The sequence below is a fragment of the Molothrus ater genome (assembly GCF_012460135.2).
Source record: "Molothrus ater isolate BHLD 08-10-18 breed brown headed cowbird chromosome Z unlocalized genomic scaffold, BPBGC_Mater_1.1 matZ_random_MA35, whole genome shotgun sequence".
NCBI lineage: Eukaryota > Metazoa > Chordata > Aves > Passeriformes > Icteridae > Molothrus > Molothrus ater.
Window position 1 is genome coordinate 3,437,226 of NW_023416471.2, and position 144,179 is coordinate 3,581,404.

Here is a 144,179-nt window from a genome sequence, read left to right on the forward strand (position 1 = left end):
GAAGTTGCAAGGTACCTGACACAGTAATGGGCATTCTTTCTGTTTTATACCTTATTACACTATCCTCATCTTGATAAAGTTTATTGTTTTTCTGTATTAGTGTTCAAGTATTCACTACTTTATAGTGCTCACACAAATGAACACATTTACTGCAAAAGTTTCCATTGAAATCTCAGCCAGCTAAGCTGCATTAAGGCTGCCAATGCCTCCTTCAACCCCAAAGAGCCCAGAGCAGCAGCCACAGGGTGTGAAAGCACTTCCCTTCTATAAGGGATGGCTTGGGGAAGGTGGGGATATGCTGTTTATCACTTTGCTTAGTTGTTTAGTCAGAATTAATCTTTAGCATGTTTGTGAGATAAATATGATCATAAAAGCTAGACATTTTAAGAATTACTGGGGTAACTTAGGAAGACAAGAAGGATTAGTTTGGTCAGAAGAAAAACAGCTAGTGGAATATGCCATGATGTTTGGGGGGTTTTGTCCATTTTTGTTTGTCTTTTCCTTTTAAGAATATAATTTCTTTATAGTTGGGCTTCCTACAGAAATATTTTTGGTTGTCTTGTACAGACCTCAAAGATTAATGACATTTTCATAAGCTTTTTTCCTATAGTCTACTGTATTAACAAAGAGAAAAAGGTATTTCTTAAAAGGTAAAGTTGATTTGTAATATTCTTTTCACAATATAACTTTCAGTTGATTTGGAAAGAGATCAAAGGAAAAAATAAGAACCAGAATATCATCTGAAAATACACCATACTTTTTTCTGCAATTTGAAGCCTTATTTCAATAGGCAGGAAGCAACAATAGACATATGCAAATTTAGTTCTTTATAGTCAACATTATTCCAAAAAAAGTATGTTTTTATATATGCTGTGATTCAATTAGTTTGTATACTAAATGTTAGAAATATCTACCATATTCTTAGGATTGTTTGCATTTGAAGTTACAGTGACTTATCTCTTCAAATAAAGATCTAGGACTACTGTAGAAATGAACAGGTATTAAGGTGGGTCATGAAATTGCACTTTCCCATATACTCATACATACTCCAAGGCATCACTTCCAAACATGGTAAAATATTCACTGTCAAATGTAGTTCTGGACCATCCTGGCTGCTTTGATGCACAGTGTGAGAGAGAGTGGTGGATATGTCTGGCTTCTTCATTCGAGCACATGGTTTCAAATTTGTGGATTGAAAACATGCAAAGGAACAGTAATGACATTCCATAACAATTAAATTTCCTTTTTTTTATCTCCAAGGTAAATCGTGAAAAAAATCAAAACATATCTCTAATATATTTAATCTTTGAATTAATATGGGTGACTGATATTTGGTCAATTTTTTATGCTTTAGAGGCTAAGACAGATGATCAAGCCTGCATTTTAAACAAATATATCACAGCGAAACATAAGTTTGCTTGACACTTATTTCTCTTACTAGATTTTCTGAAGTAGATACTTCTAATTTTATACTTGCAACTGGCTTTTTTAAAAGTATAATGTTTGCTATGCTGATGAGGATTTTTGTTACTTTTATCATTTTAATATTCATTAACATTAGTTAATTAGAAAACTAAACTGATATTTCTATCTAACTTTATATGACATATCTGAGGCATTGCTCTTTGCTTTGATGTTGTTAAACAGACCTTTATCCCCACCCATTTTTTGTTGCTTTATTCTCCTTAGGCTATATTGGCACTTAAATATTTGCAGTTCCCGGAGTGGTTTCCCAGTTGTGGATAATTTGGAGAATAATCAGGCTAATGTAATATTATCTATCTTTAATGAAATACTTCTGTTATGCTTTCTAGAGGTGGAATTTAATACTTTTGGGATACTTAGCGGTGCAGAAAACTGACTGTACCTGTTTTGGGGGTGCAAATCTAGTATTACATAATAGCAGCGATGACTGTATTTCTTAAGAACTGGATGACTCTAAAAGAACCCCCACCCCCAAAATATTTAGAATTTCTTTCCTTGGCTCAGCCTATGCTTTACTTTTAGAGCCAGTGCTGCACTGCTTACAGGAGCTTCTCTGACCACATTTCATCTCTGCTTTGTGCTGAACCAGCTTTTATTTTGAGAAAAAAAATACATGTATAGCATTGTTCATTTTTTTCTTGTGTATTTATTCTCATTTTCTTAGGGAATGACCAAACAATTAAAGACATGACTGAATGTACAAATATAAACCACACATCCAGTAGTATTCAGCAAAGAAAGAAAGCATTCTTTTACTTTGTAAAAATACATTGATACATAGCATAATGACAAGATTCATCACGAATCAACAGCCTTGTCCAATAAAATTTTTTTTGCTGTTTGGTATTTAACATTTTGATTTGAGCATTCCTTGTTATAGAATGGCATATATTCACTCTGTAATAACTTCAGGAAGCTTTCATAACACACATTTAGCCAGACTTAACAACATGTGGCTTGTCATATCTTAGTTCTAAGCTCTTTTAAGGTAGCTTTTTGATTTTTGTCATGCCATGCTCAGTAAATTAACACACGTTTGGAGCTCTCTGCCCCTTGGAATCCAGGTGTTTCAATCACCCGAGATTTAGGCAGGAGTGCTCAATTCAAAGTTCTCCAACAGAAAAGGGCTTTTCTACAGTTGGTGGGAAAGCTGGCCATCCATTAGGAAAAATTAATTCAGCACTCAAGGAAAATATCCTTTACACAGTTTAAGGCATATGGTTCATGAAAAAGGTGCCAGCCCTTGGTGAGGGGGATCATACAGTTTTGAACAAACTGGTAAGTATGGTTAGCACTGTTTTTAGAAAAACAAAAGGTCTTCCATGGGTTTGAAAGAGAGATTTGTGAATCTTCACAGACATGCATTCTGTAATGTTTTATTCTATGCTTTTGCAGTTTAGTGCAACCTAAAATAGATTAGTATAATGTTTGAGTTACTTAGACTATCAGGATAACAGAAGTAATTTATTGTCAGCTTCTGTATTAACTTTCTGCAGACATATAATTTCAGCATTCTGATTTTAAAAGAGAAGTACCACATTTGTTTAACAATACATCATTTACAAAGGGGAAAGTAAGACATAAACTAAACACCCATTTAAGACAATGCACTCTGCACCTGGAGGCAAGTTCTGTATGCAAAAGAATATACATATATATATATATATTTATGTACAAGCACCTTCTAAAAATCAAATCGCTGCAGCACTTCAGTTCTGAAAATGCAAGAGGCTTTGCTAACTGCCTGATACTCCACTCTATTAGATAGTGTTTCAAGATCAGTATACATCAGAATGTTTTGAAATCTACACTAGGTCAATGCAGTCTAATTCTTAAGCCATGAGCATTTAACATTAAGTTATAAACAAAAACAAGCAAATAAATTCAATGTAGGTGAAAGCAATGTCTTATTTTCCTTCACTAGTTCCTAATACTTTAGGGAAGAATGACCTGACTGCTTGGAAGATGGATTGATTTTTGAAGTCTGGAGCCTTACACCTTCAATAAATGCAGACTGGCAAATATTGCAGCATGATACTAATAGTAGGCAATGAGGCACTGCTAAACCATTTCCTGGTTGATTTTTCATTTGTATTTAAATAAAAATGATTGATCTGACATTGAGGAAGCATCAAAATTAAATGGTTTTAAAATTACATCTTTGTCAAATGTAGGTTATTGAATCCAGAACTTGAGAAGCTACTGAAGCAGAAAACAAAAAAGGAGTGTATGCTCACACAAGCTAAATTCCTTAAGAAAATGAACCTAAGAATTTTTTCTCCCTATGTCCGTTCGTATCAAACAGATTTCTAAGAATACGTATACTTAGCATTGGTGAAAAAAGCAAACTAGGGCAGGAAGGATCCAGCATAAGGACAATGGAACTGATGTAGAGTCTGGAGCACAAGTCTGATAAGGAGCAGCTGAGGCATCTGGGGATGCCTCATTCAGCTTGGAGAAAAGGAGGCTCAGGGGGGACCTTGTCACCCTTTCCAGCTTCCTGTAAGGAGGTTGTGGCCAGATGGTGGCCAGTGTCTTCTCCCTGGCAAGTGACAGGACAACAAAAAAGCAGCCTCGATTGTGCCAGAGTGTTTAGATTGTATATAAAGGATAATTTCTTCCCAGAAAGGGCAGTCAGGCATTGGAACAGATTGCCCAGGGAAGAGGTGGAATTGTCTTTCTGGGAGCATTCAAAAGGCCTGTGGATATGACATTTGTTCTCTTAGCCACCTGACAACTATGTGGTACATTCTGTCAGCCTAAAGATATGCCCCCTTTCACAAGATCTTTACATGATCTTGTGAAAAGTCCCTCTCTAGCTCTCCTGTAGCCCCACTTTAGGTAGTGGAAGATGGTATAAGGTCTCCCTGGAGCCTTCTCTTCTCCAGGCAGAACAGCCCCAGCTGTCTCAGCCTGATTTCATAGGAGAGATGCTCCAGCCCCCTGGCCACCTTCGTGGCTGTCCCTTGACAGCTGCAGGAGGTCCATGTCCTTATGCTGGGGGTCCCAGCACTGAATGCTCCAGGTGAGGTCTCATGAGAGCTGAGCAAAGGGGAAGAATCACCTCCCTAGACCTGCTGGCTACTCTTCCAATGTAGCACAGGACATGTTTGGCTTTCTGGGCAGCAAGCTCACATTGCTGGGTTATGACAACCTTATCATCCACCAACATCCCAAGTCCTTCTTCCTGGAGCTGCTCTTAGTTGGAACATGAGACATGTTAGCTGTCAGTTATCTCCTTACTTTCTACGTGCCTTACCATAATTTTGAGAAGGGTCTGCTCTGTTGCTGGGTGCTGAGGTGACTCACTGTCTGGTCGGCTGTCTGTCTCTGCCTGGACACAGGTAGGGTGGTTCTTGGGCGGCCCGCGCTTCAAAGGACGAGTCTGAACTCTTCGGTTTTTCAATCTTCAGATTGTTTATTATTTCTTATCTACAGAATTTTCTGTCTGCCCAACAGAGGTCTGACCTGCAAGGCAGCCAAAGGCACTCTGACCACCCACGGGGTGGTTATGTCTTTTTATACTAAAAACTATGTACATGATATTTACCTTTATTTCCCAATACCTTTCACCCATATTAGCAAGTGCACCTTCACCATGAGCCAATCTCCAAGTGCTAACATCACCACAGGAAATGGATGACAAGAAGAAGAAAGAAGAAGGACAAGACACGCTCTGATCCCTCCATTTTGTCTCCATAATCCCCCTGTACCAAAAACCCCAAAATCTACATTTCACCCTATAAATGTGTCTTTCTTGCACCCTTCACTCCCAAGTGATTCTCACATCCTCAAACAGATGTCACTTCCTTAGAAGGATCAAAATCAAGGAACCAGACACTCCTGGCAACATTCCAGGATTTCCGAGCCTCCCCAAGGGTTCTCTTGGTAACTCTGGACATCCAGAGTGATGTGCTGAGTTCCCACAACTCACTGGCCTGTAGTTCCCTGAGTCTTCCTTATTTCTCCTTTTAAAAATAAGATTGATATTTCCCCTTTTCTACTTATGGTAAGTCCACTTGACCATCACAACTTCTCAAATATAGTGGCTTAGCCTCTTTCTCCACCAGTTCCCTCAGGACCTGTGGATGCAATTCATCAGAACCCATGGAATTGTGCACCTTCAGTTTCCTTATATGTTCTTGAATCCCAGTGGGTAGTTCTTCATTTTACATATCCCTGCCTTTCCCTTCTGTGACTTGGGCAGGGAGGCTGGAGTCATCTGCCAAGAAAGACTGAGGCAAAAGTGTCATGAAGTACCTCAGCTTTCTCCATGTGCCAGGTAATCTCCTATCTTCTTCTGGAGAGGCCCCTACATTTTTCCTAATGATGTACCTATAGAAGCTTTTATTTTTGCCCTTTTGTCCCTGATTAAGTTTAACATTACCAGTGCTTTATCTTCCCTCGCTGACACCTGGGTACTCAGAGTAGTTCTCCTTATTTCTCCCAGAATACCTGTCTTTACTTCCACACTCTGTAGGCTTTCTTTTTTAGTATTTGAGTTTCCAGAAACCCCTTGTTCATCCATGCAGGTCTTCTGTGGGTTTGCCTGATTTCCTTTTTCTTGGGATGCATTGCTTGGAAGAGGTAGTCCCTGACTATTAACCAGCTTCCCTGTGCCCCTCTCCAGGGCTTTATCCCATAATAAAGCGGACCCTGGAAAGACCAAGTCAGCTGTCCTGAAGTCCATGGTGGTGAACTTGCTGTGCTCCCTCCTCATTGCCCGAAGCATCTTGGACTCCACCATTTCATGGTCACTGCAGCCCTTGAGCTTCACATTCCCCACCAGCCCTCTCCTTGCTGGTGAGAATAAGGTCCACCATAACCATAGCACCTCTCCTCACTGGCTCCTCAATGACTTGGAGAAGGAAGTATTCACCAAGGCATTCCAGGAACCTCCTGGATTGTCCATGCTCTGCTGTGTTGCTCCTCCAACAGATGTTGGGCTGGTTGAAGTTCCCTGTGAGGACCAGGGCTTGTGAACATGAGGAGTCTCTCTTCTCTGTCTGTGGAGGGACTCATCTTCTTGATCTTCCTGCTCAGGCAGCCTATTGCAGAACCCCTTTGTAATGTCACCTGCCCCTGCCCGCCCTTTACTCCTGACCTATAAGCCTTTGATTAGCTCCTCATCCATCCCCAGGTGGAGCTGTATGCATTCCAATAGCACAAGACACTTGTGTACACAGAGGCATTGCCCTCTCTACTACCATAAGCCAACTGACAGGCCAGAGTGGCTGGAGTTCCTTTGTGCTGTCCTTCAGGAGCTTTCTTACTGACCTGCTATCCCTCTCTAGGCCCTGAAAATCTCTTGTTAGCCCTGGCATCAAAATAGTAAGGGATGGATGGACTGAGGTTCCCCTTCCCTCAGCAACTACAGTAGCTCTTAATGTTCATACCCAGCAACTACAGCAGTCCTTACTGCTCTTCAAGGATGGAATCCAACACTTTGACATTTTGTCTAGTGGGAGAAATCGAAAATCATGAAGAATCACACCTTGAAGTATGTTCTGTAAGATATTAGATAAAGCTCCAGACATGGGAAACCTTAACAATGATACAAGCTTCTTGACTCCAGCAAAGATACACTGAAATTTATTGGCCAAATTTTTGTGTACTATTACAGTTTTTGCTATTGGGAACAGGCAGGGTAGGAAAGGGGATGATATTCTTGGCAAAAGAAAACAGTGGTGCTAACACATACATCCTGACTTTAAGGCATAGGTGTATGTCTCAATGACAGTCGTTTATAAAGAAGCACACACAATGGTAGAACATGTTCCTAGGATGTGCCTAATTCTCAATGGCAGCCAAGGCATCTTAAGTAGTACCTTGAAATATTGGGTAGAAGCAGATACCAGGGATGCACGTTTTCAGACTGAGCAGATTAAATCTGTCAAAATTAGGAGCTAGAAGCTACCAAACAGAGGGCACAACCTGAATGGCCTTCCATGAACCGGCCATTTCAGCTGTGACCCATTCCTGTAGGAACAAGAGTTACTTTGCATGAAAGCACCGTGGAACATTCTACTTCTTCATACCCAGAAAAGCTTGACCGAAGCTGGAGCTTGGCAGCAGCTCACAAACGTGCCTGACTGTGCCAGCAGGCAACTGGGATCCCACAGAAGACCGGACGGGGCTCTGCCGAACAACGCGGATGCCGGAATCGTTCGGATCCGGAGGTCTCCCCACGCCCCACACTCCCTCACCTCCAGTCCCCTGCCACAGCGAGCCGTGGGCAGAACGGCGGAGTCTCCAGCCTGCCCTCCCTCCCTTCCTCTCGCTTCCTCTTGCAGCCTCCTCTCTTCCACGGCGGAGGCTGCCACACACCGACCGCCGACGGGGCGGCGGCGGCAGCAATGGGGACATCGGTGCGTGGCGCCTCCGAGCGGCCGCGGAGCAGCTCCCGCCGAGCCGAGCCGAGCCGAGCCGAGCCGAGCCGAGCCGGGGGCGGGCAGCAGGGCTGCCCCTTCTCAGCCGAGCAGAGCGGAGCGGCGGAGGGGCGGCGGGAGCTGGCTCGCCCCGGGTCTCGAACGCCGGGGCGGTGCGGCCGGCGGGGGCGGAGCCGCGCCCGTGACGCGGCGCTCCGGCGGCGGCGGCGGGGCCGGTGGCGGCGGACGGGCGGGGACTCTCTCGGCGCGGAGCTTGTGCGCTGCGGCCCCGGGAGCTCCGGCGGCAGCGGCAGCAGCCTCCGGCCGGGGAAGGAGGTGCCAGACTCCGGCGTCGCGTGCGGGTAACGCGGGGGAGCGGAGCGGCTGCTGAGGCGGCCGGAGGAGGAGGAGAAGGAAGAGGAGGAAGAGAGCGGGGAGCAGCGCCGCTCGGTCGGCCCGGCGGTGCTGCTGCCGCCACTTCCCCGCTGGGCGCTCTCCTGCCCGCGAACTCGATTCGCTCCCGGAAACTCTCGGCTCTCCTCTCAGTCGCGCCGGCGGAGTCTCGACACGGCTCTCGGTCCCTGCAAGGCGGGTGGGGGGCAACTTCTCGCACTTCTCCGGAGAAAGATTTGGGCCGCTCCGCTCCGGGGGCGGCAGCGCCTGCAGTCCCCGCCGCGGCGGGAGAACTTTCGCCTCCGATCGCGGGGCGGCGAGAGGGGCCCGGGTACGCCGCCCGAAACGGGAGCAGCGCGGCGGCGCCGGCCCGGCAGCCGCGGAGATGAAGCTGAGCCGGCAGTTCACGGTGTTCGGTAGCGCGGTCTTCTGCGTGGTGATCTTCTCCCTGTACCTGATGCTGGACCGCGGCCACTTCGACCACCCGAAGAGCCCCCGGCGGGAGGGCACCTTCCCCAAGGTGAGCGGGGCGGTGGCCGGGGCGCGGCGGGCGGAGGTGGAGGGGAGGGCGGCCGTGCCGCCACCTCCGTGCCCTGGACGTGCCGCTGCCGGAGCGCCGAGGCGCGGCGGCGGCGGGGCGGGGGCCGAGCGGGGCCGCCTGCGGGCGGCGCTGGCGCTGGTGCCGGCCCGGCGCGGGGCTGCGGCGGGAGCGGGCACAGCCACAGCCGGGCGCGGGGGCTGGCGGGGGCTCGCCCGGCGGGACGGGACGGGACGGGGCCGCGCCGCGGCTGCAGCGGCTCCGCGGGTGGCGGAACAGGGTGCGGGGCGTGCGCGGGCAGGACGGGGAGAGCTGACAGCTCGGGACCTCAGCCGTGTCAACAACAGGTAGACTTAGGGAAATGCTGACTTGGTGGCTGCTTTCCTTTCCGCTGAGCCGTGCTTTGGAGCTGTAGCTGGCTGACCCGACTGCTCCTCATGGTTAAACGACGCAGTACTTCAGTTCCTCACTTTCCTGTGTTCGTTGCGTGGCAGAGAAGTTTAAAAGCTGTGTGTCGTGACTGTGTTCTAATAAGGAATGTTTGCCCGTGAGAAGAAACATGAATTTCAGAGGGGACGTGATTTGCTGTGCAGAACGGCACAATACTGCTGGCTACACACAGCTGTATGTTCTTATAGACAAAAAACCCAGCAAAACCCCACAATATAGAATACAAAGTTCTAACCTATTTATGCTTGCACGGTACTTATTTTTATTTTTATTGGAAACAAACCGAAGGAAAGTATATTTTAGTACTGGAGTGAGACTTCAAGTGAATGAAAGAACTCTAAAAACTTAGTTAAAAAGTAACAATTGTCTCTCTGTTAGAACTACTCTTGTTTCATTCAATGCAAAATTAATAATTGAGGACAAAAACCTCGACTTAAATGTAAAGAAAGTGAGCAGATCTGTTCTGCCTTTGTTCCTTCAACTTACAGTTCAGGGGTCAGCCTTCAGTTTTTGCGGGAAGGAAGAGAACAAGAGGAAGAGAAGAGGAGCAGGACAAGGCTGCTACAGCAGCTGAGTCTGTTCAGTGTGTAACTCCAGCAGGAGGGTAATGTCACATGCCTCTCTTGTAACAGCTAAGTACAAGTGCTGCTTTGGGAATATGGGCAGTATCTTATGTGAGGAAATCACTTAATGTATCATTATTCAGCCAGTGAGTTTAATACAGGTGTGTGTTAAAGTCTAATGTTAGATGTTTGGTTGAAGTACTTGAGTGAACAAGAAAGATTTATTAGATGTGTTTTGTCTTCCATTGTCCTACAGTGTAATCCTTGTCAGAGGTGTAACATGGTTTTACCTCTTGTGACCATGGGCTTGGTACCTTGATCTGTTTTCAGGCCTATTCCTTCTAGGTGGTGTAGTCAGCTAGAGACAAACGTTTCTCCTTTCATCCTCCTCCCTCCCTTTGGTCTTCTAGAACAGTCTGTCAGTGTTTACTCTTTTTGTCTTTTCCATGCCTAGATTTCTTTGAAGCTTCTGATTCTCACTGGAAAAACTTCTGCCTTTCGAGGGTTCTTCCTCTGGGTAAAACAGTTACCTTTTCCTTTCTTACTGCTTTGTCTTTTGAGGAAGTTATAGATGAAATTCAAATGTTTCACTTTGTTACAACTGTGAAACCCCTGACACTTAGCAAATGCCTTCAGAGTTTTATAACATCAGTTTGAAAAAAATGCAAAAGATAAAGAGTGAAATAGAAGCCTCTAGAAATATGTGAAAGAAACACTTTAATACTACTACCTCAGCTGACTGAAAGTTGTTTGTGTCACTGCAGTGTTGCCAGAGCTCAAAGTACTCTAAGTCAAACTAGCCACAGATGTAAAACCTTCAGGCTGTTTTTGGTTGAAAAAAACTATGGCAGCAGACTGTCGATTTAAGAATGCATTTTCTTTTCCAATGACAAAGGTCAGAATTTTTTAGCTTGAAAGAAGGAAGTAAGATTTTTTTTTTCTTTCAGATGTTATTGGTTTGTTTCACCTCATGCCTCTCTGATTTGGCAATGTGCTTTGCTGTTTCTCTGTGCAGCTCTGGTAACAGCACACGTCACCTTTCATGTCCCGGAAGTTGCACATTGATTAGTTTGTTCTTTCTGACCTACGTGGCTTACAATTAGCTCAGAGAAGTGGGTACTTCTGGAAGCAGTCCCTTGTTTAGCTTATAAGCATTTGCTATCTAGGTATTCTGTTTGAATTCTACCAGAACAAGAGATGGGATTTTTCAGCTGGTAGCATCTGTTGAGCTGCATTCACCTAAAGTGTCATGGTAACTAGTGCCAGTAGTAAAATAAGTTATTAGAACTGCTGCTCCATTTTCATTACCACATTTTTTCCAAAGCAAGGTGCCTTCTCTTTTTGTGGTCTTAAGGTAGCTTGCATCAGACTCAGTCCTCTTTTAGGCTTCTCAGTGTAGGCCAATAGGGTCAAGACAGTGTCCTCACAGAACTTGCTCACTTGTTTGAGAGTTCAGGACACAAACAAAAATGTCTTGCAGAAATAATTTGTGGGCAAGAGCTTCCAAGATGGATAAATATCCATAGTCAGATGGCTTTATGTTCTCTTTGACCAAGTATTTAAAGGCTTTTCACTGTGGTACAAAACAGAACCCATGGTCAGGCTTGTGACACAGCAGTAACTTTGTGTCTTTTTTGGTGTTTGTGTTGCAAAAGCTGGCATCAGTAGTCAGTTTCACCCTGGATTCTTGTCACGCCTATCTATGCTAGGGTGTCATCAAGGCAACTGTAATAGAACTTTAGTTAAAGTGCTTTATATCCTTGTCATCGTTAGTGGTGTATTTAAATTATAATAGCAGAAGATCTCTATGTTGCCATAGAATGGAAGCTACTGTTAATTTGCGGGAAAATAACACCTATAATACATGTAGATCAAGGCTTACTGACCTCTCCTCTGTAACTCCTGCAGGTACCTTTCTGGACCCTGCCTGTTTGTCAGGTGTATATTTTTCTGGTGATGATCATATGACAATCTTTATCTGAGCCTGTTCATAGCCATGGGATGCTCCTGTCTCAGGACACATATCAGAATATGATGAGCCCTAGTGTCCTGTCTCAAGTCTAGGAACCATGTTACAACATTGGGCAGAGACTAGCTCAAGGTGCAGGGAGCGCCTTAGGTGCATTTTTAGGTTATTATTGTAGCAGTTGTCTGTACAGATTCTGGTGTAAAATTCTTCTAATTTAATATAATGGAGAAAGAGCTGAGTGTATTGTTTTTGTTATAATACAATATTATACATATAATGCAATACAATTATATTATATTATACAATACAATATATAGTATAATTATATAATATAATACAATACAATAAAGCAATAATACGATATTCTCTTGGAAATCTTGTGTGACTGCAGGCTTGAGGAAGTCTCAAAGTGGTGTTTAGACCTATGACATTGCCTGTGTCATGTGTCACAAGTGTCATGTATGAGGGATGTGTGGGCTAAACTGATAACTGCTAAGTGAAAGCTACATATAAATCAAGTCTGAGAAGACATCCATAAGCAGCTTACCTTATAGAACTTGTGTTATTGTGTACAGATGAATAACAAATACTGATAAACCCATATTAAACTGTTCTGGATTTTGGACACATATAGAAGAATAAAAATAGTGTAATGGCTTGTGGATTGTTTATTTTGATTCTAGATCAAAGTAAGGGTCTCACCTAAGCATGCATGGCACACACTCAAAGTCCAATTAAAAAAAGTGGAAGTTTTGTTTGTAATAGTGTCTTGCATCAGATATATATGCTCTTTATGTAGTCTTATGACGAAAGTTAATTTTTAGTGAATTTTGTAGCTAAGCAAGGGGAAAACAGCATCATGTTGAATTATCTGCTGTCACTACCTGACAGGTAATGCTTTGAACTTGAGTTTTCTCCTCTTGCCACTTTTTCACTTTACTTGGTTTAGCTTTTATGGGACAATATCTCTGCACTGTGTTAAATGTTTTTTCTGGAAATACATTTTTGAAAGTCAAGACTGCAATGATTCTGGAAGGTAAATGGACCAGCACCAAAGAATGCTTCATTTTGTCTTTACTATTTTCTTTGAACTTTATTAAAAGGCAAAGCAGAAACATTCAGGAACTACCAAGCTTACCATTTTCTTTTGACTAATCAACTGTTATTTGAATGAGATCTCCTTTCCACCTCTGCGTATTTTCCCCACCTCTCTCTTTGACCACCATTTTTTGTAGCATACTCTCATCTCATGTGTGTTAACTGCTTTTATGAACTCACCAATTGCCCTGCATCAAAGAGAGAGGTGATCAAGAGTGTAGTTGTTCACAGAGTGTATTTGTTTTTTTGGTTTTGGTTTTTTTTTTTTTTGCTTGCACATTTTGTGTAAAGTTCTGGCTAAGCAGCAGTCAAGCAGAAGCTATTAGTCTCTTTCAATTAGTCTTTAAATCTGGTGTGAAATGTTGAGAAAAATGTATTTTACAGAATACATAGTCTACAAAGCAGTAACTCAACTATAATTGAGCACATCCTTCTGCTACCTAGAGTTATTGCCTAACTTAATGGTATAAACTAAACAGAGAGAGGTTTTCTAGTTTGTTCTTACTTTAGCTTTTCTTTGTCTAACACATTAAGTTTTGACTTGTTTGAATGAAAATAACCATTATTAAAGTTCCTGCTCTTAATGGCAAATAAGTTGTGCTTCACTTTTGTACTGCTAGACGTTTAAATAAACATTCAGCATAATAGGGAGAAGAATCAACAGATTCTCATCAACAGATGAACACAAATTTATCAGTGACAGTAGTACCGAATATTTTTCAGTTTAATTGACTTTAAACTGAATATGTCTGGATTTCTTTTTCCTTGCCTTCAGGTCTCTGATGATGGTGTCAAAACTAGTCCTTAACAGCATGCCTTATATTTGTCTCTGTAAATGCTATGAAACATAAGTCTAGTGTAATAGTACGTTAAACATTCTTGTTATTGCTGCCTCTGGTGGTAAAGCAAAATGTGAAAGTCTATCAATTTCTTAAAATCTATTGTCAGGCTGTTGCATCTTTGAATCAGAACTTTATCATTCTCTGAAGGGAACAGACTTCTGTAGTTATTTAATTCAGAAGATTTCCAGTGCCTCTGTAAAGTGAGCTTTCTTAGAATAATACTTTAAGGGTAGGAAATTCCTAACAAGGTCTCTTATGTTCTTTCATTGTCACAAATCCACATAAGCCCTCTGCACGGATCAGCAAAGCCTTCAAACCTTGATTTGTCCTTTAACTAATACATCGTATGCTTGTTTTTTGTTCTGTATCCTGCTTTGCAAAGAAAATACACGCAGAAACAGTGTACTCAAATATCAAGCTTTGATCATACATTGGGTTACATTTTTAACTTTTATCTGCTTGTTTTTTCTGTGCAGGAGGTGAATGTTTAATTGTATATTTAGTATGTTCTGTTCACTATACAGTGCTCTGATAGCGAACAAAGAATGCCTCCTGGTGTTACCATCTTGATAAACTGGCATCTCATCAGAGTTTATATCAAGATTTTGGCAAAGATAGCTCATGATTTCTAGAGATGTACCTGGATGTAGTCACTGGCAAGACTGGTGAAGAAGACTGTTATGATGACTGCCATTCAGTGCAGCCAGAAAATGAGGCTTTGCTTCCTCACTGCTTACTGTAGTGAATGTGTATAGGCAATGACCTCAAATTACATGTCCTTTGGAGAGCTCTGTCCCTTGTGGTGCTCCACTTTCTTCACCACAGTTCTTTGGTACACCAGAGACTCTAATGCAGGACACTGGCAGCTCCTTTGCGGTCTCCTTTTTCTCCATGTGGGTGAGAAAGGGAATGGGTTCTGGCTTGTTTTGAACCCAGCACTCAGTGGTTGCTGGCTGAGTCTGGATGTAAATAACCAAATTCTGCTGACATAATATCAGAAGCCTCTAATCTGGATTTCTCCTTTGCCTGCCTGTTTCTATGAGATCTCACCTGTGGCCCTGTCATACTCCCTCTTCAGTTATTTGAGCGACATGTCTTTTTCCTGATGAAGTGATCACTAGTGGTCTGTTGGTCTGCATTTAGAGAAGGAGTCTGCATTCACTCAGGAAATGAAAATTCCAACTACCACCTTTTCTGCAATGTACGGTGTTTAGATAGGAGAAACTGAACACTCTCTACTTCCTCAGAATGAGACATGTTGGACTGTCATTGTGTTACTGGGCTTTCCTTCATGTGTTGGGTGTCAGTGTGCTCCTTTCTGGAGAGTTCTTGCTGCGAATCAGACTGGTGTCAGGAGCAAACAGAGAAGGACAAGCAGAGGGCAGTGGGAAAGCAGACTGCCCTGGAATATTTGGGGCATGAAAACTGCTGAAAAGTTCAGAGTGACTGAAGCATAAGGAGCTGTTTATGTAGCTGATTCATGTGGTGATAGTGGCAGGTTTCTCAGGGCAGCTAACAGGTGTGGACACAGGTGTTCCAAATGGGAGGAGGGTGTGTGGATCTGTGGTGCTTTCACATGAGAAAATTCTGTTGGTTAAGGCAACCTTGTGTAATCACAGGGGGGGCGAACAGGTGTGCTGCTCATGTGATGCCTTTCTCCTACCAAAGCAGCTGTACCTACTTTTGGTGGATTTATTGGCACTTTGCACTTCTTGTAGAAGTGCTTCCTATGCTGTGAAGTAACAGAAGGGTTGGCTTTATTGCTTTTTTAAAAAATCTTTATTTACACATTCAACAATGTAGATTAACAGAGCATCCTTTAGTGTTCACTTGTACTGGGATATACGTCATGTATCTCCAATTTTTGGTGCATTTAGGCATTTCTCAAAGTCTTGGATCAAGGTTCCTTCTTTTCTGAGAAGACTTGATGCTGTGAAGTCAGGGAGAGTTCTGCTGACATTTACGACTTGTGTACCTACTAAAGTTTTACTATTCAATATCTACAAAGCCATACAGAACCCAACATTTCAGACAGAATTGGTGCATCTCTGCTCAGATTAAAAAAAAGTTAACAAATCTACCTGCTAACCCTCTAATGTGTGGAAAAATTGAAATTTTAATTTAAAAGAATACTGTTGGAGTATGATTTTAGTAATGGTGAGGATCTCTGTTTTGTCTTTTAATTAGTGTCCCCTGTAACATGCTTATAATCTGTTTTTCTGGTAAGACAAGGTCTGTTACTAGCAATTAATAAGATAAAACAGCTTTAGAGTAAGTTCAGTTTGGTACTGTTTGGCCTTGATATTTGAAGTCTGCTGCCTTCCTTTAAAAATGTTGAAACTGAATTTATTTTCATCTGTTAAACTCATTGTTTTGAAGAGTTTGCCGTGTTTTTCACATTCAGCTCATATTTTAAAATAATTTTACTATTGAACAGGCACTATCTATTTAAAATTAATAAGAAATAGCGAATGTGCAATGAAAATAGACCTAGCTTTTGCATAATTTGGATCCATGTGAAATTTTCACCTTGAGAATGGATTCCTGGCATAAATTATTTTCATACTGAATGGAGGCTGGGATCTATTTCTAGTCTGAGATGCTATTGCATCTTAAAGTTAATTCTCATGGATCTGACATTTCACAACAAAAAGCAAAACCATTTGATGATCTCAAAAATTTGTTTTCCTGCAGTTTGAACTTGGGTATTGCATGAAGTTTTGGTTGCATGTTCTTAACTGTAGCTTTTTATTTCGTGTTTTGCATTCAAGCTGAGTTGGCACATGGCATGATTAAAAGCTTTAGAAGAGAGGCATGGTGTATCTCACAGTCTCCAGAAAAGAAAGCAGACTTTTCTATATTAATGTCCTCTGTTAGGTTTCATAATGGGACATCTTTGTAAGGATTTCTTTCTCCAAATAACAGAAGATCTATCTCCACAGTTAGAGTAACATACTTTACCAGACTTCTGAAAATAAGTGTCGTAGGTAGTCTGAAACCTTGCAGCTTAAAAATTATTGCTGGGTGTTTGTAGCAACATATGAAGTTGTTGATGTTTGAAGGTCATCTGGTAACAAATTGCTGTTTGTAGACAGAGAACTTGGTTTACAAAGCAAAATATTTTGTCACATAAAAACCAGTAAACTGGTAGAATTGTTATAGATTTTTCAAGGTTTAACGTATAAAAAGTTAAATGAAAGGTACGTCTTAAAGACATCAAATATGACATGACCTCCAAATTTGGAGGAAGTTTATATCTGTCTTCTGGAGACTGGCATTATATGCTGGTGGGAGGATCAATCAAACACTTATTTTATGAGGTTTTTATTTGTTTGTTTTCCACTGTGTCTGTTGTTTTCCTGGAGAGCATATAATTGGCTAGATGACATAAACCAGATGGGTGGTGTTTTATCCGACCAGTGAGTTCACAGGCTATTGCTAGGCAATGTGAAACTTTTTGTGGAAGAAGGTGTAAAATACTTCTACAGCATACATAGATGAGAATAAAAATTTTAAACAGTTGTCTGATTTTACAATTGTAGAGACGGTGTTGATAGTGATGGGATAGGTGTGAGCAGTACTTTACCTGCTTGCACACTTGATAACTCTGAACTGTAGATATATGCAGTGAAGCTGGGAATGATTTGTATGGGTGGCAGCTGTGCTGTAACTTCCTAGGAATCTAAAGATCAGAGCCTCTGTTGGGCAGCCTGTAAAGCCCCTATCAAGTATTGTTTTATATACGTTGTTTTTAGATTGAGTGGCATAATAGGCTATTAGGCTTTATGTAGAGAAGCCCTTCTTACTTTCAAAATATTACAGATATTGCAAGGGAAAACACTAATTTTACATAGAAATGTGTACACAGTATCTTTAACAGCATTTGGAATATTTTAGTCTGGTTGTTTCTTTTGTGCCACCAGGTGGCATGGGACTACAGTCTGTTTATTCTATTTTTTTTTTCTTTTCAGTATTCCATCATCTGCATATTGATTTCTTTTTGTTTTCACTTCATTGATTTTATAAGTTTCTAGAATTTATCTTTAAACTGTTGGGATTCTAGGATGTTGCTCCTACATCTCATTTAGCTTAATCTGGTTTTGTCGTCAAAATATATTTTTGTCTTTTTTGGAAACAGTAGCTGTCTGCCTGTGTTGCATTTTAAAACCTGTTACTGTTTCAGGATGTATCAATCTCAGAAACAGAGACAAGCAGTGGACCGGCACTTTACACAGCCCATAAAATGCAGAGAAAAACTAATAGCATTAAAGAAATACTAAAACTTATTGTCTGAAAATTATTAAGAACTTCCATAAAGGCAGAATTGTAGTTATGACAGTTTAGAATCCAAAAGCATGGTTGGTAACTCTTGCTGAGTGTTTGGTTTTCTTTTTTTATTTTTTAATTCCTGAGGACTTTGCAAAGCCAAGGGAATTTGAAAAAATGTATACATCAATTGAGAAAGGAGACATAATCCTTGCAAGCTACAGCTGCTGAAAAGAAAAAGGCAAATATTTCAATTATATTACTGTTGAAAGTGAAAAAAGTGTCATGTAAAGATGTTGTTTCTAATATTATATTACAATCCTAAGAAAATAAGGCAGTGGTGCTGGGAAAAAGTCATTAAAACCATAAGTCACAGAGTAACTGTCTACTGAATCAATAGTATTTGTCTTGAATGTAATGGTAAAATGTAGATACCTGAAACTGAAGCAGGTTTTGTTGTTATGATAGCTGCTTGCAAAAATATCTAATAATGTGTTGTATATTTTCAGATCTGAATTCAACTTTAATAATAGAGAGTGACTGTTTTTTTTTTTTGTTCTCTTGTCACTTCTTGTTACATTAAAGCCATTCTGAGGAAATAAATTACTGTTAATGATGATAGATATCTCTAAGGTCATATTAAATAATCTGACCTTTTTGATGCTGTAAAAGCTAGCACATTCATGTGTGATAAAAAGCATCCCTCAAATAATTTGGAAAGAGTGGCTAGTCCATGAGGGAGGGCAGTTTTAGGGTGTCTTGGTTGGCTGTGTTTCCTCCTGCATCCCAGCAATAGTGATTAGACAGCATTAATTTGCTTTGTGGGATCTGTCTCTTCCAAGTTGCACTGGAAGATGCATTGACTTCTTTCAATTCATGCTGGTGTTGTTCTGCAGCCTTCCTCTTGTGGAGCTCTCTAGAATATCTATAAAATCCTGTTGTTTGGCGATTGGAGATGACCTTCTGGCTGAAAATGCCCTTAGCTTGATATGTCTTTTACAGGATTTTCTTGATGATTGTAATGGTCCAAATATACCGACTATTCCTGTGATCAGGCTGTTAAGGGATCTCTTACATCCATGAAGTTCTTTTGTTAATTTCTCTCCAACTTCTGCTGAAAATCAGAAAAATGGTATTTATATTTTACTTGTATGGGAAAAAACCTAAAATGTTTACAATATCTTCTTAATCCCATCACGATGTGACTGATTTGTAAAAAAATTGCTTTCTGTTTGATGTTCTGATAAATGAAAAGATCAGATTTTTCAAAATGAAAGATGTGAAAAAAGTTGTATTGGATATAATTGCTGCTTGACAGCATGAGACTTTAAAGAGTATCTTTGTATCACTGATTAAACCTTGCGCAGGGAATTCAAGTTTGCAGAGGAAAAATGTATCTTTTGCTATTTTCTCTTGGGCTGAAAAGAGAAAGTTCCCTTTGTTGCATCAATTCCTTATAAGTTTGCCTTTATGTAAAATATAAAATAAAGATATATTTGAATTTTCTGTGTGATCACATACTATTGTGAATTGGTTGTTGTTGGGTTTTTTTGGGTTTGTCAAGAATTTTTCTGAGAAATAATTAAACTTTGCTTTTTATTTCTCTCCCCTAGGGCCAGCTTTCAATATTGCAAGAAAAAATAGATCATTTAGAACGCCTGTTGGCAGAAAATAATGAGATTATTTCAAACATACGCGATTCTGTGATCAATCTGAGTGAATCAGTAAAGGATGGACAAAAAAATCCAGAGGCTGTAAACGTCGGTCAAGGATCTGTTTCTGAGCTGTTCCCTTCTGCTTCAGCTTTGCTTGCAGTTGATTCTGAGGATTGTTTGTTTGCTTCAAAAAGTGGAACTCACAGTTCAGGTGTACAGGTAAGCAGTATGTCTTTCTGATTCTGCTGGAGTTTTAGTTGCCACTGTATGTTTAAATCTAAAAATGTCGAGTTGCTGCTAAAATCTTGGTACTAAGACATAATAGAATTGTTGAAGTGACTGCTGTATTTAACAGATGTTATGAAACTCTTCCTTTATATCTTTTTTAAAAGTTCTCTGGAAATTGAGTAATGATTATGAAGAGCCAACATTTGAGAAAGCTTAAAAGTTTTTTGTAAAAAATAAAACACCCCACTGTGATTATTGTCCCACCAATTCTTTGGAAACAATTTATTTGAGTATTTATTTGAGTTTCCTCAAACTCTTCTAAAATTGATGAAAAATAAACTGGAAATAGTGGATAGGTGTGGTTTAAGTAGATTTTACTTTTAGGGATGTATTTGTAGATGAAACTTGATGGGTAGGTAAAGAATGTGCAAGAATTAGTAATTTCAAAAAAATCAATATTTCATAAAGGGTCCTGTCTTCCCTTTTGAATGTCATTTCTGTATTTCAGCATTCCTGTGTGTCTTCAGTTTGTATAGGCACTTTGATCAGAAAGGAGGAACATATACCATGTTGACTGCTTGGCATAAACTGTGGAGGTTGAAGTTTTTAAAGTCAAACACTTCAAGTTGAATTTATTTTACTTTCTGGTGATGCTTTTGAGTTCATGGACTCTTATATATTCAGTTTTAATGGAGTGATTCAGGAGCACTGAGAATACTCTGTGAAGTTTGTGATCTGTACTGTTTTTGTGAGTCTTGTGGGAGTACTATAAATATTCATAGTGCTCTAAAGCAAAGATTAAATTTTGAAGTCCAGCTTTCTCATTTTAGAATTTGAAGTATTTCTCTTGCAGGAGAAAGACAGTGGACTTCAGACAAATAAATGCACATATTAGAACAATTTTAACCTCTGATGTATCATGCTTAATACTTTTAAACTCTTCAGGGATAGGCACTACCTTAATGTCTTTTATAGAGAAAGCAGGCTTTTTAAAGGCAGTATCTGAACACCTCTTTTTGTGTCTGATATGCATCAAGACTTCTGTGCAGGGAAGTGAAACATCTGGAGCTGTGGTTACAGGCTTTCAAGTTAGTGGTTTATTAACAGGTTATTCATTGTACAATCTATTACTATGTTAGGTGATGTACTTTGTTATGTGCATTAAAAATAAGTTCTAGTAAATGAATTTTGAGATAAAATGTGTTATCTTAAATTCTTGGGTATGTTAACCGGTTATGAATGGAAGGTAAAACATGTTTTCTAAAACTGCTTTTTGTTTTTTGCTTCACACATGGAGAATACAAGAATATACACCTGCTATCACCCAACTACCTAATACCTACCTAATGGAGATCTATTGTCGCTATACTGCTTTTGGATAGTTTTCTTTGTTTTTATGTATATTCGCATGTAGATAAGAAGAAAACACACTGTTCTCCTACTCACACTTTCCTTTCTTCCTTGTGCAGGGAGGAGGACTTTGATGTTCTCTGTGTCATTGCATTGCACCCTCTGCTCAGCAGGTTATTCACTGCCATCATTAAGTCACTTTAATTGTGCTTCTGTACACAGTTAGTTTCTCACCCTATGAGTCTGAACTGCATTTCAGTTATGGAATCTAGACTTGTGTTTGACTTTAAAAGACCTTGACTTTAGCAGAATTCCTCTAGCACCATGTTAACAAGCTGATCTAAATCACTGGTCTAAATAGTAAAACTAAAAACAGTTTTACTGTTTAATACTTTACCAAACCTGATGCATTCTGCATGCTCAGTTAATTTATTTGAGACATTTTCAATAATTATTTTGAGCACTTTTTGAAAGAAATATGTGTTAATTTCTGCTGTTTGTAGACATTAACTTAAACCCACAGATTTTTACATTACTTCTCCCATATTTGTCTCTCAGGTGGGTATATGAGAGACTAGAAAGTAGTAAGAGCTAATATAGGTGAGATTAAGTGTTTGGATTTAAAAAAAAACTTTACAGAATGAAGGCAAAATAATTTTCACTGAATAAATCATGGAAGTTGATTATAGTCTCCCATAATGGAGAAATCATTGTAAGAAGATATTCAAATATGGATTAAAAAAACTTGTGATGATACATTGAGAAATATTGCTAGATTTGTCACTCAAAGATATGTGATTTCATAAAACAGAAAAACCAAGTTTCTAACAAAATGAGACCAAAGGATGAAGGATGTTTTTTTCATGGAGGAATTGTAAATCAAGAATTGTTTACTTCTACTTGTGCTGTTTGTAAGTTGTTAGAAACCTGTAACAGAACTGGAAACTGAAAATAGAGGTGACTTGAGAATGCTATAATTTAAATCAGGTAAAAGACTAATGTGTACTTTTTCCCCCAAAAGATAAATAATAGAGACAGATAATAAACTAACAAAAATGAAGATGACTAGATTCAATATGGATATGACCTGATGCTTTTTCAGTCTAGTAGTTCAAGAAGTATCTGGCATTTGTGCTCAGAGAAGATGGAATTCTCAATAGACATCATGCTGAGCTTGAAGGTCTTTTAAATAATACAGTGAGGTGTCTCCTCCTCTTGTCCATTTCAACTACTGAAGCATCTAACATCAGGCTTAATAATGTTACTCTTTTTGAAAATGAGACATGAATCACTCTTTGAAAAGGTGGTTTGAAGAGGCACGATATATGCTTTTATTTCTTCTGAGAAGTAGTTTAGTATTCACTGTTAAGATGTTATGATGTTTTCATGAGGTTTATATAATTTCAGCAGTTTGAGTCCTTCAGTATAGAGAAAGAATAAGCCCATGCAGAAAAAAGACAATGAATGACCTTCCCAATGGTTTAATAAAAAGCTTGTAGAAGCTTGGCTATCTTCTGAAGCAGCTACAATGAAGACAGGCAGCATCCTTTTTGAATTTCTATCTGTCTACTGTTTATAAAAAGTCCTTTATTGCTATATCAGTATTTTATACTTAGATGTGAATCTAAAATATCTCTGTGAAATACTTTCTTTAACCTCTTTTGCCTTTTGCTGACTGGCTTGGAATTTATTCTTCACTTGCAATCATGTAACTTGTTTGAGTGATGATGCAATTTATAATTAATCCTTTGCACAATTCCTACTGAGGATGGTGTTGTACGAAAGAGAAAAAAGATTTAACTTCTGTCTTTTAGATTTCTTTTCGTAATTGTAGGGATTCCAGCCTGATCTGGCTTTAGTTGATTTCAGTGGAAGTTTTTGATGGTTTTTCTTGTCTTTTTTTTAACTGCTTTTAATTAACCTCTGAATCTGAATGGTTGAGGTTGCCAGGGAACTCTGGGTGTCATCTGGTCCAACCACCTGCTCAAGCAGGGCTACCAAGAGTCAGGTGTCATGGATCATGTCCAGGTGACTTTTCAGTATCTCCAAGGATATGGTGAGTGCACAGCCTGACTGGGCAACCTTTGCCAGTGCTTGGTCACCCTCACAGGCAAAAAGCTTTTCCTGATATTCAGGAGGAACTTTCAGTGCGTGCCCATCACCTCTGATCCTGTCTCTGGGCACCACTGGAAAGAGACTGGCTCTACCTTCTCTGCGCTCTCTGCCTTTGGTTTCCTGGGTGGTCCATCTTGCCATTCTTGAAGACAGGAGTGACCTGTCTTTCCTCCAGTTTTTGGGCACTTCTCATCACCATGATCCTTCAAAGCCTTTTAAGTGTGGCCTTGCAGACAAAAAGCCAGCACTCATGGGTGCATCCCACCAGGGACCATGGACTTAGATATGTCTGACTGGTTTAGGTATTCCCTGAGCTGGCCCTGTTTCCAGAAGAAACAATCACTTCCCTGATTGTGCTGGCCACATTGTCTCTGATACAGGCCAGGATACCTTCAGAGAGGCACTCCAGCATGCTGATTTGCCAGGAAGGATTTTGGGGATTTCTGTGTGATTCTGTCTTGTAGGTACTTCCTTGCTTGTCTACAGATGTTGGAGGTGATCCAGGTTTATTGATTTCTTATACTTTTTTGAAAATCCTTCCATGTGACATCATTCCTGACAGCTACTCCCTGACAGGGCTGCTGTTGATTCTCTCAGTCCCCTTTTATTCTTAGCCAGAAGCTCCTTAATAGTTCAGCTGTCTTCCTGGCAAAGGTACCTCTGCTGCCCTTAGCTGGATCTCTTCTCTCCCAAGCAGACACAGATCTGAAAACAGGGTCAGAGGACCCCAACACCAACTCTGAGGCCAATTATTTATCTATACTAGCAGTGTCCTCCTCTCACAGTCTTATCCCCCTCACTGGCAGATAGAAGAGGACACCACCTGTGACCTTGATTACCTGTAGAATTCTGCAGTCAGTTTTGATGCAGTCTGTGCTGCCTCTGGCAGTATCACTGATCCCCACATGGAAGTATAACAAGGGATAGTAGCCATTGAGTTGGACAAGCTTCAGCAGTTCCTCTACAATACCCAGGATTTACGGCTTTGCAAGGCAGCAAACATCTCTAGATGATAAGTCAGGGACTCCAAGTCTTATTTCCTGAATCACAGTTTCTGTCTCTTGAGCTCATAGTCATATCAGCTTGGTTTGAAATTGCTGTAAAGTGGTAGATGTCAGGGAAAAAAATGATGAATGTTAAGACTGTAAAAATTAGTATCTTGAAGAGAGCAGAAAGTTGCTTGTTGAATTTAGACTACATCCATAAGAAAAACTTGTCGGAATGTGTGGAATTCAATGAATTACTACTTTTTAAATCAAATAATATTTTCATGGTTGGAATGTCCAAAAAGTTTATCAGTATTAAGGCCATTCATTGTTAACTGGCAAATTTACAAAGTATGCACTTAAATTTTCTTCAGAACATTGTATTGCAGAGAAAAGATATAGTTCTTCAAACTCAGGTTTTAGATAATACTATATTTAGAAAATATGAAATAATAAAATATTATCTATATTATATATTATATAAAATATGTATTATTTATTATTTATCTAATATATAAATTAGCCTAATAGGTATTTACAATATATGCTATTAGGCTGGCCAACTTCAGCATAAACCTTATTTGGGCCCTTCATGCTGACTGTACAGAATGAACAGATGTTCAAGTATTGCACAAAACCTGTGTTTTCCACTAATCAATATTGTCCAAAGATTGAAGCAATCCTGGGGAACCAGTGATGTGATAAGATCATCTCACACAGGCCAGAGATGCCTGGTGTACATGGAATCCCTCACAGGTTTTAGGTATCTAGTGCACATTGCAGGCCCAGCTGAGGCTCTGCTAGATGTAGGATTACTGAGTTGCTTTCCCTTCTTACATTACTTAGTTTCCTTTATGCCTTAAGCTGAAGGCCTGTGGTTGGATTGACCTTTTCTGGCTGTCAGATTCCAACCCATCCAAGGTCAACCCACTGCTCTATCTTTAAGCAGAGAATCTTTGTCTTGAGGATTAAGAGATAGGGAGTGGTATGGCTAAAACTTGGACTAAACATTGCCAGAGTGAAATAACTGTGGGGATTCTTTTGTTGTTCTTATGAGGTGAAAGGGCAAGGAGTGGAGATTTACCTTGTGTGTGGGTGTTGTAAAAAATTCCCTTTCTCAGGATTTTTATGTCACTTTGATTTTAGTATGGGAAATATTGGGGATTTTTTGTTAATGTTAATGAAGTTTATGTGATGAATATGTGATGAATATATATTTTATTGACTGTTCCTAAGTAAGTGTTTCACAGAAGTGAGAGTGGAATGCTCTGGGTGCAGATGTCCAGGTGTTGGCAGTGAGGGTCTCCAGTAAATGTGAGGAGAGGGCAGACCTGCCCTGTGCCAGACACAGCTCCAGACCCACCACAGGGTACAGCCTCCATCAGCAAGGTGTGTCAGTACCTCTGGCAGAACGGGTTTTAAGAAAGGATAAAATGCTGCCTGACAGTCTAAAGGCTAAAAACAGGGGAGGAACAATCCTATGAACATCCTGGTCCTTGATGAAGGAAGCAGAGAAGGCATTCTAGTCACTGGAGCAGGTTGGGAAGACCACAGTGGAGAAAAAGTTTCCCTGAAACTTGTGTGGGATCTCTCCATAGTAGGTGGATATTTTCAGGAGGAACTGGAGCCTGTGGGGGATCCATACTGGAAGAGTTCCTGATATGCCATGGCTTGTGGCTCTCATGCTGGAGCAGGCAAAACATGTGAGAAGGAGAGAATGACAGAGAGGAAACATCATTGACTTATCTCTCACTATCCAACTCTATTTTAATTGGCAACAGATTAATTTAATATTCTTAAAGTCAGGTCTGTTTTTCCTGTAATGAAAATTGGTAAGTGACCTCTCTGTTTTTATCTTCACCCATAATAATTTATATTTCTCCTCATGTTCTGTTGATGAGGAAAAATGAGAGATGGGTGGAGGCCAAAGTCAACTTTTGCAAGGCCTTAATTTCTTTAGTTGGATATTTGTTTCAGATGTCGGTAGTTTTTTTAAGTTTTCCTAGCAGGACAGAAAGCACCTTACCACTGGGAAGGTTTAACTCTTGTGGAGTTGAAGTAGTGAATGACTGCTATAGAGTCCTTTTTTTGTGTAGATGTATTGGTTTTCGTAGAAAGTTTGTCAGGTGTACAATTGTATTCTAACATAGGTTTGGAACTGATTAAAGTTTAATTATTAAACTAGAATGTCAGGAATTGATTGTCTGATGTCAATTCATGTTTGTACGTTGTTTTCTTTCTTAAAAGCAAACCAGAGCCTTACAAAAAAAATTTTCATGAATCTTATATTAGTAGACTCTCTTTGAAGCTATATGGTGTTCCCTAAGTTTCATAGGAACTTGTTACAATAATTGTAGAGTTGCTTTATTTGTCTGTAACCTTTTTATTTGCATTGACAAGTGAAATATGTCCTTCCTTGTACAATTAGTGTACTGGGGAACAGGAAATTTATAAGAAGCTTTGTTATAGCAGTTGGCTGTAGTTATCAACATTTTTGCTGATAGCCTCTTTCAGTTCCTTTTTGTGATTTTGATGTTTGCCTCTATCTCTCTCTTAGTCATGTCATTACTTCTTTCTCAGTTTATTTCCTTCATTTCCTGCATTCCCCTGTCTAGTGTACTGTGTTATTCTGTATAATCCTCTTCATACCCTCCTGCCCAATACCATTGTGAGCTGCCATAATTTTTATGACTTAAGGCTCTTAATCCTACTGTTTATCTAATCAATGTCAGTTTTCTCAGGACAGAGCCTGCCAAATGCTCCTCTTCCTGGCAGCTGTGTCTTGGGTGTCCTAGTGTGATTTGAAACTTGCTCTCATTTGTCAGTTTTCTATTCATTTGGCACATCATCCCTCCCTCTGCAATGAACAAGCTGATCCATTTTAGGTGAAAACAACTTTACTTTTTAATAGCAGAACTGTTTCTGTGAATTCATGTTTTATATTCCTTTATTTTTTCTGTTTTAGATGCTGGATGTCTATGACATTCTTCCTTTTGATAATCCAGATGGTGGCGTTTGGAAACAAGGATTTGATATCACATACAACGAAAATGAATGGGATAGTGAACCACTTCAAGTTTTTGTTGTGCCTCACTCACATAATGATCCAGGTAATATATTAACTGAATTGATTTGAGGATCTAGAGACTTTTGAATTAGGAAGTGCATTGCCATTTCTGGTAAGATTTGGATTTTTTTGAAACATACCAGTTAATATGTTAGATTTAAGTCTAGCAAGGCAGTGAAACATGTTTGATTTAAGTATCATTGACTTCCAATGACAACTGTTATGATACAAGTTGTATGTCTACTGAATTTATTAACTGGAGCAGAACTTCAGTGTTGAAATTGAAAAGTGATGAAATTCTGGTCACACATTCAGTTTATACATTGCTGCATTAAATACCATCAGTTCTTATTTTGATTTGTTGGACTGTCATAGATATTTAATCCTCAGCCTGTGCTAAAGAAATGTGCCCCTAGAAGATGTGACAATGGCAAATCAGAAGGTTTTGACACTTTCTTCACATTTTTTGTGCACACCCCCAACCTATAGTGGGATAATGAAAAGTCTAGATTTAAACAGAAGTTTAAGTATACCTACATAATTTCATTTCCACCCAAGTGGGTTTAGAGTGTAATAAACAAAATGGAGAAGTGTTCCTTTATTTTGGAATGACTTCTTGATAAAATTTACCAAGAAGTGAATTATATTGCTACACTGTGGTCCTGGTACATGTACACTGACCATGAGAATGTGCTCTCTCGTGAATATTACCTAGGAGGTGGACAAATCCTGTAGATTAGGGGAATTCAAAGGTGTACTGGGACATTCCTCATTTACGAGATTGGGTGTTGTGTACTGTAGATAAGTTTCTGGGTCTTTGGGTAACACTTGCAGCTTGGCTGTGGGTAGGAGCATTTGGGCTATATGGTACTTGAAACAAGAATGTGTCTGGTGAGTGTACTGGCCAAATATCATCTGTTTAGGAGATAATGTCTGGGTTTTTGATGGAGTGGCATGACATATGATGTGGATTATCCTACATTTCATGGACTGTCTGATGGGGCAGAGTGTGATGCATTACTATACATACCCTGAAAGCATGAAGAAAACATGCTGGGGGGGGGGGAAGGAAAGGCAAAGCTAGGCATTCCTGTAGTTGAATTTTGTAACGATGTCTTTTCAGGCCATAAATCTTGGAGAGAGGCTGAGTAGGAATTTATGATAGAATTTGTTTTATTTTTAGGGTTGTGTTTTGTTCTAGGGGGGTTGGCAGTTGCATCTAACCCTTCCCCTTACTAGGGGTGTTGGGGCTTACTAGGGGTGTAGCAGTGGTTGACTAGTAAGTTTAGGGGTCTCCTTTGTGTCTTTTTTGCTTGTTATGGTTTATTTAGGGGGGATGTTGGTAGTGTTTGTTTATTCAGTGTCATTGGTGGCGGATCACTATCCGGAAGCTTGGGCTAATTGGGGTGTTGTTGGTTATGGTCTTGGGATAGGGTTGGTTGTGGTGGTGGGGCTTGTTATACGGGGTGTGTTGGGGTTATTAGCGGATGAGGGGATGGTGAATAGGGGGGCTCTGTTGTTGGTCCGATCAGATTTTAGTGGGGTGGCTATGTTGTATTCAGAGGGAGTGGGGTTGCTTTTGATTGGGGGGTGAGGATTGTTGTTGACTCTGTTTGTGGTGTTGGAGCTTGTGTGAGGGTTGTCTTGGGGGGCGATTCGGGCTCTTTAGTGGAAGGGTCAGGAAGTATTTTAGTTAAAAATGACAGCTTTGGGAGTTGGAGATGAGGGTTTGAATCCTTTCTTCCTGAGATAGGATGGTAGGGTAACTCTAAGAAGGGGTTTAGTCTTCAGTCTTTGGCTTACAAGACCAATGGTTTTATAAACTATTAGAGTTAATTAGAGTTTGAGTAGTTTATTCTCTAGGGTGGCTGCAAGGGGGAAGAAAACTAGGATGATTGTTAAGTGGATGAATGAGCCTAGTTGGCCAGTGATGATGAATGGATGTTCTACTGGTTGGCTGCCTACTCAGGTTAGAATGAGGACGTTAGCAACTAGGGTTCAGAAGAGGATTTGTGATAGAGGGCGGAAGTTATGAATCTCAGTTTTGATGTATGTAGCAATGGAGTGAGGAATAGGACGAGGATTGAGGCAGCTAGAGCTAGTACACCTCCTAGTTTGTTTGGAATGGATCAGAGGATTGCGTAGGCAGATAGGAAGTATCATTCAGGTTTGGTGGGTGGGGGAATGACTAGTGGGTTAGCTGGTAAAGTTTTCTGGATCACCTAAGAGGTTGGGGGAGAACAAACATTATGTCCTAATCAGCTGGGAGCACTGGTTGTTGTCATAGTAAGCCACAATTAAAGTAATATTAAATTTTACTACTGTATATCTCTCTAAAATTTAATTTGTTGTATGAAGTACTGTGGATCTGAGTGAAGGTATAAACATAAATGGCTTTTATTTGCACGTATATAACATTTTCAAAGAAAATGAATGCTGGAATGTGTAATTACTATATTACTGTCTAGCTATGACAGGTAAATTAATGCAATATGGATATGGTAAAAATATTCAGAGCAAATAATCACAGTATAGACCTAGATTTGCCTATTTATTGAGCTATCTTTGAACCCATGTCTGTCTGTTTCTTCTGTGGTTGTAGTTCTCCTAAAGACTTCCCTTGAAAGAAGCAGCTCTGGCACATAATGAATCAAAGCAATCCTAAGGCAATATACAGAACTTCTCATTCTCTTGGGTCTACTAGAATGGGGTGTGGAGTTTATCTGTCTCCCTTTTTTCTGCTGAAGCTGTTGGGATCACATCCTAACTGGTACAGGACTGTTGGCAGTCCGCTAGAGGCCAGTGGCCTGGTGTCACATCTGCCCTCCTGGAATGTCTTTACTTGAACTGAGCAAACACCCTGGGCACAGTGTAGGCTGAGGTAACTTCTCAGGCACATGAGGTTTAGGAGCTGCAGGGAAATATCCTGAGGTAAGCTGTGAAGAGATTTGCTGATAACTTCACCTGTTTCTGTTCAAGTCATGAGGTACTTTTTCTGCAGGTTCTAGTGATTTCAAGGTATGTAAAGATATTTACTAAGAAATGGGGTCAGTAAAGGTATATTAGCTGCAGAAGCTTCAAATTCTCATTAGATTTTATGTTTTCTCATCTGAAGCTACTTCCTCTTTAACTTTTCACATAACCATTTATGCTAGCGAGAATGTGTAGCTCAAAGGCAAAGAAAAGGCCTTGAAACAACTTTGTCTAGGGAGTGGCATCCCTGCCCATCATGTGGGGCTAGAAATTGCATAGTCCTTTGCAATCCAAGTCATTCTGTGAATCTGTGAAACACAATCAGTAGGGAAGATGGTGGGTTTAAGTTCTACCTTCTTTTTTGGAGGATGACTGAATGTGCCAGTGCTCTGAAACACTTTGTGATGCTAAATCTGGGTTAAATGCTTCTGTGTGAATTTAACCATGACCTGCAAACTTGGGATCTTCATGCTTCTCTCTGCAGTAGCTAAAGTGTTTCCCTTTTGGGAAATGGGTTGAGAGTGGGTCTCCTTCAGACTTGTGATCAGTAGTACCACAATTACTTTAGTTGCTGGCAGTTGATAAAGATTTGAGCACCTCAGTAGCATGTCTTAATCTTAAATCATGGAGAGAAGTTTCCTTGTTGTGTGAGATTATAGCTATCACAGATAGGTGGCAATTCTGTCATGTGCAGATTAAGGAGTGAGCACATAACCTACTATGCTCACAGAGCCCTTGTGTTGGCTCTCACCTGCTTCAGCTGTGGTGTTTTGTGGCTGCCTGAGGTGGAGGAGGCAGCAGAAATGCAAAGGGGAGAGCTCAGATCAGGGCTGGCAAGATTGTCAGCCAGCACAGATGGACTTGAAAGACGAGTTTTGGATATGACTGGAGGGAGGGAAAGTCACCTCTAGCATCTATTGATCTGAAATTATTTTGGTAATGGCTCCTCATTAAATTAGTTAAAAATTGAGACATGAGCTTCCTAAAATATGTGTGTACCAGTATCTCACTGCTGAATGTGGTGGTTACAGACCTAGTATAAGCCGCACTTAAGTGGAATTGAAAGTGACTGAAGTAGATTTTTCTCCTGCTTCTCAACCCACATGCAAGTGTATGGGCACAGAGTTCAGAACTAAACACTGCTTTTTAACACTTCATCAATTATCTATGACATTGGTAATTTTGCCTTACAACCACTCATGTTAATCATCTTTTATTATTTAAGACAGTCTCCATTTCTCAGGAGGAAATCTATATAGACATAAGTCAGTGTTAAGATATAAGAAAACTTAACCATGAAATTTGATGCTGTTAATACACCGTGGAGTTTCATGTACATTTTCTGTTGACCGGCTCTGGATATGTTTTCCTTGTGACTTCTTCACCAGAAGAGAGATTGCTTAAGCTCTTTTCTGACCCACCAAAATACAAGAAATGGGCAGCTCACAAGTTTTTCTTGACATGCTGAATGAGGGAAATTACAGCTTTATTCCTGGCTTATTTTTCAGTATTTCTGTGTTTGCAGAAGAGGTGCAGTTCCTTTGGAAATCAAGAGAAATGTTACAGAAAGGACACTTTTGACTGCTCATCAGTAGAAATTTCCTTTCTAAGCTATGATGGCAGCAGATTTGATATGTAAAAAAGCAAAACCAGATCTTGCATAGGACTTAAAATGTAAGAAGTCTATAATTATATTTTGGTAGTACCTCACAGATCATGGCAGATTTTACTTTTTGTGAAATGTGCAATCATTTGAGTTTTTAGTTATGCTTATGATACTAAGCCTGATAAATCAAATAATTCTTGTTTTACCTTGAGCAGAGATCTTTTACAAGTTAAGGTATGCTGTTGGAAAAGTAAATACACTGTCTTACTTTTTTAATTTCAGTGTATTTTCATCTACCTTAATTATTTTATTTTGGTACTTATTTTGCAGGAACAAGAAGCTCATCTGTCTAATTCCTTTTGAATCAGAATGAATGTGCTAACACAAGAATGTTTTTTCATTTTTCTGTTTCACATAGTCAAATCAGAGAAAGAAAGTCCCCTGAAACAATCTTATACAGCTTTCAGTTTTAATTTGAGATTGCCTTACCATCGGGTTTTTCAAGTTTTATTTCACAGTCTTGCTGTGAGTCATTCATCTTTGTTGAAAAGATACTTTTTGGTGAAATTAGCACTGAAGTGTTATGTCAGAAACATCCATAAAATATTAACTTGTATGTCCGTTCTGTATTTTACATCATAGAATGATGCAGTACTTCTAAATTAAAAAAAAAAAAAAAAGTGTGTATTCCTTACTTTAAAATAAGTGACTTTAAAAAATGCTGAATCTACAAAGGAGCTAATCCAAATTATTTTTATGTGTAATCCTACTTACTAAAATGTAAGTTGAAACTTAGCTTTTGGATTTATTTCTGGTATTTGCCTTATTGTTATTGCTTGAGTATGATCAATTAAACACACATGCACATCATGCTAAGCTCTTTAGCGCTCTTCTTTTAGAGGGAAGAAGTCATGGCTACGTATCCTTTAGTTTGTTTGTGGTTTTTGTTTGTATTTTGTGGAGCTTGGATGTAATTAAGAACAAGAATATCCTCACAGTTTAAGACACTTTTTTTTACTTCCTCAGCTATCAAAACAGTCACTTAAGTCTTCTTACAGGAGCTAGTAAGTTGAGAATCAAGCATAAATGTAAAAAGGAGAAGAAAAAAATTACAGATATTTTTTACTAACTTGGGTGTACATTTTGAAGACCAAGAACTCACATTCCACTTATATATTTGCAAAGAGAATGCTTTTATTTTCTGGAAAACTGTATAGTGCTAGCTGAAATTTATTGGTTTTATTTAACACTGACATAAAATAAATTAATTATTCAAGTTTCTTGTGTTGCAGAAAGTGTCACTGATGGGTGAATTTTAGACTCAGTGAAATTAATTATGATCTCCTGAAAAGTGAATCAGAGATGCAAACTTCTATCAAAAATGCATTAATCTAGTATATACTGGCATAATATTTCAGAAGTTCATGGGATGATCTGCCTCTTATTAAGACAGACTTCATCAGAAACAAGAAATTTTTTTAAAAGCACATTTCCTCTTAAAGAGTGGAGGGTGATTTGTGGAAGTAAGCAATTGAAAAGCCTATTTGGTTTTATTTCAACAGTTATTTTAAACCAAAAGGCAAGAATGCAAATGTAAACAACCATCCCAGGAGTCCTGCTGTTGTACGTCAGCAGTACCTAAATACTTTTGTTAGAAATGGATTTGTGATCCTTGTCATGATCAAATTGTTAAGTGCTTTTGCTTAATAAATAATTTTGAATACTAATTTATCAGCTTCTGTTCTGATTTTGTCCTGCAAGGTTCCCTTTATCTCTACATCTGTGTCAACCATGCTAAGACACAAGACTGCCTTTCTGTAGTGCAAGGAGCTGAGAGAGCTTCAAGAAAGAATTTGAACTTTAAAATGTAGACAGGAATAGTGACAAATCAGTTAATGAAATATTTCAGGATTTTTTGCAGAGCAATGAGTTGTGTTGATATTCAGACATGATTCTTGGAGTCTGCTGTCAAGCCAAGTAAATTTACATTACAGCAGGGGAAAAAATTGATTAAACAAACAGCTGCATAATGATGATAAATCTCATGTAGTTAGGGACAGACAGCAAGTTTCCACACTTTTGAGGACAAGTGTGAGAGAGAGGATCAAAAGGCAAGCAGCTCAGCAGTGTGTACCCTCTGTTGTTATCACATAGGCTGGCAGAAAATGAAAGTATCTAGCAAAGTCCTCAACGTGTATTAAGTCAAGCCTATCATAATAATATGAAAGACAGTAGTATTTTTTTCTCTTGTTTACAGGGTTGTTAAACATTGGAATGGTGGAGTCACCATCCCTGGAGATTTAAAAGGAAATACTACATGTGGCACTCAGCGTCATGATATGATTTATAAGGGGTTAGTCAGAGTTGGACTTGATAGTTTCAGATGTCTTTTACAGCCTCAGTGATTCTGTGATCTTGTGACTTTTATGTTGACAAAGGGCTTTATGTACATTTAAACCACCAAGTGTTATTTTGTTTTAATAGCATACTTAGTCTTGGTAATCTCAGCTTTAAACTATTGCAATTTTTCCATGTGTAAACTGTCTTTATATTGAAAGTTTCCTGTTTGAAATGCACTGGTAAATCTTTTCTTTCAGCCTAGGAACAAATTCTTAGTTTGTGGATAAGCACAAAATGAACTTGAGTTGAAGAGTCTTATGTTGTATTAGGGACTGAAGTGTGAAATAATACTCTAGCTAGCAACTGTACATTGTTTTATCCATTATTTTGTTTAGTTTACTTTTTTAAATATATTTTAATTTTATTGTATGTCTCCATGCAAACTTGAAGAGTCTCTGTAAGTCTTGGGGTTTAGAGCAGGACACTTGAGGAAGGATGTGAAGGCACTGGGATGCACCCAGAGGAGGGCAGTGGGGCTGGTGGAAGGGCTGGAAGGGCTGTCTAGTGAGGAGCAGCTGAGGAGTTGGGGTTTGTCCATTTTGGAGAAAAGGAGGCTGAGGAGTGACCTCACAGCTTCCTGGGGATGTTGTTTCAGAGGCAGTTGTATAATTCTCTTAACTTTTTTTTGGTCAACCCAGAAGTGGTCAGGCTGTTGGACTAGATGATCATTATAGACCTTTTTCAGTGCAGAATGTTCTGTTCAATTAATAAAGAACTAGATGTATGGTACTTACATTTCAGAAGGCTTTCTGTTGGCTTCCAGCTAAATCTATGAATACCTGTGAAAATTTTCTAGGACTCTCTGGAGTGTATTCAGTTCAGTGTGTTACCCATGTTACAGTCTTCCTTAGCTTAATAAACTGAGTGTGTTAAAACAAAACAATTTTATTATAACACTGTTCTTCCTCCATCTCACTGTACTCTTTTGTCAGCTACTTTGACATTTAAATCAGTGTTTCAGTTAGGCTGGTGTATTAATGTATTGAATGTTTCCATAGAGTAATTTAATGTAAATTTGCTTTTACTGGTGCAATATAAAATATTTTTAAATAGTTTATTATGATGATATTTTTCTGTAAAGGAAAATCATAGAAATGGTTTTAATTTATCCTCCATTAGTTGTGTGCTAGGCTGATATTGTCTCTTGCAGAAGAAATTTCTAGCATAAAGCTATAAACTGGTAGTCTAATACATGTGGATATTTTTAATGTAATTATCAGTAAAATATTCCCTTGATTTGTTGAAAAGTAAATGAGAATTGAGAAAGAATAATTTGCTATGTGATCTCAATTCTTTGAGTGGAAGCATCTATTAAAAAAAACCAACCCAGACTGAAGTGGGAAGAGGTCAGAAAGAAATCTGATTACAAATTCAGATTATTCATCATGGTTTTTTTAGCCTTTAAACTATTGCATAGCAATAATTTACTGCTTTTTTTTTTTTTTGTATTAAGCTGTTTCCATTCCTCTACAGAAAGTATGTTTTGATTTTATGCTTTAAGCCCTCATATTAACTGCCTTGACATAATGCATTTTACGCTTTTTAGACAGATTAGACCCCACTTGTCGATCTGTACAGAAACTTGTATCAAAGGTGATGAGTTTTCTAGATGCTAAACGTCTGTAAAAGAAAAAAGAATGACCTAGAACTTTTCCTCTGGAGCATTACAGTTTTATTTCTTCTTTTGCAAATTAAAAGCAGTATTTCTGCATCTACCTAAGAAGAATGTTTGAGTTTTTGTATCCCTAAAAGAAAGTACAATATATCCTTTCTGAGTCAATAGTCATACTTTATTTAATTATGAAGTTTTTTTTAAACTAAATTTGAGAAGTATTTTTTAGTAGTTAAAGTTTCTACACTTATCTAACTTCTTTGAAACAATATAATGTCATTGCATAACAGTCTAACCCTGTATCCTATAAGCAGACTAGCACTAGCAGAAAGGCAGTGGCTCTGCAGAACTGAATTGGTAAATCAGAATGGAATTACAAATAAGTATAATTATTTGGAGTGCTGTCTTTACATAGTGTGGAAGCTTTCACAAAATCTTAAAATGGGCATACGTGACAAAAGCTGATAGGAGTAGGAATGTGACATTCTACAGTAAGTAGTAAGTAACAGACTTAATTTTTTCAGCTATAGTTGAAAGATTTATAGAAGCTATATAGAAGAAAGATTTTATGTGATTTTTATTTGAATAAAAATTTGTGAGTTTCTTTTGTGTTTAAGTACAACGGGTTTATATATATTCTGTAATGCAAGGTATTATGAAGAGGATGAAAAATTTTAATTTCAGACTGTAAAGTCTGAAAATGTGGTTAAAATTACTTTTTCCTTTGCATCTCACTGAAGCACAATTATTTGAGAAGTATTGTATATATTCTCTTGATGAAATTTTCTACCATGCAAAGTATAGAAGAACTAGAAAGTGAAAAGACTAATAATTTCCATATGTTTATACATTTAGAAAATAAAACATGCAATCTTTTTAAAAAGAAACTCCTTGGAAATTTACCACTTCAAGCTGTCCATGACACGTAAAGCTTTTTAAGAATAGTCTTAGCTTTTTCTGGGGAGTGAGAAGGAGCCAGTTCTCTCAGGGACTGCTCTCTAATGAGACTAAAAAGCTAGTTCTCTAAACAGGCTGCATTTATATTTTCTTTTTCCTAGGTTGGCTGAAGACTTTTGATGATTACTTCAGAGATCAGACACAGCATATTTTAAATAACATGGTTATAAAACTGCAAGAAGACAACCGAAGGAAATTTATATGGTCTGAGGTTTCCTACTTTTCAAAATGGTGGGATGGAATAGATAGCCAAAAAAGAGACGCTGTTAAAAGGTTTGAGTACTGAACTTTTCTTCTGTGTATCTTGTTCTGAGATTTTGTGTATTTGACTACACTGTAAACTTGAGATTTCACTTGTGATGTGGAATTACTGGAAAAACCAACTAACTGCTTCAGTTCTGACTTTTTGGGCTTGGTTTGGCTTTCTCCCATTTGCAAAATAGGAATCTGCTCAGGGAAGTGGAGACAAATTCTGAGTTGTCTAAAAATTTGACTAAAAGTTCCCATGTACAACTATGAACATGTCATTCAAATTGTAAGGGAGTAGCGAATATATTTGAAATCACACTAAGGAATTTTCAATAAAATAAATACATCTTTCATACTAGCTATTTATATAAGGTATTTTTTTCCTTTTATAACACACATGAAGATTTTATGTGATTTTTATTTGCATAAAAAATTGTGAGTTTCTTTTGTGTTTTAGTACAAAGGGTTTTTATAAACATGCATCTGCTTTAATGATAAAGTAGTATGTACTCTACACCCTTGCTCTTCTTAGCCATTTTTGAAATCACAAGTCAAAATGGAATATAGAAGTAAAATGTTTGCCTAGGCATTGAGATAAGGAAGCAGGCTGCTTGGATAAACTTGCACTGTAGATCTAGTTTAGAGTTTTCAAAAACTGGGGATTTTTTTTCTTCTTTTTGCTTGCCTTTTTTCCTTTTTTTACTTGGCAGTTCTTAGCTGATCCTTGTGATAGACTCCTTCTTGTGCCCCTCTTTGAGATGCATGTGTTGCAGTACGCATTAAATCTGTGAGACCTTCACAGACTCAAAGTTTAGGTAAAGGTGGAAATTTTGGAATCTAGGCAAAAAGCTACTTATTAAAAAAATTCTCTGCAGTGGGTGAGTATTATAGCACAGCTGTGTGGTTTTTTGACATAAAAATATCTCTTGGAACACAGTAAAGAGTAAATGACAGTCACTAGGGGAACTATGTCCTTTCTTCAGACGAGTCAGGTATTGGTTATGCTGCACTTGAGACTGGAGAAGACTTGGAGAAGCTGCACTTGAGATTATTTTTGTTGCATGATTTTCATTACTCTTATGGGTACCAGCTGTGATGGGACTGAATTTTGATGAGTTCACTGCGTTTTTTTTTCTTTAATTCATTAAACACTTCCATGCTGGTGAACAGTGTAAGAGCTGAAACTGTAGGGACAACCTGGTGCTGGGAGTGTGATCTTTATGTTCACTGACAATGGAGAGGCTGGGTTGTACTGTGACCTAGTTCAAGAAGGCATTTTGATGAGTGAGGTGTTCTGAAGTGTTTGTAAATACAATAAACTTCCAAGATCTATCAGCTCTCTAAAATTCTAAAAAGAATATTAGATTAAAGGTGGGGAGATATTTCAAGCAGTGCTTAAAATGTGCAGTGTCTAAGCATCTTGCTCAGTTGGCCTTCAGTGCTGTGGTACATTTGTTTTATTTTTGTAATCTGTTCAGGAAACAGCTTTCTTCCTGATTTTTAAAAAAATCTAATATAGTGCATGCAGTAGAACTGGTTTTCTTTGCACAAGGACATTAAATACTTCACTGTTCAGCAGTTCATTTTTTCCCTGTTTGATTAAAGAAATATAGCCCAGTGATGGAAGTAGCAAAAACAATATAGATTTTGGAATCACGTTGCTGGTGATTGCCTGTTGAGTATACAGAAATTGATTTTAAGAGTGTGTTTTCATATGGAAGATTCTGAATATGATTTATATATTTGTCAGGTTAATAAAAGATGGACAATTTGAAATAGTAACAGGAGGATGGGTCATGCCTGATGAAGCTTCTTCTCATTATTTTGCTTTAATTGACCAGCTGATAGAAGGGCACCAGTGGCTAGAAAAGAACCTTGGTATGTACATTAATCTAAAATTTAACTATGTTAATACAAGAAGTCAGTGAGAAAATACTTTTTTTTGTTAAATTTCTGAGGTGCTTAGAAGGCTCTTTTTACTCAGCTTTCCTGAAACATTAAATCAGTTACAGGAAGATGTTGGATCAAGTCTGGTATTTGCTATTCATGTTTGCTGATAAAAGTTCCTGGACAAAGTTATTTGAACAATTTTATGCCACAGCATTTTGTCTTGATCAATGTAAGACATACATATAATATTGTCATAACCAAATATTAACACTAAGTTATGCTGAATTTTAGATCCCGTGTCTGGTTGCAACAGCCTTTGCCTTTTCTGTCTTTTGAATATCATGACCAAATTCTTAAAATTACTTAAAAATTGATACTTCTTTTATGTGTTTGGATCTGTTCTGCCTGCTCTGTGTTCATTATGTTCATTGGATTCTCTTCTGTAAGGCTTAAAAAAAAAATATATATATATATGTAGCAGCAGTAGTACTTGTAGTTATAAAGCCTAAACCCATAGTAATGTTAGAATGGAGGAACTGCTGACTGCAGTTACATTGGCTGAACTGTTTTGCTGCCTTTGGAATGTTCTTTTGTTTAATTCCATAAGAGGAGAGAAACCTTTTTATACAGAAAATATTTGTACAGTGATTTTAATAATAAATTGACATTATTTCACCCAATTAACTGAAATGATTTTGGAAAGCTGTTTCACTGTTGTTCTTAGATTGCAATTTCCATAAACACAGCTTGACATAATTGGGGGGAAAGGGAAGACCTACTAAAAGGGTAATGCATTCCTTACTGTGTTTTTTTTTGAAAGACAAAACTGCCAAAGGAACCATGTTGATGAATTAACAAGAGTTAGATGTAGCTTTTTATTTACTTAGCATAAAGTTCAGTGAAAAGAGAGTATTAATAAACAGGATTCTATTGATCAACAGACCAATAAATTAAAAAAATAGTTCTGAAAAAAAAATTAACACTGTTTAAATAACGGTGAAATTTCAACAAGCTATTGCATTTATCTATGCACAGCTAATCATTTTCTTTCAAATTTCTTTTTTAAATTGTAATATGTGTAAATATCTACTTTAAGTGAAAGAGAATGTGTATCAATTAATGATTCCATATAGAGAGGTTTGATGCAAATTTGAAACAGTGTAGCAGTGAGTACTTTTTTAAAGTCTTTAACTTTTTTAGAATGCCGTACTTATAAGATATTTTGTTTGTTTAACTGTTTAATTCTAGTTTTTTAATTCCAGGGTTCTGCAGAAAGTTTAACACTGAACTGGGTATATAATCTTGGAAATGTTGTCTTGTACTCTCATTTGAATTATTGGAATAATCTTCTTTGAGTGAAAATTAAAGCTTTTTCCTTTTGTCAACAGGAGTAAAACCAAAGTCGGGATGGGCAATTGATCCATTTGGGCATTCACCAACAATGGCTTACCTTCTGAAGCGCACAGGATTTTCCAAAATGCTTATACAGAGAGTTCATTATTCAATTAAAAAACATTTTGCAACACAAAAGACACTAGAATTTTTTTGGAGACAGAACTGGGGTATGTGTTCCTCCTTTATGTCAATTTATTTTGTTAATTTACACAGGTAAAATATGAAGAGAACTTGTATAAGTACTGTGGAAATATTTACAGACAAGATTTATCAGAGTTTGTCTAGACCTGAAAATTTTAAACTTGCAATTCTGTTTAAAAAAAGTCTTTCATGTAGCTTAGATTTATGAGATTTTTTTTTCTTTTTCCTCCTCTTTGAATAACAGAAGGGGAAACGAGAATATTTGGGAGTTAGGAAAGACACTAAATGTAAAACTGATATAATTGCCATTGTTCCTCTGATCTTCCTTTCTTTTCACTTTTATTTTTGCTTTTACCTTCTCTTGTTTTTTCCATTCTCTCATATTCCTTGCAAAAGTAAAAGGGGTGAAAAATTCTTTTATTTAGTTTTACTTTTCTTCTTCCTTCTACTCCTTTATTTCCTACTATGTGGAAATAAAGTGTAGGAGGAGGAACATTTCAACTAATTCAAATATTGTGCTAATGAGGCAATGACAGGAGGGTGATTGACTTTTGGTTTGGTTTTTTCATTGTTTTGTTTTGACGTTTGGTTTTTTAGAGTTCTTGTTTTAATCCACTCAAAGTTTAAAAGATGTTTATTATTATTGTGTTTTAGTACATCTAAAATTCTGAAAATCACAAGTTTTATCTAGGTAAAACACACCTAACGTTTGTTCCTGTCTTTCCCAATCAACTGGTGCTTCACTAGAACATTCCATCCTTGGTCGTATCTCTGTTTTACCCTCTTTGTACACATAAGGTACATACAAAAATAGACTCAAGCTATGGATATTCAAAATAAGAAATTGTCTTGGTGTGGTAGCTTTCCAGTACAATCCTTGGAGAACCTGGGAGTGATTTACTTTCGGCAAATCTGAAAGGGTTTATTTTAAAGTTTTACTCTATTTAATTCCAGATTTGGGATCCAGTACAGATATTCTTTGTCATATGATGCCTTTCTATAGCTATGATGTTCCTCATACTTGTGGTCCGGATCCAAAAATCTGCTGCCAGTTTGATTTTAAACGACTTCCTGGAGGAAGAATAAGTTGCCCTTGGAGAGTCCCACCAGAAGCCATTCATGCTGGAAATGTTCAACACAGGTACAGTTTTTACATACTCCTCAAGGAAATAACCTTAAAAAAAATGCAATTATGCTGGTCGAAGATGACATCTGGCATAGCTTGGTGAATTTAGTTCTGTTATGGTTCAACCCCAGTGAGCAGCTCAGCTCCAGTAAGCTCACTGCTGCCCTGGTGGAGGTGGGGAAGAGAATCAAAAGAGTAAAATAAGAAAACTCAGGGGTTGAGACAAAAAAACCCAACCCAACCCAGCCCAAAAGGCTCTTACTCCTAGTAAAGCACCTCACCAAAGCAAATAGTTCATTTATTGTCTTCTTTTTCTAGTAAATTGCTTAAGTGAAACTTTTTAGCTTCTATCCAATTAGCTATTCTTAAGTTTGAGGTGAAGTCCCCAAGGTCCTATAAGGTGTCTTTTTGCCTAATTGAGGAGAGAAACTTCTAAGCTTTTTTCCTTTTTAAGGAGACAAAAGATAATTTTGTCACTGTCAACAGGAGACACGTTCCTACAGTTGAGATGCAGGAGAGACCTTGGCTCTGTGCAAGCCCTGCTCGGGATTAACAAAATCATCTCTCTGTTGCCAACCCTGTCATCAGAGCAAGTCCAGATCGTAGCACCATACTGGCCACTGTGACTCTACCCCAGCCAAAACCAGTACAAGCTTTTAAAACAAGCTTGTCATGGGTAAACAATGCCTATTACATCACCTAGTGTTTGCTTCTTAGTTGGGAACGTAACTGTCAGTGAAATCAGAGGAAAAGTTATTCTTAAGGAAGTGGCATTTTAAAAATTTTTCTGTTCATGATATATGAGAACATCTCTAAATGACAGTCAGAATACAGTCATCTGTTTGGACTCGTGTTACTGGTTTACTGTGTTTTTTGTGAATTTTATGAACAGTGATCTGTTCCCTGCAAGTGAAACACTTCAGGGGCAGTGCAATGTAGTGTGCTGTACAAACAGTGGGATATTTCCTGTGCTATATCCTTGAAAAACTTGGCATCCTGTGGCCTAAGTTTCCTGAGGTGTAAACCTTAAGTTAATCTGATTCCTGTTTTTTTGTACCCAGGGTGAAAATTCCTGTTTCTTTGTGCCCAGGGTGGAAATTCCTATTAACCTCAGTTTTACTTTTCAAACAGGAACACTGAGTTGTTTTGCCACAGTTAAGAATCAAATTTACACTTCTACAAAACTGCTTCTCAATTTTGGGTGATGGGGTGGATAGTGGAGGTAGCTAGTTGGCGAGGGAAAGTAAAGGAAATAAAAGGAAAAAACAAAAGAAAGGGAAGTGAGTTAAACGGCCAAACGTGTTTCCATGAAATAGTTGTATTCTGTGGTCCTATTGCTATCTTCAGGCTTCACACTACATCAGGTTTCCAAAGGTAAAAGTTCAGGCAGCTGTTTATAATTAGTGCAAATTGCTGAGCATAACAAATGTACTAAGGTGAGCAGGGTGACTTTTTGGTCCTTGGTGCTGAAGTTTTAAAGTGATGATGTGATTATGTTGCACTGCTTGTCTACATGTCAAGTATGGATCACTTTTTTTCTGAGTATAAATTCTGGCAAGCATAATGAAAACTTCACTTAAACAAAATTCAGTTACAAAATATTACTGAAGATAAAACCAAAATTAAACAAATAGTTTACAACTGCTGTATTTAAAGGTAGAAATTGGTATGATGATAGGAAAAAGGGGGTTTTAATAAAGTAAGGAATAGAAAGATGATGATGACAGGAGAAAGGTAGAAAAATTGTGACACACCCAATGCCTATTGCATGGGAAGGAAAATTCATATGTCATTACATCAAAGTTTTAAAAAATAAAAATCTTGACTATATATCTCAATTAGCTGAGACAAATATTTCCTGAAGAGCAACAGCTTGTATAACAAATACCTGAAACATAGAGGCTATAAATATAATTTAGAGTGTCTGCTTGAAATAGTCTTTTACAGGGTCTTGGTTTTTAATTATTCTTACTCCCTGCACTTCCTAGATACAACCTTTGCATAATAATCTGAATTAGATCTTGTAAAAGAAATGGGTTTTCACATGTCAAAGGATATTTAAGAATAAGACAAATGGGGCAGGGATGTAGTGAAGATATGATCAAGTTGAAGTGATTATTGTCTCAATATGGCCTCTGAAACTTAACATTTTGCATCAGCTTCTTTTAGATAAAAGCAGTTTTGTTGTCTAACAAGGAGTTGAAACATCAGTATGCTGTATGATACCTATGGGAAAAGTGAAACTAACATGTGGTCTTTGAGTTGGAAGCCTGGATTATTTACATTTGGAACACTCGAACCACACTTTTAGTGTCCAGTTTCAAATAAACTCACTAAAACACAGGAAGTAATGTTTTGATGGAGAATGCTAAAACATGCTATGTGTGTTTTTTGAAAAAGCTGGAATACTGTAGACAACCAAAAATGTTATTGATCTGACCTCTATAATATTTCACAGTTGTTATAATGAGGAGATGTATGAGTTCCAGAATTGAAAAGTCTATCTTTACACCATAAGTTTTCCAAGGTTATAGGTTTGCAGCATTCTAATTAATCTGCCTCTTATCTCTGATTGCTTTAAGACTAGAAAAATACAGGACATCCGTAGGTTGGAAAAAAGTTGATTAATTTAATAGACCAGGTTTAGATCACTGACCTTCTTTCATGCCAAAGCTAAAACAAAAGTAATAAAACCCAGATCTTGAACACTCAGCTGGGACTGTTGCTTTTGATTTCAATACTCTTTTGGCCTTATATGTATATTAGAGATGCTGAGTTGAAAACTTTGGTCTTGTAGTTTCTAGGATTTCTCATTGCCTTGCCACTTAAGTTGTGACCTGGTAAGAAGGAATGAAGCAGCAACCTAATTGAAAACCTGTACTTGTTTAATTACATTTCATAACAGCTGAGGGTATAAAGACTACTATTGCGCTTTGCACTTGCCCTGATTTGAAGCTGCATCCTTATCCATATGTTTGAACACTGATGTGTGAAGTTTTTCACACTAGGAAGAAAAAGCAGCTGTTGGTTGTTGTTGTTGTTGGGTTTTTTTGTTTGTTTGTTTGTCTGAGGGGTTTTTTTGTATTTTTTTTCTGGGTTATTTGCCTTTTTTCCTTGAATGGAAATGAGTTGTTAGCAGAAGCACAGTTTCTTTCAGTGTGTGTCTCTCTCTCTCCCAAGCGTGGAATAGGAGAGAATCTTTGCTGCAAGTTATGTGCTTCAGAGAAGTAGAGAATGGACTTTCCTCTTCACCAGCTGCTGTTCAAAAGCCCAGTTTTTCCCTTCAGCTTTTATATCTTTATGCTTGTATTGTATGGTCATGTGGTGGTTAATGTCTGTGATTGCCTGCCTCAGGTGGCTATTGCTCCTCTTCCTTTGACATAAGAAGGGTCAAAACCAGCCATGTTTATTGTTTTGGTACTTAGTTAGTCAAATACTTTTTTTTTTGCATTAAAAGGAGTTGTGGTACAAAAAAATTTTCTTTATTTGTGAAAGGTCTCAAGCATTCAGTGATAGCCTGAAGGCTTGAAAACAAAAAGTTTGTTATGGCTGATCTCCTGTGTGGTTTTCAGATTTTCATTCAGGTAGGCAGGATAAACATATCAATTCTATTTAATGGGGGAAACAATAAAGGAGGAAAAAAAGGAGATTCAGTGGAAGCTTTTTTTTTTCTCCAGAGGTACTTTTTGTCTTCACTGTGCTCTGTCTGGATCTTTATGCAGGCGCTTTCACACTCCTGTATAAATTAATGATTTAGGAAGTTATTGGAGAGAAATGTAGAAGGATATCCTAAATTGATGTTCTTTGCTGTTCTTGCAATTAAAAGTTGTTCACAATTGAGGAAAATCTTGCTGTTCCCTTAAAAACACATAATAATCCCACAGTTATCAATACTTTAGGAAAGAGAGAGCAGCAATACTGATAAGTTTTGCTGGATACTTGGAGAGAAACCCAAGGAGGACTTTGAAGAGAGATGTCCAAGTCAAATATCCTGTTACCTGTAACCTGTATTTTTCAAGAGATTCAACACTAAAGTATGTTTTCAACCATAGCCTATATGTGGAAAATTTGAGTTAGACTGGTTCCTTAGAAGGAAGCATTGCCAAGTCTTGTGTTTTGCCAGTTGTTCTGGTAGCTGTGTGGTGAGTGAACTTCTGTGTTTAAATCTTACAACCTGTTAAAAGTCATGGAAAGTATTGGTTGGCAATCTGAACTATAAATCCACTAATAGACAGGGGACAGGGGGAAGCCACTAGGTGGGTAAATTCTAGTCTCGTTAGAGCTCTATAGATCCTTAACTGAAGTTAATATTGTGGCCCCTTTCTCCCTCCAGAACACAGGCAGACCTTGTGTCTATGCAGTACTTCTGCAATCAGATAAGCTCTGACATGCTTCACAAAGAAGGAGGGGTTTCAAATATATTGGACTATAAATTCTGCATAAATGTTTAAACAGCAATTCTTCAAGAGTGTCAGTTGAAAGGTGATTTTGCTAGATCTATTAAAAAGACTTGAAGAACCAAAAGAACCTCATTAGAATCTGAATTTTATAGTATTTTGTCTTTAAAGTCTTGGAATTTGTATTTCTGTTTTCTCAAATATGTTACTATGGTTTTTATATCCTATGAGAATTATTTACAAAATTATGTCCTATGAGAATTATTTACAAAATTTTAATTAGAGGGTATCAACATCTGAAGATGCTGATAATAATTGTGACTTGGAGGGGGAGGATTGAAAATGGACTTTTTCAGTAACCTAGATACCAGTCCTGTGATTCTTAATATTTTGCTGCTGTGGAACTGATAGTTTACCCATCCTAGAATTAGTAGGTGCCAAAGTATAATTCTGCAGTTTTTTCTGTGTGTGCACGTGTGAGTATTTTGTTTCTGGATTTGGTAGGTTCGGGTTTGTTTGGGTTTTCTTAAGGCCAAAACAGTGGGTTTAATTTTTCAGGACTCAAAGATTCAAGAAGGAAGGCTCTAAGACATGTAAGAACCTGGCTGAAGGGAGAACAGTGATTTTTACCAGCAAACTTCCTCCTGCATTGTTTCATTGTTTTTTTTTTTTTTTTAATTTGCAAGTCTGGAGTTCCTCAGAGATTAATCTGCGGGCAGTTTTTCTGCCAAGGACATGATAAGCAAAGTATCAAAGGAAGGTGCCAGAGGGGATGGAAAGAGCTTGCTTATTATTGTAAATAGGGGCTGGAGAGGATTAGGATTGTTATCTAAATATAAAGCAGGTAAACATAATTTGAACTGGAGGTTAGTTTTGGCACAGGCACAAATTGATCCAGACTGCCCTACTGCTTGAGATGAAGCTTGATAAGCTTATTGAAGGATTTAATTAGCGTGGTGTTTGCAACAATAGTAGGTTGAATATGGTGTCCCAATGGGGGGAATTGCATCCAGCTTTTTGTTACGAAGTGAGACAACAGAGTTTTGTATGTCTTGTTTGGGGGTCATCCTAATGCACAACTCGATATCTAAGAATTGTCTTGCCAAATGCTGACTTTTTTCCCTCTGTCTTCTGAATTGCTCTTCTTTTTCTCTCTCCTCAAGGGCTTGGATGATATTAGATCAATACAGGAAGAAGTCAAAGCTTTTCCGTACAAAAGTTCTGTTAGCTCCACTTGGGGACGATTTCCGCTACACTGAGAGCTCTGAATGGGATCAGCAGTACCAGAATTATCAGAAGCTGTTTGATTATATGAATTCTCGTCCTGAGTGGCATGTTAAGGTAACTACAACACATTTTCTGGTTTGTTGAGAAAACTGTATTTCCCAATATTCTGTGATTCTTCATGGAAAAAGTAATTGTGGTTAGGTTTGGATTTTTTTTCAAATGTGAATCTTTATATATTATTTAACAGCAGATTGATGTGTCTTGGTAGCTTACATTTTTTTTACCTTTACTACCTTCTCTTCCCCCAAAACAAAAATGTTGCTATTAATAATATTGGCTTGAAAACGATAGACAGTTTCCAAACTAGATTAATTTGAAGAATAGCTAGTAGGTTTAATTGTTTTCTTAGACTGTTTTCACAGGCTTCAGGCATTGTTACTTAAGACTCACAGGCTTTGTTAATTTTTAATTAACATTAATAATTAATAATTAACAATAATAATTGTTAATTATTGTATTTTCTTATTAGAAGTTCAAGAAGATTTTGCTGCTTTATTTGTGTCCTCTTGGTTTTACATCCCAAAACAAACCAAAAATCTTAAGGGATGCCATTGCTGGCACATGTTGTTGAATACAATAAAATCTGAGACTGAGCTGGCTTCAAAAGCACTGAATATATTAACACAATTATGAAAGGAGGTACCACTTCAAATCGATGATTTTGTGTAAGAGTTATAACACAAATTCATATGCTTGAGTGTGTACTTCTTGAAGTACGAGGAGGCCCTAGGGACTTCTGGTACTATAAATGCTCTCTGTATTCCGACAGCTTCTCATCATCTTTCAGCATGACATTAACAAATGGGGGCCGCAACCTTGGGTTTTTTGCGTGTTACCTGAGAGTGCACTTTTTGCTTGCTTTTACATTTAGGCTTTTTTTTTAAACCTGGTCTGGTATCTTTCTCATGGTTTGTGCGTGCATCTGTTTTTCCTTATATTTTCTGAGACTTCCCCTGATTCTTCCAACTGTGCATTTGAGTAGTGTCTGTAGTATGTTATTACTTTCTGCTGACTTCTGGACTTGTATCCTACATAAAATGTTTTCTTTGGATTATATTTTATTTGAAAACTCAATTTTATGTCTTTCCCATGGGATGTGGGTGACATGATGTATGGTGAAGGACCACATGTCTTAGTGGAGGGAGGCAGACCTGCAGAGTACTCTTCAATTTTTCTAAATCTAAAGCCCATCTTTTAAAACTTAAGCTTGCTGCTATCACTAGCTTTACTTCTGTCAAAAATGTGTGTTCTGTACAGGTAATTACTCCTTGGATACTAACAGCAACATATTTTCTGTAGTTCTTACTAACCTGGGCTGGATGATTTTGTCTCTGGGGCAAAAACTGAAGGCTCTGGCTCTGAAGTCATTCTTCAAGAACCAGTGCTGTCCTAAGACCTCTGAAAGTTCTTCTGAAAGGTTCTGCTCAGCCCATTGTCAAGGATTCTAGCAAGTCTGCTTCATTAGGCTGGTCACATTGTCCCTTGGTTCCCTCATGGAAGTATCTGACCCTTTTTCTGGTTTTTAATACCCAGACAAAAAGAAACAAAATCCTCTGTGACTGCTGCTTCATACCTAGGGTATTTTGATCAGCTGGAACACTGTTGGCATCAGAGCATTTCTCCTTTCCATTTTGTTCAGATACTTAGGTTTTCCTCTCTCTTTTTTTGTCGTTCTTTCTTTTTTCTTAGTTGTTTGTTGCCTGTCTGTTGGGGTTTTTTTGGTGCTTTTCTGGTTTCGCTTGATTTTTTGTTTTGTTTGAAACTGACGTCATTTATTCTTGAAAATATGAGCTTAAATGGAGACACATTTTCTTTCTTTCCCACTCTTCTGCACTTTCCCTAGTGGAATGTAACTCCACAGCCAAGTAACAGGACATGCTCAGCTATGTAAGAGTCTAGATTATATAAAGGAAGAGTTCACATTTCTTCCTGAAGTGCTGAGATGCCTGGGATATTACTGCTTACACAAGGGAGTGCCTACTCTGCCTTTCTGATCTGAAGGGAGATTTACTCTTTCAGACAGCTTTTTGTGATGTTTATCTAGTGGATATGTCTGTTAGCATTGAGATTCTCCTGCCAGCCACTATTCTCTTCTAAAAGTGTATGGTACATCACTGTAAAACATACCTATTTTGCTCTTGAGGAATTCAATCTCCCATTCAGAGATCTCCTTTGCATCTATTATACATAAATTAAGTTGAGTCTGTTACTATGCCAATAGAAGACTCTACCAGATTATTCCACTGTTTCCATTCACCTGACTTTGATGCTTCCTCTGGTGAGGTTTTACTCCTCTGATTCAATGCAGAAGTGAGATCGTCTCTTGTGTCTTCTCTTGGTGTGTTGGTTTTGTTTTTTATTTTCTACTTGTAGGTGCCTGTCCTAGAAGACCTCATAAGACAAAGTTTACTATTGGTGGGATTTCAGGGGCAATATTTATCTTTGCTTTACTGCCATTTAAACTGGCAAGTTACTATATTGTCTCCACCTAACAAATGCTTGGATGATCTGAACAACCTTGAAGTGAAAGTGTTTGGGGTTTTTAAATGATTAAAAAGTGTGATTTTGTTGTTACAGTGAGAGTCTGATACTCCTTATATTCCAAGTCACTTTAAAAAAAGATTTTTACTAAAACTTGATTTTGGTGTTATAAATTGCAGCATGCTACATTGCATACTTGTTAAACATAATAATAGTAATAGGAAATAAAGTTAATTGATATTATCATTATAGTTTACAGTGATGATATTTCTGGTAAATATATGTGGTCTTTTGTCCTGCTCCAGCTTCCGTTAGTTTTTTTTATACTTTCATTTGAAATCCATTTTGCCATCTATGCTTCTTTAACAACATTTCTCAATACTAACAACATTGATGCCAATCATTTATTTACTCTATTTTTCCCTGAATCTTAAGGATACCAGTTCTTGACCTGAATTTTTCCCTGAATCTTAAGGATACCAGTTCTTGACCTACTCTGTAAAGATCTGCTATTACCATGCCAGAGCATTTTTAAAAATGACCAGAAGCTAATTAATTTTTCTGCTCCCACATGTTACATTTCTTAATGCAATTTCTTTGTATAGAATTTAAGGAATCAGCTTCTGAAAGCAAATGCTGATTTCTTTTTTTTTTTGATCAAAAGCCATCCTTTGGGTTAAGCAAGATCTGGAGCACAAGAGAGCTAATTTTGAAAACACAGGATTAGGAGAACTATGTTTTTGTTGCATTACAAAAATTTCTTCCTTAGCCCAGACAGCTGCTTGGGTAATATTGAGGTGTTGCTTAGCTTGTGTATCACTGACTTACTCATAATATATGAAACAACGCTTCACTTGTTTGTTGACATTTAGATATTATTTTATATATCTATTTAAATAATAATAGTAAAAAATTCATATATCTTGAATTGTAGAATGGTTTTGGTTGGAGGAGACCTTTAAAACTGTCTCATTCAACTGCCCTGTAATGAGCAGAGACATCTTCAGAGATTGCCCCAGAGTCTCATCCAATCCAGCCATGAGTGTTCCCAGAGATGGGGCATCCACAACCTCTTTGGGCACCTTGGGTGTATCACCTCCCTCGTATTAAAAGTTGTCTTTATATCCCGTCTGAATCTATCCTCTTTTAGTTTAAAACCACTACCTCCTGTTTTAGCACAAGAGGTCCAACTAAAAGCCTGTCCCCATCTTTGTTGCAAGGGCCCTTTCTGTACTGAAAGGCTGCAGCAAGGTGTCCCCAGAGCCTTCTCCTCTCCAGGCTGAACAACCACACCTCTCTCAGCCTTTCCTCAGAAGGAAGGTGTTTCTTTGACCACTTTTGTGACTCTTCTCTGGACATGCTCCAACAGATCCATCTCTTTCTTGTACTGAATTGATATGCGTTTTTTGAAAATACTTCTTGTATTGAGTTTTGAAATGCTATCCTGCTTGTCTGAAAAGTGTGCAGAGGAACTTTAAAAATTTTTAGTATAGGTTTTCTGCTATTAATCTGCTGGAAGAGTTGTGTGTTTCTGAAATGTATATGGAACCAAGAATATTCATTGTCTCTGTATTTTCTGCATAATGAAAATGGAACTTTGTTACAGTAATTTTAATTTTCATTCAGGCCCAGTTTGGAACTTTATCTGATTACTTTGAAGCGCTGCTCAAAGAAAGCAATTTAGGTGAAAAGAGCAGCAATTCACTTTTTCCTGTTTTAAGTGGAGACTTCTTCACCTATGCAGACAGAGATCATCATTACTGGAGTGGGTACTTTACATCACGACCCTTTTATAAACGCCTGGACAGAGTCTTGGAATCCTACATAAGGTAAATCCTGCCATCCAGTACCTTCATAATAAGTTTCTTGGCACACAGGAGAGATTAATGTGTAAGTATTTGTCATGGTTTAACCTCTGGCAGCCCCTTGCTCGCTCCCCCACCAACAGGATCTTGAGGAGAATCGGAAGGGTGAAGGCTACAAAACTCATTAATTGAGACAAAGGCAGTTTAATAGGGAAAGCAAAAGCCACACGCGCTAAAAAACAAAGTAAGGAATTATGGCTATGGTGTGAACTTTTTTAGAGACAAGTAAAGAGGTTCTCAGAGGAAGCTGAGAAATAGCCAGGAATAGTGAGTACCAAGTGATCTAAGGCTACTATTCTTCTGAAAACTGTCTGCATCTTCTTCAAAGAAAAAAATTGTTGCTGAATTTTGGTAAAGGAGTATTTAAATGGTTCTCCCTTGTAGCAGACATCAGATGATTTAACTGTGTTATAGAGCTCCAGAAGGAAATCTAGGGCAGATGGATATGATGTAAATCCTGAACATTCCATGTATAGCCTTCCTGAAGGATTACAATTTTTTTTGCTGTAATGGATGCTGCAGTATCCAACGGGCAAGAGAGGTGTGGAAAGTGGCATTTCCAAGCAAGCTTGGAAAGTAGTGTTTTGAAGGCAGATACAAGTACCTTTCAGAAGAGGAACTGTATCTAGCAGAACTTGTTTTATTTCTTCCAAGGAATCCAGTTTTTAGTGCGGTAATGTGGATGATTCGTCATAGGAATCTTTAATTTTCAGTGAAAATAACGTTGTTTAATACTGCTGTTGGAGAAGACAAGATGCACAAGAGAACAGAAAAAGAAGGACAGATAATATTTTTATAAATTGAATTATCTAGCTAATTGTTTTTTCAGTTTAGATTAATTTCCTTTCTGTTTCTTAAAATGCACCAAGGATATAATTTCATTCAGCTTCATCATAGTCTATTTTTTCAAGATTTTTAGGTTTGGTTACTTAATTGTCATTCTCCTGTTTTTTATTACATAGATTACAGAAAATTTCATATGAGTTTGTTTGTAGCATTTAAAACTTTACATTAATAAAGAGATTCTTTAATTTAAATGTTTCAGTTGTCTTCAACTTCTGAAAAAGATATAGGTAAAGAATCTCTGGAGAAACACTAGTCTGTCAGTGTTCTTATGTATTAAAGTATAGTTTTAAAAAGTACCTGGGAAGTTTTTAGTTTTTCATTATCCTTTGTAAATAAGATCTAAGAAAAAATGTATAGATGTGTTCTCATTGTTTTAATATCAGGTTTTTTGTCAGTGTTGTTCTCCGAAACCATGAGAATCTTCATGAGGGTTACATTAGCTATGAGAACAGCAGGAGTAGGGTTTTTATCTTTTATTTTTTATTTCTTTAAAGTCAAAGGAAGTACAGTAGGATCATATTTAATCCTCAAATTGATGATAATTATTTCCATAGTATGTTTGAGCTAACATCCCTCTATCTATCTGGTGTATGTCCATATTTGTGAGAGAAGGAGCCATGAACAGACGGTAAATACATGTGTGTGTGTGCTCTTTACCAAGGATGAAGGTTTTTAACTTCCAGCAATACTGGAATTAAGCTGCACTTCCCTGTTACATAATAGCCAGGAGATAATGTTCAGCCCAGGACCCAATATCAAAACTAACCATTTAAGCAAGAGAAGAGTTGGTTGTTTAAGGTTTTTCCTGTTTGAAAAGAGTTTTTTTGGGGATGGTGTAGTAAGGAAGTGTAAGAAAGCTTAAGGATTTTATTATAGAGATTGAGAGGGATTTTAGTCATTATTGACTTTTTAATCTCAAGTGAGAGATGGATGGATGGATGGATGGATGGATGGATGGATGGATGGATGGATGGATGGATGGATGGATGGATGGATTGAAGCAGTTTAGAGAGTGATAAAATATGTGGCCAGAAGTTTATTCAATATAATGAAAAGATTCAGAGAACAGCAGCATAGTTGGAGACAAGTTAGGGACACATTTTTTTGTTTTATTAGTTACTAATGTAAATAGGGAAAAATTGCATAAATCTGCAAAAAGAAAATTGAACTAATTTAGAAGGTGAATACTACCGTGATACTTCTAACTATACAGATGGAAAATTTTACATCTTGAGAGTTCAAAATCTCTTGGAAATATTATTTATTTAGGTTAAATATAAACTGGACCTAGGTAAGGTAAGTTAGTGTAGGCCTTGACAAATAAGCAAAGCAAACTTTGGTCTATTTGCAGTGTCCTATCAGGGACAGATGCTACAAATTAAAATGAAGTGGAAAATTTCTGAAAACTGTATTAGGTCATCTGCAGTATTTTGAAACAGATGTGAGAAAACCAAGGCTTTATACAGCTTAAATGGAAAAGTATTAGATGCTTACCTGTAAGCTGAAGTGTTCTCTAATACAGTGTTGTATTTCTGAGTGTCTTTCATCATTGACGATTGAACCCTTTTAGTGTTTAGAAAAGTATTGAGATACGAAAGGAAAATTCTGCATCTGAGAGATGTCCTTATTAATAAAAAAGAAAATTAAATTAAAATTATTTGTGGGGAAGAAACTCTCACGTTATTTTGAGGACTAAAATTTGTTATGTTCTCTTCTTTATAGCAAAGTTAGGTCAGTGTTTAGTGGCTAATTTGATTTTTTAAAAAAAAGGTAAAATGCTTTAGGACAGGGCTTATTCATTCACTAGATGAGTGACCATCTGATGACTTTTTTTCAACTAAAATATTTTCATTTTTCTTTCAAATTAAACTGCAAGAGGACAAAGTAGGAGGGATTCATAGAAGTAGGAATTTGCATTAAGCAACATTTAAATTACAGTGATTAGGGTTAATCTAGCACTGGTAATTAAATATAGGACTTAAAACTTCTTAACACCTTGATTTTGTATGTAGTTTATGAGCAATTATCTAACCCACAGGAGCAAAGTCTTCACCTGTTCGTGAAATATTGACAATATGAGAATAGTTTAGGCTGTTACATGTATACTGCATCTTTCAGTTTACTTGGGTACATGGTAGTTGCAGTTTTTATATAACTGTTGCCTATGCATTGTATAAAGATGAAGAGAAAATTAAATCTAAAGGAATTTTTCATGTTAACAATTAATTCCATGCATAGTCTGAAAACCAAGTGTTTTTTGTTAATTTTTTTTTGTTTTCTATAGTTTAAAATTCCACACATGCTCTCACTGACAACTTCTGTAAATAAAAAAGTTAACTTATTTTCCTTTACTTTTTAATTTATTACTTGTAGGCCTGGAAGTTAACATTACAAGAAAAATAGTTGTTGTGATTTCTTTGCTTTTTATGTCATTAACCTGCATCATCTTTGTTGCTTCAAGTACTCGAGAAATGTTCATTAACCTCTAATAAATTTTGAAAAATAATCAGGCACTTTTCAGACTTGCAAAAAGAGAACTATAACATTTTAGGAGAAGATAGGAAAAAAGTTAACAGATGTTTTCCCAGAATTTATGCAAGCATTTTTGTCATCTAAATATCCATAATAACTGGCAATTATGGGGATATTTTTTGTAAAATAAATTTAGATTCTCATAAAGCAAGTGAAAATCTAGTGGTAATATTTTAGTGCTAGGTTTTTGCAACAGAAATAGAAGAGAAAGGCTCTGCATTCTGTTCAGTGTAAGGTTTCGGAACCCAGTGTTCTCTCCAGGTGACTATGTAGTGAGCAGGTGCATGAGAGGGTTAAGCCTTTAGAAGAATTTAGTTTGCTTTAAGTGCAAATGGCAGAATAGATATTCAGTAGTATACAGATTAGGATATTTATTTAAAACAAATTTATTTGATTAATAAGTTGTTTTTTGAAATGGAAAATACATGCTTCTTGTAAGGCACTCTAACGATGCTGTGAGGTTTTAGGACCAATTCCATATACCTCTCACACATCTATGACTGTGTATTTTGGTTTGCACTGTCATATTTTTATTTTAAAGGTCCATTTTCCACCACAGAAGTCTGGCAGGAAGCTAAAATGTACAAGAACAAGGTTTTATAGAGCTTATGGAACTATTTACCATTTATTCTTCAGATCAAGCATGTATTGCTTTTTACATTTTAACCCTGTAAAAATACTTGGTTATTCTCTGCAATTCCAGGGCAGCTGAAATTCTCTATTCCTTGGCTTTAGTACAGTCCAGTAAATCTGAGAAGATGAGTGTATTTCCTTCTGTGGATAACTATAAATTGCTGACAGAGGCTAGGAGGAACCTTGGACTCTTCCAGCATCATGATGCTATTACAGGAACAGCCAAAGATTGGGTAGTTGTGGATTATGGCACCAGGTAATTTATTATATATACATAAACTTAAATCTTAATCTCCTTTTGCATTTTTAAAATCGAAGTGTTTATTTCAGACATACAAATTTGATACAGCAATGTGCTCCACTGAAAGTGTAGAGGTGCTCTACATGAGAAGTAGATTTGATTACTCATGCTCTTCATTTAGGCAATATTTTTGAACTCTCTGAATAAGAATTTAATGTCCAAACAAAATTTTGATGTTTCAAAAGGTAGACACATTACTGACGTTTCCTTAATAACAGAATTTTTCTGCACTAAGTAGGAGAAGTTTTTGTATTTCTCTGTCATAAGCAATAATCAAAGATATGCTAATTTAAGCATATATTCTTTGGAAAATCCCACACCCTCTGTAGTCTACGTATCTTAAAAGTGGGAAATCTTTTTTGTGTTGAAAGTCTTCTACTTGTCTGTCATTGTTTATTGTCTCATCTGGGGGGTATTTCTAAGTATTGAGAAATTCTGCTAGTGTCTTCATAGAATTTTTTTGAGAACTTTTCATGATATACGTATGTCTATGTATACACATGCTTTAATTTATGGGTTTGTTCAGTAAATTGCTTCATATTGGAATGTTAAGAACTAGTAAATTTGATTAATTGAGGTGATGATGGTAGACTGATGATAGAGCATGTTCATTAAATAAGTAATTGTTTTAAATGCATCTAAAATACTCTTGTTTAAAACTATTTTATGAAAAGTATTTTTAAATTCCATACTTTTAATCTACTATATCATAAGTATTCACAATGCACTTAGTTATGAGAGAGTGAAATAAAGGCTTTTTTCACTTTACAAATAAAATTATCCAGCTCTCTCTCCTCAGAAATTTGTAGACATCCTGGTAGTTTATATAGTTTATAGCTTATATTTTTTGTGTTTCTGATTGTTCTCTTAATCCTGTGTAAACATAGTCTTGACATTCTGACAAATGTTTCAGGCTTGTCTCCACTATAGAAACTGAAAATCAAATATACAAATTGCAAACTTTCCTAAGATTAGCATTTTGAAAAAATACTTGGTATTCTGAGAATACACCTTTGGTAGCACATCATACAGGAGGAGCTGTACCTCACTTTCAGTATGCAAGACAAGAATATAATTCAGAATATTTCTGCATTTTTCAGGCTGGTCACCCATTGCTACTAACTGATCTTAATTTCATGATATATTGATGCTAAAATTCTTATTTATTTTTCTGCAACTCATAATTTTTGAGTTCTTAAATGTTTTTAAATTTTGATGTTACAGCATTGAATAAAACCAATTGAAAACTAACTAAGATTTTTAATGTTTTAACAGGCTTTTCCATTCAATAATGAATTTGAAGAAAGTAATAATTGACTCTGTTCATATTCTTATCCTAAAAGACAAAAGTGCTTATAACTATGACACAGCAACTCCACTCCTGAAGATGGTGAGCTCTCTTCCTTGATTTTTTCCAAAAATGAAATGTGAACTATGTCTTTTGAATTCAGTTTGAGTAACCCTGGGAAATGTCAGAATTAAATTTGCACCTAATGCCTTCTCAGAAATGTGCTACTTATCACTCTTTGCATTAACTGAAAATATTGGAAATTAAAAAGTGAACATGTCAGCAGTTGATGCTGAAAAAAGCCCACATGGCTAAAGGAAAGGGACTTATTTTGTTCCCCTTTTTGAGTTAGATGGTAAAAGCAGGTGTTCTAATTTTCTTGTGGGCATGACTTAAGGGATATACATAAGTGAATATATAACAGTACGCAGTCCTGTAATTTGACTTCGCTTCACAGAGGAACGTAATAAATGTGGGAAGAAGAAAATTCCCATCCCTAACAGAAGTCTAATCTTAGTTTGCAAGATTAGGTCAAGACAATACCTCAATACAATGCTCTTTTTACTTTGCTGAAATTATTTGAAACAGGAGTGTTCAATGAAATGGATGATAAAGTCAGCAATGGATCCTCATGTATCATTTTGAGACCTATTTTACAGTAAAGAATACCTTGAAGAAACACACTTGCTAATATTGCTTCCTTTCAGAATTCTTAGTTTCCTCACTTTCTGAACAAAAGTGCTCTTGTGTGACAGCTATGAATTTTTAGGAAGTCTACTTAGTGCATTTACCCTGAAGATAGACAAAATGACATGCTTTAAGTTCTTTGTGCATAAGCACAGCAGGGTTAAGACAGTCTTTATGATATCATTATCTCACACTTCTGACCTAATAAACATGACATACATTCTACGGGTTTAGTTGTGCCAGGTGTGTCATATCTTGAACTATTCTTCCAGTCACATGTATATATAAAAATTTTTGTTAAAATAGTTCTTTATACTTTTTATTACTTTTATACAAATATATATGTAGAAATATATGCTGCATGTGTATGCTACATGCATGTGTGTCTCAAATATATTAATTTTTCTCCTCTTTGGAAAATGAATGTGCACTTTCATATAGTGGGAATATTTTGAAGGCATTCATGGGATGAAGGTTTTACTGCTGCTCTGAATTATATTGGAAGATGTTGTGATGTTACATTTTAATAAACTTCTGTTGTTCCTGTTCTTCATCAGTCTGGATTAATACCACTGCATTGTAGAAGCACTAATTACTGTTTCAACTGTATATTGCCTAGGAGCATACTAATTCAATAAGCTATTATTACCACTGTGAAAGCAGAAATTAAAAAGGAAGTTGTTATTGCAATGAATTTATTGTGTCTATATAAAGCAAAAAAATAAGGTGATTACAAAAGCAGATTAAAATTTATCTGTTTGCCACACAATATCTGCAGTGTATCATTAATCTAGTATCTCCACTATGCATTGGAAATAGCAACAAAAGCTTTGTAATGTGGTATTTGTAGACTGCTAACAGGAGAACTTCAGGATAACTTACAGAACACCTCTGCAAACCTTGAGTAAGTTGGAAGTTCAAAGGCATTCGTTTTGGAGTGGTACTTTGGTGGCTGATGGAAGCTGACATCAGGAATTGCTCAGAGATGGGCATTCAGAATGAATGTCAAGAGAGTTGAGAAAGACAAATGATGAAGACTGTAAGAATGAAAGTGGCTGTTGTTTTTGAGGGCTGAAGAAGTCAAAAACACTTAGATGAACAGAGCACAAGACCATAGCAGCAGCATTCCAGCAGGTAGCAGGGACAACCAGGGAAAAGTTCCCTTTCTTGGAGGCAGAGAAAAGGAAGTTGGGAATAAGACACTATTGAAGAACTCTGGAATGACACCACTTGCACTTTTTCTACTCTTCTTAATTATTAGTTCCACACAAAAGCATTCATGGTTTTCTCATGAATTCTTTGTACTTCTTATGTTAAGTTTTACAAACTCTACACTAGTAAGCAAACAATCAATCACTTGGAAGGCAATACACTGATAATGAGAAGACCCTTAAAGATCCCAGAATGACCCAGCTTTGGTTGGATCGTGGATGAGATTGAAAATCTAAAAATAAAACTACAACCATTACACAATTCCTGTACATTAGTGCAGAAAGAAAATGTAAATGTAAGTGACAATTGCTAGACTTGAAAAACATGATTTTAAGGATGTTTTGAGAACTGACAACTCTACACTTCAATTTCAAAGTCTGTAGTGGTCACCATTGTAAGAACTGACTGGAATGCACTGTGAATCAGCAGTTTGGCTATTCTCTTAGGCTATGCAGCAGTGACAGCAACGTCTTGTCTCTACCTTTCCTCAGTGGAAGTGAGCCCTGTGCCACACCACACGCTAAATTATGTTTTTTGAAACTTTTCTTTTTGTACAATATAAGGTAACAATGAGAGCTCACAGGAGACTATACAGTGATTGCTTGTGGTAAGTGCACAGCAGCATATTGTTTCAGAATAAATTTATAGTAGCAGAAATTTAATAAAAATATGTGGTAAGTATTTGCAAAATTTGAAGGAAGTTGGTGATTATGAAGGCTTGTATGCAAAAATGAAATTTTTCCATACAAATTATTACAGGTGTAATAATTTGATAACGGAATCTAATAAGATCTTTAATGAAAACTAATATTTCCCAGTGATTTGGTCGAAGTAAATGTCTTACTTTTGTCAGTGTGAAGTACTTAGTTTATTAAATTTTGTTGTTTGTCGTCCTCAGTAATGGGCTAAAATAAGATTTGGTTTCTGGTGTTAACATGGTTTTGTACTCCACAAAATGCATATAATAGGCAAAGCTCATATATTACTTACTGAAGTGTATTCAAAAGCAAATTCAAAGATGTTCTCTTATAGGATGATGTTCAGGCTTCTCAAGATTCTTTGCCACGCAAGACAGTTATAAAGCTGACATTGCAACCAAGGTAAATAATTTATATATTACTCAGTGTATGAGATTCTTTTAGCAATATATGGGTTTTCACTACCTAGTAAGTAGTTTTAATTAGTAAGTTACTCCGGGAGATTATGCTAATATTATTATGTCTCATTGAAAGAGGACCCAGCATGTTAAAACTACAGGCATTTCTCACATACCACAGCTGAAGTAAGTGTTCTGTTTCTGTGTGCTTTTACAGCATTGTAATACTAAATAAATTGTGCTTGAGAGAAGCAATAGAAGATTCTAAATAGGCAGAATTGCAGGTGCCTTAGTTAACTCTGTGAGCAAAATGTTAAGTTTTTATAAGGCCTAAAAATTACTGTTTATAAATACTGAATTGACTTTAAAAATCAAGTAGAAGATAATCTAAGATTCTGTTCTCTCTTAACTCCAACTTTCTGTTCTATTAAGAGGAGTTACTTTTTATTTATATGTAATTGTAGGGTATTCAGCTGAAATTGGCATCCTGCTATGTCCATGAACACTCAGTATCCCACCTGAAATAATGTACACATTCATTTAAAGTGGCTGATCCAAATAAAGTGAATAAGATGTCTGGGTATGAGAACTGTTGTCTGTGCAAATCAAATAATGCAAGGTTTTTGCTTACAGAACAGAAGATTTAAGATTCATTTAAAAAGCAGTGAATGCTGTTTTCCTGATGTTAGTATCTGATTTCTGTAGTTTGAGTGGCATGCTAAAAAGACTTACTTGCTTAATTGATGCAGATGTCCCACTATTCAGCTGACTAACTTCTGAAGTGTGTGTATATATATATATATAGTTAAAATCTTTGAAAAAGTGAGTAAGGTTTAGTTCTTGTGACCTTTCTAGAGAAGCTGTCTTCAGTCTTCCAGCACTAAATATACATAATGTGTCTAGTGTATGCTTTTCTCTAGAGAATGCTTTTTTAAAAAAAGGACTAAAGGACTTTTCTTATTGGAGTGCTACAGAGATGCTAATAGATGATCTTAAACTTGTCCAAAATGACCAAGAACTCAGGTGCTTATTAATTTAACAAAAATGTTTTAGCTTTTCAAAATTATCTCCTCAGGTTTCTTCACTGGAAGAGGATTGTATATGTAGTATATAAGCACTTGGTTGGAAGCAAGTTATGATGTAGATTTTCTTTGCCGTTTGAGGATAGCTTTGTTGCCTTTGCTTTCCTTACCTAGGTTAGCTGTTGAAATTTTCCCTGTGCCCTTTTCATCCCCTAATACACCTTTTGTTTGCATATAGTGTTCCACTTTTGTCTCTGCATAATATGCTAAGTAAGTTTTCCCCTTTTTGATCTTAATTAATTTCAGATATTTGCCCTTTTTTTTCCCCTTCTGACTTGTAAATTAAATAGATATACATGACATTACCAATAATATTGTTCTGGGTAATGTTGGTAGTTTCTAAACTGGTCTTAGCTTACTAAGAAAATAGTACTAGTAGAAAATTGCTAACTTTGTTATCTGGTATTGTGAAGATACCATACAGTCATATAAGGTATGATATATGTTCCAAAGACTGCAGTCAGAAATATGAGAAAAAGATTGAAGAGGGGAAAAAGGAGACAGAAAGGGCAAAAAAATATTATAAGAGAATATTGATATTACTGACTAAATCCTGGGGTTTTTTACATCCTTTTTAGAAAACTTTGAAAGTGTTTCACATAAATGTTTTACATAAGTGTACAGTACTTCCTGTTTAATTTGTTGTTAAAGTTTTTATTTGAATATCTCTTTGTTAAGCTGTTTTTGCTTATAAAAATTAGCTTAGTCTCTTTAGCCTTCTAACTTTATCTCTGGTTGTAGTCTGAATCTCCACTAAATTTATTACCATTGGGAAAAGTGGTATGTAAGCTGTCACTGTAACTACTAGTTAAATCTAATATATGATTATTATGATTGTGTCTGAATTTTCTTGTAGCATTTCATGAGAAATGTTATTTTCAGTAGAAGCTTAAAATCAGCTCAATAAATCTATTATTAAGAATTACTATGCTTGAACTTCAAACTTTAAAGCTTTTAAGAAGGAGACTGTTTTTTTTTCCATTTAAAATTTTGGAGCATCAACAGACTTTAAAAACTGATTTTCACTAAAAATTTGTTATTTGCTTATCTTCTGTTCTTAATCTTCTTTATTATTCCTCTATGTGTAATTGTATCTCTGGATTTCTTTCTGCTAGTGTGTTCTAGTATGTCATTATATGGCATAGAAATTAAATCAGTGTAACTGGCAAGATGTGAAAATAGCTTTTCATATTTTTGCATTTCTGTGTCAGAATTTACAAAAAAAATCTGTATTCTATCTTGGTTATTCTTACATAAGTGTGGGTCATATCACCTGTGCTTTTAGAGGGTGATGGGAAACTTATAATGGCTTTTCAAATTTCAGTTTTTTTTCTTTTTTTTTTCCCTAATTTTACTGATTGCAAATATAACCAGCTTTCTACAGGACCATAGTTGGTAGTGTGCTTTTTGCCTGTTTCATCCATCCTTTCTTTTGTGTACTTTTTAGTTAAGTGTTCTCTTCACTTAACTAGTTGGTGAAGTTGTAGTTGGGAGTGAAAACTGATCTGACAGACTGAACAGGAGAGCTAGGACAACTTGATTACATGGAAGAAAAAGAAAGCAGAAAGAGATCTCTCATTCAGTTGTTAATGTTCCAGTGTGAAGTATCTCCGTATCGTTGTGTAGTTGAGAATTATATTTCAAACTGCTTCTAAGCAGGTGCCACCTGTAACCTCTTTGGTATTGCTTCTGCCCACACCTGTGCATCTTTTCTCTGTAGTGCTGTTGTGATATCTTAATGAATCCAGAAATGTATTTTTAAAGTAATGTGTTCATTTTGATGAAATAGGTGTACAGCATATTTTAGGTCTTTGACTCCATGACCTCAGGATGACTAAGTGGGCTAATGATCAGGCTTTTGAATACTGAAATTATGGAGTCTTTAATTACATTAAATCCCTTTTAACTGATAAATGAATTTACATGATTTTTTAAAAAATATTTTGTTTAGCTGAAAATGCTTTCACAAGAAAATATCCAACTAGATATGGAACTACTTCAGTCTTGCTCTGAAGTTTAAAATTACTGCATGTCCTGGAGACAAAGCCCATTGTGTGTGCTGCTAAATTGGTTGCTGGCTCATACTCTCTTACTGCCCCCCAGCTATTTAGTATAATAATAGGTTTTCAGGAACAGTCTACCAGAGCTCATACTTTTTGAATGGCAAAAGACTTGCCCTCACTGGACTTGGTGTGTGGGGGGTGTGTTTGGAACGCCTGTTGTTTAGGCTGTCAGCAGCAGATCAAGGGCATGGTGACTGTGAGGGGAAGGGTTTTCCAGCTATTCCTGTCTGTGCTGTTTTCTGGAGACAGCATTGCAGGGGAGCATGCTACACAACCAAATGACTCGATTGAGTGTCTGCACCAGCTTGCATCTTGTAGTGGTCATGTTTGGCTCAATATGGTGAATCATAGTGAAAAGGCCCAACAATGGCAATTAGGTTTTAGCTCTTCTTCCCCCTTCTCATTTTAACTCTTGAACCTTCACATACCTATCTGGGCAGTTTCAATACTGAGTTCTACTGCACTCTATCCTATCTTCCTATCTGAACTGAAGATACTATGGTAATGAAAAATTTTTAAAAAATCATCTATTTAGGATTTTTTTGTGCTAAACCAGCTATTCTTATAATTTACCCACAAATAATTTTTGTCAACTGATCTTAGAGGAACAATATGATATGATAACCTTCTTATCAGGCCAGTTTTATAGCTTAGCAGATTATAAAATAGCTTAGCTAGCTATTTCCATTAGCTGAAATATTTAGGTTACCCAGAGGATTAATTATGGGAGGATATAAATTATTTCCTCAAAGATCTGTTAAAGCAGTTTAGTGATATCCACATTATAAAAGAATGTTTCCTTTTTTCAAATAGAGGCCACAAAATAATCTTGGCTATTATCCTGACTTTGTTATCCATGAGCAGGTTTTGGCATAAAGTTGTATTTAATAAAGTTTTGGCGTAAGTTGTGTTTATACTGTTAGGTCCAAAATGCATGGTATTTTTTGAGAAAGAAAATCCCAATTTACCTCTATAATTTTTCAACTTGATAATATTTTCAAAAATTCACTTGGCAGGGTATTCACTGCTTTCTCAAGACAGCATTTTAATGCAGAAATTAAAGCTATATTGCTAACTTTAATATGCAATAGAGAATAATGTACCAAAGTAAAAAATTATTGACAGAGCAGTGGGTATGGTACTGTGTTTGGTTGGATGACTACAGCAAGAATAATTTGAGAAGGAAACTTTGATAGTCGCATACCATAACTGTGTCTTTGTGAGCTTAGAATGTGACTGGATCAGGGTAATATTCTTCATTTGGCAATTTTTGCTTTGGTGGTGATTTTTTTGTTTCCTTCCCCCGCCCTCCCCCCCCGCTCCCCCCCCCCCCCTTAGACCTATGTTGCCAGTTTTGGTATAATTGTATCTAAACTTCAGTCCAATGTATTTACAAGGAGAGGACTCTCCAACAGCATTTGACATTTTAATAATAAACATCTTAAATTCCTTTTATGCTTGCATGATTTCAGAGGCATATATTCCTAGTTATACTCCAAGACTGCTGGGAAAAAAAAGTACAGTGGAAGGAAAGGTATTTTCAAAGCTCAATGAAGGAAAAAAAACCAAATTTAAAGAAAACAGAAAAGAATACCATAACATTTAAGATGTGTTCATAAATATTTGTAGCAATTCATGCATTGTTAATGTGCACACCTGTTTCCCAGAGAAGAAAACAGATCTTGAAAAAACAAGCAAACACTAACCAAACCAATACTATTAAGTTTTAATTGGATGAACTAGTGATCACAAAATGTACAACCTTGTGTGTTTGTTTAAGTGAAACCTCTGTATTTGTATCTTTCAGGGAGGTGGGCAGGATGAATACTCATTCAGTCAAGCCTTAATACTCACTGTTTCTATTAAGAAACAATGCTTAATTAAGCCCATCTATTAAGCACACAGTAGTGCAAGTAGGTGAAAAATTAGAAAATACTTTAGAGGTGATATATGAAGAGCGTGCATTTAGTTTCCAATACCCTGGCTGCTTAAGTTGGAATACAGCCTAATGGTTTTTTGAAAATTACTTTAAAGTGTTAATCTCAGTGTTCAGCTGCCTGATCAATTTACTAGATTTCAGGTGACCTCTAACTGCCAGGAACATGTTCTGTTTGTAGTAAACTCAAGGTCATTTTGACTAAATTGATGGGATATTTAAAAAGCATTCTCCTTGGTTTTCATGATGGAGGAGCTGTTGCAGAGGCAATGAAATGCTTGGCTGACTCAGGATAACTCATCTGAATCTTGAAATGTTACTAAATGTGAACTTGAAATAACTGTTTTGGTAAAAATCACTCTGGTAAAAGTGGTGCACATTCAAATTGAACAAAAAAGCATGATACATTCATTCATTCTGTTTTTTAGGTGGAACTTAGTTGTGCAAATATCTTTATGACCAAACCAGCAAAATCTCCATTGACAATGTCTAATGGGACAGGAAGTGAGGGGTATGGAAGAGTTTCACAGCGCCTTGATCTCTTTATTCTCACTCTTTTTGTAAGGTCCTAATAGTTTTTCAGAGGTTTCTGTATTTTCTGTGTGAATTTTCTACTTTTTGTGTTAAAAAAACATTAAAAAATATAATTCATACAGGCTTATCTCAGAACTGACTCCAGGTGCTGGTAATTGACATCTCCTTAAAAGTTATCTATGAAGTCTAAAAACAAAACAACAAATAAGCTCAGAGATGAATGCCTGGTTTTGTTTAAGGGCTTTAAAATTGAATGGTGGTACATTTTTTGAGGTACGATAAGTTTTCATTGTGAAGAAGAAAAAAGCAACTTTGATTTACAATTAATTGTACTTCAAAGCTTTTTGTGGAAATAATTTTTATTTTTTAAAACTCAGTTTTTGAATGCTATGGTTCTGAATTCAAGTTATTCTAAAAGTTGTTACATTTCAAACTTTTAAAGATTAATTTTTAGTGTATAAAAATTCTTATACATCAAACTTTTTTTCAGTTTTTGGTCTTAATGTGGATGAACCAATGACAGTCTGTTCTAAATGTTTTTGTCTACTGACTGTCCTTGAAATTGCCACTGCAAAATTAAAGCAGTAAATAAGTTCTTAGTTTGTAGGATTCATAGGATCTTTGCTGTTTTTCTAAGTTGCACAAATTTAGTCCTTTCATTTCAATACATGGAATATCAGCATCTTTTGTTGGGGTTTGCAGTACCAGTACAATCAGACATTGAAGGTGTTTGATGCTTCAGTAGCTATAAAAAATTACAAGATTTAAATAAAATATGACAATTAGGTCTTACAATAAATTTCTGGTTTCCTCTGAAAACACTGCAGTGGAAATATCATGAAATGCAGAAGAAACAGGTGAACTAAACATACTCTATGGGAAGGAAAAGCCTGAGCTTGTTTTCAAAGCACAGAAAGGGATCATTATGAAGGAGCATGGTAGGGAATGGTTGAATACAGTTGAAAGATCTGCATTGTATGCATGTACTTGTTGAAGGAGTTTTGGAAATAGGATATACATATTTTCAGTATATTAGCACATTTGTGTATTATTTCTTTTTTTTCTAGGCACTGGCCCTTCAGCCTTTTTACTGGAGTTACCTTGAGGCTGTATCGTAGTTAGTCCAAGGCTCTCAAGGCACAGACTGCAGTGATATGGAATACTTAAAAGTCTTTCTGCTCTTCTGAACCAGATTTTTTTTCCCTTCTAAATGCAGATTTATAAAGCCTGCACTACAAGAGGAACAATGAAAGGATTTTAGTGAAGGTACTTCCTGATCCTGAAAAAGTCAGGGGGCTTCAAGCCCATCTTGGACCTCAGAACATCTCACAACTTTGTGGTAAAAGAAAAATTTAAAATAGTGCCTTTGGACTTAATCCTTTTATCCTTAATTGGACAGTAGTTATGTGCTCCAGATTAGGATATATGTGCCACTACAATCCATCTAAATCATAGGAAGTATGTGTATCTGGCATATGTAGTAGGTACATAACATTTAAAAGTCTTGTCTTAGGTTGATGTTGATTCTTTTCGTGTTCTCAAAATATATAGTTCTTGCTGTGCTGTTGTCTGTGTTTTTTGTGAATGCTGTTTTCTTGAGGTTGTTCCATGGTTTGTTCTTGAGAAAGCCACACAAAGGTCCTGTTTCCTGTGAGAGTGGAGGGATGGATTGTGTGCCTGTTGTCTGCATAATTCTGCGCCTTTTACATGAGCAATGGATATTATAAAGATTTCTCTGTAGAGTTATAAAGGAGAGAATTCATTGTTTTATTAATGAGTCTGAAGTTAAGATTTGGGGTTGTCATTAGGAAGGGTAATCCTACAGTGACTCTGAAATGTCAAGCTAAGATTATTTTTTTATAAGCACAGAATCACTGTTTTTTTTTTATTTGTATGTTAACCAGAACTGTCAGACATTACTCCTTTTGGAAATAATATGTAATTTTAGCGTAGCTCTGTTTCTAAACTACATTTTCTTTTCAAATGCTGTTATAATTATGGCATTATATTGTGTTAGTTGCAAGTCTACTGAAGTAGATTCATGTGAATTTACTTATTTATTGGAAGTATCTCCTCATTTCTTGATGCCATCAGTTTAATAGTATAATGAAAAGCTGATCCCTGGATAATAGGTTCTGTTTCCACCTTTTTACACCTTATGAAAGTAACACAAATTTATGTTGTTTGCTGGTAATTTGAGGTTAAGATTACCATCCTATTAACTCTTATGAAGGTTATTATTCATAAGCTTCAAAAGATGTCTTATTTAAGAAAATGGACATTTATTTATTCATATATTATAACATTTTATTATATATATTCAAGATTAATATTCTACTCTACAATGAACAGATTAAATGGATTATAATTTGCTGCTTTGATGTAAAGTGATTTTCTTTTCTTGTTACATTTGTGATAGTATTGATGAACTTATGAGATGCTTATCTGAATGTGATATAGAGGAACGTATTAGCATTTATTTAATTTTGTTAGGTAAACTGATAAATCTCCTTTGACTTTATCCAGCCAATTAAAAGACCCTTGGGGGAAGGTATTGGAATCTTCTTTTGGGGAAGAACCTGCTTTTCTCTGGCTTATTAGAAAGCTGTTTGTTTAACTTGATTTTTAATAAACCACCCATATTCCTACTGCTCCAGATTTTGTGTTTACATCTGACACTATATCTGAGAGCATAGGTCCTAATCATAAACAAAAGACTTTTCAATTTAATTGAATGTCTAGGATTGTATAGTTATGCATGCAAATGGTTTCAGTATCTACTGTATCTCAGAGGAGGTATGTTTAATCTCTAGAAACTATTGAAATTATTTTAATATTATTAGGCGTTGATTAAGCACAATTCACTGTAGTTTCATATGTTGCTTTGACCTTAACTTTGTGCTACCTTCACTCAGTTAATAGACAGATTTGTTGATTGCCCAGCTGTTTTCTAAATGTTCATTGATAAATGTTCATTGGTAAATGTTGGATATCATGTATTATTCAAATTAAATCCAATCTGAAAAATCTAAATCCAATCTAAATCCAAATTGAATCAGTCTGAGTAGGGTGGAATTTTTATTGTGCAAAGTAAGGCCAAAACACAAGTAAGGATTTCTTTGGGCAAGATATTAAAGTCACAAGTAATTTTCTATCTGTCATGCTAACAGAGTAGAATGTAAATAGATTATAAAAGTGGATGTCATACTGGCAACAACCACTCTATATAGGATTAGTATTTAAAACTGTCTTGGTAAACTGGAGACATTATTTCATAATCAAAGAAGCAGGCAAGTGGAAGTATTGCACATCACATTGAAAAGTAAGGTGTCGACTGACCAAATGTACATTAGTGAAGCAGAAGAAGACTGCGATGACAGAAGATGGCATTGATAGAGTTACTTGTATGGTATCAAAGCCAAGTTTGCTCTTGGATGATTTAAATGGAAATGTTTGTAAAATGCAGCTGAAATAGTGTGCTGTACTCAAGAGTTATGAAGGCTTCATCAAAAATATGGGGTGAGAAGTTGGAAAGAGTTAATAGGAAAGCAGGAGCACTAAGTCAAAGAAAGCACCCAAGAGGATCAAGAGCATCATCTATTTAGCTTGAAAAGACTGATAGTATGGAAGATAAGTCTATAAATGCATGCAGGTTTGTTACAAACAGTCATTGTACATACAATGGAAAATAGGAAGACATAATTGGAGAAAATGTTGTTTACAATAATTAAAAATTTATTATTGTATTAGAAAAAACTGGTGCTTGAGCTGCAAAACAATATAGTCAGATTTGGACTTTTTCAAGAATAGCAACTACAGCATTTTTCAAAGTTTGCTCTTCTGATTTCTCATTTTGTCTAAGAGGTCAAGCTACAGCAACCTCCTAGTCCACAGGAGGTTTTGTTAGTATCTAGATTTTCCTTTGTCTCCTCAGTTTACTCTTGGGAGTCACAGTGGAAAAGGGGTATTTTGTAGTACCTAACATGATCTAAGGTTATAGAAAAGTGTTTTGTGCATAGACCTCTGTTTGACCAGGTGGAATAAGGAGAAAAAGGGACTGGTTTAAGACATATAAGACCTTCCAGTGATCTTAAAGACTGCATGATGTTTGTATAAGAGCTGGTAGCTCTAATGAGAGAATATTTCTGCTTAAGAGTCGTGCACAAGCACAACAATTTATTGTTTATTGTACAGAAAAAAATGGAATTTTCTGGTCAAGACAAAAAGGTCTTTTCCTCTGACAAAAGCTATTTTGTCACTTGGCAAATCTGTTGTAAAAGCTGGAGTGTTCTTGTATCACTTTTGGTGAAAGACTGTCTGAGTGCTGGTATTTTAAGTGTTTTATGCATTAAATGTTTGCAGAATGATGTTTGTGGGGGTTGTGGAGGTCTTTTTTTGGTGATTTTTTAAAATTACTACCATAGATAGGTGGATTTCACGTGTGGTGAGGAGTATTGAGCAGTGCAGTAACTACTAGTACTAACTGTGTAGATTGGTAGCAAAAGATCAGTTCTCTGTAGGAACACAAAGGATCAAGAAATTTCCTCATACTGGAAAATCCTGCATTTTACCTTTACCTCTCTACACCCCTCCCTCTCCTCATTCCCCAGAAATTCTGTTTCTAAATCCCTAACATCAGATTTCTGTAAATTAGTTGGTATGATTTAACATAGGAAGTGTACTTCCCCTTCTGGAAAAGAACCCAGAAAAACCTCTGATGTATCAAATAGGTATTGCTGATTTTGTTTCCTTTTGAAATATGAACTAGGAAGAAAATTATTTTCATATTATTGGACAAGTCTCCATGCATATTTGTTCCAAACTTATGAGTTTTTATCTCAAAATTAATTGACAAATTGATTTTGATACTTTTTGTTTCCTTTTTTTTTTAAGTAGTTTCCTACTGTTGAAAGAAGGCTGTGAATCAGATGTCACTGATAATAACTCAAGGTGCACAGAGACATAAAGTTCAGTATTTGCAATAACATGAAGTAGAAGAAGTATAATTTGGGTGAAATCATGAGAATATTTTACATTTGAGAAATAAATATTAATTTCACAGAGGGGAAAATAAGGATAGTTTACCTGCTGAGTCAAATTTTCTTTGAAATTAGTATGAGTCAGACTCAAATACTTTCAGAAAGTGAAGCACATTGGTCAGAAGATTTTCATGCATGAGGGTTTGAGTAACTTTGTCCAAAATTTTCTCTGTTGCCTAAGTTTCTTACAAAATGAATTTTGAATAGAACTGAAAAGTGTCTTGAAATGCTGTGAAACACACAGCTTCTGAAGCCCAATTTAGTAACTGATAGAAGAGCTGTAGGAAAAAAACCATTAATCTGCTGCCAAGGAGAGTGTCACAATCATGAGCCTGCACAGTTGGCTTTTGATGAGTTTTGTTCCTAAAGGAATATTAAGAACAGAACATGGATTGAGATATTGGAAAATGTCTAATTTCTGTATAACCAGAGGAGCACTATGAACAGATAATGTCCCGAAGATTGTATATATGGCATTTATTTCCAGAACAATTATTTTATAGGCTCTATAATTATATTTTATAGGTCATCTTTAGTAATTCCTAGCAGAAAAGCATAAAAAATGGATGAGGAGACCTGTACTTAAAATGTCATGTTATTCATACTCTTGACTGAGGAGGCCTTGACCCTTACATGAGGGGCCATTAGAGTTTTGAAAAGAGCTAGGTAAATACTTGACCTTTTTTTTTTTTTTTTTTTTTTTTACCTACCAGTTGGAGTAAGTATTCAGTAGAGTTTTCCTTCTTAAGAAAAGGGAATGGCTAATGTTAGGTTTTATTCTATGTTTTTCCCAGTGGTCCCTCTACAGCAAGGAGAGAGCTTTATAAATAACAGGGGAGTAATTTTTATGCTCAAGTTACTTATGGTTTTATTCTGTACTTTTTTAAAAAAGAGGAAAAAAGTATCTTGATGTTGTCTTGGGCTTCAATGCAAGAATAACAGTAGTCTTTTCTTCAGGGGAAGTTGTACATATTTGCACAATGAACAGATAAATGTCTGGTTCAGATAGATGGTCTGGATTCTTTTCCTGCCGTGTACCTCCATCCCCAAAGACATGCATCTGTGTAATGGCAATTCATTAGAGTTTCTTAGGATTCTCATTTTCTTGGACTTTTGGGGGCTTTTTTGTTGAAATTCTGCCATACATCAGAAGTCTTGTGGTTTTGATTTTTTTAATGGTATTTTTGGAAGCTACCATGGGAAGCAGTGCTTTATGTAGTTTAAATATTAAATCTGAGTTTGTTTCTACCTTATATACATCAGTGTTCAGTAATTAAATATTACCGCCTACTGACTTCTCCCAGTTTCAAAGCAATTTTTTCTTGCAATTTTGAGATGTGAGACAGTTTTGATTCTATTACCCAGTGAGATTATTTTTTTTTAGAGAATTTCAGTGTTGTTTACAATTTTAAAGTTCTATCAAAGTCCATCAAGAGTCAAGAACTCAGGATACATTTCTAGCTGAATTATGGTTTCTAACCCAACAGCCTCTCTGGTGACTATTGACATATGTAGTTACTTAAATTCCTTTTCTCTATAGCATAAAGCCTTTGAATCTGTTTTCACTACTCCTCTCTTGTTCCTTTCAGAACTCACATGCATCTGTTTGTTCTCTTTGTTCTTCACTGGAAGACCACAGATATAGTATATAATTTAGCTTCATGGCTCGTATCTTTTCTCAGATTTGGGTGTACTTGTTGCATTTTTTTCACCACTTAGGTGGTTTTTACCTTGGCCTTTATAGGAGAAGAGTGAAAGAAACTAATCAGCTTTGAAGGTTTTGTTTGTGTAACTTTGCATTAAAATTGTGCTTATGGGTCCAAAGAACTGACTCTGATGAAGCCATTTATAATGGGAAATGCTCCTATCCATCTCAGAAAGTTTGCTGTAGAAATTTTAGTAAAATTGGTCAGTCTGAGCTAGAGGTCCTCAAGGAATTGGTTCTCCAGATGTATTTGAATAAAGTTACTCTGCTGGACAGTGAACACTGTTGTCTTGAACTGTAAATCCCATGTGCCTTGAAAGGTGGTTTTTGAATAAGCCCTTATCACTTACAATGCTCTGATATTTACTAGTAGTGAGTTGTGGTTTCTCACCTTAGTTGAATGCATCCCTTATGAAGGAAGGATGAATGAACTTCAAAAGGAAGTCCTAACTATGGGGTGTTGCAGGTGTTATCAGTAAATGTATGTATCAACATATATGCCTATATGTTTTTGCATATTGGAGAAACAGAAAACAGGGATTTTTGAAATACTGAAGCTCTTCTGTTTGAACTGTATGAAAAAATATTATTTTACAAGGCAGAGATTAGAGTTGTTAGAGATCTAAATAAATAATCTTTATTCATATTTTTGTCTGTAAATATAGCTACAGCAGTTGGCATATTTTCTTAATTTAAAAATGAAAGTATTTAAAGTAAGAAGCAGTGGGGTGGGAGGCGAGGGGTGTGTTCCAGTGCTTGCTGAAAATGTTCCACAATGAGTTAAATCTTGTACTACAGGAAAATCTGGTCAAAATATTCTTGTATGTAAACATTTAATAGAGTTTATTAATGTTGTTAATATTAGATTATCTAGGGAAAGTGGTCATGCTTCTATGACTAAAAGACACCTGTTTGGAATTTCAGAGACCCAAAAAAGTATGGGAGTAAAAGAATTCAAGGTATATATTTCTAAAACTGTCTGAAGAGTTGTCAGGATTTGCTTTTCTTAAATTTCAAAAATTTGTGACGCATCCAATTTAGGATTAAGAGCTACAATAACTTCTCTTTTTCGAATGGGCTGGGAGCAGTTAACTCCTGCTCCCAGTGCAGAGGTGAAATGCATGGTCTCTGTGTGAGTGGTTTAGTCATGGTTTTTGTACCAATGCAGTTTATTTTAGCATAGTTTTAGCATTATTAGATTTCCTGAATAAACAAAATAAATTATGGCTGACTCTTGGTGCTTCTAAAGTAAAATATTTCAGATAAAATTTTTTCATATAAATTTTTACCGATAACCCTTAAAACCCTTCACTCTTTAACTGAATGAAAGATGTAAACTTAATTTTTTTTATTGGTGTTGTTGCTGAAGACCAGTTACCTGAATAATGAAAAGAAAATATTTGCTTGCTTTTTTTGAAAGACAGTAATATTCATGTTTTTGCTTCAAGGTAAGGAATAGAAAACTTTAAATATTATCAAGTTGCTTCTCTCTGTAATGCAACCACAGTGCATTAATACATACAACTTTTTTATGAGACAGCCTTTGCAATTATACAGTTTAATTGAGGTGTAGATCTTTTTTTTCAAATAAAATCTAAAATTTTTATAGTGGGATATTGTTTAAGGGTGGGAGCTGAATAGTACTGCTGAGGTAATCTAATTTAATTAGCACATTAGTCAGTGCTTTTGTATATGCACAAGAATTATGTCTTGTTTTCTATAACTACTATACAAAAGTCCTCCTGAAATAGTATGTTAAAACAAAATATTAGTATCTAGTCAAAACTCCTTTATTTCAAGTGCTGAAAATCTACTCTGTCATTGCTAGCCTCCTCTATCTTATTACTCTACACACACATAATGAACTTAAAATTCACTGATTCAAGAAGTTAAAAAATGTATATATTTTGATACAACAATAGATTTGTTTAATACAAATACAATTTAAAAAAAAAATAGCCTGAAGAAATATAATAATAATACAGCAGTTCATAAAACTGAAGGTTATGTTTATGTTTTGCTATAGGTAAATATGTCATGCAACTAATTAAAGTTGTGAAATATGTTTCTAGCTATGGGAAGGTGAACAAAGTTTCTGGAAATATATTTTGCACTAATATGTTCTTTGCTTGGCAGATAATTTAAATTTAATGATGATGTGTAGCATTACTGAAAAAATTGTATGCATAAGGTCTCCTTTTACCTGGAAGCATAGGAATTGAGGAATTAAATTTTATAAGAAGAATAAAGAAAAAAATATGTGGTCTATTGATGGATGAGAATGAGGAATTATTTTGAGCTTTGGTGTTCAATCATCTCTCAACCTGTATTGTTTCTGACAGAGTTCTTAACACTCTTTTTTCACAGTACATGAGGAGTTCTTAAAAATTTTGATATAATTTCTATTCTCTTCCTAATTTGTATTGGGTTGAGACTGAGAGCAGGGTTGGTTTAGCTAGGTTTTTTGATTCCACTAATGTCATTAAAAAAAAACCAAAACAAACCAACAAAAACACCTATTGAGATTAACCGTGAGAAAGGAGACAGCTCCACATAACCAGAAGTGTAAATTTCCCTACCCAAGTCTAGGGGAGGTTTTTAGAGAGTCTTGCACAAGTTCTTAAAGACTCTGAAAGCTAACCCAGAATATGGTTAACTATTATATTGTCTGGTAATCTAGGAGTCTTCAACATGAAACAGGGCAAAAGAAAGCATCCAAAGGCATTTTTGGTTGTGATCACAAATGCACGTTGAATATCATTGGTATACTTAGAAATCATGATTGAAGCAATACTTCAGGACAGGAATTTAAGGAGTTAAAAGGAAAATATTTTTTTATGGGAAGCTCATTTGATATATGGCAAGTCATCCAAAAGTTCTTGATATAAAAAGCTAATAAAGCCTCTGATTTTGTTTATTCAACTAATGAGAAGTTGGAGTTGACCTTTCATTTCATACTGATTGTGAGGTAATAAGGTAGTAGTGAAGCACTGAGAAATTTACAAGCAAGTTTGATGCAGGCAAACAAAGGAAGCCAGTAGGAAGATAAGGGGGAAATGGTGGCCTGGTCAGGATTCTGAATGAGATTTGTAGATTGGATGGATGGAGACAATTCTAGGTGAAATGGTTTGGTCTGTGAAGGGGTAATTGAATTTGAGGTTTAAGATGTGAAAGCAAAAGAAATAAAACCATGGACAAAACCCTGAAGAATCTGCATAGAAAACACAGAGCAGAGAAGGAGAATCTACTTAGAAGAAATATGGAAGGAGTGATTTGATAAGTAAACAATGGATCTCATGGGAACTGATGTAAAATCAGATCTCATGAAGAAGTAAACTGCTTTACAGTGGGGAGTGTTAAGGAGGTTGGAGATTGAGTATTGCTTCTGCTGTGTATAGTTAAGAAGACACCAGAAGTTTTGGCAAGAGCAGTTTTTGTTTTAAAAGACTTCTTCTAAAGGATGACACAAACAGAGGTAAACTTCAGGGAACAGCTGCAAATACTGCATTCTTTGAGCTTGTCAGTGAAAAGACAAGAAGTACGATGATAATCCTACAGATGCATGAAACAAAAATGTTCTAGTATAGTTCTGTTTTTCTATACCTTACAACACATGAACCTGTAATAATAATAAAAAATATATGGGCTAATAAAGTCAGTCTTCAGCTCAGGGCTGATTCTTTGGGTTAATAGCATAATCTGTGTTCAAATTGAACACTATGGAAAAAATAGTCATTCCATATGTACCTATTAAGAAGCTATGCAAAGAGTTGCCATAGCGAATGATGCTAAATTATAATTTTAATAATTTTGTACTTTACCTTTTAGGAGAGAGAAACTAGCTCCTTTAGTGAATATATGTGTAGAACCAGTTTTCTTCCCTCATTTTTTCTAAGCTGTGTTAAAAAGATGCTATTGTGGATGAGAGCTTGATAGTTCAGCCTGAAAAATACATTTAAAATGCCCTTAAGTATCTTGATTGTGCTTGCAACTGTTAATAGCAATTCTTTAGCAATTATAATGGGAAATAGATGTATTTTTTGTAAGGAATTTTCAAAATTTCTTCGACAAATAATAGCATTAAGAAAAGATCTGCACATAATTGATGTTAAATATCCATTGTTTCTTGGTTATGTTTTGTATATTTATTTGTTGTGGTATGTACCTGTTGTTCTAACATTGTTTTGATCCTCTGTATGTAAAATTTGTGTGCAGTAACATTAAACCTGAAGGAAGAAGCTTGGTTGCCAAAAAAAAATTTAGTAAATATGTTTTTTTCAGATACCTTTTGATACATAATCCTACGGAACAAGAGCGATTTTCAGTGGTTTCTGTCAATGTGAATTCACCTAGAGTTAAATTATTGTCTCCTTTGGGAAAACCTGTTAATGTCCAGATTAGTGCTGTTTGGGATGGAGCAACTACAGTATCACATGAAGCTTATCAGGTACCCCTACTTTAAGTAAAAAACATTAAAATATGGTTTTTTATATATATTGTAGCTTCATAGTTGAAGGAAATGGAAAGTGTACTTATATATTGGGAATTCTATTCTCTGTAGACAGTACTATTAATTCAGTAATTTTAAATTAAAAAAAACCCAACAAATAAAACCCAAAACAACAACAAAAACCCCCTAAAACTCAACATGCATGTGTTTAGCATTAATGTTTCTTAAACTGATAAGCTGTTAAAATTTTGAGATATAATTTACTACATTTAAAGGATCAGTTTCAGCTGCATGACTGGAAAATACTGGATGTGTGTCTTTTCCCCTCACTTTCTCAATTGAGCTGCTTCTTCCTTCAAGTGCCAATCTCTACACACAGTCACACACGTCTGTATGTTCTCAAGCATTCCAGCTGGAACATGAAATGGCTTTTCTTGTACATGAAATGGCTTAAGCATTTACATTTAGATGTCCTCTTCCCTTCCAAATACTTAAGCTGGGCAAATATCTTCAAGCCCACCTTCTGTTTTTTTGTTTGAAACAAAACTTCTAAGAATTTTTGAGTTGTACATCATTATAGAAGATTGTCCTAGATGATCACATCACATATTAGAAATTTATTTCATTAAATTTTAATGAAATTGTAATGGTGTCTGACTGCAATAGTAACACAGTATTGCAGGCTTATGTTTTGATTCCTTTTGACGTAGGAACTTGGTTCAGGATAATATTTCTGTGAAGCTAAGTCAATAACTGTCTCTCAGCTGTGTTCCAAAGGGATAATTATTATGGGTAAACCTTGCTAAGCAGCTCAACCCCACACACTTCCTCGCTCACTGACCCAGTGGGGTGGAGGAAAAAGTTGGATGGGCAATGGTGAGAAAGCTTGTGGTTAAAGCTGAAGCTGTGCACACAAGCAAAGAAAAACAAGGAGTTCATTCCCGGTGTCCCAAGTTTGGGGAGGTGGTCAGCCATCCCCAGCAGAGCAGGGCTCCATCACAGTGACTTGGGAAGACAAACACCATCACTCCAAACATCCCCCCTTCCTTTTTCTTCTCACAGTTATTATTGCTGAGCATCATGTCACATGATGGGTCTGGAATATCCCTCTGGTCAGTTGGGGTCAGTTGTCCTGGCTGTGTCCCCTCCCAATTCCTTGTGCTCCCTCAGCCTCCTCCCTGGTGGAGCAGCAGAAAGGGCCCTGATGCTGCATAAGCCCTGCTCAGCTGTAGCTGAGATATTTATCTCTGTGTTATCAAAGTGGTTAATACTGAAACCAAGCACCAAAAGTGCTGCTATGAAGAAATTTAAGTTTATTCTAGCCAAAACCAGAACAATTAGTACTTTTATTGCTTGAAGAAGAGGAAGTGAAATTACTTGTCTGGACTTCAAATTCTAAACAAATTGCTTTGGAGATGTACCTTGTATACTACTCTTCTATGCAGATTATAGCTTCTAAAAAAAGAGACTGAAAATGAGACACTTGCTTTATACTTAGTTATTTAAATTCATGCATTTTTAAATTTAAATTTCAAAATCAAGGGATAAGTAGAGTCTGTGTGCACTTGATCCAGTACACATGCATCTACAATGAAAAGCAAATATACTCAGTACTGCATATCACAACAAACATTCCTAAGAAGATTCAAAATTGTTACTGCATTAATATAATGGTAATCTTGATGCTAAGCAAATTAGTCATGCAGATATTTCTGTTTGTTAATTCTTCATATTTATTTATGGACTATGGGAAAACTCAGCCATCCTAAAATTATTCAAGCAAAAGTAGTTGCTCTGCACATAAATTTAGTATAAAAAGTTGATATTCTGCTATTTTTAGTAATGACTACTTATTTGCTCCTAACAGATGTCTTTTGTGGCACATCTGCCACCTCTTGGGATTGGAGTTTACCAGCTTCTGGAGGATGAGAGTTCAGAAGCAGTTTTAGCTGACTATAACATATATGTAAGGAATAGCAGACAGGAGAAGTCAGACAGAGTTTTCAAGATAAAAGAGATGCAGCATTCTGTGGATAATATAATCTTAGAAAATGCGTACATGAAACTATGGTTTTCTGGAATGTCTGGATTACTGGAGGTATGTTATATTTTATTTCAAAACACTATATTTTACTTTTTTGTGCTGCTTTATGGAAACCTAACATGAATCTCTGTCCTTTTAGAAAATAAACACCAAGGAAGATGGTAAGAATCATCAAATGAAGGTGGAGTTTGCTTGGTATGGAACTACCAGTAACCGAGATAAAAGTGGAGCTTATCTCTTCTTACCAGATGGAGATGCCAAGGTAAACTTTCTGTTTACAAAGAAATTCTAATCTTGAAGTACCTTGAAGTGTTTGGCAGATACAGATTGGAAGAGCTAGTTGTCCCTAAAACTGGAATAAAAGCTGTGTGGCTAGGCATAATGACATGGGCTATTGAAATGATTGGCAGAAGTTCATACTTCCTAACCCTACATAAGAGTAAAAACACAATAGAAATTTGAAAATGTGAAAATCTAGAGAATATTTATGATTCCCCCTGCAAAAAATTAAGATGTGATCCTTGCCAGAAATCCAGTGAGATGTGACCATTCATTATCGATGAAATAAGTTAATTTTTACTTTCTATGATGAAAATGTGGATTGATTCATTTCTACATCTTCACTTTTCTGATTTTTTTTTTAATTGTGAATGTGTTGCTTTTGGTTCAGAGCTACTTTTTAAGCTGATATTGGCATACTTAATTAAGATACTGACTCCCAGTTGGTGACAGAATAGTAAGGAACTGTTCTGATTTAGTTCTCGAGGGTTATCTGTATTTTTAGCTGTGTAATTATTGGAGAGCAGCAGCATACTCCTATTAGTTTTCAAATTGGAATTTGGGAAATGGCAGTGTCTTACAGTGATTTCATTACCATATGGAGTCTACTACTTCCCTTTTGGAACAGGAAGGGTGATATTTTAGAAAGCAAAAGTTAAAATAATAAACATTTATGAAGCTAGCTAGTTGCCAGTATGTTTCTTCTGAGTTTCTCTTGTGTAAACTCAAGTTGCAGACATAAGGCAAATGAAGAGCTCTACGCTTACAATTTTAGGAAATATACAAGAGTAATCATTCTACTTTTTTTGGTGGGAGGGAAAGATGTTTGGCTTTCTTTGTGTTTTCTTTTTTTCTTTTCCTATTTCTCCCTTTTATATGTGTAAATCTATCTGAGAGGAAGCAGAACAGTTTCCTTTACTTTTGGCAATCTTTCCTAGAAGCACACCTTTTGAGGTCTGTGATTTGATAGGTTTAGTGTATTTAGTCCCTTAGTAATTTACTTCAGATATGTTCATCAGGGTTTCCTTATCCTTCATTTTATATGCCATTTCATATTTCTTTTTTTTATTGTGTTTTTATCTGTGAATACTTGAACAATATCACTTAGGGTTTTTAATTTTTACCTTTCACTAGCTGCATGGTCACACTTTATTTCATTTTATATTCTAATTCATCTTTGACTTATTATTATTTAAAAATAATCACTAAATGTAGCAGTTATGTAATTTTAACTATACATTTAAGTAATTTGCTTTATGAAAATAATCTGGACAAATTGAGGTAGCAAAATGTTATGGTTTAAACAGAAAAAGTCTGTCACATGTCTGCAAGCACAATTAGAAAAGAAAAATGAAATTAAACTGCATTTTAAGTTAACATTAAAAGGATGCTGTTCAACTTTTGTAACATTTTATACAATTAAAATGGAGTTGTTATACTTCGGAAAATTCTGCTTCAGTAATATTTTGCTTCACCATAAGGCTCATTTGGCTTGCATTTTAATAACACTAATTAAATTGTCCCACTGGGAATAACAGAGTAATTCTATAGTGGTTTCTAAACCAGTTTGAGCTAATGCTTTCTGTCTTAAAAGAAATGCCATCTGTTCAGGGTTCTTAGTGTAATGTGGATTGACTAACTTTCTAAGGCCATGTGTGAATTGGCAATAGGATAGATGGCAGGCAGTTTTCTTGATTTTTGGCTAGGTGTTTTATTGTTTTGATTTTTTTCTTACACCGTTTACCCTATGTTTTTTAGCAAAAATTGCAAAGAATAATTGCTTTTTATGTTGGACTATTTTCCTTTGGTATACTCAGAAATTATTTTGCTTTGTCTGTTTTAATAATTTATCTAGCCATATTGCTGAACTACAACGGTGCAAAGTCCAGAACAGAGGCACAGAGTGGGTGCTCCATCCTGCAGGTCTAGAGAGATAGGACAGTCCCCCACCATGCCTTTGTCTTCTCTGCAAAATCAAAACAGAAAACAAGGCACCAGTGAAAAAGGCAGCATCTTAATTTTTTTAAATGGCAGTAAAGTGTTTGACTGATTGACAGTGTTAATGAAGTTTGGAAGGAAGGGATTTCCTTGGGCCTCACAATAAATATAATGTCCTGTTCATGAGGAGAAAACATGTTTTTTAGTTCCTGTGACTTTGTGAAGAATGCCCAACTTGTTTTTTTGTAGATCAGTGGGAAAAAACCTCACAGTATTCAATAAACTTTGAAACAGTTATATGTCTGTATTTTCTTCTGTATATTCAAGACAAGTCAATATGTGATGATTTCTTACTAGCCCTGCTTCCTATCAATAGGGAATTGAGCAAAGCAGTTTTTTCCAAAGCATCAGATGCTAAATGTTTGTGGGATCAATGTGAGTAGTTGAACTTTTTGTTTTACAAATAATTTTTTTCAGTATCAAAGTGATGGTTTTTGTTATACCTGGACTAGGAAATTTTGATTCTCCCTCAGGCAGCTGGTTCTGTGATTCTGTGTATGTACTAGTTCCCACAGGTACTTAAGCACTAACAGAATATGTAAGAAAACAGATTTTTCTTTTTTCCCCTTGCAGGATCTCTCGTGCTAGAGCTGAAATACATGATATTATCTCAGTCTAACCTCAAACCCTGCCAAATAAGGGGCAACCTGCTATTGAGAAACACTTTTTCCTGCAAGCTTTGTCCTGTGATTTTTCTTTTTTAAAATTTTAGATCAATCCAGAACATTTCATGTGTGGTTGAAAACTTTCCTCTTAGTTTTTTTGGCACCCAGACCAACAGTGTGCGGCACTACCAGAAGTTTCCTGGCCACTAAAATGGTTGGGAGTGCTTTACTTGTCTATAAGGGGAAAAGTTAATTGCCCATGCTTTGTGCCTCCAGGCTGCAATATACCATGCCATTTTCTATACAAGCCAGTAAATATTTTGGTGAAGGTGTATCTCCAGTTATTTCCACCCTTTGGCACCTGTTTCGATGTTAAGTATTTTAATATACCTTAGGGATCTATGAGGTATTATTTTGTTCCAAGTATTCTCCCTTAAAATTCCTAGCTAGCTCCTCCCCAGGCCTTCTGCCCACTATAATTTCAAAAAAAGATTGTCTTATTTCTCTTGGAGTACAGAAAAATGATTTCTGAACCCTTTGATCCACAGTTCTGTTGTCCTGTTTCTGAAAAATGCTGATTTCCAGGCTCAACAGAAGCTGCTTCACTAGGCTGCTGGATCTTGTACAATGGAATTCATTCCACTAGAGCTGAGGGGAACAGATATTACAGCAGCTATTTAGTTTAACTCTTTAGAAAGTGGAGTCTTCAAGCTGGCCATTGGATATGAAAGCAACATATTTTTATTCTAATTCAAGGTGTGAGTCATCACAGTGTACTTGATGCTGGAAGGTCCTTTAGTCCATGATTGTTTACAAAGCAGACTTAACAATGGATTGAGACAAAGACTTTGTCAAATCAGTTTTGCAAATATCTATCATCGTTTGTTCTTTCCACATTGCCTTAGACTTTCATATCAAAAGTACCTTTGCATTTCAGATCCAGGACCAGGATCCTTTCACAGACCGGTGCATCTCACCAAGGATCTTTACAATGATACTAGAATAATTGCATATTCAATGCATAAGGATATTTTCCTGTTTAAAAGCAAAAGCCTGGTTAATTGAAATGTTTTTCGTGAGGCAACCTGGGCAATTATCTCTTTATAGGTTCTGAACTCTTGGTATTTCTCTTGGTAACTATCAACTAATCAAGTTCTAGGATTAGTGCTTTTCTAAGCACTAAATATGAATTTGAAGGCTTCCCTGTTCTATCACCACCATATTTTTACTTCATTTTTCCTGCTTGCCCAATAATCAGGGAACATCAGTTGTCCTTGAGAACTTGAGTATACATCATATTGCCACTGTTTCTATCAAAAAGAACTTGTCTGATCCCCAAAACTACGTGATACCATCTGCCTTTGTAAGCTACCTTCCTCTTTTGGGCCTTTTCTAGCATCGTGACTGAATTGGAGGCTTGCAAACTCAATGCATGTCCTAGCAAAATTAAGAATTATTATTTTTTAAAAATTTATTAGTTTAGGCAATATTTGCAAAATAACTGTTCCTTTTCCATCAGCCCATCTTTCTGTTTAGTTTGGAACAGTCTATAATAAGTTGCATTTATCTTCAGAAGAGGAGCTAATTTCCAGCCTGGAGCTTCAGGTGTGTGAACTTAATGTTTGTGGCAATATCCCAGAATCTGAGAGCTGATATACCCATCTCATTTCAGGTTTGTGTGTGTTTTGATAGCTGTTGGCAATATGCTCATGTTTTGTACTAAAAAACTCAATGGAAAAGAGTTCCTCCAAATATTTGGGTTTAGGGGTTTTTTTAAATTTTTAATTTTTGAAATTACTTCAGGTAATTTTTTCTAGCAAGTGCACAGTGTTTTATATTCCTGTCACTCACCCAGCATCTCTCCATTTTGCTGGCTAGCTCCAGCGAGAACGGAGCAAGAAATACTCTTAAAAACTACATAAGACCATAAGATCTGTGTTACTTTGATAACAGAACATATCTGGCAGTCTGTTGTCCATGCAAGTGACATTCTCCTAGGTCACAGGTCATTGGCTTGTCCTGATGACCTCTGGTTTCTCAGTTCCTTTCTGAGAGTTCCTTTAGGTGGTGTTTCAGTCTGTCTTTACTAGCTTGAGTATCTTCATGTTGCTCTGCCCTGCAGGGAGGATTTTGAAGGGTTTGATTACTCCACCATTTGTTTGGTCATCCAGTTCCTCCTCTGTGGGATTTTTAACTTCTAGAAGCCAGGTAGTCACCAATTAAATTAGTTTGTCTTCTTTGCTTATATGTGATAGAAAAGCAAATATCAGTTTCTTCTGCCAGAAGGGGAGTATTCAGGCTACAGTTATGGATACTGTCAGTTTTTAATGGAAATAAGAGGTTCTAACCTAAGATCTGGTCTTCAAATTTCTTTTATCTCAGTATATTAGCTCATCTGTCTAATATGCCCCCTGAATGCCATAATCCTTCTGTGTTTCTCACCTAGCAAATGGATTTTGCATAACAGATAACATTTGTCTGTCTTATTGACAAGATGAGATCCTATGGAAGTATTCCATAATTTTTTCATGTGGACTTTTAAGAAATCTAAAACACTATTTTGAGGTTTTTTTATTGATTGACTGGATAAGATTTTCAGTAGGAAAAAGCCTTTTCTCCCTAAGCCAAACAATCTTCTTAAAGCATAAGTAACTGTGATTTCTCTTCCAAACTCCTGTACAAAATATTCCTGCAGTTGATAACTGCAGAGTTGCCTCTTGTACCTCTGGCAAAGCTTTTATTAAAGAGTATTCTGCAGCTCTAAGAGTAAGTACGTGAATACAGAAGGTGAGCTTTTCGCCCCAAAAGTCCCTTTCAGTTTTTTCTTTTATAAAATACTTCTTGAAATCTTCCCTGTTATACATACAATTATATGCTCAAAGAATATTGGATATTTACCTGTACTTGCTCTTCTCTAGTGTGTTTTGTCTGTATGTATGTGAGCTTGATCTCTGCTCTTCCTCAAGCTGCATCTGTTCTTTGGTGTCATTGCTTCAACAAAGACCATGCTCTGTCCTTGTGGCCTTGTTATATACAGAAATAAGACAACCACCCTCTGAGAGCTTTCTGCCTAGATCCCTCTGAATAATGTGTTTTTCAAGCAGTTGGGTTGTGGTTTTTGTGAGTGAAGTCTTTATTTACAGCTGTTCCCTATTGAAGTAGCTGCATGTGTTGAGTTTTCATTTTTGGCTTGTACACTCTCAATATTTAATTCATTTTTACCTTTGCAGCCATCCATTTATTTCAATCTGGGGATGCAACACACATTTGGGATCAATGTTGTTTTTTTTAAAATAGTCACTGTTTGCCTAGCCAAGACTCTAAATACTGTGACTACATGGAAAAATAATTTTCTTCATCTCTTTGGTTTGTTGTAAATATGCAAAATTTGTCCTAGTCTGTGGGAGCCATGGGTAGTAAGTCGCTGTCCTTATTGACATTTCATAATGATTCCCAGCCCTACCCTGCATTCCAGAGAGTTCCTCTGACAACTCTGTCTGCTTCTGATGAAGAAAAATCTTACTCTTCTATTTTCAAGGTATATACAAACTGATCTACACAGCAGAGTAGGGGAGGCTTTCCTTGTCCAGTGTGTACCACTGATGGAGGTAGTCAAACTACCTGCCCCAAATTTTGAAAGTACAGTATTTGATTGATGGTTAGCAGTTATAATTTTTCTAGCAAAAGAGCTCAATCCAGATGCAGTATCAATATATTCATGTGCTTGTCTGTAGACTTGTATCGCTTAATCTTCATAAAATGCTTGTGAGATGTGTAATGAGACTTAACCTAATTTTAGCTGAAGAGAATAAAGGACTCTGAAGAGAAGTTGCTGAGTTTCAGATTAGGAATAAATTTTAATCTCCAGTGTTTTAGATCTAGAATGGTTTAAAAAACCCACTATTTTAATATTTATTAAATACCTTAATTTATTGACAGTGCCTTTATGAAAAACTTCCAAAATACTCACTCTGACTTTCTGTTTTCTTTTTGTAGCCTTATATTTTTACAGACCCACCTACCATAAGAGTTGCTCATGGAACAATTTTCTCAGAAGTTGTTTGTTTTTTTCACCACGTGACACATACCATGCGGCTGTATAAAGTCCAGGGTAAGAGTTGTGAAATTCTGTCTCTCTTGGCAGTTATTTTACATCACAATGATCTTGGATCCTACCTGCCTTTTTAATGTTTAAATTCACCTCTGCACTAGTGCAGAATTCATGAGACTGAGGTTATATTGACTCCAATACACTTTGCTCTGTGCTCTGCGATTTCTCTCTGAGTATCATGCTAGACATTAAGCTGTTATACTTAAACTCAACTGATTTGTTAGAAATACCTCTTCAGACTTTACTGACTCATCGGAATGCTGTAACTAGCTACACATTTTGAAAATCAGAAAAGAAACTTTGAAATACCTTGGAGAGAATGTAAGAATATAGTTTCTTTCCTAGTTTCACATTTACTGACAGAAGTACAAAATATATCAGTGACCTTAATAGAGAAGTCTGTTTTACTTCATAACTTTAGGCTTTACTTATTTATTACCTCCCTTTGTATGTCCTTTTTCTGCTTGGGAGAGCTCATGACAGAATTTTCTATGTCTGTTGATAGACATCAGCACCAAACATCAACTTTTTGGCTCTTAGGACATAACATCATACCAGTTTTCCTTTGTTTCCTTTAGATTTCTTTTTAAGTTGCTTGTTTCTCTACTGTTCAGCTACTGATTTCCAAGGAAATTTTAAGTAAACAGTAATTTTGTAAACTCTCTACCCTTCCAAACTTGATGGAATTGGCCACTGAAAAATGTAAAAGAGGGAGGAAATCATGGTGCAATTGTATACAATTATTTTCATATGGAAACTCAAGTTAACATGCTTAAGTGTATCTTCCTATAATTAAGAAACATACATTCATTATTTATATTTACTGGAATTATTCTGAAATAAAGAGGCACTGATTAATGTTTTCAGTTGAAGGAACTTACATGTTTTGTATTACCAACTTTACTGTAGGAGTCAAAATTGTCTTCGTGTTTTTAAAAATCCTATTTATCATATTTAATTATTTTTCCTAAACAACTTCTAAAAAAAAAGTTATCAGTACTTTGAAAGTCTTGCTTGCTCTTCTCCTTCTTTCTTTTAGGTTTCAAAAATAGTAATGACATCATCTGTTTGATTTGTTTTTTGTTTGTCTTTTGTTTTGTTTTAGTTCTAGTGTATTTGTTTTAGTTCTAGTGTAGTTCTAGTGTTTTTGATCTAGAAATAAAATTGATTCAGATACTTCATTTTTGTGACTTGTACATTGAAGTGTGAAGTTGCTGGAATTTATACATATGCCAAAAGCTCATCAGAATTGAGTTCCCAACTGATACAGCAATTCTGGATCAAACATTAACTCCTTAGGTACACACGCCAAGAGTTTGCATTCATTGCTGAACATCCTGAGGATGTTCAACTTATATTCAAAACTATATATATATATATATATATATATATATATATATATATCCTGTAGATTTGTTTTAGTGACAAATAGTTAAAATCATCTTATGATGAAAAAAGATACTTTGAGGTCAAGAGGTACCAGGTTGCCAAGATTGTGGAAAAAAAAATTACGTTCCTCTGTGAGTTTTAGTAAATTAAAATTGTCAGCAAGGGAAAAAGCCTGAAAAGCCTTTTTTTGGTTTTTTTGGTTTTTTTTTTGTTTTTTTTGTTTTTTTTTTTTTTTGTTAGGGAGAGGTTGTTATTTTAAAGTGGATTAATCTGTAATACTCCTTTTTCTTTAATTTGCTACTAAATACCTGCTAGAAGTATTTCAGTTCACAGAAAATGAGTTGTCAGTGAAAATCACTTGCTTGCCAATTCCTAACAGTTAAAGTTATCTTTCCTTGTGAGTGTACTGTCTACTTTTTTCCTTTGGTTTTTCTGGCAATTCATCACAATGTTTCAACACTTACAACATTACAAATGTAATGTGTACATGGATAAGTCCTGTACCATGCTTCTACTTTGACAAGAAAAAATTATGCAAAATATATTTTATATATTGTGTGTTTGCTCTTTGGTGTGTTTTTATCTAAATTTCTTTAAGTGTTCTTTTTCAAAGTTTAAAATTTGATAGCTTTGCATCGTTGTTTTGCTGAGCTCTATTTCCTTGGCTTTGTAATTTATAGTTATTAGTTATATTTATTAGTTATTTATATAGCATTACTTCAATTAAAATAAGATATTTTGAAGTCTCACTAGACATGTACAGTAACAAAACATGTGGGAAAAAATCACTATGTGTATAAATGCATTTTGATTTCAAATCAGGATCTCATCTCCTGTTTTAACCTACCTCCCCTCCTTGCCAAGCGGTAGCAAGACTGATTGTGTGGCTAATACAGCTGTTGGATAGTACTCCCAACTCCTACATCTTCAGCAATTTTGGGGAAAATAGCTTTTACTACTTTTGACTTTAAAATTCTGTTGATTTTGGGCAGAAAATACCCTGGGTTGACAACTCTGTTCAGTAATTGACCACCGAGTGATTTTTAAATTCTGCCATCGGCATCTGTTTTTGATATTAGCATGATTTGGTTAATCTTTTTATCAGAAGCTTGTCATAATTTATTCTCTTTATAGTGGTATTTTTATATACTCAAATTATGCAGTACAAAAATGATGACAGTCTAAAGTAAATGACTTTATTCTTCTTCAATGTACTCATGCTTTTAAATATTTGGGAAAAATACATGAAATATTTAGAAAATCTGTTACTGAGAGTATCAAAAGTGGAGCATTAAAATCCACATTTTCCAGAGTAGGTTTGGGAAAATAGAACTAATTAGCTGAACCAAGTGTTTTTCATTTAGCACTGAAGTTTAATAGCCATTGGTAAATGTTAACATTTTAACAGTTGCTGTACTTCTGCAGGTGGCATTTAGATTTTAAAATAGATGTGGAAACAAATACATATGTGTTCTGCTTGGTGCAATTCTTTTTGCAATCATTAGTCCCATTAGATTACAGAAAAGGTAAAGTGGTGGTGCTGAACGATGGTATAATTCCACTCCAGACTGTGACTTGAACTGTTTGAAAAGGTCAGGTTATTATTAAAGGTATTTAATTTTCAGTACAAGGCACTTTAGGAAAAAAAAAATCTCACCGAAAAACTTGTCTGCCTTTTCAGACACCTAATCCATCTTTTAATAAATATTAAACTTTTCCCTGTCAACAAAATTTTGTGTCCTGCTTGTGGTTGTATCAGTTCAAATTTCTTAATACACTGTCCTTAAGGGAGATTTTTATTTGATTAAAGGAGCTGCTCAAAGTTTCCTGCTCAGTTGCACAGTTCTATCAAGAATCTAGTGACTTCATTCTTGTCCGGGAATGGGGACAGCTGCTAAAGAGTGAAGGGGAGAAGTGACTGACCAGGTCTTGCGCTAGCATGTTTATTTAAAGACAGTTCTCAACAGCTGCCTGTTGTTCCCTACTGGTTTGCTGGCACCCACAGTAGTTCTTACTGTGTATTGCTCCTATTCCCCTTCAGTGCTCTCTTTCAGACTGTCTGTTCAATTTGTACCAAATTAGAAATATTGCTCTATCATCTATTGCATAACTGTCTTCCAGTATCTGGTTAGGTATGAGAGAAAACAAAATCTAGATCACAATCTAGATCTGTGTCCTGGGAGCACAATCATTCTTATACATGTGCAATCACTTTTAGAGATTTTAAATGCATCTTTTTCATGTAGGTTTGGAAGGTCAGTCTCTTGAAGTTTCCAATATTGTGGACATAAGAGGAGAATATAATCGTGAACTTGCAATGAGAATTTCATCTGACATAAACAGTCAAAATAGATTCTATACTGATCTTAATGGATATCAGGTAATTACCATCTTTTAATTGTAAAAGCTTAGAGTGTCAGGTTTTGACTGTCTAAATGTAAAGAGCTTATATTAAACAAACTCTCATGTTAAAGTACACTAATCATTTAAAAGGAGAAATGCTTTTTAAAAATGTACCTGTTATAAAATTTGATGTAGACCAGACTAAGAAGTAACTGTGTGCTAAGGAGTGCACTCCTTAACTGTGTTTAAGTAGTTTGTTGACTATTCTTTTAAGTTCTTTTTAAGAGAAGAGTTATATACAAGAAGTTATGACAAGTCACCATGTAGCTAGTTGCTTATATGTATGCATGACTTCCTTTCCTCTGCTTTGTTTATTTAGTTAAAACCCACACCTAGTGAACAGCTGCTTACTACTGTGTTGGAAATAAATGATGTATTTTTTGATGTATAATGCTTTTTCTGTTGGTAATACATCTGAGGAAGGGGCTATTGTCTTAACTTGAACTGTGCAGCACACACAAAAGAGAAAAATTAGTTTTCCTTACCTTTCTTGCTAAAAATAGTTTTGCAAATACGGGGAGACTATGAGTCCTGAATAAAAGACTACTGGATTTCCAGTTACTGTACTACTGCATTTTGCTGGAGACAGTGAATACTTAAACATGAAAATAATTTTAATACTACTACTCATTTGTCATGTACCATTCAAGAATTTCAACAGCATTTCAATAAGTGCTCATTATAAACCAACAGTTCCTTTTCTGCTGCCTTAAATCTATTCACTGCTTGCTCTCTAGAGGAGAATATTTTTTCTCTCATTTTATAACTGTGATTATTCCTTTTTATAGGTTGCCTTTTTGTAGGTTCCCTTGATGAATCTTTCACATTTTTTCTTAATATTGTTTGATCTAAAAGTACACTCTAGCTACCATTTCCAAGGTGGTAATTTTAGCCACAAATCTCAAAAAAGCTAAATAATACAGTTGAGTGAATGCTTTCGTGATGGCTGGTCTTCCAAAGCACATGGGATAAATGTCTGAAAATATCTTTGAAATTTAATTGCATAAAAAGAATGTATGTTTTTGAAGTTTGCGTTCATATTGCAGATCCAGCCTAGACAGACGATGAGCAAGTTGCCTCTTCAAGCAAATATCTATCCTATGACTACCATGGCTTACATCCAAGATGTTGGTGTTCGTTTGACACTTCATTCAGCTCAGTCCCTAGGTGTTGCAAGCTTGAAAAACGGTAAATATAAGATGAAAGATATGGCAAAGGTCTCTCCTTCATGATATTCTAGAATAGTTAATTCAGGGATTACTATACTTACCTACAAGCATTTGAAGAGAGGAAATAAGTTTCTCTGATTCTGACAAGTTTCAGAGTATATCCATTACAGAGGAGGAAGAGGTTGGTCCCACATGAGATCCTGTCACCTTCAATGAAAGATCTCTCTCAAACTAGAGGAAGAGGAAAAAGATTGCAAAAAAGACTGCAAAGAAGGAGCAATAAATTGTCAGAACCAGCTATTGTTCACCCAAGAACTCTGGTGGAATGAAATAACAGAACTAAAGAGTTTATTCTTTTTCATACTGCCCTGGTAGGAGAGGACTTAAAAAGGATGCTGATCATGTTTTTTGTTCTGTTTGTTTGCTTTAGTGTAGGCAGCACTAATCTTAAGGTATATACAGCACAGCCTAACTTCCCTGTCAAGGAAAAACAACAGCAACTTTTTTTGAAGATTAGTGTTAGTGAAATAAAGGATAAATATGACCCTGGGTAAGATTGAACATACTTCTGAAGCAAAATGATACCTCACAAATTTAATGGAGTACTTTGACAGAGGTGATGAATATGTTGACAAGAAAAATCAATTCATATTAAGAATTCCAAAAGAGACATAGTCTTGCTCCTTGGAGCAGAACAGGGTATGATGAATGGCCTGGAGGACTGGAAACAGAGGACAGTTAGTTATTCATTCTATCAGAATGGGGGAGGTATTAAAATAAAGCTAGTGGTAGTGGGCAAAATAAGGTATATAATTTATAACTTAATATGTATAATTTTTTGCTGTAATATATGTTGTCAATTTAAATTTATATGGTTTTGGACAGTAATGGAATGAATACTCAGAAAAGAAAGAGTCCATCAGAAACTGCACCAAAACCTACTTCACAGTTTCTTTTAAGAAAAATGTCATAAATGCTCTGTTCTTCCAAAAGGTGAATACCATGCTGGATTGGTGGCAGCATTAGCAAACCTAATTCACTTTAGGGCAAGAAATTAACACTGACCTGTACAGTGATGCTGTAATAAAACCACGGTGGAAAATATCAGCCTTCTGTTCCAAGTCTACCAGATACAAGACCCAAATCATTTTTTCATGCCTCCCCTTGCTGGAAACCCACTCCTATTGGCCTGATCCTGTGAATGACCCTGACACCACTGATGTTGTTAAGCACTCATTAAATGGGTATTGGAGACTTAATTAGTCTGCAGAGGCTCTATTACCTGATAATAGTATCTGTATTTGTTTAACAATCTTAGTCTCTGCATCACAAGATAATGCACCATCTAAATCCACAGACACTCCCACTTTCTGCCATTAAATTGGGGAAGTTAAGGCTAGCACTGTTCGACATTTTGCAGTTAAACATCAGGGAGAAACTGACCTTCTGTGAGCACTTGTTTCAAATCTGTCAGAGGACATTATAGGCTTTTTACCTACTCCAGTTAAATAAAGGAGCAACAGATGTATTCCATACCTGACATGATGCTGATTTCTTGACTGTTTCACTCTTTGACAAATTTTATTATGTAATTTAAGATACACCAACATGAAATATTTACTCTGTGCCCACTAAGAAAAAACAGAGAATGAATTAATCTGATTTGTTATCATTAAGTAATATTTCATTAAGTTACTAATTGGCTACCTTGTCTTGAAGGCATGTTGGATTCCTCAAAAAAGAACAGAAATGAAGCTGAAGTTTCAGAGGTTGCAGAGTATCATATGCTTCATGACATTTTTTCTGAAGGTCTTTCAGGAACTCAGAGGGATCATGGAAGAAAATTCAAAAATCTTACAGTTTAGGCAAACAAACCTAAGTAACCTAACCTCAGTAGCTGTGTGCCTTTGTGTCAGACAGGTGTCTCAAGGCATAACCCAACATCTGAAAGTTACATGCACAGTACTTTAGTTCAAAATAGCAGGCTTTTTCTTACTCATTGTCAGCTGATTTCTGTCCTGGATAGACAAATCTGTTTGTACTCAAGGGAAGGGAGGAATAAGTATTGAGAAAATCAGGTAAGTGTTTGTAGAACACTAAAGTATAAAAAAGACTGCCTTAGTAAGCAGCCTTTTCTAGAAGCTTAAATTGTGAACTTCTTATTCAGGAGGCAAGCACGTCAGTCTTCCAGTTTTATTTAGAAAATATGTACACTTGTTTGAAGATTCAGTGTGCAAAAAACATAAAAGTCTTAATTACGTGCCCCAGTCTGGTTATATATTCTGGATATAGAGACTTGAAAAATAGTGAACTTCACCATCCAGGTTATATATAATTTAACGTCATGCCTAAAGAGCTATTTTGAGTGGCCATACTGCAGTTCAGTTTAAACTCAGAATTTCATGCTCAGTGTTTATCCAGTGCAAAGTTCTTTCCTATTCCCACAAGTGAATTTTTCTATACAAGAAGTGATTGTGATTATTTATATACTCCTGTTGATACCTTTTTTCCTTCTGGTTCAAGTGTGAAACAAAAGAATGGAGTACAAGGTGAAGATAGTGCCTCTCCAGAAGGTGTCTCCTGCTTGGAAGTGATTCTTATGTTGGATGTTTGATTGCCAAGTATCCTTGTTGCAAATAGTAGTTAATAGTAATAATTTTTCATATTAAACTTTTACATAAACTCTGAAAGTAAAAGCTGTTGGACATTCTGCAGTGACAATTTTTTGACGTTTATAAACAGCCACAGTCTAGTGATATTAACTGTTTTAATAATCAGCTGTAATGATACTGATCACCCCTAGCTCTTCCAAGCTCAAGGGAAATATTATGATTTTTTAAAATAAGTTAAATTTTATGGCAGGTTATTTATGTTTAATAGAACCCTTACCTGTTCTTGATACTAGTGTAATGCTCATGTTGCTGTTTCAGGTCAGCTGGAAGTGATCATGGATCGTCGGCTTATGCAGGATGACAACCGTGGCCTTGGACAAGGTGTTCAAGATAACAAGATTACAGCTAATGTCTTCCGACTGCTGTTGGAAAGAAGACATGGAACAGATGTGGTAGGATTCACTGTCTGGAATTTTTATGCCAAATAAGATGCAAATATTAATTTCTGTTGCAGCAGTGAAGAACTCAGTAAAGAAATTATTCCATGAGCTGTAGAACTCAGGAAATGTAGCTTCCAAGGGAGTTTTGTCACCTTGCTTTCATATTCTGTTAGTAAAGACTTCCTCTCTCACTATTCCTGCAGTACTTAGTTCCACACTCACGCTTCAACAGATGAGTGGGGGGATACCATTGTGGAAGTCTCTTTTTTTCTTTTTAAATTAATTTTTTACTGAACAACCTTTAAAAAGCTAATCAGTGTGGGTTCTGCTTCTTAACAATGTTAATTGAGTCTAAACAAAGGTTGAGAAATAATGTCAGTTGAAGGGGTAGAAAGAGAAAACCTCTTATAAATATAATTTTCTTAGAGAATAAGATTCAAGTGGAAATATTTAGATGGCAGACATAAAAACCTTTTGATTTCATTATGATTCTTGGGAAGTTGAGACCATTTTGTTGTGCTTTTTTTATTTGCATGTATCTTACTTTGCCTTTTTGTATCCTAGTCTTTTGAATAACCTAAATTTTCTTTCCACTCTTTGTATTTTCTCTTTTTTTAAAAAAATCAATTTTGAGAAGGACAAAATCAGAAGTACATCTTTGTACTGAGGAAGAATCATGATGACAGCACTGAGTGTATTTTAAAACCATTGCATAGCTAAAGATGAGAGGTTGTATACCAAGCTCCTAATGAATATGCAGATAAATTGGAATTAATTCTGGTTTATAATGGCTATCATTAACCACTGTGAGAGTATGATAATATCAAGCTTAAAGCTAATTTTCACCATTTAATGATTGACAGTGGAGTTCTTTTCAGGTTGTACATGTCATTATGATTTTCTAGTTCCTCATCATGTATAATGCAGGCTGCATATTAACTGCATTTATCAGTATGATGTGCAGCTACCCAAGCTAACCTGAGGTCAGCAGCAGTCTGACTGTGACAGCAAGAAGCATTGCACAGGTTACTCCATCGTTCCAAGAGGAAACCTGCAGAGGGATCTATATTGCCACCCAAAAATTCCTTAGTACCCAGGGTAATTTGTGTTGTGTTAAATTAGAATGTGGACCTGGTAAGTAAGAATTATTGGACATGCAAATCTATGTTTACATTAGAAAATAATTTGAAACAACAGAAGCAGATCAAATCAGTTAGTGCCGTAATGCTTGTAGTGACATTGTGCACAGTCTTGGTGCTTTCTGCAGAACCATAAAACAACTCGGTAAAAGGCACCTCTGGAACACTTCCAGTCCAGTCCCTGCTCAATGCAGTCTATTTTTCTGTCACAACAGACATAAAAGGTTAGTCATCCATTCTGACCATGACTCTTATGTTAGATGTGATGGGCTAGGGCATGTTTGGTGCCATACCTCCAGGGGAGCTCCTTGTTTACTTTCTTCTAAAAGGAAACTAGTCAATGCACACTGAGATTTCTCTGCTAAGTAACACAGTTCTCCCTTGAGTGGGGCTGGCCACAAGTTCAATTTCAGAGCAGCTCCTGCTAGAAGCCAAAAGACTCCGTTGGAAAACATTTTGAAGTCACCTCAGACAGAGTAAAGGCAGCCTAAACAATGCTGGGATTTTCTAGTTAATGCAGTATTTACATGTGTCTTTGCATATATTTGCCAACTTTTTTGTGATACAAGTCAGGTATCATCTCAGCAGAATAGCAGTGTAATTCCCTTTCTTTGTTAAAATCATCTGTCCTGGAGATTTGAAAGCTTCTGTACAAGTTACTGAGAATCTTTCAAAGGAGAAGGGGCAGTTACCTACTACAATCAAAAATTTCTGAGCTCTTTTGGAAACCTGTGTTCCAGCATCTTTCTTTCCCTATAACTCTTCATGCTGAGCTTATGGTTTTAAATGGCTGCAGAGGACTTGAAGGGCAATTTGTTCTTTTACACTCTTGAAGGGACTTCACAGAAAGTGGAATTAGAGCTGTGAGGGAGTAGGCACAGTCCAAGAGGCAGCTGATCCAATGTACAAGCCCCAGGAGCCAAGAAAGATGTTTTAAGGAAACATTTTCTTTCTGTTGCTGCACCTGGAATTCCCCTTTTGTATATTTAGAATGTTCTAGAAAATTGTTTTTCAAACAGTATCTGAACATTTGTAACATTTTCTGATTCATGTTACTATTTCAGTGTTAAAGTAAGAGTAATTCTCTTTCTGTTTCTTAGATGTGCAATCATACTTTTTTAGCCCAGTTATTCAGAAGATAGTTGTCATAATAGCTTAAAAATAACCATGTCAGAAAAAATTATGGTGAAATTATATGTTGTTTATATATGTAATCAGCTACAGTATGACTCACACTGACCCTGATTTTGTTGTCAAGCCCTATTTTATTATTTACTTCAGGAGCCACTGGAAGAGAAAGTTTTGACCATTTGACATCTTTGGCATTGCAAGCTTTTCCTAATGTATGTTCCAAAACATTTCATTCTATCTTTTCTCAAAAACAATTCTGAAGAACAGGATGATTGCTGCTCTTTGTGAAACTTCCCTATAAAAGGAGAGTATGTGAAGTGTCACATGTGCAGTTTAGAAAGAATTAAAATAATTGTGCATCACTGGTGAAATTACTGTGGAGAGTTTTTGTTATCCAGTATCTACCAACATTTTATTTTCATTTATATGTCTAAAATACTTCTTCCCTTCCCCAACCCCACCCTGATCATAATAGCTTAAAAATAATTTTAATAATTAAATTTTAATGGCAGGGTCAAATGAAAAGAATGTCCTGAGGTGTAAGACTCATTGTGCAGTGAGTGGATAGAGTGAAATTCTTAATAATTCTTAATAAACAATGGTATACTCAGTCTGTATTCTAATAGGTTCTTAATCCTAACACTACCTGAGTTTTGGGTTTTGAATTCTAGCTCATCTAATCAGTCATAAATACTCATTCAGATTTTGTCTCTGAAAAAGACTTCAGGTTGATGTGTTTTGCTGAAGCTTTTTGGTATTTGTGGAGAAGGAAGAGACTTGGGGGGGGCGATTTGCGTTTATATGTTCTGTTTAGTTGTTGGTGGATTTTTTTTCCCCTAAGATGGATACTAAAGGTTTATTCACAATGACAGTATTGTTTTTAACAGTTTTATTGTAGTAAGAGCTGGGCAAATTTCATTTCACTTTACATTATACTCATTTATTGATAGCTATGTTCCTCAGGCTTCAGATTTTTTTACTGTATTTTTGATATAATTTCTACATACATCTTTTTATTCTACTGGAAGTGACTAATGCTTCTTATATGCTCATTTTCTCCTTGCAAACATTTTTCAGCTTGAATATCTCTTTGAATAGTCTTCTAAGACTGTCTTCTCTTTCTTCAGATTTTTAACGAAGAACTGAATTCATGTCATTTTTAAATTGAAGGGATAAATATTTAGCTGAGAATTAAACTGAATATAGTTTATTAATACTTGTCAAAACAGTAAATGTTTCTGTCTTTTTGAAAATACAGACTACTTTATATTTATTGTAAGTTTCGGAAAAAAATCATTAATGCCCTTTTATTTTCTGAATCCCAGCATGCTATATCAGTACAGAAGTGAAAGAAATAGTAATATATTATTTCATCAAAGATGTAGCTGGAGAAAAGATGCCATACCAGGCAAACACTTCCTTCTACAGACTCCTATTTCATACCTTGTCTTGACTAACTTAATTTGTCTAACTGGGTTTATGGACTAGGCTTAAGCAGAGAGCAGAGGATTCAGTGGCTCAAATGGCTCTTACTTTTGTATGAGGTTGTTTAGAGGAACGATAATACAGTTAATAAAATCACAAATATGTTGGAGATAATCAAACTCACTTTCTTCCAGCACATAAAACTACTCTTTTTTTACTACATCTCTATAAATGCCCACTTTTTCTGAAAATTTATGGTTGGTAATACAGCCATTTTTGTCTGATTATTGTGTTGATTTTGCCCCTTCTTGATGTGCTTATTTATAATGCATGTGCATGTTTCTTGCTGTAGCAAATAACATATATTATACTGTGCATTGCTATGCTAGATGTAACCATACCTTAAAAACTTATAATTAACTCATAATTAACTTGATGTTTTAAAAAGCAGAAATTTGACATTGGCATAATTATTACAATTTAGATGCTTTTTCAAGCCCATGTGTGACAAATTCAGATACTCTAATATAATTTTTAATTGTAAGTGCCACAATGAACTCATCAAATATGTATAAAATTGTTAGGGTGTTGGGGGTTTATGGTGGCCACAGAAGGTACAAAAAAGACATTTTCCTCTTGTTTTCACACAAAATACTATGGATCTTCTTTAGAGTCTTACCACATATATTTACTAAGGGGTAAACACTAATTTTGTATTTCATTTGAAGAGATATTTAGGTACATGTTACTTTCCAATTTTGCTTAAAACACTACTTTTAATTCATTATTGCTTCTACCACTATATAGTTCATAGTGTGTTTCTTATGGAGGAACTTTGTGTTCGCAAATCAAGAGTAATGTTTCCATCTCTTTATCTACAAATACCATCTGTTTTCAGACAAGCACTGTCATTGTTTTTATGTCAGGGCACCTTACAGCTTAATTTCCTTCAAATTTTTTTTTCATGATACAGTGACAAAGATATGTTGCAGAAAGCTATTAAATAAAGACTGCTTTGTCTGCAAGCTCCATCCCTATGTTCCTCGTATGAAACATTCTCATCCTGTAATAGGGCAGCAGCCACTTGACTCTTGGGTTGAGCAAATAGTACAGAGGACTGCCTTCCTCTGGGTTCTGGACATACAGCTATGTCTCTTTTGTGTTCTTTTTCATGTAATTATGTACATCTCAACAGTGAATTATTTTCATTGGTTTGATTTTACCTGTCCTCATTTGCGTGTACCTGTCTGCTGGCTCTGGTTAGAAAGAAATTTACCTCAGTATTATGCATAGTATAAAACCTTGGTGTCTCCACTTGCAGCTCATACAATTCATCAAAGGATGAGGGTAGGCCTCTTTATTGTCTTTTGTGAGCTTATTTGAGCTAGTGCAGTTTGAGGTCTGAAATTTAAACCTTCCTGTATCACCACTTCTAGGAAGGGTTAATTCCTGCTGCAAGATCTGATTGCAGGGCAGAATCCTTCTGAAAGTAGGGAGAAAGTGTACAAGTCTTCTTCTTGTATTCTCAAATGAAATTACTCTCTGGGAATAACCTCCTTGTTACATGCAAGTTTCCTCTAGTAGCAAATTTCCTCCACTTTGCATGAGGAGCAGAGTTCCAGTGCCTGGAAATTAGTGGATATCACTGTGGACTTTCTGTCCTTACCATCGGTTGTTTAACTACTTCCTCAGTCAAAACTGAACTCCAGAAAATTTCTGATTGCTGTTTTCTACCATCATTGGGATGGGATAAGATCTTGCCAATCTTCTAGGAAAAGGTCCCTTCCACAAGCCTTGGATGGGGGATTTATTTAGGCATTAAGCTGCTCCTCCTGTGTCATTATTAAATGATAAACTCTAAGAAGAATTAGAATAGAAGAAATAAAACTGGCAGGAAAGGTTATAACTGAAGTATAAAATACTTTTATGGCTAAAGAAGCATCGCATACTGTCTATCTGCTTTTCTGATCACTTTCATCCAGCTATGTTGATGGCTGTGTATTTATCAGCCTTAGTAATTGTGGTGATGTGCTTATGATCATGGTGACTGGATACTTTCTTTACCATCTGCACTCTTCCATAGACCAGCAAGCAGATGTTCTCCAAATGATCTCTTTATAGAACATGATTTCTGTTATGGCACCTGATTGAACATTAACTATACTAAATGGAGTCACCTAAGAACAGTGATAGGTGGAACAGTGGAGCACTAGCTGCTCCTGAGACCATGAAAGGGAGAAAATTAGATTGTTCCTGGTGTGAAACCCAACAAGATGGATCAACAGAAATTGCCTTGGACAAAGAAAATTCTGGATTTTTAAATTTTTTTTTTCTTTTTTGTAAAACAAGAGGCTAGTTATGGAATGTTAAGTAGACCTTACACAGGAGGGGAAGGATTGAGGAGTAACAAGTGAGAAAAGTAAGGGTAAAAGGTGCATAAAATGCTCTGATGAAGTCCAGCACTTGACCACCACAGCTCATTCTAGATTATTACATCTGATTTATGTGCAGCTCAACTTTTCTGAATCTGTGTGAGCCATTAGCCATCTTCAGGTAAGACTAGGAAACAAACAGAGGAAGTGGTGTGTGTGTGATGTGTGTGACAGCTATTGGAGAGAGATACACTATTGGACTGAGGGACCAGTACAACTGGCAAGACCTGTATTTTCTGTGTGTGCCTCTAAACAGCAAACTGCAAGCTAACAGGTCACAGGCCAGCTCCTGGAAGAAGATGAAGTCTGACCTGGTGAATCTTTAGGAAGCCTAAGGTCCAGACCTGGTTATCAAAAGGGCTTAAAGTCCACACCAAGGTATCAGTGGTTGTTGAGTGTTCTTGTTAATCAAGAACGTCAAGGTCTTGAACTTCAGACCTGGTCAGTTGGAGGGCACAGTCAGGTTTGGATTGTTGTTCTGCTTCTGTTTCCCAAGTGCTCTGCTAATGTAGGTTCTGGAAAAAGTGCTGTCTCTACTCACATGTAGGCATGGCCATGTGTTTCCATATATGCCTAACAGGAATAATGCTCTTCCTTACTCCTGCATGGTCTTGGAGGAGCAGAACCATGGAAGGCTCCTATCTATCAGCCTGGAATGAAAGGAATCACCTCTTGTTGGACATCATCAAGTTTGGTTCTAGCAGACTGGGAAAAATTCCTCCTATGGACGCAGATTTCCCTGGATTTGGTTAGCTTCAACAATCCCAGGTTTCTCATCTGCAGTTTTAGTGTCAACTAAGGATTGGTACAGAAAATATGTGGTGATTTTAGAGTCACTGAGCCAACACCCAGTCTTGTGGATATTTTATGGTGCCTCAGAATTTTCATTTCTTCTATAATCAGCCTCCAGGAGCCCCTTTCAGCTAGTGCAGCAGACATGCATTTCCAATGCATTTTCATTAGCAATGACCAGGTGAATTGGTAGAAAATTTTCCATTCCCTGGGGTAGAGAGATTAAATTAGATTTACTCTGCTCTCATGAGTTGTCTTTTGCTGGTCACTTTAATAGCTATCAAAAGACCCTAAGCACTCCAGACGTTAGTTCTCAGTTAAAGGACTTGAAATCTCTTGCCAAAAGAAAAATATGCTTTGATGTGCAAAAATGTAACATAATTGTTGGTTTTTTTAAGTGTAGACAAAAATATGTATGCAAACAATCTAAATCCTTATATATATATATATATATATATATATCTGTATTTTTGCCCCCAGCATTTCAGGAAAGCCAGATTCTCTGGTATAGCAGAAAATAGTCTGGCATCAGTATCCTTCTTTATAGTCTTTTTAAGATTCCTGGAATTTGCCTGTTCAGTACTCACATTTATGACTGTTATTTCTAGTTGCAACTTACCCATGCTTTCCTAAAAGTCTAACGGGTCTAAGCCTGGATTTTTAGCTTCATAGATTACATGAAGATTGTTCTGGTGAAGATTTTTGTGCAGCTTTGAGGTCTTAGATGTTCTGAATCCCATAGTACAGAGAAGATCTTCTTATCACCTTCTTTGATTTCCATACAAAATTTCCTCTGCAATCACCAGCCATTTTCAAAGCTGCTTGAAGTCTCGGTCACTGTTTTCTTTGACCGATTTTTACCTTAACTTGCGCTCTTGGACACTGAAAAGGAATAATTTAGCTCAGAAGATTTAACCCAACTTATGTCGATCATTAATTGCTGTTTGTTGTATTAGAAGTGTAAGACCCATTATCTTTCTTCTTTCCTTCTGAAAATCACTAGTAGTTGTTACAATGGCATGCAAAAATCTAGCTTCATGTATCAACCTCAGAGGAAAGGGAATGAATCATCCATATCTGGAAGACTTTCAGAACTTGTCAGACTTTGATTATTCTTTCTGTATTGCAGTGTGCAACTTTGAATTTAAAGCAAGAACATCTGATTTTCACTTGGTGAGATAACAGCCAGGCAGTCTTGCATGGAAAGCCTGTAACTTAAGTTGAAGCCATTTACTATTTGATGTCAACTTAATGAACTAGATTAGCGTCAGTTTGAAACAAAACCTGAATTTCTTTTCTAAGTCATGAGCCTTAGGGCAATGTGTGTATAGAGCACTGTGCGTATTTGTCACTCCTTCCTGCTTAAACTCCACCTTCCAAATAAGGTGAAGTTAAACTCCTTCCTTCACAAATAAGGAACCACTGTAGTTAAGGATTCAAGCTGTTTGCATTTGGTGAAAAATGTAATTAATTTTAAAGCTTAGGCATCTGCCCTTTCCTGTCACTTATTTTTGTCACGTGTTTTAAACCTGTTATTCACATAATCAGTGATATTGTCTGCTGTTTGTTTCTCACCTATGAGCAGCCTAGCACCGTATTGCAGAATCAGTTTCTCATATAGAAGCAGCATCACATCAAACATACTGATGGATTGTCAGTCTTTGAATTGTACAGAAAGAAACAATTGTTTTTCCCTGTATTTGTCTTTGGAATTCTTTGATTTACATTATTGATTGCTGTCATTTGTTAGTTTATGATAAAGATAATTTAAAATATTTTCTCCATATTCTTTGGTAATAAAAATGCTCTGAAAAGCATTTTTGCTCCACAGATTAGATTTTTCAGTCTAGAAACATTCTCCTTTGAAGAGTGCTGCCCATTGGTTTTCTGAACCTGTCAAGAGAGAAAGCTGATAAAAATTGTTTCTTGACACAACATGAAAGAGAATGAGAAACTTTTTATTTCCAGCAATAATCCAAGTGGTTTGGTATCAGGCTATTTTAGTCTCTATCCCTTGATTTAGCAGACCCAGAATAATTCCTGTTTCCAGATTGTATTTGATTGTTCTTACACACTGAGTCAGCATCCACATTTCAGCTTGTTAGATTAAGTTGTGTGTATGCCAATGAGGGTTGGATTTACTGTTATGATTAAGGTTTTTTTGGGGATGTTGTCACTGCAGAGAAGACTCTGGAGGAGGAGAAAATAGTCAAGAGAATGTGATTTGATAAACTGTCTGCCTCAGTTTCCTTTTCTTAGTTTTATATGGGAAATTTTAGATTACTTGTCTGTGTTGAAAAGTTCATTCATTCTCCATTAGCTAAATTAGTGTCCAATTATCGACTCCTTCAGCTTTACTTTCTTCTCTACAAAATTTTCCATTGATTTCTTCTGTTCAATTACAAAACGATTTCTGAAGAGTCTAATTAGCATTTTCGCCCTCTAATTAAGGACCTTAGTTGGTTAATTTAAACTCTTAGCAGAAAACCCTCTGAGTCTCGGAGGCAGAGCGGCAGCGCAGGACGTGGAGCAGCAGTGTCAGGGAACAGTGGACACAGCTCCAAGCTGGTTTGTGGGAATGGTGAGGCAGGGCAGAGGTGTTTTGTGGGAATGGTGAGGCAGGGCAGAGCAGGTGCGGGCAGGGAAGCCATCGACAGGGAGGAGAAGGCAAGGAAGGGTAGGGGGTCAAGCTGACCCTCTGAGTGAACCCCTGATCCCTCCAAGTCCAGTGCCCCCTTGTGTCTCATTACCTGCTTGTATGTGCTGAAGTCCCTCCCACAGCCCGATTTCCCTGGCATTTTTTCCCAGGCTTATGGCCATCTACCTCACTGGCAAGTGGTGGGGGATTGCTCACAGCCCAGTTGTGGAAGCTTCTCTCCCTGACCAGCTGCCAAGCAAAGCTTCCCTGGGGACAGGGCTGCCAGCATGTGTACAACCCCCATAGGAATCCTTCAGCTCATGTATAACACATAAATAAAAATCAGATTCGTCCCCATCACGCATCCCTGGAAGTCTTTAAGGCCATGTTGGATGGGACCCTGAGTAACCTGATGTGGTAGGTGGATCCCTGCCTGTGGCAGAGGGGTTGGAACAAGTTGACCTTTAAGTTCCTTTCCAACCCAAGCCTTTCAATTATTTCTGTGAGTATCAATAAAATAGCTCATTTCTGATGTAATGATCTTTTATAGATGAAGGTATTCTTGAAACTTGTTGCAAATTGTGATCCAATACTATATTGGATTATAGTTTGTGTCTCCTCAAAACTGAAAATTTAGAATTATTTACCTTACTTTTGATGACAAGGGGAGATCCTAAATGAGGCTTCATTTATGTTTACTGTACAGTCATTCAAGGGGTTGTATGTCAACACAGTTTCCAATTGGATAACTGTATGTGGATGTACTGTAAGATGGTTAAAAAGGCGGTATATGCTTTGATTTGAGCTCATTAAGCCAGCACATCATCATCTGGCATTCGTCAGATTCTTGCCAGTACTTAATGTTTGTAAGGCAGCCAGAGGAGCTCCACTCACACTTTGAGTGATAAATGCTGCCATGGAAATTGAGGAAGTGATGTCACTTTTGAGAGAGCAATACTTTAATTAGATGGAGATTGTGGGACTACATCTTTTGATGCACATCAGCAGGGCACTACTGAAAGCCATCCACATGGTGAAGTTGTGCATAGAGTAAGTATTCTTCCTATTACATTGTTTGTGTGCAAACCCTTCTCATCTCTCTTTCCAGACAGTCCTGTTTAAATTCTGGATCACTAGACTTGAGGGAAAAGATATACTCCAGCCTTTGAATGATTGTGATGTACCTAGGGGAGAGTGTGATTTGAAGAGTCCCTTCCCAGTCTTCTGTGAAAGCATTGTCTTCACCATGCTTGCAAAAACACTTTTTCCCTTGGTCTCCTGGCAGCTTTTGACACCTTCTCTATGCTCCATTCCCACTGCAGTTATGCAGATTCAGGGAATGACTGCACTTTTTCTGCTGGTGCAACCATCCAGAACTGACTGTCGTTCCAGATGTGGGAATACAAGATTCAATATAAAATCTCCCCCTAAGTCTTAGTTCCAATGTGGATAATGCATAAGAACAATGTTCCTGCTGGTGATATGACATTTAGACAACAGTGAGAGCAAAAATGAGCCAAGGTGAATCAGTTCTGGATCTAGCATTTGCCGGTCCTTCAAGGCTGTGCTTATCTACAATATTTTGTTTTAAATAGTGTAAAAGGACGAATAGATTATTTTTCTGATTCATGTGTGATTTGTAAGATGTTTTAGAAGACCTCATTTTAAGTTCTCAGATGCAAGCAATCAACTTACTTTACATGGGGGAAAAAAAAGGTGAAAGATGAGAGAATAAATGGCAATTAAATGTTTTGACTGACTTTAGCACTTCTATGGCAACACAGTGAACAGTGTTCCTTTTGGGGTGAGAAAATGAACTCTTCTTTGAAATTACATGCATCTGCACATTTTCCCTGTGTATAGAGCATGTATTCAGGCACTTGAATGGAAGACTTTTCTATTAAGCTGTACGCAGAGCAAGATTGCTCATACTGTAATTAGAATAGAAGAAAATCATTGCAATGAAGTCTACGAATGATACTGAACTTTTCAAGGTAGTGAAAAAAAAATCAAGGGCTAAATTGAGGAATTAGAAGACTCAGTACTGATTAAAGATGCCATGAGATGATGGAATTCAATAGAAATAAATGCAATGACACACATGGAGGAGCAATCCTTTACAACAGTCCACTTTTATCATTTGGGATTCATAATAGATTCTTAAAAATACTAAGCCTCAATGCTTAGTAGATACCAAAGAGCCAGAGTGTTATTTATTACTAAGGAAAGCACCAAGAATAAAACAGAAATTACCATCTTTCATTGATTCAGGCCAGGAATATTTTCAGTTTCTTCACTGTCAGCCGTATTTCGTGCTACTGCAGAAATATAAATAAATATGCATACATGCAAACACACCTCAAGACAGAAATTATTGTTAATGGTTTTCTGTTATAGGCTGAAAAATAATCTTCCCCTTTGCTTTAAATGTCTCCTATTTGTTTTTTATTTCCATATTTCCAGCCTATCATAAAATGCAAATGTAATATATCAGTGCTTAAGATACTATATTTTCAATAAACTTTCTACAAAGTTTTCGCTGAATATCACCAACAAGCAGGGATTTATCTGATTAAGTATGCAAGGGAAAAATAAGAGCAAAAGAAGTTTTCACTTCCATTTCTAGTCTTATCTTCACTGACATTCTAAAATAGAAATTGCCTGTTTAAAGTTCTTTTATTTCCTTTCCTTGGCTTCTCTGGAGCTTTAACTGGTTGTTGTGAATGTGTAAGATTTGGTCATCTCAGGTTTGTAAGGCAACCTCTGCAGCCAGGTAAAAATAATGCAAATATGAAACTTTGGAATGTACAAAATTTGTAAGATATTGAGATAAAATACCTTTGGTTCCTTCTGGCATGACATTGAAATAAAATTTCTGGAAGAAATCTTTTGCAATGCAGTCCAAGACAAAGATGCTAGCTGTTCTTTCTTCCAGCAATAGTTTGAGAGAAATAGATTTAAAATAGAAAGAGGGATTTGGGATACAAGTTGGAGAAAGCAAGAAATACAGGTCATAAAATAATGTGGAAAAGGAGTCCTGCAAAAGGCTGTCTGCCTCTCCATATGCAAAGAGATACTGAATAAATAGGAACAACTTGCTAAAGTAGTAACTAATTTCTTTTTTCCAAACTGTATTGTTCAAATATCAAGGGCTAACACAGAATTTCTGTAAAAATAGGTGTCATCATAATTTTGAAAGATTATTGTTTATAAAAACAGCAAGTATATCTATCAATAGAAGAAAATTAATGGATGACCAAAATTTTCCAAAAGTAATTGAAAGGGCAGTCTAGAGATTGAAATTTTCTGTGTAACTACTGGAAGTATAAAGTAAGTGAGTTTCAAAATTTAGACATGATAGTATGTTAACTTGAATCATTCTTTTGTATTTTGCAGAATGAAGAGAAGGCACCAGTCAGTTTTCCATCACTTCTTAGCCATATGACTTCTCTCTTCTTAAATCATCCTGTAATTCCAATGACAACAAATGCAGATTCAGGTGTCCCAGAGCTGATAAGTACTTTTGCTCCACTGATGTCGTCCCTGCCTTGTGACATGCATATAGTCAATCTGAGGACAATCCAAGCAAAGGTAAGGTCAAACCACTGATTTTTGCAAACATATGATGTAGCTTATTGATATAAGTACTTATATAAGCTTATTGTAAAGTACTTTGTGAACGGGTTTACATGATATGACAAACTGCAGCGTGATGATGAGCTTTTCATAATTCTGCAAGAACTGGAGACTTGTGTCTGTTTGAATAACAAGAAATGAAGGGATTGTGTTTTTTCACAACATATTAGTACACATAATGCAAAATTCTGTCTCTGGAGGGGGTACCTTTCAATAAGTTCCCAAAGTTTGAGAACCATTCATATACCTCAGCCTTTTCTGTACTAGAAGAATTAAATTTAAGGTCATTGGAGTTTGTTCTGAGTATGTTTTTGATAAAGAATATAGTTTTAAACCCAAATTTTATTGTTAAAATGTTTTTAAGCTTAGTTACATGATCTAATTGAGCTATTCTAATACCATCTCATTATTGGTTCCTATGAAAATATTCTCTGGTAAGGAAACCAAAACAAACAAACAAACAAAACCCAAACATCTAACCAACACCAAAAAACAAACTAACAAACAAAATACCAGCAAAAAATTCAAACAAAAAAAGGATCTTCTGTTCTCAGTGTTTTTCTCCTTCAAAGGAAAGAAAGGTATGTAACCACCAGAATTTAATTTTCCCTTTGATTAACTGAGGGACTGGAACTCATTTTGCATTATTTTCCTGCCAACTGTTCTATAAATTATTTTCAGTTTTTCAGCTACTTTAAAAATGTGATTGTGTTAACTTTAGGTTGTACTGCAGGGCTATTCACCAGTGCTGCTAGCACAGTGCAATCCCTTTTTACTTCTGGCATAGTTAGATACAAACTATTTGTCCCTTTTCCTCTAGAGTCTCCATGATGGCTGGGCTTGTCTGTATTAACATGACATTATATTCTGTTTAATCTGATCTTCATTCTGTTTTAATCTGTATTTTAAAATTTAAGCAGTGTTTGCTTTCTCATGCTTTCTGTGTAAGTAGTTCAATCTTGTGTAAGGCCCTTCAGCTGTGACTGATTCTTATTCTGAATTTCAAAGTGGAAGATTTCTTGATTTTATGGATCTTGTGCCTTTGAAAAGTTAGGAATACCCTGATACTAAATTAAATCTTCACATGAAGTGAATATTTCATACTTCGCTGTGTATATTTTCATTTACTTCAACCAGCTCAGCATTACAGGTTGAATTTTGAATTTTGAATTTTAGCATTACAAGTTCAGGGGCAGACCTTCGTGAACATTTTCCTTCTCTTTTTGCAGTGTAAATCCATCCCCTGGTTTTTATGATCTGTGTATGAAAGCTGTGAAAAGGCAGGCTTGCTTAGTGCCTGCTTTCAGAATTCAGTGTTACTACTTCTAAATGGATTCTCTGGTTTTATCTGGGCTGTTCAGGCCCCACTGTCCCAGCTGAAATAGGACTGTTTGAGACTGTGATCTCTCCTCTGTCCTCAGCTGTATGTTTCATTGATTACTGATCGACGGCTCTTGAGCTGGCAGCATTAATGTGTCCACTTCAAAGTGAGAGCTTGCAGCAGTCATAGGATGGGAACGCTAGAATGTTCTTCCCCACAGCAAAAATGGTGCTATGCCATGCAAATAATTCTGTAAATCTCTCCTCATTTTCTGCTTCCATTCTCTTGCTTCCAAGACTTTGAATGACAGGTGACGTAATTCTGGCTAATTGAAACAATGAATTTTTTTAATGGAAATTTATGCCTCTCCATTGCTTAAACTGTTGAAGTTGATTTTTTTAGTCCATTACAATTACAGAGGAGCGGGTACCAAATTAAAATAATTGTTAATATTTAAGGTAGAAATCAGAAAGAGTATTGTTTTTGTTGTAAGACATCTCATCTTGTCATGGAAGAGTCCAGTCCATTGGGATTACATCATTTAAAGATTTTTTTCTTAACAGAACTCCAGCTTTTCAGACTACAGATATTTTACCTTATGTAAATAAACTGGGATTTAAGATCTAGAACACAGTAGATTTGTCCCTTTATACTAAGCATAAATACATAAATTTGCCATATTGCCTAAACTTTTCAGTGTGTGTCTATTAGCTTACAGTAATTGAACTTAAAAAGAGTTTAAATGTTTTTTTTTCATCAAAAGTTTAGAAGCATTGCCCTGGGATACTGGTTATGAGAAAGCCTAACAATTTTCTTTTTTAAATTTTCTTATAAGGTCGCATTTTAATTCTCAGAGATCAAAATCAAATCAAACTTTGTCAGCTCTTCTAAGAAAGCTTGTTAGAGATTTAATAGCACAGTCTTTAGGGCTTTTTTGTTGAATAACAGTGCTGTGAAGTTTTACAAGTTTAAGAATGTTGTAACTTGTTGAAAATTGAGGAGATTGTTACAGGTTTTCATGCAGTTAGCATGGTCATGTTTAGAAGGTGTATTTGGCATAAATTAAGTTCATCCTTGCTAAGACATTCATAAACCTTAAATGTATTTAATCTAATTTACATAGAGATGATATAAGAACAGGTAAGTTAAAGTAGATGTGGAGGCTGTGACAACTTAATCTTTCACCTGCTTTGATAATGGGTTAGAACAGCTTTATTTTTTTGCAACGGTAAAAAAATATGTGCGTAGTAGAAGGTGGAGTACTAAATCATAGATATTTATACTGACCAAAACACTTTTACTCAGGGTATCATTAATTGTGTGTTACCTTTTTGTTCTAAATCTTTTGAATCTTAATAAGGATAATATTTAATTCTAAAAAATTGGGAGATGAAATATTCATGCCATCATTTGAAATGCATACATGCATCTTTTATGCAGATTACTAGAAGATAATTTAAGTGAATTAGAGGAAGTGTTGATACCCATTACTGGCTTGTCATTTCTAACATTAATTTACCCCATAGGAAGTTAGGCTTTTTCAGTATGAATTTTAATGTTTCCCTAATCTGATGTTTAAGCAGACAGTATTATTTTGTGTGCATAAAAATATCTACTTTTATGTGCAACACTGTCACATCAGTGACAATGAAAATCAAGTCAGGTGTTTCATAGTGGTGGGGGGGGTGGAAAATATCACAGCTATTACCTCACTTCATTTAGAAAGGGGTACTGCTGTTTCAGTAAGCAGGATAAGAACTTCTTTAGCCATCACTGTTAATAAATACTGGAAACTTTTTTTCATATGCTGAATGTAGGCATTATTCATAAATTATAAAATTGATTTTAGGTGATTATAAGCTATTGTTCACAAAATCTTTTGAAGCAGAGTTTTATTTGTAATTTGTAAGCTATGCAGAGTTTCTAACTGTTAGTGTTTTACTAAAAAATACCTAATTTCAACTCCAAATACTATTGAATAAATTTTTTACTATTTTAAGTGAGGAACCTAAACCCATAAAGTTTATAATTTTTTTATTATATGAATGAGTACTTTATACTATGAATTTATTGTACTTTGATTCTTTGTCATGCTGCGTTTCAAAGAAGCTGGTACAAGCTGATCCATGATCACCTTTATGAAAAGAAATTTGGATCTCTTAGAGTAAGACCTTTTGTTTGGTACACCTTCAGGAGCTAATGCATCACAGAGGGCCTAATTCTTGTTGGCATTAATTTCTCCAAGCACAGATGCATTCTGAAGTACCAGAAATGAACTTAATTCATGGCCAATGCTTTTGTGAAAAAGCACCAGTATAAGAGAAGTAAACCAGAAATAAATCACAGAAAAATAGCCTGAAGAACTGTCATGGCTTTTGATAGAACCATCTTTTTTATGGTCTTATTATATATATAATAAGATTAAGAGCGGAAGAATGTAAAACAGCAGTAATTAAAGAAATAATGTATCATATTAAATAAGTGACTACAGTGAGTGTAGGGGTACAGCCACAATAAAGATATTGAGGGGCTGGAACATGTCCAGGGGAGGGTAATGGAGCTAGAGATGGGTGCGGAGCAGCTTACTCTATAATGTCTCTTGAGGCTCAAAAGCACTGAATATCTTAGAGATAAACATTACATTTTTTGTATGTGTACCTCAGTGTACATTTTTCTGGACACCTTAAGGTGAGTTAGAGAGCATTTTTGCTATATGAAGGTTTGTTCAACATAATGCCATTGAATATTTAAAACTGAGTATTGCAGTTAACATAAGATTTCTAATTTGTTTTCTGTTTTGCCATCTAATTTTTGTGGGGAACCATTTAATACAGGTATGATAGCTACACTTCAGTCTTGAGTCGTGAGTACATGTGCATCTGATGACCTTTAAATTCAATGACTTATATTTATATTCATTACATTAATATTTATATTCAGTACATTATATGTTTCAACTCTTTGCCATTTACTTCTTTCTGTGTTTAGCTGTATAAATTTTTTTAAAAAGACACGACAGTTCAATCTAGGCTGAACATTTTTTAAGGTGTAAATGTCTCTATCCTCTGTATGATAAGTATAATTTTTTTTATGTCCTAAAATGTGTTCCTGACTGATACTTTGTGAGTAATATTCTGTTGTGTTTGTTTGTAGGTAGATACCAAACCATCTGATGAAGCTGCTCTGATTCTTCACAGAAAGGGATTTGATTGTAAATTTTCAAACAGAGACACGGGTCTGCTCTGTTCTACCACTCAGGGAAAGGTATGGTTTTTAATCTGTAGGAATTTTTAAATAAAATTTTAAAATAAGTTTGGGATTTTCTTTTGGGTGGAAGAGTAAATATTGTTTTATTTTGAAACAAGAAGGGTTCAAATCCAAATATTTCTAGTAATTTTGAATATACTAATTAAATTACATTGGAAAGTAGTGAGTGACTACTGTCTAAAAAGATCTAAATTATTGCACAGTATTTGATCTATGACATTTAAAAATATTCAAAATCTTTGGCATTAGAATTTCTGGTTCCTGCAAGGAACTGTACAATTTTATATTTACTGCTTTTTCTAAATGTAGTTTTTTGTTGGTTTTTTTTTTTTTTCCCTCCAGATACAGGTCCATAAACTCTTTACCAAATTCAGAGTGGAAAGTCTTACACCCACATCTTTATCTTTGATGCATTCACCTCCAGATGCCAGAAATATAAGTGAAATAAATATGAGTTCTATGGAGATAAATACGTTCCGGATTCGGCTGAGATTAAATCCTGCTTTCATACTCAGATAAAGAAGAATCTGCAATTGTATCTCCTCTGAGTTTCATGTGCAATAAGAGGCACATTAATGTTATTCCAGCTTCTGGATACTGTGAGAAAAAGATGCATTCTATAGTTTGCTTTTTTTTTTTGACCAACACAATGAAAAGCCATGTGCAAGCAACTTTTTTTTGGTTCGGATTTTTTCCCCCATAAAATAGCAACATCATTATCAGTTAATACAACAAATGAAGAAATTTCTATGGATGTTAACCTCTCAACAGATTAAATCTCAGGTTAAATGCTAATTAATCATGTTTCTGGTGTTTTAATTTTCATAAACAGGGGATTAGATTTTAAACAGCCTTCTTTTCCTGATTGTTGATGAATTTATGTGTGAATAACTCAGTGTAAAATGTCCTGATGCAGCTTGGAAAAAAAATGGAATAAAATGTTCCTGTGTAGTAGCTAATGTCCAAATATCTGCAATCACTTATATAAATGACAATAATCTCAATTTATTCCGCAATTAATTTCAGTTTATTCAACACAAAGGGGATTATTAATTGTGGTAAAATGAAAGCCTGCAGTACTTGTGATAAGTGATGGTAGATTTTAATACTTCTACCATTCACCTGAGTTATGTAAATAGAAAAACCTGAACCTACAAAGTAATTTTGCAATGGAATTGTTTAATAAAACTCCCATTTTGTTACTTGACACACTGGGATATGTGCAATTATTCCATTACCATGATGAGAAATGTTCATAATTATCATGAATACAAGATTTTTTATAAAACTCATTTAGATACCAGTGTCCTCTGAAATGAGTTTTCTATTTCAATATTACCATATCAAAATAAATGTGCCTTATTTTTGATATGTCTTGTTACAATTTTGGTGTCTATGTTAATGTTTTCGGGGAAAAGGTAGTTTATATAATACTTAAGCTGTGTATCTCCTATTTGACAATGCTGGCCACACTGATCTATGTACTCCTGCACCAAGTTTGTGCTACCTTATTCTGAACATTTTGACTATTTGAATGTATTAATATGATGTTATAACCTGAAACACCAACAAAAAAAGAATTACTGTAGAAGCTAAATTCAGCTGCTTTCAAGAAAATTGCAACTTGATGCAAAGAGTTGATAGTAAGCAAGATAGAGTTTGCAAACCCATCAAAACATGTGCTTGCATGTCACAGACTGTGGTGACCTGTTAATTCCAAATCATGTGCCTATATTTTAAACAACATTTTACAAACAACCTCACTTACATTGCCAGTGTTCATGTTACTGAAGAATGGAGACTTTGCTTTTTCCCATATTAATTCATATTTAGTGCTTAAGCCATCCAAGTGTGGAAAGCATTTCCCTAAGTAGAGCTGCTGTTTACAGTTATATATAAGCATTCACTTGAGTATGATCCCATTTTATAGTTGTCATTTATTTTCATAGCTCGTTCTTCTATCTCTCGCTTGTGCTCTACTTTTCCATACCCTGTTGCTTATCCTCAATACTAATGCATGAAAAGTCATCATAACTGGTAAAAATATGTGCTAGCTCTAATATTGCTTCCTGTATTTAATTTCATCATTGTTGTTCAACAATTATATCAAATATCAAAATCTATCAAATTATTTCATGTAGCTACAGGCTATCTAAAAATAAAATGAAAGTCATACTTAGATTTTATGCATTGTCACAGGTTGGATCTCTGTTGAGATTGTGTAGATTTTCTTAATTCAATCTACTGTGTGTTTTGTAATAATGGGAATACTTTAGTAGGATCTGGTGCAAGTTACATCAAGAATACAGGAATCTCTAACCACAAATGGAAGAATCAGATAAATCCAATAAATGGATGTTTTCATGCAATAAACATGTACTGTAACTTCTTAGAAAAAGTATTTGAAAATGCTGGACTTTGTTGGAACTGAAAGCTTAGTAGACTTGCCAGCAGAAATTTCTCATAACACTTATTTTGTTGCTTCTTCAGAATTAAAATGTTTAAGATACTTTCTTTTATGTGTTCTGTGCAGGAAAACATTCAAAATACTGTTTCAGTCTTGCCAGACAGAAAAGGAAAATTTTGATGCAATAAAATTTTAAAGTGTTTTGCCTCTTGGAATTGCTTTGAAAGGTTTTTCATATAGCATTGCTTCTTTACTTTTATCATCAGCTGTATAATCACTGTGCCTGAATCTTCCTTAACCAGCAGATGTAATCCTTGTTCCTTTGCCTTTTTTTTTCTTTTTTTTTTTTTTTTTTGTGTAGTGACAGCTTCAATTTAAGATCTTTTCCTGAAATCCCTTACTAAATCAAAACTCGAGTCAAAGTCTCAAAAAGAATTTTGCTTGAATTGGTTCAGAATGTTGCTGTCAATGAGGTTGTGTTTTCCTTGGGTTGCGTTTTTTGATGGATTTTTGTTTTGCACAAGTCTTAATGAATTCTTATGTTGTTTCTTTGTGAATTGGCCATATAATTCAATTTTATTATTTTGGGGTATTTTTCTGTTTTTATAGCTGCTGGGTTTGGAGCTATTTGTTAAGAGAAGCAACCATCTTTACCTTGCCAGTATGATTTTAAGTACAGTGCTGTGTAAGAAATGGTTTAAAACCTTGTAATTACTTTCCATACAAGAGTTGTACCTGTTTTGATTTTATGGTTTGGGGTTTTTTTATGTTCATTTATCTTAATTTTCTTTGGTTTACTTGCTCATATTATCTGAAACAAACTGATTTCAGCTGAAGGTTTTTGATATTTTCTCTTGGAAGGTTTTATATCTTATGGGGATATGTAAAATAAGATCTCTAATAAAAGGTAATGTTATTGTGAGATGTGGTCAGCGTCATCAATGCCTTGGTTTTAACAAACTGTAGTTTGTTTTTTTTTAAATGAGAGAAACAACAAACATAACTTCTTTGAAAAGGTTGATATGTCAGTATCTGTTGGGAATGACAGTTATCTGTAGTGAGATCAAAGGTGCAATCTATTTCACAGCTGCTGAAGAGAAGAGGATAGATACTCACTTCAGAGATGTAAACATGTGAGATTGCACAGTGTGGGAAGGAAATGGGCAGCGCTTTTGCAAAGGAAGTCATGCACTGACTTAATAGAAAGTATTAGAAGGTTTAAAATTCTAGAATTTTTTTTACTTGAATCAATGTTTATCTTTGAAGCATTGGGGAGCAATGAAATGGAAGTTGTTCTTGTAAATTAAAAACCACACCATTAGAAAATAGCAAGTCAAAATAACAGTTCAACTGTAATTAGACTGAACATTTTTTAAAAAAATTATTTAAAGCTAATATAATGTTCTGTAATTGTGCAGGGCAAATTGAACAGGCGTAGATGTTTTATGGGTTTGCTTCCCAAAGTGGTGGTGGAGCTTGAACATAATGACTTGCAAAGACAATAAAGTATAAATTTCAGTCAGTGCCTGAGGCTATTTAATGTTTGTCTGGATAGTGTTAACTGTAAATATAAAAGCATATACACACACAAAGTAAATCCACATAATTTTAAAGCTGATGTTTCAAGATAAAACCTAGAAGGCAGCAATGGGTATGGGTCTAATTTAAAGCAGCCCTTCACCATTTTAAGGTCATCCTATTTTGGAATCCATATATATCAGCATGTCCATGTGGATAGAACATATTCTATTAATTCCAGTAATCAATAATTTATTCTTTTACTATATGAAATTATACTAACTATATTTGATGTATGCCTGTGCATTGTGTTTTAAAAAACATGCAGGATCCCTCTCTATATCTTTACTGATAGTGACACTATTGCTCAGTTTAAGTGGGTTATTTGTCTCGTGATGGATTATATATCTCTATGGTAAAATATAAAACATAGAGTCAGTCATTGACTGTTGTTATTTTTGGATAACTATTCTGTTATAATATAACAAATTTCAAAAATCAGCCAAAGGCATTAATTTTGTCTTCTAAAAAGGGAACTTATAAACATAATATATTGTCTAGAATAAGCCCAAGTGAATGGAGAATTATTAGGATTTTTCAGACAGTTCTGTTACTGGCAAAAATTTGTCTGTCCCCAGTTTCTCTGTAAATTAAAATATTAAATTTTGGACCTGTAAGTCTTTCAATATGCATATTTTAGGAAGGAATAAATATTTAAAGTCTATATTGCATCACCTAATCTTTGTACACCAGAATTTCTGTGGAGCATCAGTAGTGCATGATTTCCATTACTCCCCTTCCTTTAGGTAAATAATTTAATAGCAATAAGAGTAGTAAGAAATTAATTAATTTTTTTAAATATCCATAATTTATATAAAATTATGCTATTTGGGCTACAAAAGCAAAGACATTTTTAATTACACATGTCAGAGCTTCTGGTTTTCAGTATAGCACATTCTTCCTCTTATGCAGTGCCTGTTAATGTGATGCCCAGTCTACAAAAATCATTCATATTTTAGGTATCAGTAGACTGGAGTCTCTGGTCACAGTTTTACCTCCACCATTGCCACTCCTTTTGCATCAGAGACATCCATCATACAGGAAAGCAAGGGAACAATGGCTTTGTTCCTTTCAAATCATGACATGCAAAGTCTCATGGTCTCCCCAAATAGCTGGTCTATTTTCATTTCCGTCTTAACTTACTTCTTTTGTCTTATCTCCATTCTTGGCATGCCAGCTAAAAGTGTGGGCATTTGTAGGCTCTGGCACCCACACAGCCTTCCAGCTCTGCCCATTGCACATGATGGAACTCTCTGGAGCTGGGTATCTGCAGTGTCAGCCAGAGCATGGGGTGTGATAGATTCTTCAAGAATTACATGTTTTAAGTCTACATCAATGATCATGCAAATGCTGTGCATGTCCTACTTGCCAGAACTGCCTCGCATCACTGGCCTGCTCCTCAGAAATACACATCTTTGTATCTCAAATCCACTTGAACATGGTTCAGTGCCATTCTCCCTTTTTTGCTTCCTCAATTTCATGATATAAAACACTTCGTTTCAGGACGTTTTGGTCATCCTGTAACCTACCTTCCAGAAGTCCTGCATATGTTCAGAATGAATAATTACCTGTCTTGCAGTTAAAAATGTCTAATGAAGATAAAATAGATCCTAAGTAAGCTATGTTGTCTGAATCACTTGCAGTAGTATAGAGACACACAGCTTTGCAAACACAAGATGACCTTTTTTTCCCCAAAATGCTTTAATACCTGTGACAGTGAAAAGATGCATTATCTGTGTTCTCTTTTGTTTTAAATTATTTAAAACTATTTATTTTATAGGCTAAAACAAACAGTATGAGTTTAATGGAAGCAATTCAGATTGATAGCAATGGTGTCAAAAAATTGAATACAGCTGTCAGACATTCTTAATGGAGCATGCTAGTGAAAGTCCTTCAACCAGATAAAGAATTAAGGTTTGCATGGCAAAAGGATTTTGTTTGTTTTGACAAACAAATCAGTCCATTTGACTGACCAAATCAGTCTCATTGCTTTTTCTTGTCTGTTAGTAAGTGTATATTAGTAAGACTCGGCTAGTATAATGTGGGAAAGAATCTGCAAAAGCTCAAAGGGAGCTGTAAGGCAAACTTACTCAAATGGGTTACACAAGAATTCTCAAACTATTAGCCTAATTGGCATTCAAATACACAAAATGAGTTGGGAATTTTTATTCATCAAATATTGGGCCTTTGAAAGATAAGTCAAGCGATAATAATTACATTGTGTTGGGTTTTAAAACAGGTAATCAATATGTAATTGCTGATAGGAAAGGTACCTTACAGTTTGAATTTTTTTACATTTTTAAAGATACACTCTGTGCAAAAACTCATGATTTGCAGCTCTTGATAGCTTTCCAGAGAGGACACATGAGATGTAGCTGAAATGGGAAATCTGTAGTTTGGAAAGTTTTAGTTGTTAAAGCTCCTGCAGATGCAGATGAGAAATGGAACTCTGTTCATTTTCTGAATATTTTTGATAACTCTTACCCAGATGGTAGGATATTTTGATTTTAATATATGAAACAGTGAATCAAATATGTCCTAGGCAAGAAGGAAAAGTGTTCTGTCCTTGATGCTGAAGAGCATGCCTTGATGATGATATACATTTAATTGGGGAGAAAATAACAGCTCTTCCAAGATGGGATTCAGAGCATTCTTCTAAATCCAAGAAAAAAAAGTCTGTGTTTAACTCACCTAGCAGGAGTTTAGTAGAGGTGTAAGTGTGACAGAAGCACCATATAAATAAGGATCAATAGCTAAAGAAAAGACGAGATATTCCACAGGGCTTTGTCAAAATCTATGTGGAATCTTAGAGCAGCCCTCGTCATTTTCCCATGTTTTAATTAAAAAATTAAAAACACCAAACAAGCCCCCATCTCACCACCCCCAACACACATCCAGACTCTGAGAATGCCGTGTCATCTCTGTCATGACTTTTAAAATTTGGCAACATAATGTCTGTAGAATTCCAGTTCAATTTTCTGTTGCAAATTATGATCAAAATATAAGTTTTTTGGGCTTTCTAGTCACAGTATTTTCACAGTGGCACTGCCTAAAGCATTATGTGCCCAAAGCCTGGTGACTGTGGTGACAGGCTGTATTTTGGATATGCAGGTCACCAAAGAACACAGTTGAAAAGATGCTGGCTGTGTTGTGATGGGAGGTGTGGAACTGTGGGTGGTCAGGGTGTGAGTTTACAGTTGCTCTAAAAGTGAGAGCAATCAGTAATTTAATGTTGCCTTACATATGGATCAAGTTGAAAACTGAGATTAAAAGAATTTTTAACCATTGGCATTGTTGCATAGTAACTGGCACCAATGTTTTGTTTAATTTTGTGTTCTACACTTGGCTTTAAAAGTGGGTACTGGTAAATCAAAATTAATCAAAAGGGCAAAGGGAAAACAATTTTGTGATAATGACAGAGCTTCAACAGAGCAAAGGGATTTGTCTGAAATTATGCTTCTAACCATGTTTGAAGGCTCTTGCTTGTTTGTTGAAGGGTGCTGTCTTGGTACATGTTGCAGTCTGAATAAGAATCAATAAAGTCTCATTGATCTGTGAAAACACAAAGTTGTCAATATGATCAAATGGGAAGAAATGTGAATAATATTTTAAAAATTAAAATCTACAAAGAGAAATTTCCATGGACAGAAATGGAAGTGAGAAAGCAGACAGCCCTAGAACACAATTTCCTAAACAGACATAAATGAAAGGAGTTTTGTTGGACTTTGCTTCACACATCACCTGCTTATAGATTTGCCAGTTTTTCAGAAGAAACACCAATGTATATTCTAGTGGTCAAGGCTGGAAAAATTACAGTGGCTGTTCATATACTTATCTACCCACTTTTTCTTTCACACTGGACATAGGTTTAGGGACACAGAGCTTATTTTAAGAATTTATTGAGAGAATCAAGTATATAGTAATTTTCCCTACTGTGCGTATTGCTGTTACTATGGGAGAAAGTCTGTAGTTACTACAGAGTTTTTTGGTTCAATCTAATGAACAAGTAAACACTTGCTAATCAGCAAATCTGAAATTCTACTGTGTTCATTTTGAATTCAGTCTTTGTTGAATTACTTCGGAAAACAGCAACACATTTCGGGTGAAAAAGAATTGCTTTGCTCTGGGAGAGTTATGTCTATGGTCCAATGATTAAAAGAAATATAAATATTTAAATTCCTACTGATGGTAAAAGGCTTTAAAACTCCTTGCACTCAAAAGTAGCTAATTTTTTTTAAGGAAAAGAGACAAGTGGATTTATGGAATTGGAAAATCAACAGGAAAGTATGTATTCTAGAAATATTCTTCACTTTCAAATTAATGATAAATTGTTCCGATCACACAGAGAATGATTGAATGTCAAAAATAAAGTTTTTGACAGGGGAGAGAAAAAAATGGATGATGATCAGAGCATGGCTCCACTGCTCATCACAGGCAGAAGGATCTTTTAAGATTATTTCATTATTTTAAATTGTTGGATATTCTACAGTTCTAGAAACTTCAGTCAAGGTAAAACAGAATGAAACTGGGGAAAAGGGAAATTTGACAGTTGGAAATGTGCAAATACTGGGACTGAGAGAGCATCTAGCCAAGATGAGGTCACTGGGAAAACAGCAAAGTACATTGGTGTCAACAAATCTGTGACTTGGAATTGTATGAGGACTGAAACTTAACAAGAATAAAGAAAAGTTCATAGTGAATACACATTTTCATGTCTATTAGAGACCAAGGGAGAAATGTGAACCTGCAGTTCCTTGGTAAGGTGAAATATTTGGAATCTAAAAATTCATACTATTTTAAGAAAGATTTGTCTTCTACCAATAGGGAGGGGACAGAAGGGATTGGCATGGTGGCTTTTGTGAGATATTTGTATAAAGATGAGATCAGTTTACAGCATCTGCTTGCCTAAAACCAGTCAGTATTGCCTTGGTTGACAAACAGCCACATTTCTTATAGCCAGACAGCAGCAGATAACCTTAAACACCTCTTGCTTGGAGATCTTGGAAAGCACAGGTGGATTTCTATCATTGGAAAAGTGTGCAGGTCAGGCAACCAATAATGGCTCCAGTATGAGAAGATAAATATGACTCTGACTTCTGCCAAGCCAAATGGAGAAGCTCTTGACAAAAAAAGGTTATTTGATTTGCTTCACTCTGAGAATAGCAGCTGATACAAGCTCCTATCTGAAAATGGGAAATAAAAAATCTTAATGTTTTCACCCAGGTAACAAAACAGTGTCTAAACTAAATGTAGATCTCAACAGTTTATCTAAATGTCTTCAATTTAAGTCTGATTAAATCTGTTTTAACATAGGGGCCATGCTACTGAAAGCCAAAAATTTGTAACTGTGAATTCAAACAGAAAAGACAGAAAAGAGATTAAAAAAAGGCGAACAAAATAATCTTTCTCAGTTTTACTTTCAATGATGGCTTAGGTTGGTAGCTAAAACCAGACGATGCTTTGTTCAGTCTCCATCAGGTGTTTGAATGTTTCATCTTGATTGAAATTATAAAAGTTTCTTAATACCATCACATGCCCATGTAGTAATTTATTTAAATATATATTTTGAAGTCACTGGGATTTTGAAAATTAGAACTCAGGCTTTGATCATGTCTCTCTGAGACACAAGGGACCAGTTCATAAAACAGAAAATGTGTTTGGATGTGTTTGTAGCAGATTTTGTCAGAAAAGCAGAAATATTAAAAGCATTAAATAATTTCATGTAGGAGCACACTCAATGGCAGCAACCATGCAGACCAGTGTGGAAAGGGAAACAGTGGCCACACGAGGCTTTTTCTTTTGTTTTTCTGTGTTCAAGGAGAGGAAATACCTCTTCAGAGTGACTCAGAGAATTGTGTTCTTAGGTGCACAGAAACAGTCCCTGCACAGCCCTTTCCAAGGTGCTTATATGGATCATTTGGGGCTCAGCTTTATCATTGGAATATGATGTCACATCAAGAGATCAAACAGATTTTACACAGCAGTCCTGGAGCCAAGAGGATGTCTAAAAATAAGAATTTAAATTAAAAGAAATGTAACAGAATATAAAGACAAATTCAAAAATATATATTTTGGGAAGTTGTGATCTAAAAAATTTAGTGTCAATAACAGCTGTAAGATCAATGCTAGAAGATAGTCTGTGTGTAAGAATTCCAAATAATTTGTTTACACAGGATGCTTTCCCAGTTAATGCACAGGTGTACAAGTAAGGATGACATTCATGCGCTCTGCAGATATTGATTACAGTACAAGACCACTGGATCTGTGCTCTTCTCAAAGCCTGTTCAAATTTATGTAATCCTCCTATAGAACAACAAAGGGAGAAAACACAGTTACAAATCATGTACCTTTTCAATTTAGTGAATGCAGTGATCTTATTTCAATTTATGAGTTTGCATGCTATAGGGTGCAAGGGAATATATTGTTGGCTTAAATTTTGAATTTCAGGAAATAATTTTATTTAGGACAGACTCTCTTGAAAATAGAATATTTTATCAACATAAACTAATGTGAGACAACTGTTCATAAATTTAAAAGATTGATTTTTATGTAACACTTCTGCACTGTTTCACATTCTTGAAAATTATAAGATCTTTAAATTAATTAGTGCACCAATCAGTTTAAATGTTTTTTCCTTGAAATTTATATGACTTAATCTATAATTTAAAAGCAGAATCAAGGAATATTACACTTCTAGTCTAAACTTATACTATCTTTATCTATGTACTAAAATACAGGCAACCAGAGCATTCGCATCTCATTCCTGTTGCCATGACAATGGCTTTAGTCCCTCTTTTGTGCATGGAAGGGCTTGCTTTCTTTCTCCAAGCATGATGCTCATCTGCTCCAAATTCCTTACCTGAAGAAAGATAAGATAAGGCTAATAGAAGACTAACAAGAAACAAGATAAGAAAACATGTGTGATTGTAAGTATGTCTTCGAATACAATTGAGGGAAAGTTATGAATGCAAAATTTCTTTAAGCAAACACCTACACATGGCCAAGCTTTTCTGACTATACATCTCTGCTTTTGTAAGAAAACTAATACAGTTAAGAAGCGGATGTGTGAATTTTTATACAGTTTTCACCATAATTTCAGGTTTGTGCCTGGAGCCAGAAGGTCAAAATAAAATGTCATTTACATTCCTGAAGCTATAACTTCAGTGTCTTGTCAATTCAGACAAGAGAGAGAATTGCTATTGCAGATAATTTTCTCCATTGTTCACTATTTAAATACTTCTGTTCATCTGCACAAGCAGTCTTCTAGTGCATCATCACTGCATCAGAAAAAAACATGTCCAAAATTATTTCCATGCTGTTTACTCCAAGACTGTAAATACAATTGTGAGTTTAGGAGAGAAATTGTCACCATTTCTTCTTCATTGTCTTAAGTGTTTTTTATCTCAGAGTCCTCTACCTTTTAGCAAATGGTGTAACATTTCACTGGAAGAAGTCTCTGAGTCTTCCCAGTAGCAGCATTCAGTATATGTAACACTGTTACTGACCTTTCAGCAGCAAATAATGGGAAATCTTGCAGTTGTGGACCACATCCACATCTTGTATGTTACCAATTGTTCTACTAGCAAGCAAAGACTGCTATCCAATTTTTTATTATCAGTTGCCAAAACTTTCATAAGAAAGTTTACAAGTTAAATCATCTATGTAAAAAAAATTCACCTAGTTTATGTATAAATCATTCTGGAAATTGTTTGAGAGTTTAATAATCAGTTCTTACAGCTATCACCATGAGACACTGGATTCACAGAGAGGATATGTAGTGTAAAAACAATGCCATTAACCTTCTGTTCACTTCCAACAGAAACAGAAGATTCTTGCTTCCAAATCATTTTTATATTTCTTTATCTGATTGCCTAGAAGGGAAAATATAACTAAAACCTATAGCTTGCCATAATAAGGCCAGAAAGGCCCTGTGCATTATGATGATATTCACTTGCATTACTTGCATTATAATGAGTCAGTTCTGGTTCAATGAGAGTTGGGAGCATTCATTGCACATTCATGCAGTGTCCTGCAAACTGTTCTGTCATTTCCTGTGTGGAAAAATGTTATGTTGGGACAGCTAGTTATATTTTTCTCTCCAAAATTAAGTCTGATGTAATCCATTACAAACTGTGGAATGGAACATGCTGCCTCTCAAAGAAATGAGAGGCGGACACCATTCTCTCTTAGCATTAAAGTTTTCTTGGCTTTTCCTAATTTTAGATTTGTTGTCTCTTACAGATCCCAGTCCTTCATGATGATGCAGCCTCAATTGCTGTCTTTTTCAGCTGTGTAAAGTTCATGTGCTGACATTGACTGCTCTGCTGGAGGTTGCACTGTGGGTTGGGTCATTAGGGAAGTGATCTGGGGAGAACATGTCTGCTTTTCCTTATCCTAAAGAGTGTACACTCTGTGGTCTAGGTTTTTTTGTGAGAAGCTTCAGGTCACTTTCCAGAGGGCTCCTTCTGTTTGATATTCATATCAGTCAGTAGTTAAGTATAAATTTTAAGTGTTCACCTATTTCAACCAATTCTTTGTGATTTTAGGATTCTCTAGCTGCAGACTGACAAGACTGAATTGTTCTTGAAACAGAAATTTGGTACTTAATTTCCTCACAAGATGGAATTTCTAGGGATTTACAAGTGGACACTCTTAACTTTAAGGGCTGTAGGGGTAGGTAAGCTGTACAACCCTACAATTCAGTTTTGGTGTCTCACAATCTTAATTCTTACTATTCATTCTGCTTTTCTGTGTGCTTTACAGTAAGCCTAATTCTGCTATTCTCCTTTAAGAATACCAAAGGAAATCACATTATAAAACTGCTTTAGTGTTTTCCAAAGGAATATTTTTTAACAAGAAACAATATCTTTACATTATACATTAGATGCAGAATATATTTTTAGATTTTATGGAGAACTCATTGTTGATACAAGTAATAATAATTATCTAATAAACACTCTTATACAGTAATTAATTTACATTAAGACAAGCAAGATAACAGAAATGTCGCACTAAGAGGAAGTCGGTTTCCAGTGAGACAGTAGTGTTAGGAGAAAAGGTGTTTGACTGTGAATTTTAAGGTTCCTCCTCTACACATCAATCAAATTCCATCCTCATTCCAGTATACAAAGTTCTAACACTTCTGTTGGCCTGTCTGGTACCACAAAACAACTGCACAGAAATTAGAAATTACTGATGATTTTAGAGATTCAATTGACTCTTCACTTTCTTGGAGTATTCTACTTTCCAAAACAGAGTAGCTTTTGGCTTTGTAGAACCAGATGCATATTGATATCTATTGCAAACCTTGATTTCATTTTTTTCTTACTGTCTTTTAAAATAATATCTATTAATATTAAGCTTTTAGGCAGTGGAGCTTTAATTTTTTGTCAGTTCAGGTTAGAATATTGCTTATTGTAGATGATAACCACGTCTGTTCCTTAGCTGGGAATACACAGGATTATTTTAGGGTTGGAGAAAAAAGGGGATAATATAACAAACAAATGTGCACATGTAGCAAAACTGTGGGAGGCATTCTGGCTCAAATGGCTGGGTCAGAAATCCATATTTGCAAATTTTCTTAAATCTAGATGAGTATGCAAAAGAGATACTTTTTTAATGAACATTTTCCTGGGACTGAATTTCAAACTATATAAAATTTAAAAACGTAAATAAAGTCTGGATGTGCCTGCTTCATTTTGTCTTGCAGCTGTTGAAAACAATGACATCCAAAAAATTACATGAGCAGGGCTCAAAATAACAGCCAATTTCATGTCTCTCAGGAAAGCTTTTTTTTTATTCAAAATTGATATATTATTGAAAATTTTGTTCTGTGACAATTTGTGCTGGCCAGCATGATGGTGGACTAGAATAAGTAGGATATATATTAGAAAATGAATGTAAGCTAAAATAAATTTATAGATGTTCAAGAAGACTCTCCTTTTCAGCAGCCCCAAGTGTCCCTTGGCTATCATCTATATTTACTATGATTTTAGCTGACACGACACGGATTGCTGAGACTTGCACTTGTTTACCAACTATCCAATTTAGCTGGGATGTTTGTATTGCAGGTTCTTGAATGAGTCTCAGACAATGACAGAATCTGGTGATGGTAAATTAAAATACGTAAAATGGATAATTCTTATTCAACTTCCACTAGACTGGTGCGTAGGGATTTTCTATAGGTAAAAGTGAAAAATATGGCTAATCTCTGGTGTCAAAGGGGTTCCACCCAGAAGAGCCCAGTGCCCAACACTTGCCCTTGTTGCTGATAATCTGCTTGAGTTGTGGTGAAAAATTATTCTCTAATACACTCAGATGTGGATGACTTCTTCAGGTGGATTTCTCTGAGCTGCTACTGAGCACAGTTGATCCTGACTTGTTGGGGGCGTGGTTAACACCCAAAAGTTAGCTGCTGCCTGGGATCAGCTGCCTATATGTCTGGTCTGCTTTTTCTTTTTTTGCCAGAGAATGCATAATTAAAAATTGTGACCTTGCAGTGTTAGTTCCCCTTAGATATTTGTTTGAAACTCACTCTATCATCAGTACTGCAGTAGATGTCATACTTTTTTTGCTTTCTTCAGCTTTTCTTAATTTTTAAATTTCTTAGTAGTAGTTCTTTTTTCTCTTCACAATTTTGTACTAGCCAACGGCTGGTTGCAATAGATCAAATCAAAAATAGGATTAAACTGTTGAAGATATACTAGATAGCATCAACAAATTTCTGTCTTTTTGCTACAAATAATCCCCCAATATCAATTTTTGAGGGCTCTGCCTAAGAGTTTTTGGAACCTTCCCTGATGTGAATACCTCCAGAGATGATCACACAGAGAAAGAAAAGAAAAAAAAAGGCTGCTCTCTCTTTAGAGATATTTACAATATGTACATTTATAACTTACCGTTCTATCTGTCTTCCTCAGAGTCCCAACTCTAGATTCTTGGACTGAGAGGAAGTGATTAGCAAATCTACTAATTTATAATTCTACATACATTGGAAATAAGAGCAGGAGGCTTTCGTTGATTCAGGATGAGAGTGCAAAACTCTCCTGCTGAACAGTATTTACACTTGTACCCACAGCACAAATATCTATAAATGGATGCAAATACAAGGTTTGGCTTATTTTAACAGTAAGGACAAAGCACAGACACTGTTGTATTTACATCCATACTCCTATTCCCTGGTAGTCTTACCATCTTCAGATCCACCAAGAGGTGTCTGTTCATTTGTCTGGTATCAAAGTTATTAACAGCAGATAACTTATTTAGAAAACTTACAGAATTACAGTAGTCTTTATCTTCTCTTTTATCACCCCCCAACCCTCCCCCCCCGACCTTGTCTTTCATAAGATTTTCTCTTAACTGCTTATTTCTAATGAGATGGGAAGGAGTAATTTTTTTTTCCTTTTCTTTTTCTCCTGTTTCTTTCTATCTATTTATCATTAGACAAGACCTGTATATTCAAAAAGAAAAGACCCTAGTACCAAATTAATCATATTCAGAAATTATTACAGAGCAATTCTTTTTCTGTAAGATTCATGACTGGTTATTTCTGAGTTCATCCTTTTAGAGGCATAAATAAGCAAAAGCACTTGTCTATGATTGATCTATAACCTAGCAAAACATATCTAATGTTTTTCTAGGCATCTAGCTAGCAATTAGTCTCAGGAAAAAATCTGAAAGAAGAGAAAGGGTAATACCTTATTTATCATATGAAATATTCATTAGTTTTCCTGAAGGCTTCCTGCATAATTCATATAAATATTTGAATCACCTGACCAACAGAGACACTACAAAGTTAATGGTTTTTATGATGGTGCACTTACTTCCTTGTATGCAGATAAAAGTTTGATGGAATTGATCTCTTCTGATTGTAATTTGTTTTAAAGATTTTCTTTTCAACTAGGTCTTCTGGTACAAGAAATTCTCTGGATTGTCTTGAAAAGGAAAACACCTTTCCCTCATTTTTCTGATTTTGTGTTATTCCTCTGATATTGAATCCTTATTTAAATGTTTTTGGCTTTCAGTAGCTTCAGGCTTGCACAAAGATTAAAATCCTATTGGCATTCCCATAGTCTTTGGATATCTTTGAAACTAGAGTCTTTTCTCTGAAATAGTTCTGGCATTTGCTGTAACACTTTGTCCAGACTTCAACTGACGTTTCAACAATTTTAGTAGACTTAATGCTTCAGTATCTTCCCTCAAACATATCTTCTGTATTGGCATGGAAATGCCTTTATTCAGAAACACACCTTTAATTCTGGGCATGCATATCTACTGAAGTTTTTTCTTTATTTTTTTATGGGTTTATAATCTTTTGGCACCAACTGTACTTTTCAGGCTTAGGCATTGCAATACATTTACAAGAGACAAGACAAATGGACTGGGAAATTAATTTCAGAATATGGAAACTTATATATGCATACAAAATTATGGGCTATAAAGTAGCTATTACTGAAAAAAAATGGTGCATGTCTTTGAAAATGTCAGATTGAGTGTTCAGTAGCAGATAAGAAGAAAATCACAGCACTGGACTATATTCTTAGAAGGAGAGATAAGGAAAAAAAAACCCAAACCACACCAAACATACCAGAAAATATTAATGAGAATTTGCATATATCAACATTATGTCCCTGTATTTAATATTTTCAATAGTTCTAATTATTTAATCTTTGAAATGTTATACTAAAATTTGAAAAAATATTGGGTACGGAACAGAGACAATTAGAGTCACTTCAATATGAGGAAAGATTGAAAAGCTGAGACTCATCAACAAAATAAACCCAGAAAAAAAACAAAAAAAAAAAAACCAAACCAAAACCCCAAACCAATCCATAGAAACAAACAAACAAACAAATTAAAAAAACCCCAAAAAACCCAAAGAACCAAATGAAACAAAAAGAAAAAGAGGACATAGCTTCACAAAGATGTCAGGCAAATTCAGAAAGGAATCTGATGGCTGTTAAAAACAAGAGCCTGAGCAAACCCACAGTTCTGGGAATTCCCAAGCCCTAGGTTTTTGGAAGACAGGAGAGTATATTTGGGAAGGGGTTATTTGGGAATAGTGGTCCTGTGCTAGTATTCTTGTTAAAAATTATGTATTAGTTGCTGTTTGTTATACCACATGCAGTCCAAATCTGACCAATCTGATCAATTATTGTGAAAAGTCGTTTGCATAAGATGTAAATAATCTATTTCTTTCCCCTGCCCAATGTATGACTATACTTATCAATAGCATCCATTTATGCAGAATTATGTAGAATAATTCTCATTCAAGAATCTACTGAAATCTACTGGTTGTAAGAAAATAGATGCAGTTCAGATACATGGACAAAAATTTATAAGTAAGCAGAAGAGAAGTTGTGTAGTATAACCACATTGTGTATCATGTCAGTCAATCTCACCCAGCTGCCCACTGAAGTTTGGAATAAGTACAAACAATAGTTTGCAAACAGAGATACTCCTCCAGATACTTCTGAATCTTTGGTGTAAAGAAAATGAAATGCCTAAACATGCAGGGGAAAAAAAAAAAAAAGTGGTTATTTTTAATGCCTGAAAGTAGGAATGACTGTTTCTTTTCCCCCCTTCCTGTATCTGACTATTAATTTTAAACTTGGAGACTTGAAAGCTATCATCTGAAAAAATAGCAGTGGGTTTTTCTTGGGTCCTCAAATATCCCCTTAAGTCTTACTAGGTAGCTTAACTTATTTAACTCTTGGCAACAGAGGCAGTTTAAACTAACACAGGATTCCTTCCTTTCTCTTTGCCTCGGTGTGAACATCCTTCCCTAGCCCATCTATAGGTCATATATCAGGAATCTTATGTTCTTTAAACCCATGTGTCCTGAATACATGCATGCTCCTATTCACATGATACAGACACCTGGTCATATCAAGATGAGGACAGCAAGAGCCCCTTGGAAGAGCTAATAACAGGGAAGACTCTGCAGCTTTCCCAGAATATGCACCCAGACTTCCCAAAACAGTCATCAGGTTTGTGTCCTGCTCTCTTTCTGCATGCTTGGGAAGAGCAGTGGTGTAGAGTGGGCCAGAAGCCAAGCTGTTTTGGCAGTAGCAGATTAGCATGCAATGAAAAGACATCCATATGGCCTTTTATATATTTTAGCTGGAATGTAGCCATGACCTGATAAAACATAGAATACATGGCACTGGCACATTGCATCAGCATACTCCTTCTCTGTTTGCCAAGGTGGATGAAAATGTTTAAATACCATCGGTTCTAAATCCAATACTTGAACAATTTCCTAATTGCCTTTCTCCAGAACTCCAGAACTCTTCTTTCACCAGAGCTCCTTGCCATCTCCTTTTCAGGCAGTTGATTTTTTTTTAAGTTCACATATTAATTCCCAGTGCTCGCTAACTTTGTGTACTTTCAGGCTGTTTAATTTCATCTATTATAGATGTTTATACACTGATATTTATTTTTCTGTCCCCAAATGATGAGAAAAGCTTCTTTGTGGTATGTTAAGCCACAAGACTGCTATGCTGCTTGAGCAGCATATCAAGGGATTTAACTAAACTGAATATAACACATTAATAATTGCTAAAAATCTTCACTAGTAAAGCAAAAGAGGGAAGAGAAAAAAAAAGCCACTCCTCTATTCTTCAAATGAGAGGAAATTCACAAAATATAGTTCATTATAGTTAAAGAAATTGCCTACTTGCCACAAAGTTGTCAAGACTAGGGACTGGGACATCAAAAGTCCAGTGCTCAGAACATCTGAATTAATTTTTTGGGTAAATTTGAGTGAACACAATTTAATCTCTTCCATCCGCCTGCTGACACATGAACTCTGCAATGCCTTGGGACCCAAAACAAAGCTGGCACAGGAGAGAGAAGCAGATTCCCTCTTTACCTCATCTAGTGAAACAAATCCATGGCAGAAATGCTATGAGTGACTGAAGTCATCCTGGTAGGCTTGGAGAGATTGGATATGGCATGTCAGGGGGGAAAGAATCCTTTCAGAATTGATGCAGTACTCTGAATTTGTGGTATTTGTTAGTCACTGTCTTTGCAGCTATGTTATAACTCTACATATGGTCAGCAATCTATATTCATCTGTAGATGAGAATCTGCAGCCCCTGTGTAGTTGATTTTGTAACACGGAATTGATACTGTTTGATATGAGTACTTTCACATTTATCCCTTCATTTTACTTTACAGCTCCAGCCTACTAAATATGAATTTTGTGTTTGGTAAATCTTCTACTAAAGATTTGTTGAAAGTCATTGAAAGTTAAATTCATAAGCTGCAACTATATTCTGAATGACTCTATCCTTCTCATCTGTGCTTTATGGAGAAAAATTCCCTTGGAAAAATGTAGATCTTGAACTAGGGCACTAACAAAGGGCGATTTCATCATGTATTCCCAAAAGGCCTTGAGGTGAAGTTCAGACACATTTCAAGTAACTGCATGGCACAGGTATTGTGCTACCTGGTTACTCCCATAGCAAATAAACAGATCACAGACCTTTACATCTGTTCTTTCTGTTTGCCTTCTGCAGGAAAATAATCCTTTGTTGACGGTTTTCTATTCCTTTTTTGCCAGAAGCTTAGACCTTCCAACCTAAGTGATATGTTTTAACCTACTTTAATGCAGCACATGAGAACATTATTCCTGCAGCTAGGAGGGAGAAATGTTGTATTGATCGAGTTGTTTGGGGTTTTTCTATTCACAGGAAACAGGACAGAAGTCTGCATGCTTATAAATAAAACTGACTTCCGTGTACTTCTGGGAAGACAGTGCTGTTCAGGTTTTGAAAGTATCACCATTTGATAAATGTGCAACATAAGCACAAAAATTAACTTTAATTTTCCCATTAGGAAGAGAAGAACAAGTTCAAGAGTGGTTATACATTAAAAAATGAACTCATGGAGATTATTTGAAGAAGGGAAGACCTTGTAAATGGAAGTTGTATGGGAAAGGAAAAAGACTGGTCTTTAGATTAATGCTTCTGTTCAATATCATTCAATTATTTGTCAATCATTTAATAAAGGACTGTGAGCCCCGGTCTGAAATTCATGGAATAATGAATGGCTTTATGTAAAACACTAAACACAAAAAAGTATCCCTTTCTGTGCACATATGTATAAGCACATAGAAATGTACTAATAAGCAAGACCATACCAGAAACTTCCCAGCTTTGGCTGGTAGTTGTGCAGTTTGTGCTGAAAATAGAGCCTTGAAAACTGGGGGATTCTTCTGTGCATAGATGGAATTCTTCAAATTAGAGTGCAAGTAATTGGCAAAATCTAAACTGAACATTTTGTAGGAGGAATGTGGAGGAGGCTGGTTGCATCTTGACTTATGTAAAGAGTGATCATTTTTTGTGAAGAGCTATTTCTTCTGAGGTTTGAAAGAAAATCAGTTTGTGTTCTGCTCCAGTTTGTAGAAACTGATTTTAAAATCAGAATCCTATCTTTCTGAAATTTTACCAATATATTGAGCAAGAAGGTAAAAAATTTATTTTTAAAGCAGACAATGAATATTTTACATTAAATAATATGCTCAAACAAAAAGAATAGATTTTTACAGAGAAATTTGCTGAACCAAAAATGTAGGTACTTCTAATGGACATTTTATAAGATTAGGTCTATTGCCTGATAAAGACATGTGAACCTGATTTCTTCTATTGTGTGTAAAGAATTTGCTCTAGCAGAGTGAGTCAGTGGCTCTCTAAGCCCCAACATAAGTATGATTAAAAAAGATAGTGTGGTATACTCAATCAAATTTCACTTATTTCAACTTGACAATTAAGTTATAATTTGGAATTTACAGATAAACTTTTCTCATAGCTTCTCATATTCTCATCCAGAGATAATATTCCCTGGATCTTTGTTAACAAAATGAGTCACTCTAGGGAAGAAAAATATCTTCTTTCTTATTTCCACAAGTATTTGAAATACAGAAATAGAGTCAAAAATATTTCCTGAGGAAGAATATATCTTTATGCTGGTTTAACAATCTAGATAACATGTAATTGTTTTCCTACCTACCAGCTTCCATTCAGTAAAGAAGCAGGCAATTTGTATTTATTTTGGTTTAATAATGGTTGTTTAATGTGGTTGTTTTTTAAAAGCTGGTAATTTTTTTTTTTAATCCAAAACCAATGTACAAGAGACCGTGCTGCAGAGAATTACATTGGACACATTTTCTCCTTATGAACAAGCTGATGTGGGTGAGATCCTTCTATGCTGCAGGGAAGAATCCTGGGAAATTTCTGAACCTTTTAGTGCACAGCACTGAGACAGGCGTGGCACCAGCTGGTATCCCTGCCTGAAGATGGTAGCTTCCTCTTCACTACCACTTCAAAGGTAAAGAGTTCATACAGCAGCCACAGGATTGGCTGCATCCACAACAGGGTTTGAGTGCAGAAATTGTCGTCCTGGTTTCAGACATAAAGATTAGGCCACAGAGGGTTAAGTGCTAGAAACACTGGGCAGCTGCTGAATCCCACAGGGCCATGAAATGGAGCCAGAACAAAAGGCCAAAGAGCTCAGTAGCCATAAAATGCATGGAGGTAGGGAGGATGGAAAAGTATTACTGGTATCTGCAGTATTTCATTTTGTGTCTGCAAGAAAAGAATCAAAAGATATTTTGATTATTAATCATATTACTACTGAATGGCTAACTGTGATACACAGCACTTAAATCCAACAGGAAGATAGCTGAAGCCACAGAAAAACTTCAAAGAGTATTTTTAAATTTCATGTAATAGTAAAGACTTTGGGTGTGTTGTATTTAAAAATAATGAAACTGCAAAAAGCCAGTGGCTTAATTAAAGAATTAGGAGATGAAAAATAACCTAGAAAGAGGACCCAACACTGATTAGGTGAACAAAACACTGGGGGAAGGGAAAGGAAGTGAAAGAAAAACCCAAAAATCCTTGTCTGATTTTGTCAAAGAAATTTGGCTCTCATCAGAAATAGTCTAGACCAGAATGAAGTATATAAAATGTAGGCATCACTCAAGAGCAAAAAGAATTATTTGAATAAATAAATAAATCTGAACTATCTCATTCAAATGAACCTAATTTAGAAAGACAGAGCTCTAACAACTGCTCAGGAAGATGCTGGAGCCAAGACAAAGCTCAGCTTGTGTATAAATTTTGCAAGAAACTTAATGACATCATTTTGCAAGTGTTTGGAAGGGCTTGTATAAAATGCACAAAATTGTGAATACCCAATAACACCACAGTCAAATTCTCCATTAAAAAATGAAAGGAAATAGTTATTAAATGATTCTAAGCTACACACTGATGTACAAAAGAGTGTGCTGCCAGAAGTGGTACTTAATAATAACAACCAAAACAGGCCTGGGTATCATACAGCTAATTCTATAAAACAAAGTGTACAAAGGACAAAGATCACCCCAAGAGAAGAAAGCCTAGGAGTAACAGGGATCACAGCTGTTGCCATAGGTAATACTTTTGCTTCAGCAAATATCCCTCAGTGTAATATGCCTGGTAAGAAGTGTACCTAATCTATCTGCTCAGCACAGTGATCTGAGAATGCTGCTCTGGACTGTGAACAATAAATGGAAGCCGTGCCACAAAATAAAAGCTGAAGAAGTTCCTTGAGGAAGCAGCAGTGGTCAGGAACAACACTGTGAAGAACAATTTCAGTTATTTACAGATGACTCCAAAGGGAGTATTAGCACAAATCCTCTTTTCAGCAGTGAGAAAACCACTGCTTAAAACTGCAGACCATTTGTGTGTGAGGCAAGCAACAGAAATGAGGCATATTCAATGCAGAGGAGCTCTCTAATATATAGGGCTTTCAGTCTATATGGGAAGGAAGCATTTCCCAAAATAGAACAAATATCTCAAACTATTATTGTTAGCAGGGGTCTTGGAGACTGGCATTCTTACTCTTCTCTATTTACTCCCCTAGAGAAAATGGAAAGGTCTTGTTGTTGGTTTTTCCATCTTTACAGGCTCACAAGTATTCTTAAAATCAATGAGTACAAAAACATTCAATGTGTAAGTGGTTCCACCTACTTCATTGGAAGCCTATTTCCATCTCTGAAAATTCTTCCTAGTCCATAATATGTCATTTGCTGTAAATATTATCATTTAAAATATCAGAAAGGATGCAAGATACTTGGGAGGAGCTGGAGTCCCTGGGAATATGAGTTATATAATGGAAAAAGTCCAAGTGCAATACTGCATAACTTGTTTAGTAGAAATAAAAAAAGCCCATAATCTTAGTCTCACAGATTTCAAATTGCATTGGGAAATCAACCTTTACAGTGAAGCAAATATAATTTTTTTTATATTTGTTGTTTCACATTTCTGTGTGAAAATACTCCCATGCCCTAGTTCCCATACCAATAACTGGGAGAAAGAGGAGCACAACTTGCTGTCTGCAGAGCTCATCACAGCGGAGACCAGCAGTCATGAAGTGGTTAAGTTCACACCCATGTCTTCAGCTACCAAATGCTTTGAAACTCAGAAACATGGGACATCAGTGAGCAGTGTGTATTATATGATTTCGTCTGAGAATAGAACAAACCTTATTTTGTCAGCAAATGGCATAATGCACTTTCAGGGGTGTGTATAGGAAATGGAGGGAATCTTAGCCAAAGAAACCATAGTCTGGAATCACGTGGAAGCAGGACACAGACAAATTATTCTCAGGGTGAGGAACAGAATATGTGTTATTCCAATGAAATAAAACACATATTGCTCTGAGTTTGAAATGCACTATAAATGGATCTATGCTGCCAGAATTAAGATGACTGGCACACTTTAGCATATATATCTGTGCTAGCACTAAACCAGGCAATTTTGGAGCAGTGTAGGGGAGAAGTAGGCTCAGATTTCAGGGTGAAGAGACTCACATCTTGAGCAAGTCACTCAAATTACTGACAGGTTTGCACTGAAGGGAAATAGAATCAGGTAGTTTTAAAGGCTTGTAGGGACATGCCTTCGTGTACATCAATTACATCTTCAAATTCAGTGTAGGCGTAGGATAAATGGATAAATGATATAAAGGCATTAAATGAAAGCTCCCAGTTCTAGACAATGGAAATAGTAAGAAAAGCCTGAACAAATAAAAGCAGTAGGGAGATGCAAAAAGGGATTAGGGTCTCAATGCAGGCAGTATCACAAAATGTAGTGATTTAAAAAGAAGGGGAAGGCAGAACAAAATGTTTTGAAGCGAAAAAGCTGGCTCAAACTTCAAAAAGACATGGTCAAATCAGGCTCTTGCTGTACAAGAGGGTTTTTGGGGGACTTTTTAAGTGTGGAATTGAAGGAAACAAGTGTAGATAACCACATGAGCTCTTAGTAATGGAACTGTGACCAAGCTGTGTGGTGTGAAAAAAAGGCTGTGAACTTTCTTTGGACACAATTTCTTCATTCAAAACCCTTTGTCTAAAAGCCTGTGGGTTTCCACAAAAATGAGATTTCTAGTATAAATATATTTGACTTTTTCCTTTACAAGAATTTCTTCCTTTATCCTAACCCAAAAGACAAGGTGGGTCCAGAACTTTATTCATGTGTAATAATGAGTAAAGAAGAAAAAAGGGCCCATCTCAGGCTTTTGCAATGCAGTAAGATGAAGAATTCATAGAGGAATACCATCAAATGGAGCAAGGTCAAAGGTATAAAGCTTTCAGTTATATCAAAAGAGTCCAAAATTTTTTCTACCCTTTTCCCCCGGTTGCTTGACATTTTAATGGTAAAAAAATCTATATCTAGTTTCCAGGTGCATATTCTAGGGGGAAAAAATGAACATCCTAGCTTGATCAGAGTAAAAGCTTATAAAGAGCACAGCCTCCTAGTGAATGTACACACTAAAGCACAGAAAAGCCCACCGAAATAAGAAAAAGCAATTGTATGAATCAAAAGCCAGTGAGCCAGTGTATTGTGGGAGTAACTGCAGTTATCAATACAGGACAGTTCAATTTGAAGCAAAACCTTATGAAGAGATCAGAGTCTAATCAGAATTATTCTTTCAAATCTTATGTGTACATAAATGCAATGTGTTTCTTTCTCCATCTGAATGGATGCTAATCATTAAGTTTTGAAAAACAAAATTTTTGTGAGTAGCTTAAATTCAACCACATTCATTAGATGCTCAATTAGGTGAAGCAAGCTTTTCATCTTATGCCAGAGGTTTAATTTAATTTGCCCAGGATAAGCACTTAACCATAACCATGGAACTCTGATCTTTATTTTTTAAAAAATTACTTCAGGGTAGCAAATCACAAACTATGAAATACTGGAAATCTCTACGCAGACTAAAATCCAACATTATTTCTGCTAGATCTGAAGGTATTTAATTGAGGTATTTCTGTAAAAATAATAAAAAAAGTATTAAATTCCATGTTATACAATTGCTCATTGAAGTAAACTGTCATCAATAATAAGGTAATTTAACCTTCCACTTGCTTTGTGGAGTGTACTTCAGGTGTATTATGATATTTCAGGAAGAATGATCTCTTAAAGATGATGACTCAGAGGACTTTTTCCAATAATTTAAAATCAAAGATTAACAAAGAATTTCTTTACAAAGGGGCAGATACTCCGCTTCACTCCCTGAAGGCAAGGGAAGAATTTTTTTAATGGAATATTTTAAGCAATATCAATTATGTTTCTTTGCAGTTTTAAGACTGATGAATTAAAGGAAACTTTGATGAGAAGAAGCCTTGCTAAACTAAAACAGGCAGCTTGCCTACTCTTAGGGTTTTTTAGCTTCCTTTGAAAAGTAAGATCAAGTTAGAAAATCAGAACCAAGCAGCTGCAAATACAGTCACTATTCTGCTATTACCTGAAAGATTAAACAATTTCTCATGTGATTATAGAACAATTCTAACTTGATCCTACTTTTATAAATGCTTTCAAAGTTTGGCTATTTGATTTTATTTCCTTCTATGAAGATATTGCATCAAAAGGAGTTATCACTAGTAAATTTATATCAGCTCAGTATTTTTAGATAAGATTCCTGCAGCTGATCAATATCCAGGGTTAGATAATTTATAATAGTTTTGGCAAACTTTTTTGACCAATAAGTGACCACAGAAGCAGCACAGTATTTACGTGTCTGAAGTTACTGCTATTAAATGACTTCTGGTTCCTCTAATAGGGATTTTATGAACTGGTGTTTTAAAATTAAGCTCCACCTAAGTAATTATTATAATGATAATAATTTTCTTGCCCCAGCTGCCAAGGAACTGGATGTAACACAGGCGACCAAGAAAAGTTTTGTCGTTTCCCACGTTATATTAAGAAAATACAATTCACTGGGCTTGTTTTGAAGATGGAAAGGGTTATCAAACAGTCAACCAGGCTGCCCAGAAAGAGACAGTATCACCATTCCTTGAGTTGTTCAAAGGATCCATAGATGTGGCACATTGGGATGCAGTTTTGTAGTGGGCTTAGAAGGTTAATGATTGGGATTTAACCTTAAAGGTCTTTTCCAACCTAAATGATTCTTGTATCCTGATTCTATGCTATGTACAGCGTAATCAGCCTGAGGAGATCACTGGCTTACAATGTTGCTGCTACTTTTTTTTTTTCCAAATACTGGAAAATATTTAGGTCATTAATTATATTTGTAGCCATAGTTAACTTAATTATGTAATGATAATCAAGCTTCTTGCTTCAGGGTACAAACTAATTACCCCAAAGGACATCTGCATTTTAAAGATGGCACTGCATATCTGGAAAGTGCATATAAAGTTTCCTCTTCTTTTCAGATACACTATTAATCACAAGTTGGACCAGAAACTGACTTTTCTTGTGTAAAAAAGCTTAATTGCATGTAAATTACATGGAAGCATGGTCCTTTCTATTGCTAAATAAATGAAACAGTACCAACATCTATAGAGTTTGGGTCGTTTGTTCCAATTATTGAGGGAAGAAAAGCTGATAAGATGAACAAATATAATGGCCTAGTGCTGTATAAACCTGTTACTGCAACTTAATGGATACCTTGTCAACCTTAAATCTCTTATGAATGTGGAAATTCATGTTCTCCATACTCAACTGAGAAGAGAAGATACTCTTCTGCCAAAAAGTCTGAATGTTTGTAGCCCTGAGAGGACAGCATCTCAAAGTCAGGGCCCTTTACAAAGATCAGATAAGGTGCACAGAGTCTTTTCTGGGGTAATGCTTTATCCTGTTTTAGAAAATTTTTCAGAGTTAGTGAAGAATTAAGAGAAACAGTGCATTCTGTAAAGAGGTTATTTCTTGCAGAAGATTATGAGGAACCAAAAGAGTGGCTTATCTCTCCAAAATGATGATGATAATTGATGAGGATGATGATGATGGTGATGACCTTTCAGTTGTCTCAGGAGATTTTTCAAAATGTCTTTCTTCCTCTATGTTCTATTTTGTTCTTAAACATATAAATTTTTAAGAGTTTGACTTCCTAGGAACTGAACAGTATTAAACAATGTAGTTAGGTATCTTCTTTTCTGCTAGTAATACACTGTTTCAGAAGGATGAAAATCAAAATATCATCAAAGTGCATAGCCCATGAAGTGACAGTGATCAGAACAGAGAAGAATGGTTAAAGAGTAAAAAATGAGACTGAGAATTGAATTTGGGATTTTTGTCAAATCACTAAACTTCTTTTTATATAACTGTCCTCTGCAAAAAAAAAAAAAGGTTCATATTTATTGTCTGTGAGTTTCAGTATTGTAGAGTTTATCAGTGTTTTGAGACCAATTGAAAATACTATGTATACAAAAATACATATTTTTGTGAAAGGTCTTCAGGAATAACTTCAAGACGCATATTAAATTTGTAATTAAATACAAAATTATGTGCCTCTCTGAGATGAGAGAGGAACCCAGCTTTCAGGAAAAGTAATGGAAATTAATAAACTTGATGGCTGCAAGTTACCCAGCAGGTGACACAGTTATAATTATCATTTTCAAAGAAGATACTCAATAAGATTCAGTATTCTTCCTGTTTGCAAAGTAATTGCAGAGATTCTGTCTGTCAAAAGATATTATATGCCAAAAACCTTTAATGCGTGTACAGCTTTTAATTGGGCTTTTACTCTGCTTGCCTTGGCAAGCTCTAGGAAGCTTTAGCACAGGTTAAATAAATTCAAAAGAGTGATGAAGCCAGAGCCTTACCTCCAGTCACAGAATACTCAGGGAGCAACGGGACCCAAAGCAGACACAGAGCTGCACATCAAGTGTTCCCTCTTGATTGGGAACCAAGAGTAATTTTGTCAGCAAAGCTGATCCCTGATTAGATCTCAGAAACAGACTGTGTTCATTTGAAGCCACAAGGACAGATATCACAAGGCACATATGGAGAAACTGAGTGCCTCTGCTATCAGTGTCAGAACAAGACAGTTGAAGATAATCACCTAACTGGGTCTTGGAGCATCTGTTCCTGTGAGCAATTACTCTGCTCCAGACAGTCACTGGAACCAATGACTCCCTTATGTCTAAAAAAGACCTACTGTTTTAGGTGCAGAGGAACATCTATCTCCTCTGAAAAATAGAGCTGATTCACAAAATGGTACTTAAGAAGAGGGCAGAACTAACATCCTTTATATTTATCTTCAGCAGAAAAGACTGTTTTTAATGCTGAACTTGGGTTTTCTACCTAGTCACAGACATTATGCAGGCTTGTCAGACCATTCAGCATTTTCATGTTTTCAATCTGAATTATTTATTTTGCTCCTATTAGGAGAAAATTATTAAGTTCTCCCTCAAGTCATTGGTTGCTTTCTCACTGTGCAAGCTTGACAGTGAATTCAGCCACTATTCCTATGTACCAGTAATTGGGAAACAGAAGTAGGCAAAATGCAGTGCCTTTATTTTCTTTGATCTTTCATAGACAATTACAACCACGAACCTTGTCCTGACCTATTGGTTATTCTAGAAAAGCTTTCTGAAAGATTAAGCAGCCTATGATAACAGAGAATTGAGAGAGCAGAGGTCTTCCTTTAACTAAGTTCCTTTAGATACTTTCCAATAAAAATCCCAGGACAGTATTCTGTTTGTTAAATCCTCAACCTATGGTCAACCTATTTTGATGCCAGATATTGCAAAGCATAATCCAATCTTCCTTTGTTGTCTCACACTCTGTGGTTAAAATGAACTATGCAATTCATTCTATCTTCTGGAAGTAAAGCTTTGTAAACATAAGTTTTGCAAACCTGTTTAGACTTTGAGTGTTGTTTTTTTTAATATGCGCTGCACACACATATAAAAAGGGTTGTTGTTGACCCATAATTCTTTCTTAATAAAACTCTGATCAGAATTTAATACTAGTGATTTTGAAGGGATAAGTTTTTCGGCCAAGATATGAAGTATATGAATAAAACCAGTGCTATGTTAGCTCCATTTTTAATGTAAGAAAAATTACCCATTTTGTCTGTAGGGATAATTAAGTCTCACAATATATTTATTTCAAGATTTAAATGCTACTGGAAATAATAAGTCACCCAACAACTATTAGTAAGCCTTTACCCAAATCCAACAAGCGTATTAATCTTCTGTAATCTTTGTTTTCCTATCCCACACAGGAAAACAAATCCAGGGTTTTTTTGAAATATAGAAGGCTTAAAAAAATTATCAGATGTGTCCTGAAAAGATACATAATATTACTGACAGATAGTGATTGTAAGAATGCTTTTTTATGTTGACCTATCTCCACCTCCTATGATAATTTTCAGAAATAATAATTTTTACTAATTATATGTGTTACCACCTTGTTCAGGAAGATTGCCCATCATCCAGAAAGAGAAGAGATAAGGAGAAACAGGAGAAAATGAAGCTGATATAGGGGAATCTACATTGATTAAAGGATTTCCACAGCAAGTGCCAGAGCAGAGAACAAGAGGGGTCTGTGAGTTAGTGGCTCTTCCAATGGGTCTTCCAATGGCTGAGATGAACATGAGTTGTGGATAGAGAAACATGAAGCGCTGGGAGACCCAGTGATCATCCTAAGAGCTAAAATAGGGAAGGATGGTCTGAGAACAGAAAAGTCATGGATGTTGTATAACAAGAAGTCAAAAATCCTAATGACTGAAGGACTATTAAAATGGAGAACTGCAGAAAAAGGTTAAAATAGCACATTATGAAGACTACAATTCAATAATAGCTTTTTTAGGGCAGATTTAGATCTAAGACTCATCATTATTTTAAAATAAGAGGTAATATGCAGACCAGGGGATGGACTGATTATTGACTTGAAGGCTGGTGTCACCATAGATGAACTCAACAGACTATCAGAAAAGACAAAAATCCAGGAAACTGAAGAGCTCCAGAAAACAGGTTAATGTTTGGGTATGTTTGATATGAGAACAAATGGAGGAAAGCGACTTTGAGGCTGCTGGTCTAAGAAGGGGAGAAGCTACCAATCCAGAGGTGACAAGGTAAGGAAAGAGATTGAGATGCCCAGTGCCTAAATAATTCCCTGTATGAGAAAAACTATGGTCAGCTGTATGTCAGTGTATGTGACACAGTGACCCAGGAATGGCAATGAAGAGGAAGATGAAAGATGATGAATATCTCAACTCTTCAGAAACAACAATTAGGAATTGTGTTAGAGATGCAGTCCAAGAACTCAGAGAGAAGGGTACAGGCCAAATGCAGCAGGGATGAAAAAAGTAAAGAAGGCAATTGCATGGAGAAGGGATATGGTGGCAGCAAGCTCAGTTTTGGGACAGTGTCACCCAGGCCTTGAGCAGGAGCCACAGGAAAATGTGCAGGTGGTGTCTGGAATCTGTTAGTGTTTGAAAAGGGAAAGTAGAATGCAGGGGAGAAAAGAGACTGTCAGCTTTGAAAGCAGCAAAGATCAGAAAGGAAAGGAAAAAAACTGAGGAAATCATGAGAGACTGGTGAGAACCATGGGTGAACTGCAAAGAATATTTAAATAACCCTCTGAGTAGTAGTGGAAAAGTGCTATAAAGTCAGCATCTGTGGAAGCTTAGCACTCTTCTCCTGTCCTCATCCAGGCAGCTTATGCCTTGTTTCATGCTGATGAAATAATTTCTCTCCTTCCAGTATGACAGTATGCCCTCTTGCAATTGCTTCTTAATTTTTCTCAGGTTAACTTCTAGCACAATACATGAAGGCATGCATTTATGGAATGAAAAATTTTTTCTTTATCTTGATTTTAAGTCTGCAAAGATCTGCAACAGACCATAAACAACAAAAAACTTTAGGTTTCTCATTTTCTGCTTAATTGTTGTTTCCAGAAATCAGGTATTTTTAATAGATATATCCTTGAGGATATGAAAAATAAACGTTAAAGCAGGTTATCTGACACTAACTTGCACTTCAGCCAGCAAATTTATCTAAATTTTTTTCATATGTTCCATTTTTCTATATAATATAATGTAACATAAGATTTGAAGCTTTTCTTTCAAGACATGGATTTAAATAAAGTTCTGTTTTCTTTTTATTCTGAACTGTTTCCCATTTATTCTTTCTTTATTCTTCTCATAGTGCACAGTCTTGGGCATTTTTAAGCATGTAAGAAACTGTAATTGACTGTTCTGTACACCACATTCAGATTATCATACTGACATCACTCTGTAAATGTCTAGGGTTAAATAAAATAATGAACATATGAAGCCGCATAAAATATGTTTCCTGTTAATTGTGTCCATCTCACCCTGTACAGTGTTTTAGCAATGAGTCATTGTAATTAATTGACTGTACAATAAATGTACTAAAAGTTGAGCATGGTAATAACACCCTTTGGCTTTGAAAGTATTGGCAGAATGATGTTAGCATAAAAATCAGGTTTTACATCTTCAGCTGTAGATGCTTTAAGGCAGTGAATGCCTTTTGTACTGTCTGAAGGACAGTAGTACAGAGCACAGGGTTCCAGCTGCCAGCTCAGTGCCTGATGGAATGCCAACAGAGCACAGCAGAATGTTCATGGGCTTTCGTACAGTCTTGATCTGAAGGGACTGCACAAGTTGTTTCTGAAGTTAGTTTGTGCCACATTTGCCCAGGACATGCTGCTTTCCATGAGGCAGACATACCCTAAGTTCTATACTGACAAAATGTTTTCTTTCTGTATTTAATTTCTAAATATAGATGGGGCTGCAAGAAATGAGGCACTAAAACTCCTTTAGGGTGGTGGCTGGGCTATGATTTATTTATTCTTGTGACATCAGAGCAATCTGAGACTCTGAATTTCAAAGCTGCTCTTTCGTCTGTTATCTTTGTAATTTGGCCTCTGATACTAATAAATTTTGCCAT

At 36.0% G+C, this 144,179-nt stretch overlaps 1 protein-coding gene across 1 annotated transcript; it reads left to right on the top strand.

Moving 5' to 3' along the window:
• The first annotated feature begins 8,163 nt into the window (after positions 1-8,163).
• On the top strand, positions 8,164-115,316 carry MAN2A1 (mannosidase alpha class 2A member 1). Its single transcript, XM_036403557.1, has 22 exons — positions 8,164-8,766; positions 19,586-19,846; positions 27,272-27,416; positions 37,023-37,194; positions 38,921-39,048; positions 40,449-40,622; positions 41,551-41,737; positions 47,283-47,460; positions 51,514-51,716; positions 55,834-56,019; positions 57,340-57,454; positions 60,284-60,351; positions 76,988-77,153; positions 79,024-79,254; positions 79,340-79,462; positions 86,079-86,193; positions 89,829-89,962; positions 91,032-91,173; positions 94,085-94,218; positions 107,160-107,354; positions 111,874-111,984; positions 112,330-115,316. The coding sequence occupies exons 1-22, from the start codon at positions 8,632-8,634 to the stop codon at positions 112,504-112,506; spliced, it is 3,480 nt and encodes a 1,159-aa protein (XP_036259450.1). The 5' UTR covers positions 8,164-8,631; the 3' UTR covers positions 112,507-115,316.
• Positions 115,317-144,179: the final 28,863 nt, after the last annotated feature.

Excerpts from the sequence above, each read along its gene's own strand:
- MAN2A1 (XM_036403557.1), top strand. The coding sequence starts at position 8,632 with ATGAAGCTGAGCCGGCAGTTCACGGTGTTCGGTAGCGCGGTCTTCTGC. Across the intron at positions 39,049-40,448 it reads GTGGCTAGAAAAGAACCTTG|GAGTAAAACCAAAGTCGGGA; the intron begins GTATGTACATTA and ends TTTTGTCAACAG. Across the intron at positions 57,455-60,283 it reads CAACTCCACTCCTGAAGATG|GATGATGTTCAGGCTTCTCA; the intron begins GTGAGCTCTCTT and ends GTTCTCTTATAG.